Raw genomic sequence first — 144,179 nt, 5'->3', positions numbered from 1 at the left:
GTAGTGAACTCGCCAACATTGAGGGCATTTAAAAATTTATTGGATAAGCATATGGATGATAAGGGCATAGTGTAGGTTAGATGGCCTTTAGTTTTTTTTTTCCATGTCGGTGCAACATCGAGGGCCGAAGGGCCTGTACTGCGCTGTATCGTTCTATGTTCTATGTATTCAGCAAGCAATTAGACACAGACTTAGACATGGACATAGACATAGGAAGGCAAATGGTAAGTTGGTCTTCATTGCAAGAGGATTTGAGTTCAGAAGTAGAGATGTCTTACTGCAGTTGTTCAGGGTCTTGGTGAGACCACACCTGGAGTATTGCGGGCAGTTTTGGTCTCCCTACCTAAGAAAGTACACACTTGCCATTGAGGGAGTGCAGCAGTGGTTCACTAGGCTGATACCGGGTTGGCGGGACTGTCCTATGAGGAGAGATTGGTTTGACTGGGCCTGTACTCACTAGAGTTTAGAAGGATGAGAGGAGATCTGATTGAAATGTATAAAATTCTAACAGGGCTGGACAGACGAGATGCAGGGTAGATATTTTTCCCGTTTGGGGAATCTAGAACCAGGGGATGAAATCTCAGGATACAGGGGAGACCATTTAGAACTCAAAGGGTAGTGTACCTGTGGAATTCTCTGCTACAGAAGGCTATGAAGGTCAAATAACTGAAAGTATTAAAGAAAGAGATAGATAATTTTTGATATTTTAATGGCGTAGAGAGGTATGGGGAAAAAACAGGAACATGGCATTGAGATTGAGGATCCACCATGATCATATTGAATGTAAGAGCAAGCTCGAAGGGCCAAATGGCCTACTCCAGCTTCTATGCTTCCATATTTCCACGTCAACTGTGAGGTTGGCGCATTGGAGCTCCTAACCTATGGCAAACTATATCAACTATGGGGTAGCTGGCCATGTTTATGTAATCAGATTTTCAGTGCAGATATATGGACAATGCTCAGGTGTGATTTATTTTCCATTTCTCCCTCCAGGCTACTTATAGCTCCTGTACTGTGATTCTGTCTAATATTAGATCAAAAAATTGAAAATGCAGTAATTATAAAGCTTGGGGTTGGGGGGGAGGGAGGTGTCGTGAAACTGCGTGTGATAGTGGTGTTGCCATGCCAGTTGCCTACCTGGTATTTTACCCCCCATTGGTATTTTACCAGTGGTGGGGAAGGCGTGAGGTGACCCGCCAGTTTCTGGGCCAATTGAAGCCCTTAGCTGGCCAATTCGTGGCCACTCAAGGGCTTCCTTGCGCCATCATTAATATTTTGCCAGTGGTGGAGTTGGGGGTTTGTGCCCATACCATCTGATGAGACTGCCAGGTGAATCCTGGGCTTGGGGTGGGATCCTGTCTGGTCAGGCACCCTTTTCCCAATGGAAGCCCACCCTTGCATTCTTGCCTAAGATTGCCAGCTTGTCCTCAGAAAATATCCACCCACATCTACCTTCTAATGTCATTCCAGTGATGATTATTGATGGGAATTGCCTGCAGCCTTAGCAGTGACAACCTCTCTCATTGAAGGAATGAAGTGAATGCATTAACAGAACAAAAAGGCCTGAAAATAGCTAATCAGTGAAAAGACATACAAAAACAATTTGAATGAATGTCGCACCATGAAACTTTTTAGGAGAGTCATCAAGCAACATTTATCACCAACCCACATGACATATTAAGAGCTGAAAGATTGGTCAACGACGTAAGTTTAAATGAGCATCTCAAAGGAAGAATACAAAGAACAGATGGACGTGTTTAGATGGGGAATTTCAGGGGGTTGCGCTTTGTCAGCTAAAACACAGTCACCAATGGTGCAGCAGTCAAAGTCATGTGGCGGGATTCTCCCGAATCGGCGCGATGGCCCGACGACTGCAATAAAAACAGCGCGAACCACTCCGGCATCGGGCCGACCGGAAGTTGCGGAATTCTCCGCCGCCGGAGGGGTTGGCGCCACGCCAGCTGGCGCGAACGGACTGCGCAAGTTAGCGCATGCATAGAGCCGCCACCGTGGTTCAGCACATGCACAGATCGGCCGGCGTATTCTGGCGCATGCGCAAGGGGGTGTCTTCTTCGCGCTGGCCATGGCGGAGTCTTACAGGGGCCAGCGCGGAAGGAAGAAGATCCCCCACGGTACAGGCCCGCCCGCAGATTGGTGGGCCCTGATTGCAGGCCAGGCCCCCATGCCCCCCCCCCCCCCCCCCCCCGAGGACCGCACCAGCCAACTTACCTGCCAGGTCCCGCCATGTGGGACCATGTCCAATCCACGCCGGTGGGATTGGCCAGAAACTGATGGCTGATCACCCATCGGGGCCCAGAGAATTGCCGGGGGGGGGTCCGTTGCCAACGGCACCCGACTGGCGTGGTGTGATCCCCGCCCCTGCCCGAAAACTGGCGGCGGAGAATACGGCAGCCGGCGTCGGAGCGGCGGGGCGGGATTCATGCTGCCCCCCCCCCCCCCCCCGGGATTCTCCGACCTGGCGGGGGGGTCGGAGAATCCCGCCCATGTGTTTTCAAGCTTCCAGATCTAGAGGAGTGAAAATATCTGGTGATGGTTGGGTTTGCGGAGGGGGGGGGGGGGTTGTAGAGCAACAGGAGAGGCCATGGAGGAATTTAGAAACAAGGGTGAGAATCTTAACATTGAATTTCTTAACTGGGAGCCAAGGGGCATCAGCATACACAGTTGGTGGGTGAATGGGAATGGGAGTTAGTACCCAGGCAGTAAAGTATTGGATGACATCAAGTTTTCAGAGGGGAGAATATGGAAGGATGGCTTGGAATGCATTGGAATAGTCAAGTCAAGAGGAAGCAAAGGCATGGATGAGGGTTCCAGCAACAGATGAATGGAGGCAGGGGTGGATTCTGACATTGTTAAGAAGATGATAGCATGTATAAATGATCAGAACCTCATCTCAGGGCCAAATATGACAACAAAGTTACAAGCAACCTGGTTCAGCCTCACCGTCGGCACGAGGAGGGGTGGAGATGGTCGTGAAGGAGCGGAATTTGCCAGGGAAGGGATGGTAGAATTGAAAATATTGCTTTGAGCCTCCCCAATATCTGGTTGGAGGAAATTTCTATTCATCAGTACTGGATGTTGGACAAGCAATCTGACAATTTTGGGACTGTGGAGGGGTGGAGAGAGGTGATGGTGAGTGGAGTTGGGTGTTGTCACATGCAAGTGGAAAACAAAGCTTTGGTTTCTGATGATGTCACTGATGGGCAGCCTGTAGATGAGAAATAGGAGGAAAAATAGAAGGGACAACGGATAGATCTTTGGAGGATGCTAAAAATAAGAGAGCAACAAAATAAGCTGTTGCAGGTGATTTTCTGGCTATGACTAGCTCGGTAGGAATGGAACCAAACGATCACAGTCCTCCCCAGTTGGAGGACAGTACAGAGGCACTGGAGAAGGATAATATGATCAATCATGCCAAAGGCTACACCTGAGTGAGAAGCACAAGGAGGCCGAGTTTACCTTTGCCACAGTCACATAGGAAAATGCAGTAGATGCAATTTATATGGATTTTCAAAATGCCTTCAATAAGGTGCCCCATAAGAGGCTAATGAATAAGGTCAGAGAATGTGAAGTCAGGAGGCAAGTGATTGGGCTGGTTTAGCTCAGTGGGCTAGATAGCTGGTTGTGATGAACAAGGTCAGCCGCGCGGGTTCAATTCCCGTACCAGCTGAGAATTCTGAATTCTCCCTCTGTGTACCCGAACAGGCGCTGGAATGTGGCGACTAGGAGTTTTCACAGTAACTTCATTGCAGTGCTAATGTAAGCCTACTTGTGACAATAAAGGTTATTTATTTAGTTTATAAAATGGATTTCTTGCAGGTTTCAAATCAGGATGCAGAGCGTGGGAGTAAAGGACTGTTATTCAGAATGGCAGAAGGTGAGATGTGTTGTTTAACACAGACCAGTGCTGGCATTACTGCTGTTCACAACTGACATCAATGATTTTGCTCCACGCAGCTCCGGCTGCTGATACAGGGCCCTACACTTCCGGCCACGGTCTGCACATGTGCGCGGCGACCGCCTGCAGCGGCGGCCCTGCGCAACATGGTGGACCCGCGCGACATGACGGACCCACACAGCAAGCCATCCCCAACAATATAGGCCCCCTACATCATGCGCGCCCGCTGTTCGTTGGCCCCACGATCACGAGACTGGCCGCCCTGGAGGCCCCCCCGCCCCCCCACCAGGGTGGCCGTGGACTGGGTCCACAGCCGCCACGCCGAGCTCCCGCCGGGTGGAACCATGAGTGAACCACACCAGCAGGAACTCAGCCAGCTGCCTGCTGAGAATCGGCACAGTGTACTCTTTCAATGGCCCCTGACCGGCGACGCGTTGACTGTGGTCCGTGGAGAATCGCGGGAAGGCGTCGGACCTGATCGCAGGTCTGACTCCCCATTCTCTGCCCCCACGCCGAGCGCAATTTTGGCGGAGAGGCCCGGAGAATCCTGCCCCTAATTTCTAAGGCCAGGATTTTTGCAGTGGGACAACATGCTTTCCAGTCCCTAAGCTGGAAGTCCAATCCCATATCTAGTACCTACTATTTTTGCTGGTATTGGAGGGGAACGTGGCGAAGGGCATAGTTCAAATATTCACACTTCAAATTCAAAAGTGCAGCTGCCTACATACGCAGAAGCAATTTACGACATTACTGTTTCTGAAACGTGGCCTGTGGGATTTAAGGAAAAGGTCTAAATCTATCAGAGTTCTTTGCAGAGGTGAAGTACCCTTCTGAAGAGGTCAAGTACCCCTTTGGGATTATTAAGTGTAGACATAAATGTGCGCACAAGTTGAATAAGATCTGGGGAACTGTCAAGCCATTTACCTGGACCATGTCACCGCAAAAGGCTGCACAATAACAGAAAAGGGGATTATTATTTAGATGATAAAATATTAAAACATGCTGCTGTGCAGAGGCATTTGGGTGTGCTAATGCATGAGTCACAAAAAGTTGGTTTACAGGTGCAACAGGTGATTAAGAAGGTGAATGGAGTTTTGTCCTTCATTGCTAGAGGGATGGAGTTTAAGACTAGGGAGGTTATGCTGCATCTGTATAAGGTGTTAGCGAGGCCACACCTGGAGTATTAGAACATAGAACATAGAAAAGTACAGTACAGTACAGGCCCTTCGGCCCACGATGTTGGGCCGACCATTTATCTTAATCTAAGTTCAAACTAACCTAAACCACTTCAATTTACTGCTGTCCATGTGCCTGTCCAAGAATCGCTGAAATGTCCCTAATGACTCAGACTCCACCACCTCTGCTGGCAGTGATTCTACGTACCCACCACTCTCTGTATAAGGAACCTACCTCTGACATCTCCCCTATACCTTCCTCCAATCAACGTAAAACTATATCCCCTCGTGACAGCCATTTCCGCCCTGGGGAAAAGTCTCTGGCTATCCACTCTATCCATGTCTCTCATCATCTATCAGCTCACCTCTCTTCCTTCTTCGTTCCAGTGAGAAAAGCCCTAGCTCCCTCAGTCTTTCTTCATAAGACAGGCCCTCCATTCCAGACAGCATCCTGGTAAATCTCCTCTGTACCCTCTCCAAAGCAACATCCTTCCCATAATGAGGTGACCAGAACTGAACACAATATTCCAAGTGTGGTCTAACCAGGGTTTTATTAAGCTGCAGCAAAACCTCACGGCTCTTAAACTTAATCCTCCTGTTAATGAAAGCCAACACACCAAACGTCTTATAAACAACCCTATCAACCTGGCTGGCAACTTTGGGGGATCTATGTACATGGACTCCAAGATCCCTCTGTTCCTCCACACTTCCTGCCTTTAAACCTGTATTCAGCATTCAAATTCGACCTTCCAAAATGAATCACTTCACATTTATCTAGGTTGAACTCCATCTGCCACTTCTCAGCCCAGCTCTGCATCTTGTCAATGTCCAGTTATAACCTGCAACAACCCTCAACACTATCTACAACTCCCCCAACCTTCGTGTCATTGGCAAACTTACTAACCCACCCTTCCACTTCCTCATCCAAGTCATTTATAAAAACCACAAAGAGCAGAGGTCCCAGAACAGATCCCTACGGGACACCACTGGTCACCGATCTCAAGGCGGAATACTTTCCATCCACTACCACTCGCTGTCTTCTTTCGGCCAGCCAATTCTGTACCCAGACAGCCAAATTTCCCTGTATCCCATGCCCCCTAACTTTCTGAATGAGCCTACCATGAGGAACCTTATCAAATGCCGAACTGAAATCCATATATACCACAGCCACTGCCCAAACTTCATTAATGTGTCTCGTCACATCCTCAAAGAATTCCATGAAACTTCTGAGGCTTGACCTGCCCCTCACAAAGCCATGCTGACTATCTTTAATCAAACTATGTTTTTCTAAATAATCATAAATCCTATCTCTCAGAATCTTTTACAATATTTTTTCTCACCACAGATGTAAGACTGATGGGTCTGTAATTCCCAGGGATTTTCCTATTCCCTTTCTTGAACAGGGGAACAACATTCGCCTCCCTTCAATCATCCGGTACTACTCCAGTGGAGAGTGAGGATGCAAAGATCATCGGCAACAGTGCAGCAATCTCCTCCCTCACTTCCCGTAGTAACCTTGGGTATATCCTGTCAGGCCCAAGGGACTTATCTATCCTGATGCTTTTCAAAATTTCCAGCACATCCTCCTTCTTAATCTCAACCTGTTCGAGTCCATTAACCTGTTTCACACTGTTCTCATGAGCAATAAGGTCCCTCTCTCTCTAGTAAATATTAAAGCAAAATATTCATTTAGGGCCTCCCCCATCTCCTCAGACTCTAGGCACAGGTTTCCTCCACTATCCCTGATCGGCCCTACTCTCACTCTGATCATCCTCTTATTTCTCACATAAGTGTAGAATGCCTTGGGGTTTTCCCTAATCCTTCCCGCCAGGGCTCTTTCATGCCCCCTTGTGTTCAGTTTTGGTCTCCTTACCTGAGAAAAGACGTATTGGTGCTGGAGGCTGTGCAGAGGAGATTCACTAGGTTAATCCCAGAGCTGAGGGGGTTGGATTATGAGGAGAAGTTTAGTATACTGGGACTGTACTCATTGGAATTTGGAAGGATGTTTTCAAGAGAAAGATAGATAGTTTTTTGGAGAATAAAGGAATAAAGGGTTATGATGTTGGGGCGGGAAAGTAGAGCTGAGTCCACAAATGATCAGCCATGATCTCATCGAATGGCGGAGCAGGCTCGAAGGGCAGATGGCCTACTCCTGCTCCTAGTTCTTATGTTCTTATGCTCTGATGCCACAGAACACTGAGGTGAACCCTTTTAAGTATCTCGCCTCAGCATTCAGCAGCCCCTATGGCTGCCTCTGCACTGTTTCTGAGGGTGGCGGGTCCCATTCTAGTTAGCAGTTGCCTTCCATCCCCCAGAACACAAACATGGTCATTCAGGGAAGTTTCTCCCAAATCGGGTTGGGGAGTTAGGAAAAATTTTGATTCTGTCCACCCGACTCAGGAGCAGAAATCTGGACCCAAATTTGTGGATGTCACCAAATTGGGGAATAGTGAATATTGAGGAGATGTGCAAAAAATTACAGGAGGATACCAGTAGTCTTGCAGAAGAGACAACTAATTGGTAAATGGAAGTTCAAAATAGATAAATGTAAACTAGTTCATTTTGGTTGGAAAAATAATAAGGTAAATTATTACCTGCGGGCTGCATATTTAGATGAGGGAAGAGGAATAAAGGGATCTTAGAATAAAAATATATCGGACGCTCGATTTGGTGTCGTGACGAGGACATTGATTTTCGCAAGTGGCCTCTCAAGAGATATGCGATGCTCGAAATGCGTCGCAAGGTTTAATGAATCTCATGGCACAGCGCGATCTGGATCTTGCCCTCACTGGCTATGATCCAGATCTGCATATTTAAACGAGCCACACCTGGGAGACCCTGCCAGGTGCTATTTAGTACTGGTTTCTACAAATGTGGACCAGTCTTAATGGCACCTGGGGGAGGGGGTCTAGCAGGCTATTAGAGACCCCCAGGTGATCAGGGTCAGGGCAAGGACAGGGTGCCAGGCTGACATTTACAGGGTGCCCAGGTGCCAGGTTGGTACTGTTAGGATCGGGCCCGGGGGGCCTTACCAGGTAGAGGGAGTGTTCCGAGGGGCCTCACCGTGGATGGGGGTGTGTGAAAATGTAGGGGGGTGAAAATGTAGGGGGGAGAGGGAAGATCGGGCCAGCCAGTTAAAATGGTGGTCATTCCAGCTGGGCCCGCAAGCAGGAAATGATTCAAGTGTGAACTCAGTGGAAAGAAACTCTGGGAGGCCAAAAAATGGCAAATTCTGTTGAATAGCGGGTGTTTCGAGGTGCTGCAGCCATTAAGAAACTGATGGCTAAATGTGGTGAATCACAATCCTAGTAATTCACACTGTGTTATATGTGTTGTGTCTCTGTAAGCTCAGTATACGAGCAGTTGCGCGGCTCTGCCCATAGGGGGAGATGAGGAGTTTGTACTGGGCTCCACCCTTGGCTCCGCCCATAGTTCCGCCCATGGCTCCTCCCACTAACTGGAAGTATAAAAATCTGTAGTTGTGAGCCTGCTGCCAGTTCATCTCGTCGCAGGCAGGCTCAGTTGTAAGACTATTAAAACCACTGTTCACTTCCAACCACGTGTCCTGTGAATTGATGGTCACACCAATTTAATAGTCTTAGGAAACTTGAAGAAAACGACTATGGAATCAGCCCTCAAACCTGATCGACTAGAACTCGACCCGCAGGCTGCAGAGGCGAAATAAATCTTTCAACGCTGGCTCAGATGTTTTAAGGCCTACCTGGCTGAATCAAGCACATCAGAAACTACAGAGGAGCAGAAACTCAGTTTACTGCACGCAAGGGTGAGCCACCGTATCTCTACTCAACTTAACAGTATTACCTCGTATACGGAGGCCCTGGCCATGCTCGATCGAATGTACGTGAGGCCCATCAACGAGGTCAACGCGCGTCACATTTTTATGACCCGCCGCCAGCGCCCCGCGGAGTCGTTGGATGAATTCCTGTGGGATTTAAAAGCTTTAGTTCAGGACTGCAATTATCAAGCTGTATCAGCCGAACAGCATATGGAGCTCGCTGTCCGAGATGTGTACGTGGAAGGGCTCAGGTCAAACTATGTGCACCAGTGGTTGCTTGCAAAAGGGGCCCAGAACTTGGAGGACACTGTAGAATTGGTTACTATCATGGAGGTCTCATTCCGCAGCCTCACCTCGTTCCCCGTGGACCAAGCGACCCCATCCTGGGCCCCCGACCAGCGACTGCCCCAGGCCTGCGCCGCGCGGCCACCCACCCACGACGCAGCTCCAGGGTGCCATTTTTGCGGACAGCCCCAGCACCCACGGCAGTACTGCCCAGCCCACAACGCGACCTGCAGCAGCTGCGGCCGCAAAGGACACTATGCCCGGGTCTGCCTGGCGAAGAAATCCCCCTCTCCAAACCCTACCGCAGCCCAGAGCACTTGTTTCCAAAACTCACAGGCCCGCAGGCCCAGAAATGCTGCGGCCAGTACTCCGACCCCACCCGATACGTGCAACTCATGGGGGCCGCCATCTTGGCAACCCCCATCACACGGCCGGCCACGTGCGACTCATGGGGGCCGCCATCTTGGGCGCCATCTACCTCGCCGCCCGCCACGTGCGATCCACGGGGGCGGCCATCTTGGGATCCACCCTCTTCAAACTCTGAAACCCATCTCGAAGACTAAGAACTCAGGACAGTCGTCACGGGGCCACTCCAGCACAGCTGATTTAGCCGCCGACTACCCGCAACTCAGCGCCGTCACGTTGGACCAGTCGCATCCGAAACACCTCCGCAATTCCATGATGACCGTTAAAATCAACGGGTGCAGGACACCGTGCCTCTTCGACTCTGGGAGCACCAAGAGCTTTGTACACCCAGATCTGGTAAGACGCTGTTCACTTCCTATCTTCCCTGCACGGCAAACTATCTCCCTCACTTCGGGCTCTCACTCTGTTCACCTCCAAGGGCGCACCGCCGCGACCCTAACGATCCAGGGCACCAGCTAATCAAACTTCCAGCTGTACATGCTCCACGAACTCTGTGCCCCACTCTTACTGGGACTCGACTTCCAGTGCAACCTCAAAAGCCTTACACCCAGCTTCGGCGGGCCCTTGCCCCCACTCACTATCTGCAGCCTCGCTACGCTAAAAATCGACCCCCCTCCACTCTTTGCCAATCTCACGCCGGACTGCAAACCCATAGCCACTCGCAGCAGGCAATACAGCCTGCAGGACAGGGTGTTTATCAGAACCGAGGTCCATAGGCTTCTACGTGAGAGGATCATAGAGGCCAGTCATAGTCCAGGGAGAGCTCAGGTGATGGTCGTCAAAAATTCTGAATGGTAGAGGACCATAGCCAAACCATTAATCGGTTCACGCTCCTCGATGCGTACCCCCTCCCCAGGATTGCAGACATGGTGAATCAGATCGCCCATTATAAAGTCTTCTCCACAGTGGATCTGAAGTCTGCATACCACCAGCTCCCAATTGCCCGGAGGACCGCCACTACATGGCGTTCGAGGCCGACGGCCACCTCTTCCACTTCCTCTGGGTTCCCTTTGGCGTCACGAGTGGGGTCTCAGTGTTCCAACGAGCAATGGACCGAATGGTGGATCAGTACGGGCTGCGGGCCAACTTTTCCGTACTTGGACAACGTCACCATCTGCGGCCATGATCAGCAGGACCACGACGCTAACCTCCATCGATTTCTCCAGACTGCCCAGAAACTCAACCTCACGTATAACACGGAGAAATGCGTTTTCCGCACGACCAGGCTAGCCATCCTCGGCTATGTCGTGGAAAACGGAGTACTGGGCACCGACCCGGACCGCAACTCCCCCTCCCTCATTGTTTCAGGGCCCTCAAAAGGTGCCTGGGGTTTTTCTCATATTATGCCCAGTGGGTCCCTCAGTATGCGGACAAAGCCCGCCCACTATTTAAGGCCACACTCTTTCCTCTTTCAGATGAGGCTCGTCAGGCATTCACCTGCATCAAGGAGGACATCGCCAAAGTGGCCATGCGGGCGGTGGATGAATCCGTCCCTTTCCAGGTAGAGAGCGATGCCTCAGAGGTCACTCTCACAGCCACACTAAATCAGGCAGGGAGACCAGTCGCCTTTTTCTCCCGAACCCTCCCCGCTTCGGAACTTCTCACTCCTCGGTCGAAAAGGAATCACAAGCCATCGTGGAAGCTATACGGCACTGGAGGCACTACCTCGCAGGTAGGAGGTTCACCCTCATCACCGACCAAAGATCGGTTGCCTTTATGTTTGACAACTCACAAAGGGGCAAAATTAAAAACGATAAGATCCTACGATGGAGGATCGAACTCTCCACCTACAAGTACGATATCATGTACCGACTGGGGAAGCTCAACGAGCCCCCAGATGCCCTGTCCCGCGGCATGTGCGCCAGCGCGCAAGACAAAGCTATCCACAATGACCTCTGCCACCCGGGGGTCACCTGGCTCGCCCACTACGTCAAAGCCCGAAATCTGCCTTTCTCCACCGAGGAGGTAAAAACCATCACCAGGGATTGCCCGATCTGTGCGGAGTGCAAACCGCACTTCTATAGACCAGATAGGGCCCACCTGGTAAAGGCCTCCCGGCCCTTTGAACACCTGAGCATCGATTTCAAAAGGCCACTCCCCTCGACCAATCGGAATATGTACTTCCTAAACATCATAGACGAGTTCTCCTGCTTCCCCTTTGCTACCCCATGCCCCGAAATGACCTCCCACACAGTCATTAGGGCCCTGCACAGCATCTTCACCCTGTTCGGGTTCCCCAGCTATGTACACTGCGACAGGGGTTCATCCTTTATGAGCGACGAGCTGCGTCAGTACCTGCTCGACAAGGGCAGTGCCTCAAGCAGGACTACCAGCTATAACCCCAGGGGGAACGGGCAGGTGGAGAGGGAGAACATGACGGTCTGGAAGACCATCCTACTGACCCTCTGGTCCAGCAAGCTCCCGACCTCCCATTGGCAGGAGGTCCTCCCCGACGCGCTCCATGCTATTAGCACCCTCTTATGTACTGCCACCAATCAGACCCCTCACAAGCGGCTATTTGTTTTTTCCAGGGGCACTACCACGGGGGTTTCGCTCCCAGCATGGTTGAAGACACCGGGCCAGGTTCTCCTCCGGAAGCACGTCCGGACCCACAAAACTGACCCACTCGTGGACAGAGTGCTCCTACTCCACTCGAACCCCCAACACGCGTTTATCGAATACCCTGACGGCTGTCAGGACACTGTTTCCCTCCGGGACCTGGTGCCTGCAGGATCCAACTCCAACACCACTACCGCCGAGGCGCCCCTCACACTACACCCCACCCAACACCCTGCGCCTGGCACCCCCACGCCTGCAGGTCCACTGCCCGTGCTCCGCGCCCCCGCGCCTATGGGTTTCCGGCGCTCACCGTCACCAGTCGAATCAGTCGGGTACATAGCTCGGAGCGAATCACCACCGGAGTCCGCCATGGTACCCTCGCCGACCGCCACCACACATCCACCAGAAGAGGCTGCAACCCCAGTGCTTCGTAGATCTCAGAGAACGACTCGACCGCCGGACCGACTCAATTTGTAGACCCATCACCCCCGCCGGACTTGATTTTTTTTTACAGGGGGTGAATGTGGTGAATCACAATCCTAGTAATTCACACTGTGTTATATTGTGTGTGTTGTGTCTCTGTAAGCTCGGTGTACGAGCAGTTGCGTGGCTCTGCCCATAGGGGGAGATCAGGAGTTTGTACTGGGCTCCACCCATTGGCTCCGCCCATGGTTCCGCCCATGGCTCCTCCCACTAACTGGAAGTATAAAGATCTGTAGTTGTGAGCCTGCTGCCAGTTCATCTCGTCGCAGGCAGGCTCAGTTGTCAGACTATTAAAACCACTGTTCACTTCCAACCACGTGTCCTGTGAATTGATGGTCACATCACTAAACATGTCCAAAACCAGGCATGGATTTTTATTATGTTGAATCGCGCCCAAAACCACTAAACAGTGCACCACAGGTGACCAAGGTCATAAACCCAGCATTAAGTTTGACTGAGGAAAGGTTAGGAAAGGAAGAAAAGGAGGCTGGGTGGTGATATTGGTTGAGGAGAGAATTGCAGTGCTGGAGAAAGAGGATGTCCCAGAAGATTTAAGGACAGAGCAAAGGAATAAAAAGGGTGCAATCACTGTGCTCAGTGCCAGCCACAGTACACCAACTATTGAGAAGGATGCAGAGGAACAAATCTGCAGGGAAATTACAGAGAGAGGCAAACATTGCGAAGAAGTTATAATAGAAGACTTTAATTTCCCGAATATCGACTGAGATAGAGCTGGTGTAAAAGGGCAGAGAGTGACAAGAATTCATAGATTATGTTCGGGAGAAATTTTGACTGCAGGATGTGTCCAGTCCAACAAGGAAAGAGGCACTGCTGGATCTGGTTCTTGGAAATGAGGTGGGCCAAGTAGATCAGTGGGGAAACATTTAGGAGATAGTGATCATTGTACCATAGGCTTTAGGATGATGGTAGAAAAGGCGATGGACAATCCAGAGTAAGAATAATTAACTGGGGACAGCCGACTTCAATGGGGCAAGAACAAAGCTGAGCCAGATTGATTAGAACCAAAGGTTGGTGGGACAAACGGCAGCTGAACAATAGGCTATATCCAAATGAGAAATTGTTTGCGCACAGTCAAGGTATAAACTCTCAACAGGGAAAGGTTGGGCAAACAAATCCAGAGCTTCTTGGATGAAAAAGGGATAGAAATTAAGATAACGGAGAAAAAGTGTGCTTAAGACAGGTGCCAGGTAGAAAAAGCAACTGCGAACCAGGCTGCATGCAGAAGATCAGAAGGGTGGTGAAAAAGCAAATAAGAGAAGCAAGGAGGGATTATGTGAGAATGTGCCAGTGTCAGAAGGGAGAGATTTGGAAGAACTGGAGACCGCCATTGTCTCCTTGGTGGCAGGTCCTGGATTGGCCTTCAGCACTTCCTCCTCCTGGCCAGTGCTCGTAGGAGCCTCGCAGCGTTGGCCTCAGTGCCATGCATTGTCGACATCATGTCTTGCACCCGTTGCCTTTGGGACTCCTCCAATCTGCAATCCATTTTCTGGAATTTGCTGACATCCCCTCATTAATCTCAAGGCTGTTACTATCAGCTCTGGGTCAACTTTGGCCAGAGGCTCACCATCTGACTGGGACTGGGACTCGGACAATCCCATGACTTCCAGGGCCCGTTCCTCTTGGGGGTGAGGACTCGGATCCCTGATACTCTGCCCTTATCTTGTCCCTTTCTGCCTTATTGTGGACTATCTTCTCCTGCGGGGACAAAGAGAGGGCATTGTGAGCCGCACGCTTGAGGGGATCAGGTCGGGGGGGGGAGGGGTCAATAGCAAGTGGCATGTGCACTTTGACATGAAGGGGTTGTGCTGGTGGGTGCCAGTGGGTTCTGAGGAACAAGCAGAGAGATCGGATGTGGGGAGGGTGCAAGGTGTCAACCAGTGATTATGGGGGGTGGGGAGGGGGTGGAGTTTGAGGGGTGGCAGGCGGAACTAACGACAGGAGAGATGTGTTAACTTACCCTTGCAGCTCGGTGGAGGTTGTTGCTCGCATTGACAGTTACTGCCACTGCCTTCCAGTATTGCTGACCTTGTTGCTGGTTCTTTGACTCCCTCGGGGGAACAGGACGGCCCGCCTTGTATCCACAGCGTTGTGAAGCCTGGCTAGATCAGCATCCCCAAAGTGAGGAGCAGGTCTGCGTGCAGTTATGCGTATGTGTTGACTGGGTGGTGAGGGAGCATTTAAAAGCTGCTCCCCTTTGTTAGCGGCGAGTCGCTTAGGCGCGAGTCTGGCAAATCAGATGGTGAGGGAGCCAGTAATGGTGAGAAGCTCGTGGTGGATCACTTTTGGCACTAAGTGGCGTTAAGTACGGGTCACGATCTCGCAAATGCAGCTGTCCAGAAACATCCTGCCAATCGTGCCCAAGGAGATTTTTTTTTGTCTTTAGAACTGTTTCCCCAGAAAGCGGTGGAGGCAACGTCGTTAGATATTTTTAAGGTTGAGTTCGACAAATTCTTTATTGACAAGGGAGTCAAAGGGTATAGGGCACAGACAGGATCAAGGTTACAATCAGATCAGCCATGATCTTATTGCGTGGCAGATTAGGCTTAAGGTGCTGAATGGTCGATTCGTGCTCCTAATTTGTTCATATATTTGTTTGAGAGGGTGCTGGGAATAATAATAATAATCTTTATTAGTGTCACAAGCAGGCTTACGTTAACACTGCAATGGATTTACTGTGAAAATCCAGTACTGGCCACTCTACGGCGTCTGTTCTGAGGGAGAATTTAGAATGCCCAATTGGATTGGATTGGATTGGATTTGTTTATTGTCACGTGTACCGAGGTACAGTGAAAAGTATTTTTCTGCAAGCAGCTCAACAGATCATTCAGTACATGGGAAGAAAAGGGAATTAAACAGAATTCAAGAAAATACATGAGAATACATAATAGGGCAACACAATATATACAATGTACTACATAAGCATTGGCATCGGATGAAGCAGACATGGGTGTAGTGTTAATGAGGTCAGTCCATAAGAGGGTCATTTAGGAGTCTGGTGACAGTGGGGAAGAAGCTGTTTTTGAGTCTGTTCGTCCGTGTTCTCAGACTTCTGAATCTCCTGCCTGATGGAAGAAGTTGGAAAAGTGAGTAAGCCGGGTGGGAGGGATCCTTGATTATGCTGCCTGCTTTCCCCCGGCAGTGGGAGGTGTAGATGGAATCAATGGATGGGAGGCAGGTTCATGTGATGGACTGGGCGGTATTCACGACTCTCTGAAGTTCCTTGCGGTCCTGGGCCGAGCAGTTGCCATACCAGGCTGTGATGCAGCCCGATAGGATGCTCTCTATAGTGCATCTGTAAAAGTTGGTAAGGGTTAATGTGGACATGCCAAATTTCCTTAGTTTCCTGAGGAAGTAAAGGCGCTGTTGTGCTTTCTTGGTGATAGCGTCGACATGAGTGGACCAGGATAGATTTTTGGTGATGTGCACCCCTAGGAATTTGAAACTGCTCACCATCTCTACCTCGGCTCCGTTGATGCTGACAGGGGTGTGTACAGTACTTTGCTTCCTGAAGTCGATGACCAGCTCTTTAGTTTTGCTGGCATTAAGGGAGAGATTGTTGTCGCTGCACCACTCCACTAGGTTCTCTATCTCCCTCCTGTATTCGGACTCGTCGTTATTCGAGATCCGGCCCACTATGGTTGTGTCGTCAGCAAACTTGTAGATGGAGTTGGAACCAAGTTTTGCCATGCAGTCGTGTGTGTACAGGGAGTGGAGTAGGGAGCTAAGTACGCAGCCTTGCGGGGCACTGGTATTGAGGACTATTGTGGAGGAGGTGTTGGTGTTCATTCTTACTGACTGTGGTCTGTTGGTCAGAAAGTCAAGGATCCAGTTGCAGAGTGGAGAGCCAAGTCCTAGGTTTTGGAGCTTTGATATGAGCTTGGCTGGGATTATGGTGTTGAAGGCGGAGCTGTAGTCAATAAACCTAATAATTCACCTAACAAGCATGTCATTCGGGACTTGTGGGAGGAAACCGGAGCGCCCGGAGGAAATCCATGTAGACCCGAGGAGAACGTGCAATCTTCGCACAGACAGTGACCCAAGCAGGAATCGAACCCGGGTCCCTGATGCCGTGAAACAACGTTGCTAACCATTGTGCTACCATGAATATGCATAGGCAACTTTAATGGAGTCGTTAAGGGAGGATATTATAGAACCCTGAATCCCATGAACTGTCATGTTCTTTTTGCAATTGCAAGTATCATAGACAATCAGAAAGAATTTTCAACAAACAGCACACATTCCTTAAGATTAGACTTTTCCTTTACAGCGTACATGCAATGTCACCTCACAGTCACATCAGAATGGCAACAATAGTTCTGCAGCACTCACAAAGCCTCCTTTAACTCATTGGATAAATAAGATGCTTCAGGGTCTTGCTTTTGCTGCCATGGGCGTGCTTCAAATGTAAATTAGTCTGAATGGATTCTCAGTAAATTCCAGCCAATTAGAGTCCACACTTAAGTGCAGTCAGCGTTACTGACACATATCTGATTGTGCAAGGGATTAAGTTAAGAAAACAGAAAGAGCAGAGTTTTAAACTGGAGCAGGAAAATACTGGGCTCTTCACATAATATTATCTGTGTCTTACAAGTTAATACAAACATGGTGCATTCCTATTTAACTTTGAGAGGCCTGAGTGTAATGCTATATTACAGAAACAAAGGAGGAATGTATTTGTTGGGGGTGTCAATTTTCTATGCTTGCCTTTCTAAACTCTGGAAATTTGGCAGTCTGCCTGATGTGGTGGTGCATACAAATATTGACAGAACACTGTGGCATTTGTTATACCTCATTTAGACAGCCAATGATTAAAGGTCTCAGGGAAGAACTTGAACACTGTTTTTCAGCACTGGCATGACAGTTTACACAAAAATTATATAAATCGGTTCCCTCTTATTGAATTAAGCTTCTGATTCTGACGCTGCAATGGATTTAGGTAAGCGTGTGCTATTTTGTGTTTTTTTTTAACATAGTTCTGTAATGTTTAGTTGCAATCCCTCAATACTCTTGTCATGAATTGGAAGCTGTTATAGTAAGTGAAACTAATTAATAGTTATCAGCCCAATTAAAATTTTAGTGCACAAAATGAATTAAAATGTGATGTCCAAAATTGTTAAATACAACTTCATCTTCACATATTATAATGAACAATTACTGCTCTGTGTGGTTTAACAACTAAACTTTAGCCATTAAAACTTTAGCCATTTGCTTTGTGGCATGAAGCAAATAATTGACCCAGTCTGACCAGATCTTTCATATTTTTATTCCACCTTCTGCATTGATTTTTTGATTATGGATAATGTTGGAACCTGTGAATCTGCCAAATTTGAACAGGCTTTTAATATATTTTTTAAAAACTAAAAAGTTACATAAGATACCTCTTCTCTTCATTGTACTTGTGCCCAAACTGTGTCTAAGTGGTGCAGGATGCTGCAGGGTAGATGATAGCCCCGGCTACTGTATGTCAGGATTACAATAATACTGGCTGATTGCGTTCTTGGCATCGACTGCTTGAGTTTCTAAAGTTATTTTGAATTAATAATTACAGATGTGGAATCTTATAGCCGCACGTTTTAATTACCAAACTGTGAAATAAGGAGGTGTCTATTTTTATTTTGTACAGTTTTGCAATCACCATTTCACGGTATACTTCAAAAGTAGATGAGGGAACAGGTTAGACAAGGAAACCAGGCAAAGGCTGATTGATGCGGAAATTAGTCAAGATAAAGGGACATTGTTCTCTGTGCAAATTGAATTGTACACTGTTGGAGTATTGACATATACTCCGGGAATTCTGTTCAGTGTGAGCAAGTGTGCAATGGCAATCTGTGCAAACGTTCCTATTAATTGTACCCTTTGATTATGTAATTACCAAGCTGACGTTGGAAGGCTATGTGAATAAGAACCGAGGAAGTATGGAGTTTAGTTCTGACAAAAGGTTTTAATTCCATGGTTAAAGTAGAATTCATATTTCCCACATATGAGATGCCGGTTGTTATTTAATGGGAGAGTATCTATGTGCCGTATCGGGCGTGAATTCCCGTGTGCTTCCTGATGGCCACGCCGGCGAGACTGTGACCCGTATTTAATGGCACTTAGTGCCAGAAATGATCTCCCACAAGCTTCATGGCGGAAATGGCTGTCCTGCCAGCTGATATGTCTGGACTCCGCCCAACAGCTCTGTGCTAACAAGGGGGAACTTCTCATGAACACTGCCTCCGTGTACACTCCAGTCAGCATACAGCCATGCCACCACATAGACCTTCTCCACACCGGGGATGCTGGCCTGGCCAGGCTGCTGGACACTGTGGAGGCGAGATGGGATACCCTGTTCCCCCAAGGTGGTCGAAGGATCAACCACAGGGCCACCAACACTGCCTGGGAGGAAGTGGCAACGGCCATTAGTGCGGGCAGCATGACCAGGAGGACCCATCCAGTGCAGGAAGAACAATGACCTCCATCAGGCCGCATGGGTAAATTGACAGCGGCTGGCCTCTCACACAACCCCCAGCTTATTACCACACTCAGCTTAATCCCAGTCTGATGCTGAGGCTCTAGAAAAGGTTATCCCGAATCTGATGCAGATGCTCGGACACGGCTGTGAGATTCAGGAAAGGATGTCAGCAACACTCCGACGGGTGCACAGCTGATTGGATGAATTGCAAAGGCTATGGGTGAATGAGATGGCAGCAGCAATGCATGGCACCAAGGCCAACACTGCTAGGGTGGCGACCGCAGTGGAAAGTCTGCAGCATGACATCAACGCCTTGAGTGATGGCGTCCAATGTGTGGCTCAGTCAGTGACAACCATGGCTGAGGGCCTCGGCATTATGTCCCAGTTGCTAAGGGACATCTCTCAGACACAGGTGGACATTTCTGAGGCATTCCTGAGCATGTCCCAGGCGCAGGTGGGCATTGCCGGGGCATGCCACAGCATATCCCAATCACTGAGGGATGGGTGCCAGAAACAGGTGGACATTGGCAGGCACTCCAGAGCATGGCCCAGTCACTGAGGAGCATCGCTGTCTGTGTCAACACCATGGCACAGACAATGGGGAAGTGCCAAGGTCAGCAAGGCCAGATGACGTGAGCCTAGGGCCCATGGTCACTATGTGGGGGGAGGGTGCGCTGAAGGCTGACCTGGGTCCTGCCACCAAGGAGACAGCGGTGGTCTCAACCTCACCTGAATCCACCCTCCCACCCTCCACACTGACACCAGCGTGTCTCCAGATCCGCGGGCAGAACAGAGTGCCAGTGACACCGGTAAATCGGCTGGGGCCCCTCGGCCTCAAGCCTTCCAGAGGACGCCCACCAGGGGCATCAAAGGCCACATGGCACAAGAAGCAGCAGGCTACCCCCACCTCCGATGTGCATCCTGGGGACACACCGAGACAAGCGACAGAGCACAGAAGCGTAAGAAGATTAAGGATCACTGAGTGGGCACTGGGGGTGCAGCACTATCAGTAACTGGGGAGAATGGGGGTTTTGAATGTTCACATTTAAACTAGATACACCTAATACATACAAAGCCTCTTTCAAGTTTTTCCAAACAGCGGGCCAGCTTGCACCCCTCTTGTCCTCTGCTCGTCCTACCTCCCCAGCCCCTGGGCACAGTTGTCCTGGATCAGAAGTCTCCAATACAGACCACGTGCAGGAGGTGGATGTGAGCGCACTGTCAGCAGAAGGCCAGGAGCCAGACTATGACATAAACAGAGGAGCTCCAGAGCTTACCTCACAGCGGGTTATCATCACTCCCCTGCCTTGTATATTGACCCCTGACAATGCTGGCACAGGCCCATCACCACGTAGTGATGTTAGACAGGCACTGGGAGGGTGGAACAGGGTAGTCACGGAGGAGGTGGGTTTGTATGGGAGAGTCAGGGAATGTGGGAGAAAGGAGGGTAATGGGTAGGATTTTGGGGGCAGTTGGGCTGACGGACAAAGCCTTGTCCTTTGATAATTGGGCAATGGTGAGGGCTTCCCTGACACTCCAGGCATGCAGGACCGTCACCACCATCTGACCTCCATCTTCCAGCTGCACCCACGGGTCTTCCCTGGGCTCGTCCTCCAGCACCATCTGGTCCAGCCCCTCCTGATCCTCTTCAGATAAGGCCACATGTCCCTCCTCCTCGTTCTCTAGCGTGTTGCCCCTCTTCTTTTCCAGGTTGTGGAGAGCACAGCAGACCACCACAAAGTGGGAGACCCTCTGGGGGGGTGTACAGCAGTGCACCACCAGAGCAGTCGAGGTATGGGAACTGCAGTTTAAGCAGTCCGATGATCCACTCAATTACGGCATGGACCTCGTTATATCGGGTCTCTGCATTGGCCTCCAGCCTTTGCACTGGCATCACAAGCCAAGACCTCAGCGGGTATTCCTTACCCCCCAACAGCAAACCCATCATCCTGGGGTGGTCCTTGAAGATGCCGGTGATATCCGAGTGTCCCAGATGTAGCTGCCATGTACTCTTCCATGGAAACTTGCACACACATGATCCTGAGCTGGAGGTCGCACACAAGTTGAATATTTAGGGAGTGGAACCTCTTGCTGTTAATGAACGGCACTCCCTGATGCCCCGGTGTCTCAAGGCAACATGTGTGGCATTAATTACACCCTGAACCTAGGGCATCCTGGCAATGGCGGAGAAGCCTGCTCCCTGGGCATCTTGATGGGCTGGGTCCATCTCAGAGTATATATAGTCAGCTGTCCGGACATACAGGGCACCTGTGACTTCACTTGTGAAATGCCGCACAATCCTCGATCAAGCCCTGGCCGTTGGCATAAACGTTGATGGCTGAGATCACCTCATGGCCACCAGGGGCTGGTGCCCCCCCTCCTCCTCAGGACGCCAAGTTCACAAGGACATGGCAAAGGTGCCGCACTGCCTCCTTTTTGAGACGGAGCCTCCTGCAGCACATGCTGTCCGTCATCTCCTCGAATGATCAATGACGCCAGTACACTCTGGTCTGTTGCCGGTGTCATCCTTTGGCTCTCCCCCCGGCCTGATGGGTGGCCAAATCTTCAGGGTGAGTGGCGGCTCCCTGCCAAGGAATTAGAGAAGGTGAGAGACCGACAATTAGTCAGGGCAACCACCCCAGGACCTTCGGATCCCCCATCCTTACAATTCCCACCTTCTCTGAGTGCCAGCCACTGAGCCAGTTGTGCTGGGGGCCCCGCCCTGTACAGTCACCCACCCTCAGCCACATCAGAAGCCCCTAGACCCAAGATAGCAGACCGCTGCCAGGAACATTTGGGGGACGAGCTCCAGTACCCTCCCCTGATCAACACACTCCCCTCTGGTTTTGGGAATTTCCCCAGTACCAAGGCCCATTTCTTGGTTGTTTGATTGTTGGTTGCTGCCTCTGTGGTGCTGACATCTCAGGGTTCAGGCAAAGTGGCCAGGCCTCTCAGTTGCATTGGAATGCTATGCAATAAAGCTCATTTGAGTTTTGGCCCGTGTACCCATGAGAATGCACTTGAGAACTGTGCAGTGCTCACATAGTTAACAATGGCAATTCCTTATTAGCAATAGCCTTCAGTTGTGCAGAAGCTGCTCACGTCAAAGGAAGTTAAAGTGACAGTCGCCATATAACCACAATCAGGGTTCTGTCTTGGAACTGTTTGGCGGGTAGTCAGACACAGTTGTAGTTGCCCCTGTTATGGGTATACATAATTTGGGGGATGGCCTGTGGGACCCGCGGGGGCTGAGCCTCTCAACCCCCTGACCAGGCCCCCCCCCCCCCCACCCCCACCCCCCGGCCCCCAGGGCTCCCCTATCTCACCCCCAAGCACTGAGACAGCAGCTCTACTACCCTGGGTTATATGCCCCAAAAAACAGTTGGCCATTCACCTCCTCCGTTACCCTCTGCAGCCATCGCACGAGGTTCTCGTTTTAAACAGGACTGCTGAACAGCGCCTACATGACCTCCCGTTGGGGAGCTGGTTTAGTTTCCAGGATAGGGTCATTAGATAGGGTCATTAGATAGGGTCTCATCGTTAATGAGATAAGGTTTGCCCTTAATTGGTGACATTTGATGTCTCGCCATGTCTGGGTGGAATCCAAAACCCACCAACGAGACTGGGCCAGTTAGATCGCAAACGGGAGTGGACCGGTTAGATCGCAAACGGGAGTGGGCCCGTTAGATTCCACATATCCGTTAAAAAGGCAGGCATAACTGGGGCCCTGGGTACCCACAGCCACATCATGTATTTGCAGGAAGTGAGACCAGTTAAAGGAGAAATTGGTCAGTAAGAGAACAAGTTCAGTGAGGCAGAGGACAGGAGTGGTGGATGGGGATTGTTTGGGTCTCTATTCAAGGAAGGAGCAGAGAAAATTGAGACCCTCCTGGTAGGGGATGGATTTGTAGTCGTAAAGGGATTAAATGGCTGTCGTGAAGAGGAGGCATTTAGGACCAGGAAACTGGAAGTTGTTGATATGACGTAAGGCATCAGAGGAATTGTGAATATCAGTGGGAAGAGATTGGACAAGGGGAGAGAAAATGGATTAAGATAGGAATTGCAAATGCTCTCTGACTTTTGTGTATGTATTACCCTGCAAATACATTAAGCCAAATACCATTAGCTAGGTCTAATATGAAGATACGAGTTAGGAGCAGGAGTAGGCCACTTGGCCCCTAAAACCTGCCTCACTGTTCAATAAGATCATAGTTGATCTGTTAGAAACTTCAACCCCATGGGCGGGATTCTCCGACCCCACGCAGGGTCGGAGAATCGGCCGGCAGCGGCGTTATTCCCGCTCCCGCAGGGTTTTTAAATCTCCCACCGGCGCTGTGCAAATCCCGCCGGCAGCCTCTGAAAACAGCTGGCGCCGGCGGGATTTCATTATATTTTTAGATTCCACAATACTCCGGCCCGGATGGGCCGAAGTCCCGCCGACGTGGCCACAGGTCACGTCGGCGAAAATCACAGTTGCTTTAAAACGGCGTCAACCATTGATGATGGTTGACGCCGTTCAGTGTCGGGGGGTGGGTTGCGGTATCGGGGGGGGGGGGGGGGGGGGGTTTGCGGCATCGGGGGGGAGGTGGGTTGCGGCATCGGGGGGGGGGGTGTGTTGCGGCATCGGGGGGGTGGGTTGCGGCATCGGGGGGGGTGGGTTGCGGCCATCGGGGGGGTGGGGTGCGACAATCGGGGGGGTGGGTTGCGGCAATCGGGGGGGTGGGGTTGCGGCCATCGGGGGGGGGTGGGTTGCGGGATCGGGGGGGCATCGGGGGGGTGGGTTGCGGCATCGGGGGGGGTGGGTTGCGGCCATCGGGGGGGTGGGTTGCGGCCATCGGGTGGGTTGCGGCATCGGGGGGGCATCGGGGGGGTGGGTTGCGGCCATCGGGTGGGTTGCGGCATCGGGGGGGGCATCGGGGGGGTGGGTTGCGGCCATCGGGTGGGTTGCGGCATCGGGGGGGCATCGGGGGGGTGGGTTGCGGCATCGGAGGGGGGGGTTTGGGGGCAACGGCGTGCAGAGAGGGGGGGCTACGGATGCCCTGGGCCAACGCACCGTCGCCCCCCCCTCTGTACGCCGCTGCCCCCTACCCCAACCCCCCCCTCCCCACCCCTACCTCCCTCCAACGCCCCTACCCCCCTCCCCACCACCCCTACCCCCCCTCCCCACCACCCCTACAACCCTCCCCACCACCCCTACCCCCCTCCTCACCACCCCTACCCCCCTCCAACACCGCCCCCCATCTCTCGCAACGCCGCAACCCCCCCCCTTAACGCCGGGCCCCCCCCCCAACGCCGGGTCCCCCCCCCCTCAACGCCGGGTCCCCCCCCTCAACGCCGGGTCCCCCCCCCCAACACCGGGTCCCCCCCCCCCTCAACGCCGGTACCCACACCCCGTCCCCCTCCCTCTGAAGGCCGGTACCCACACCCCCCCCTCTCTCCTCCTCCCCCCCTTCCTTCCTCCTCCCCCCCTCCTTCCTCCTCCCCCCTTCCTTCCTCCTCCCCCCTTCCTTCCTCCGTCCCCCCCTTCCTTCCTCCCCCCCCTTCCTTCCTCCGTCCCCCCCCTTCCTTCCTCCCCCCTTCCTTCCTCCGTCCCCCCCTTCCTTCCTCCCCCCCTTCCTTCCTCCGTCCCCCCCCCTTCCTTCCTCCCCCCCTTCCTTCCTCCGTCCCCCCCCTTCCTTCCTCCCCCCCATACTTCCTCCGTCCCCCCCCCCTTCCTTCCTCCCCCCTTCCTTCCTCCGTTAGTGGGGGGGGTGCGGCGTTAGTAGGGGGTGGGGGGTGGGGGGGTGTGGCTTTGGAGGGGGTAGGGGTGGTGAAGGGGGTAGGGGTGGTGAGGGGGGGTTGGGGTAGGGGCAGCGGCGTGCAGAGGAGGGGGGCGACGGATGCCCGGGGCCAACGCACCGTCGCCCCCCCTCTGCACGCAGCTGCCCCTACCCCAACCCCCTCCCCTCACCACCCCTACCCCCTTCACCACCCCTACCCCCCTCCAACGCCGCACCCCCCCACCCCCACCCCCCACTAACCCCGCACCCCCCCCAAATGCCGGGTCTCTCCCCCCCCCCAAATGCCGGGTCTCTCTCCCCCCCCCCCCAATGCCGGGTCTCCCCCCCCCCCCCCCCATGTCGGGTCTCTCCCCCCCCCCCCCACTGCCGGGTCTGTCTCTCCCCCCCCCAATGCCGGGTCTGTCTCTCCCCCCCCCCCCCCCCATGCCGGGTCTGTCTCTCCCCCCCCCCCCCAATGCCAGGTCTGTCTCTCCCCCCCCCCCCCCCAATGCCGGGTCTGTCTCTCCCCCCCCCCCCCAATGCCGGGTCTGTCTCTCCCCCCCCCCCCCCCCCAAATGCCGGGTCTGTCTCTCCCCCCCCCCAATGCCGGGTCTGTCTCTCCCCCCCCCCCCCCCCCCCAATGCCGGGTCTGTCTCCCCCCCCCACCCAATGCCGGGTCTGTCTCTCTCCTCCTCCTCCTCCAAAAAACGCCGGGTCTCACCACTTCCGCAGCTGGTGAAACTGACGCGTATCGCGTCAGTCAGCTGCTAGCCCCTCCGGGAACGGAGAATAGCGGCCTTAAAGAAGGCCCCGACGCCGGAGTGATTAACACCGATTTTTCTCGCCGGAAACCCGCGTTACGACGGGCAACGGAGAATCCCGCCCCATATTCCTAATTTCTCCCCCTTGGTTATCAAGAATCCTGTATCAGTTTGTAATGACATCTTACATTCTGCCTTTTTCCAATATTCAAAGTTAATTGTTAAGTTTACACAACCTTGGGGTGGCACGATGGCGTAATGATTAGCACAGCTGCCTCACTGTGCCGAAGATCCAGCTTTGATCACGGCCCCGGGTCACTGTCCGTGTGGAGTTTGCACATTCTCCCGTGTCTGTGTAGGTCTCCCTCCCACAACCCAAAGGTGTGCAGAGGAGATGAATAGGCCACGCTAAATTGCCCCTTCCCTGAAAAAAAATAGTTGGTTCTCTGAATGTATACAAAAAAAAAAATTTACACAGCCAAACCCATATATTTCTCAACCACAGGCATGTAAGAAGACTCAAACTGATTAGCTAGCTTACTTTTAATTCAAACACAACGGATTCGATTCAACTAACTAGGAACAAAGTCCCATAGCGAGCATGTTTAGCAGCGTGTTTCCCAGTGTTCATTGTATAATAGGCCTTAGCGGGGAATGCGCGGCCAATGCCTCACATAGCCCCCTTTTGTGCACTGGAAAAGCTCTGCTTGCCAGAACTCCCCAGTGTAGTGAGAGATGGGGATACCATTTAAAAATGGCATCCCGATCTCCGATGCCCCTGAAGCAGCCCCCGGCCCCTCCATCCCGAACACACTATGGGAGGGCCCCTGCCCCCACTCCTCTGAACACCTATGCAGGGCACCCCTGGCCTGATTGTGCATGCACAGAAAATGCCAGCTTGGCAGTGCCAACCTGGCAGTGCCACCTAGGCAGTACCTGGCTGGCATCCAGATGGCATTTCCAGGGTACCAGGCTGACACTGCCAATGTTCCCAGGTGGCTAGATGTCTCGTTTAATATGCATATTTGCCAAAACATGCAATTTATATCGCAATGTCTCGCAAGATGGGGTTGGATCTCGCGAGGCATTGCGAACCCGTAGATCCCGGGAGCACGGTTTCCCGGCTTTTATCGGTCATACTGCGCTGCTTTTCAGGCGCAGCATGCCCATTGGATCGCGCCAAGACAAAAGTGTTGAAGGAAGAAAAATACGTGGATACAGCACTTATGCTTTTTAAATGTAACATTTGGTGTATTATTTGGCTGGTATGAGTTTTGCTATTAGAGTTGAAGGTTGGAGAAGACTCAATGGACCAAATGGGCTACTTCTGCTACTATGTCCGATGCTCTTATCAGTCAATTAATTCAGAGGCTTTGACATAATGGCCGGAATTCTCCGGCCGTTGGGATTATCTGTTCCCGCTGGCAGCGCAGCCCCGTCTGTGGGTTTCCCAGGAAATCCCATTGGCAAGCGATGGGAGCGGGGAATGCCGTGCTGCTGAGAATCGCACAGCTGGTGGAATGGAGAAATGTTTAAATATTAATAGTAAAACAGAAACTTGGTAGAATAATCACTGACAGCTTGAACCTTTTTACACAATCTACATTTTCAGCATGTCATGCGACAAAACCATTTTATTCAGTGGTCTGAAGCAGAGATTAATTATGCTGACTCAATATCAAAAACAAGAGCAAAGTTTTTATGTTGTCCTTTTCACCCGCACTGCAGTTTGGGCTGCGGTGTTGTTGAATATTGATGAATTGTAAAATAATCCCAATTTGCTGACAGAGCAGCTGTTAGTGCAGCAGATTGGTGCAATAACATGTTGAGCCACAGAGTAGTAAGATGTGAGCTTGTCTTTATAATTCCCCAACCAGTCATTTTCTTCTTTCAGCTGGCCTGTTGGAGGGCTGCAAAGCAGAAGTGAACCATTGTGTCCCATGGAGAGGCAACAGAAATTAATTTTACCACTGCCTTACACTTCTAGGTCATTAGTCACAGTGGCATTGGTACAGGTCTGAATTCTCAGCTGGGGAATGTTGCTCAGTGCAGACTGGGGATTTAAACAATATACATTTGAAAAGAAAACGTACACATACCTGTCTTAATTCGTAGAAGCCAATTCACAAATCTATTTGGAAAAAGCTTTTGCCACTTGACCTGGGACTCTGTCATTTTATTTTTTTTCCAATCAGATGTTTATTGACGTTGATGGTACAGTATCTTCACGATACCACTTGCAAGTGGCATTGATATACTGAGGCATCAGACCTGCACAGGATTTTAAAAATTCCATTGATGATATTTTCCACTTTGGTAATAGTGATGTGCCTGCCTTTAATAGTGTAGTACAATACAAAGAATATTTGATTAATATTAATAGCGTGCGTACAATGCTCCAGTGCCAATAACTTGGGGGCAGCACGGTAGCATAGTGGTTAGCATAAATGCTTCACAGCTCCAGGGTCCCAGGTTCGATTCCCGGCTGGGTCACTGTCTGTGCGGAGTCTGCACGTCCTCCCCGTGTGTGCGTGGGTTTCCTCCGGGTGCTCCAGTTTCCTCCCACAGTCCAAAGATGTGTGGGTTAGGTGGATTGGCCATGCTAAATTGCCCGTAGTGTCCTAAAAAAAGTAAGGTTAGGGGGGGGGGGGGTTGTTGGGTTACGGGTATAGGGTGGATACGTGGGTTTGAGTAGGGTGATCATTGCTCGGCACAACATTGAGGGCCGAAGGGCCTGTTCTGTGCTGTACTGTTCTATGTTCTAACTTGAGGGTGATTCAATAAGGAATAGCTCAAAATGTGGTATGAAAATAGGCGGAATTTTACAAGGTGGGGAGCTGATTTTTGGTGTTCACTGTCATTACTTCTCTGAAACTGGCAACAACTTCAGGATATTAGGGATGCACATATGGGTTAATGTAGAAATCCTGAAGTTGCAGTCTGTCATACTGGGCTCTGGCACAGGTTGCACCATGGCTCTTTCCAGAGCCAGTAGACCCTGAAATCAGCAAGAATTTCAACTTTCCCACTTCACTGTTTGTGACATTATGTGTAATGTCTGGCTCATTAAGAGTTAATATGATACTTTATTCTACACCAGATGGAGCTAGGGAGCAGACCTATTAAAGAGAATGCCTCTCAGACTTAGAACATAGAAAAATACAGCACAGAACAGGCCCTTCGGCCACGATGTCATGCCGAACCTTTGTCCTGGATTAATCATAGATTATCATAGAATTTACAGTGCAGAAGGAGGCCATTCGGCCCATAGAGTCTGCACCGGCTCTTGGAAAGAGCACCCTATCCAAGGTCAACACCTCCACCCTATCCCCATAACCCAGTAACCCCACCCAACACTAAGGGCAATTTTGGACACTAAGGGCAATTTACCATGGCCAATCCACCTAAGCTGCACATCTTTGGACTGTGGGAGGAAACCGGAGCACCCGGAGGAAACCCACGCACACACGGGGAGGATGTGCAGACTCCGCACAGACAGTGACCCAAGCCGGAATCGAACCTGGGACCCTGGAGCTGTGAAGCAATTGTGCTATCCACAATGCTACCGTGCTGCCCTTAAGAACAAATTAATCGACACTCCATTATTCTACCGTAATCCATGTACCTATCCAATAGCTGCTTGAACGTCCCTAATGTTTCCGACTCAACTACTTCCACAGGCAGTGCATTCCATGCCCCCACTACCCTCTGGGTAAAGAACCTACATCTGACATCCCCCCTATATCTTCCACCATTCACCTTAAATTTATGTCCCCTTGTCATGGTTTGTTCCACCCGGAGAAAAAGTCTCTGACTGTCTACTCTATCTATTACCCTGATCATCTTATAAACCTCTATAAGGTTCTGGGAGAATGTGTGAGAAGGAGTAAGGAGAAGCTTAGAGTAGGTGTGAGTTAAGATATATCAGTACTATAGAGTTCTGTGGAATAGACATAGTATAGTCTTATTTACTAGTTAATACCTTGTAACCTGTTCAAATCATAATTTGTAAATAAACTGGCTTTGAGAATGATGATGACAAAAATAAGTTTAATGTGGTAATTGGAAAATGTAATCAGCATTGTGAGCCTCAAATCAATGAAAAGCTCCATAAAAAACTGCTCAGAGAAAAGAAACTAACGTTACAAGAATCTAAAAACAGAAGTTCTGAAATGTTAGTGCAGGAATGTGGCACAAAAGTGCACAATGTGGTTGATGCCATTGATACTGTGGCACAACTAGAAAAACAGCGCACTACAGAGGGTGGCTGTTTTGCTCATGCGCATTTGTAAAAAGAGCACGGACCGGAAGTCGACCCTTCAGCGTATACGCACGACCAACATGACATCACGAACGTTATGATGTGTATGTGTTGTGGCCACGCCCACTTAAGTAAAAAATGCCCGGCAGTCGGAACAAAATGTGTGAAGTGCAGCAAGTTAAACCACTTTGCCTCGCAATGTAGAACACTGAGGAAATCTCAACGAAGAGCTGCAGAAGAAGTTTACAACATGAAATAGGTACATTTAAACAAATATAAAAATACAGAGGATAAACCCGACATTGTAGAAAATGACTTAGATTTGGAAGCTATATTCGGGTTAGATGATTCTTATGTTGGTAACATGATTGAAAAAATAAATAGAATTCCACCAAAGATAGATGGAACCAATAAATTGATGGAATTGCATACAAGTGCGACCACGGATAGCAGTAATCTGACAGATGGTGATGCTGATACCATTGAAGACAGATGGACAATTCCAGGGATGCTGAATGCCACATTGATCATCTGCAAGCTCGACATGGGAATGAGTGCCAATCTCCTCAGCCTCTCCGATTTGAACCGCCTGAGAGTTCAACCGACAGTTTTTGATCGATCGAAACTTTTGATCGTCTACAGTGAGAATGCGATTGAAACACTAGGTATGTGACCTAGAAGCATGGATGCACAATCAAAGTCACATCATGCAATTCGCCATTTGGACACATAGCAAGGGTCTATATTGGGAGCGAAAGAGTGCAAAGCCTTGAACTTTGTTGAGCGACTGTAAGTTCCAGACAGCATGAAGACAGAGGATCATTGTAACTGGCATCGAGACATGATGCCACAGTCACCCGATGAGGACAGTGGTGAAACAAATGAGCCAGAAGAGGAAGACTATGAAGGTCTATCCAGTTTATTTGCAATTAGTGACGCGATGATCACAAGTAGCATATAAACTGTGCAGGAAAACAAGTGAACAGCCAACAAGAAACTGAAGATATCTTGGAGAAGTTGACTCCAGCTGAGAAGCACAAAGAGCTCAGAGATACGACAGATAATCCAAAGGGAACTTATATTAAAAAGATCAAAGGTCCATCAGATAATCTAAAGGGAATTGATAGTAAAAAATTCAAAAGTTAATCAGATAAGAGAAAAGTAACTGATCTTGAGAACACAAAGAGTAACTACAGAACAATAGAATTTACCCAAAGGTGCGACTTTGAAGCCAAAGAACAACTGGTCCTCCCCGTGTGTGCGTGGGTCTCACGGTAGCATAGTGGTTAGCATCAATGCTTCACAGCTCCAGGGTCCCAGGTTCGATTCCCGGCTGGGTCACTGTCTGTGTGGAGTCTGCACGTCCTCCCCGTGTGTGCGTGGGTTTCCTCCGGGTGCTCCGGTTTCCTCCCACAGTCCAAAGATGTGCGGGTTAGGTGGATTGGCCATGCTAAATTGCCCGTAGTGCAAGGTTAATGGGGGGATTGTTGGGTTACGGGTATACGGGTTACGTGGGTTTAAAGTAGGGTGATCATTGTTCGGCACAACATTGAGGGCCGAAGGGCCTGTTCTGTGCTGTACTGTTCTATGTTCTATGGTCAACGCATTGCAATTCAATGGAAATAAGTGTTGGGACTTGCAGTCACACTTGACAAACCATGCAGTATGGAAAGCAATCCAGACAGCAACCGAGCAAGGTACTGCAAGGCATTATGTGAAAAAAATCCACCACTCATGATAGTACAGACAGATGTGTGTGATCATACCAAGTTCATGTATGATGAAGTTAATGCCAGGAAGAAACAGTGAAAAACAAAACATCATTCCAACAGTTGAGAAGAATTAGTCCTTGCTAAAAACCCAGAAAGCAAATCAGTTTTTTGGGCAAAGGAGACAGGAAATCGATATCATAAGCACTGAAAAAAGACCATGTCAGGCAACAAAGGTGGTTAAACCAATCGAAAATCTGATTGATTGAACTGATGACTTGTTTGGTATGTACCACACTGCCACAGTGAATATTGAGTACAGATTCAAGTAATAACATAGAACATAGAACAGTACAGCACAGAACAGGCCCTTCGGCCCTCGATGTTGTGCCGAGCAATGATCACCCTACCTAAACCCACGTAACCCGTATACCCGTAACCCAACAATCCCCCCATTAACCTTACACTACGGGCAATTTAGCATGGCCAATCCACCTAACCCGCACATCTTTGGACTGTGGGAGGAAACCGGAGCACCCGGAGGAAACCCACGCACACACGGGGAGGACGTGCAGACTCCACACAGACAGTGACCCAGCCGAGAATCGAACCTGGGACCCTGGAGCTGTGAAGCATTGATGCTAACCACCATGCTACCGTGAATTGTAATATGTTAATAACTATATTGTTAACCTTTTCACAATATACATATTCCCATACATGTATGTATGCATGTTTGAAAAATGTTTTCAAACATTTTCAAAGAAAGGGGATGTGACATGTGTGATGTCTGGCACATGAAGAGTTAATGTGATACTTTATTGTACACCAGATAGAGCTGGGGGGCAGACTGGCTTAGCACACTGGGCTAAATCGCTGGCTTTTAAAGCAGACCAAGGCAGGCCAGCAGCACGGTTCAATTCCTGTACCAGCCTCCCTGAACAGGCGCCGGAATGTGGCGACTAGGGGCTTTTCACAGTAACTTCATTGAAGCCTACTGGTGACAATAAGCGATTTTCATTTCATTTCATTTTTCACCAAGAAAAGGGAATGCCTCTCAGACATCTGGGAGAAGGTGAGCGAAGGAATAAGGAGAAGCTTAGAGCAGGTGTGAGTTAAGATAGATCAGTATTATAGAGTTCTGTAGCATAGATATAGTATAGTCTTATTTATCAGTTAATACCTTGTTCAAATCATAATTTGTGTAGTGTAAATAAACTAGCTTTGTTTAATAATATAGCTTGATAGTTCTTTGGCTACACTACAATTTTAATCCATCCCGAGAAACTCAACAACAAACATCACACTGTTCAAAACCCCTTAAAAGTTACACCTTGTTCAATCTGGTGTACCTAGGTTTTTTTTTTAACAGTGAAGTGATTAACATCATTTGATGAACAGAACTAATTTTGAACAAGTATTTTGTAATCATAAAGTACTGTTAAATGATTCAATTAGTAGATTTTTGAACTACATAAAAAATTTTATTTATAAAAAGCTTTTCCAGAATATTTCAGCTTCTATCTCTTGATAGCCTGTCAATGCCACCTGGGTGTCACACTGGCACTGCCAAGGTACCCAGGCGGGACTGCCAAGATGCTAAACTGGCATTTTCTGCATGGCGGTGATTGAGCTGAGGGTGCCTTGTGCAGGTGTTGGGATGTGTGGGGGTGCCCGGGGACCCCCTTACAGTGAGTTGGGGCTTAGGGGTTTGGGGATCGTGTTTGGGGCTCCAGAGGTCGGGACACCATTTAAAAAGAATACGTGGAACACAATTGATTCTAATGAGAAATGGTGCCAGTTTCGCCGGTTCCATGATTGAAACTCAGGAGGCTGACAAGCTGTAGCCGCATATACACACTTCACTCCCCACACACCATCGTAGCTAACAAGGTGTCAGCAAGGAGAGCAGCACCACGCTTCACCAAGGGTGAGTTGGAGATCCTCCTGGACGCGGTGGAGGACAGGCGGGTGCCCCTGCACCCCAGCCTAGGATGGAGGCTGCTAGCCACCACCGTTCATCGTGCCTGGGCACAGATGGCAGAGGCAGTCAGCACCATGGGCAACGTAGTCCGGACCGGCCAACAGTGAAGAAAAAAAACTGCACAACCTCCTCAGGGTGGCCAGGGTGATCACATTGCAACATCTCGCAAGATCACATTAGATCTTGTGAGGTATTGCGAGCCGGGAAGATCCCAGGAGAAGGGTCTCCCGGCTTCTATTGGTCCTCTTGTGCTGTGGCACGCTGGTTTGCGGGAGCAGCAAGGCCGTTCGATCGTGCACAAAGGTCAGCATTCTTTAGTGCTTTGGTTGCATGGACATCTAAATACCTTTGCTCCTCCACAGCTCCTAGTCATTTGGCATGAAGAAAACATTCTGATTTGTTTGTCTGGGACAAGTGCATGACCTCATGCTTAGGTCAACCACATGATTTCACATTGCGTTCGCAACTGGGTAAACTTGTATGTTTTTAAACTTGAGTAAGAACCCAAGCTCTGCTTCTACATGAACTGGTAAAACTAATTTGTCTATGTTTAAGGCAGTTTCTACAATACTTCAGTTTAATTGAATGACCACACAACATTTGGTTTGTATAAATAAATGTTTGAAATCCAACATTCCTGCTGAATTACAGCAATCAGTGTAATTATGTGTACTTTCAACCCTTTGTGTACATATTTACTTTTATGTGTTCCCCTATGGTAAAGATGTTATTGTAAACAAAATGTTGTACAGAGAAAGCTTTAATGTTGAAAAAGAACTCTTCCAATATACTTGCCAATCAATAGATTAGTCGATCCCGTTAGCTTTAACAGAGACTCAAACTTGTCGTATTTATATTCAAATACAGTGACTAATTACAAATAGTGGCTAACCACGTGCTTCATCAAATTATTTTAGAAATAATACAAAAGAACTGCACTCTGACAATGTTGCCTCCCGACCTATCCTGATGGAAATGATTTAATGAAGTATAATTTCAAGAGGCCAATTTGCTTTCCAGCACCACAACATTCTTCATGTGTGAGCTGGGACAATGAGTGTCCACATTTTATCAAAGGATTCATCAGACATCTGACTCACACTATCCTTACTTGATGTCTACAAATGTAAATTGTACTTGGGTCACTGGACATCCATAAAGACATTAGGAGGAAGAATCCTGGACAATCATTGATTGATATTTTTATTGTCACATGTACCGAAGTACAGTGAAAAGTATTTTTCAGCGGCCAAGGGAACATGCACAGAATGTACGTACATAGTGGACAAAAGAATAATCGACAGAGTACATTGAAAAATGGCACATCAACAAATAGTGATCGGTTACAGTGCGGAACAAGGGTCAAACAAGCAATGCATGAGCAAGAGCACCCGAGGGTGTTATGAATAGTGTTCTTACAGGGAACAGATCAGCCTGAGGGAGAGTCGTTGAGGAGTCTAGTAGCTGTGGGGAAGAAGCCATTCCTATATCTGGATGTGCGGGTCTTCAGACTCCTGTATCTTCTGCCTGATGGAAGGGTCTGGAAGAGGGCAAAGCCTGGGCGTGAGGGTTTTCTGACAATGCTGTCTGCCTTCCTGAGGCAGCGGGAGGTGTAGACAGAATCGATGGAAGGGAGGCAAGCTTGTGTGTTGCATTGGGCTGAGTTCACCAGTTTCTTTTTTTTTTTTATAAATGTTTTTATTCAGTTTTCGTATTTTATATTGAACAAATTACAAATTGTTAGGAGAGAGAAAAAAAAACAAACAAAAACAAACACGCAAAAATTAACATACATATTTACAGGTAAGCATCTTCGTAGTAGTAACTGCGCCCCCCCCCCCCTCCCCCCCTCAACATGTTTATTTAGCTTGGTTTTGGGCCTTAGCTAGCCATCGAACCCCCGTAACGAACCTGTAGCCCCCCCCCCCCCCCTCCCGCTACCTTCCCCCGACTATTCTTCCTCTTGTACATTGGCCACAAATAGGTCCCGGAACAGTTGCATGAATGGCTCCCACGTTCTGTGGAAGTCGTCGTCCAACCCTCGGATGGCAAATTTGATTTTCTCCATTTGGAGAGATTCCGAGAGGTCGGACAGCCAGTCCGCAGCTCTGGGCGGTGCTGCTGACCGCCAGCCAAACAGGATTCTACGGCGGGCGATCAGGGAGGCAAAGGCAAGGGCATCCGCCCTCCTCCCCAGGAATAGATCTGGCTGTTCTGAAACCCCGAAGACCGCCACTATCGGGCATGGCTCCACCCTCACTCCCACCACTTTGGACATTACCTCGAAGAAGGCTGTCCAGTACTCCACGAGTCTGGGGCAGGACCAGAACATGTGGGCGTGGTTGGCCGGGCCTCTTTGGCACCGTTCACATCTGTCTTCCACCTCCGGGAAGAACCTACTCATACGGGTTCTTGTTAAGTGGGCTCTATGTACCACTTTTAGTTGCGTCAGGCTGAGCCTTGCGCACGTGGAGGTGGAGTTGACCCTATGCAGTGCTTCGCTCCAGAGTCCCCACCCGATCTCCATCCCCAGGTCGTCCTCCCATTTCCTCCTTGTTGCGTCCAGTACGGTGTCGTCCCTATCTACCAGTCGGTCATACATGTCACTACAGTTCCCTTTCTCTAGGATACTTGCGTCCAGTAGGTCTTCCAGTAGTGTCTGTCGTGGCGGTTGTGGGTACGTCCTTGTCTCCTTTCGTAGGAAGTTTTTGAGCTGCAGGTACCGTAGCTCGTTCCCCCCAGCTAGCTGAAATTTCTCTGTCAGTTCGTCCAGTGTTGCGATCCTGTCGTCCGTGTATAGGTCCCTGACTGTCAGTGTCCCCCCGTCCTGCCTCCACCTTTTGAAGGTGGCGTCGGTCAGTGCTGGTTTGAACCTATGGTTGTTGCAGATGGGAGCCCTGTTCGACATTTTGGTCAGGCCAAGTTGCTGCCGCAGTTGGTTCCAGGATTGGAGGGTGGCTGTCACCACTGGGCTGCTGGAGTGTTTTTTGGGTGGGGATGGGAGTGCTGCCGTGGCGAGGGCCCGGAGGGAGGTTCCCATGCAGGAGGCCTCCTCCGCACGCACCCACTCAGCTTCTGGCTCCTGGATCCATCCCCTTACTCGCTCGGCTGTTGCTGCCCAGTGGTAGAATTGTAGATTCGGGAGGGCTAACCCTCCCCTGGTTTTTGTTTTTTGTAAGACCTTCTTTGGGATCCTAGCATTTTTACCCCCCCATACGAACGCCATGATGAGTTTGTCCAGCGCTTTGAAAAAGGCCTTGGGGATGTAGATCGGAATGGATCTAAACAGGAAGAGGAACCTGGGCAGTACGTTCATTTTGATCGTCTGAACTCTCCCCGCGAGGGAGAGCGGGAGTGTGTTCCATCTTTGCAGGTCCTTTTTAACTTCCTCCGTCAGGCTGGTGAGGTTCCATTTGTGGATCCCTTTCCAGTCATGGGCTATTTGGATCCCCAGGTAGCGGAATTTATGTCGGGCTTGTTTGAACGGCAGCCCCTTTAGTGCTGCCCCCCCCCCCCCCCCCCCCCTTGCGGGTGTAATGGGAAGATCTCACTTTTGCTCATGTTGAGTTTGTAGCCCGAGAAGGCTCCAAACTCTTTCAGGAGCGCGATGATTCCGTCCATGCTGCTTTGTGGGTCCGAGATATAGAGGAGCAGATCATCCGCATAGAGTGAGACTCTGTGCTCTCTACCTCCCCTTCGGATCCCCCTCCAATTTTTTGCTGCCCTGAGCGCGATTGCTAGCGGTTCGATTGCTAGTGCGAACAGCAGCGGGGACAGTGGGCATCCTTGTCTGGTGCCCCTGTGCAGCTGGAAGTATTGGGAGTTGGTATTGTTGGTCTGTACACTCGCCATGGGAGCGTTGTACAGGAGCTTTACCCAAGCTGTGAACCCTGTTCCAAGCCCGAACCGCTCCAGTACCTCTATGAGGTATATCCATTCGACTCTGTCGAAGGCCTTTTCTGCGTCCAGGGAGACGATCACCTCTTGTGTTCTCTCCCCGGAGGGGGTCATTATCACGTTCAGCAGGCGCCTGATGTTCGCGGTCAGCTGTCTACCTTTGACAAAGCCCGTCTGGTCCTCTGTGACCACCTCAGGTACACAGTCTTCTAGCCTTTTGGCTAGGATTTTGGCCAGTATTTTGGCGTCTGCATTCAGCAGAGATATGGGTCTGTATGACCCACATTCCGTTGGGTCTTTGTCTTTCTTAGGTATCAGCGAGATTGAGGCCTGTGCTAACGTGGGTGGCAACGTGCCCCTAGCTAGCGAGTCTGTGAACATCTCCCGCATGTGCGGGGCCAGCGCTGTCGCAAATTTTTTGTAGAAGTCCGCCGGGAATCCGTCCGGTCCCGGCGCCTTCCCCGCCTGCATGGAGCTAATGCTCTCCATGATCTCTCCCAGTGCTAGTGGTGCTTCCAGATCCCGTTTTCTGCCCTCTCCCACAACTGGTATGTTCAGTCCGTCAAGAAACCGGTTCATCCCAGCCTTCCCCGTTGGGGGCTCTGAGGTGTACAGCTCTTGGTAGAAGGCCTTGAAGGTTTTGTTAATCTTCTCTGGTTCTGTTTCCAACGTGCCTCTGGTATCTCTGATTTGCGCAATTTCTCTGCTGGCTGCCTGCTTTCTCAGCTGGTGGGCCAACAGGCGGCTGGCTTTGTCTCCGTGTTCGTATAGGGCCCCGCGTGCCTGGCGGAGTTGGTGTACTGCTTTCCTGGTGGAGAGCAGGTCAAAGTTCCTTTGTAATTCTTTTCTCTCCGCCAGGAGTTCTACAGTCGGGGCCTCGGAGTATTTATGGTCTACCTCCAGTATGGAGTCGACCAGCTTCTGCCTAGCCACCCTTTCCTCCCTATCTCTTTGCGCTTTGTAGGCTATGATTTCCCCTCTTAGTACGGCCTTAAGCGCTTCCCAGAACGTGGAGGGTGAGACCTCCCCGTTTTGGTTGATCTCAGTGTACTCCGCTATGGCCTGCGCTATCCTTTCGCTGAAGGCCTTGTCAGCTAGTAAGGCACCGTCCAACCTCCATTTGGGGCGCTGGGCCCTTCCCGTCTCTAGCCGCACATCCATGTAGTGTGGAGCGTGGTCTGATATCACAATTGCGGAGTATTCCACCTTGTCTATCTCTGGAAGCACCGTTTTCCCCACCACAAAGAAGTCAATTCTGGTGTACACGTTGTGTACTGGGGAGAAGAAAGAGAATTCTTTCTCCCCCGGGTGGGCGAATCTCCAGGGGTCTACTGCTCCCATCTGCTCCATATAGTGGCTGAGTTCCCTTGCCATGTTTGAGGTTTTCCCCGTTCTGGGGTTTGATCTGTCCGTCGTTGGGTCCTGTACACAGTTGAAGTCCCCCCCCATGATTAGTCGGTGCGTCGCTATGTCCGGGATTTCTGCCATGGTCTTTTGGATGAAGCTCGTGTCGTCCCAGTTGGGCGCGTACACGTTAACTAGAACTACCGGCGCCCCATCCAGGGCCCCGCTGACCATGACATACCGTCCCCCTGGGTCCGTAACCGTCTTTGTCGCCCTAAACATTGTCCTCTTGCCAATCAGGATCGCCACCCCCCCTGGCCCTTGCCCCATAACAGGAATGATAGGTTTGTCCCACCCAGCCCTTTCTTACCCGCAGTTGGTCCTGCTCCCTCAAGTGCGTCTCTTGGAGGAAGACTATGTCGGCCCTCATGTTTCTAAGGTGGGTGAGGACTCTAGATCTCTTCACTGGGCCGTTAAGTCCCCTTACGTTCCAGGTGACTATTCTGGTGGGGGGCTTCTGCCCCCTTGCTCCTGTGGGGTTAACCATATTTGTCCGGTGGACGCGCCCCTGCCCTCTGGGGTTTCCCTATGTTAGGGGGCCGTCCAGGATGTCCACTATCACTGCTCTCCCCATGCGGTCGGGTCCCTGCGCTCCGGGGTTCCCCCTTGTCCCGGGGACACTCGCCATGGCCGTCCACTTTGTGTCCGCCACGCGGGTAGTCCCCTGCACTCCGGGGGGCCCCTTCACCCACAGACCGTACTGGGTGGGTGCTTGCAGCAGTTCCCTGTTTCGAGCCCTTGTCTGTGGCACTTTGTGGCCCTATTCCCTTACTGGCCTCTTTTGTCCCTTCGTCCCTGCGTTTCCCCTCCCTGGTCTCTCGCCCCCCGGGTGCCCCCCCCCCCCCGCTCTATCCCTTTCGGGGATACCCCTGTGTACCCCTCCATTGCCCCTCTCTCCCCCATTCCTGTCCCCATTTGCTCTCCCACCTTTGATGGGTGATCCCCCCCCTCCCCTGCCTGGCGCCTTCCCCCCTGTTGGGGGTGCGCTGCGGCCCTGCTCTGTTGCGCGCCCCCTTCGCTAGCTTTCCTGCTAGCACGGTGGCTCCCCTCTCGGAGGTTGCTGTCCCGCTTCCCCTCTCCCCTCTCCAGTACTCCCGTTCCCTCGTGCCGGGGCCTGGCCTCCCACCTGGAGCGGGCCCTAGGGCATTGGGTTGTTTTCCGTTCTGGGTGTTTCTGCCAGGGGGGAGGGGGCTGGCTTTGCCTCGCCCCTCCCCACCCCCCCGTCGGCATGACGTGTCTCCTTGCCATGGGCCCCTCGTCCCTACTTCCCATGGCGTTTTTCCAGCCCGTGCTCCTCGACGAATCTATTCGCCTCGGCAGGGGCTGTAAAGAAATATTCCTTGTGTTGGTATGTGACCCAGAGTTTTGCTGGGTACAGCATACCAAAACGTACTTTGTTCTTATAGAGAGCTGCTTTCGCTCTGTTGAACTCCGCCCGTCTCTTAGCTATGTCCGCTCCAAAATCCTCGTAGATTCGGATGGCGTGCCCGTCCCAATTGCAGGCTCTATTCTCCTTGGCCCAGCGCAGGATTGTCTCCCTATCCCGGTACCGGTGCAGTCTGGCTATAACTGCTCTCGGTTTTTCCCCTTCCTTGGGCTTCGGGCGCAGTGACCGATGAGCTCTGTCCATTTCCGGTGGGGTGGGAAACGTTTCCCACCCCACTAAGGAGCCCAGCATCGCAGCCACGAATGTTGTGGGATTTCTACCCTCTATCCCCTCTGGCAGGCCCACTATCTTGATATTTTGCCTTCTCGAGCTGATCTCCTGGTCGTCTACCCTGCCCTTCAGGCTCCCCTGTGTTGCACTCAGTTTCACCATTCCCCTCTCCAGGGATATGACCCGGTCGCTCGCGTCAGTCGCTGCCTTCTCCAGCTCTTTAATGGTTGCCCCCTGGGCTTCCAGTATCTTCCCTTGGGCTTCCAGTATCTTCCCTTGGGCATCCACTTTCTTCTCCAATCTGGTCAGAACCTGCTGCACCCCTGACATGGCCCTGGTCACTGCTGCCTGTGCTGCGGCCTCTGCGTCTGCTTTTAACTCTGCCTTGAATGCCTGCAGCTGCTCCCTCACCACCTCGGCAAAGGCTTCCTTCCAATTCACGCCCCCCTCTAACCCCAGGGGAGAGGTTGCCCGCCCGTCCAGCTCTTCTGGATGCGGCGAAGCATCCTTCCCGCCGCTTCGCGTGTTGACTCGTTCGCCCGAGCTGGCTTTCCCTTTGCCCAGTCTACTTCCGGTGCCCCCTTTCTCTTGGCTCCTTTCTGGCACTTTTTTCTCCCCCTTCCCCTTCATCTTTTCTTCTCTCCTTGTTCTTCTTTTTCTCCCTTTTCCGCACCCTATTTTTATTTTATTTATTATTATATATCTATATATGTATATATATATATATATATATATATATATATTTTTTTTTTTTTAAATTTATTTCCCCTACCCCTTTTCTCTTTACCAGTTTTCTTTTGGGAAGAACAGAAATACAAGTCTCTTTTTTTCTTTTTTCCCCACTCAACCAGGAGAGAGAGTCCCTTTGTCTTTGCCACGTGGTGGTCACAGCAGTTGGGGGGGGGGGAGGGGCGAGTGGGCCGGTGGTCGCTGCTGGTTGGGGGGGGGGTCCCCGCTGCTGGCTGGGGGGGGGGGGGGGGTTGTGTCCCCGCTGCTGGCTGGGGGGGGGGGGGTTGTGTCCCCGCTGCTGGCTGGGGGGGGGGGGGGGTTGTGTCCCCGCTGCTGGCTGGGGGGGGGGGGGGGGGGGTTGTGTCCCCGCTGCTGGCTTGGGGGGGGGGGGGTTGTGTCCCCGCTGCTGGCTGGGGGGGGGGGGGTCCCCGCTGCTGGCTGGGGGGGGGGGGTCCCCGCTGTTGGCTGGGGGGGGGGGGTCCCCGCTGCTGGCTGGGGGGGGGGGGGAAGAGAAGAGGGGCCGCCGCCGCCGCACCGCTCCTGGCCCGCGTGGGGGGGGGGGGGAGAGAAGAGGGGCCGCCGCCGCCGCACCGCTCCTGGCCCGCGTGGGGGGGGGGGGAGAGAAGAGGGGCCGCCGCCGCCGCACCGCTCCTGGGTCGCGTGGGGGGGGGGGGAGGGAAGAGGGGCCGCCGCCGCCGCACCGCTCCTGGCCCGCGTGGGGGGGGGGGGGGGAGAGAAGAGGGGCCGCCGCCGCCGCACCGCTCCTGGCCCGCGTGGGGGGGGGGGAGAGAAGAGGGGCCGCCGCCGCCGCACCGCTCCTGGGTCGCGTGGGGGGGGGGGAGAGAAGAGGGGCCGCCGCCGCCGCCGCACCGCTCCTGGCCCGCGTGGGGGGGGGGGGGGGGGGGGAGAGGGGATGGACCTGCTGCTGTTGGGCCCCCCTGTCGCCGCTCCGGCTCCTCCGCTCCGGCTCCTCCGCTCCCGCTCCGGCTCCTCCGCTCCTCCGCTCCGGCTCCTCGGCTCCGGCTCCTCGGCTCCCGCTCCGGCTCCTCGGCTCCTCCGCTCCGGCTCCTCGGCTCCTCCGCTCCGGCTCCTCGGCTCCTCCGCCCCGGCTCCTCGGCTCCTCCGCTCCGGCTCCTCGGCTCCTCCGCTCCGGCTCCTCGGCTCCCGCTCCGGCTCCTCCGCCGGCGCTCCTCCTCCGCCGTCCGGCCTGTCGGGGGGGGGGGGGGGGGGCTGTTCCTCCTGCTGTCCACCGCTTGCGGGAGCCCCTCTCCCTGCGACCTCCTCGCTCGCCGCCCGGAAGTCAAGTCGTTCACCAGTTTCTTGTGATCTTGGGCCGAGCAGTTGCCATGCCAAGCTGTAATGCAGCCGGATAGGATGCTCTCTATGGCACATCTGTAGAAGATTGTGAGAGTCGATGCAGACATGCCGAATTCCTTTAGCTTCCGTAGGACAATGAGCATTTGTAAGGACCTATAATGCACTAAAATGTCCAAATTTGCTTCAGATGGGAGAAATCAGACTGAGCAGTATTCGAAGAAATGACAAGAAAACTAGTCAACATGAGTATTTTGATGTTTTTAAGGCAAGTCTACCAAGGGATTTCTGAGTGGAAAAAACCTTAATGACCGAAAGTGAAGAATGCCAGGAGACGTAAGGTGTATGAGAGACTAGATTCATGCCTGGGAAATAGGATCGGTGAACTGGAGGGATTTATAAACAAAGATAAAGATTTTGAATTTGGTCACCTTAACTTTAACCGGTTTGCAAAATAGGACCATATTGTCAGCCACGAATTGTACTCTTGCCTGATCTCCCTTTCCACGGGGGAGTAAAAGGAACACCTGATTCAATATCACTCATTTCATGCCCCTGTTTAAGTTAAAAGTGTTGCCTAGTGTGTTAGAGCACCCACTCGATTTGTTCACTGAGGGACAGTAAGAAGTCTTACAACACCAGGCTTCTTACTGTGCCTACCCCAGTTCAACGCCGGCATCTCTACTTCACTGAGGGATACTGAGGCCAACTGTGGCACTCTAGCTAATATAAATGACCTACGTTGAGATTGTTGGAACCCAGTAGAAACAGTGATTGAACCCAGGACTATTCATCCAGATCCTTGCATTTACTAAATGAGCTATCGGGAAGCTTTAACGGATACTTTCCCCCATCTTCCCTCTGCATGAATGGCCGGGAGGTGAGATAGTGCCAGGGCATCGGCATGACTGCCAGCCAGAGTTGTAAATTCAGCCCATAATGCTTGGAATGTAAGCCTGCTTCATGCAAATTACAATATGTTGCAAACAATAATAGCACTTGTTCATTCAGGGCATTCTTTAAATCTCCTTCATGAGATTAAATGAGTAAGAGATTTTAATAGGTATTCGCTATCTGCCGATTGGTAGTTATAGAATAGTACAGCACAGAAGGAGGTCAGTCAACCAATCAAGTCTGCATCAGCTCTTTCCTGCAATTCTTTCTCCTTGAAGTATTTATGCAATTTACTGTTGAGAGTTATTATTAAAACTATACACATTGCCCTGATGAACAGTACAGTCCAAGTCCTAACTACCCACTGTTTAAACAAAGGAGGAGCTCACTAGCTCAGTTTGCTGGACAGCTGATTTGTGATGCAGAGGAAGGCCAGCAGCGTGGTTTCAATTACCGTACCGGCTGAGGTTATTCATGAAAGCCTTGCCTTCTCAACCTTGTCCCTTGCCTGAGGTTCTGTGATCTTCAGGTTTAATCACCACCAGTTCGAAGGGGAAAACAGCCTACGATCATCTGGGACTATGGTGACTTTACTTACTTTACTTTTTTAAACAAAATCTTCATGTTGCCTCTGGTTTTTCTGCCTGCCACCTCTGAACAGAGGAACAATTTAATGCCATTTAGCACTTCATGCCTGACCATCATTAAATGAGATCATGGCAGATCTGTGATCTAATATATGCACATCTTTGTTCCATATGCCTTAATGCTTCTACAATTATCCAAATCTCCACTATTCTCATATTTAAAATGACCAATTGACCAATAACGATAATCTTTATTAGTGTCATAAGTAGGCTTACATTAACACTGCAATGAAGTTCGAGTAGACTGAGGGAAAATTCAGAATGTCCAATTCACCCAACAAGCACGTCTTTTGGGTCTTGTGGGAGGAAACCGGAGCGCCCGGAGGAAATCCACGCAGGCATAGGGAGAATGTGCATCAATTGCCACTTGGGGGTTGAGAATTCCAAATTTCTACTGCACCATGTGTGTAGAAATGTTTCCTAATTTCACTTCTCAAATGTTTGGCTCTAATTTTTAAATTATGCCCCCTTGTCCTAGATTTCCCAACTAATGGAAATATTTTCCTCTATCTAACTTATCTCCTCTCCTTAATATCTTGAAATTTTGATCAAATCACCCCGCACCAGGGAAGACAACCATAAACCACCTGGGGCAGCACGGTAGCATAATCATTAGCACTGTTGCTTCACAGCTCCAGTGTCCCAGGTTCGATTCCTGGCTTGGTTCACTGCCTGTGCGGAGTCTGTACATTCACCTCATGTGTGCGTGGGTTTCCTCCGGGTGCTCCAGTTTCCTCCCACAGTCCAAAGATGTGCAGGTTAGATGGATTGGTCATGCTAAAATTGCCCTTAGTGTCCAAAATTGCCCTTAGTGTTGGGTCGGGTTACTGGGTTATGGAGGTGTGGGATTGGGTAGGGTGCGCATTCAAAGAGCCGGTGCAGACCACGATGGGCCGAATGGCCTCCTTCTGCACTGTTAATTCTATGATGCTATGATAAATCTGCATTCTCTTTTTCAACCCTTCAGTCATTGGAATCAGTTTCTCTTTATTCCATCAAACCATTCATGATTTTAAAGATCTCTATCTGCTTCTTTCTCTCTAAGCATTCTAGTAAATCTCATACGTACCCTCTCTGTAGCTTTCCGAAAATGTACTGTCTGGAATTGGACACAATACACCAGCTGAACCCGTGTTTTATAAAGTGTAGATTAACCTTCTGGTTTTTAAATTCCTGCATAGAATCCATCGAATTCCTACAGTGCAAAAGCAGGCTATTTGGCCCTCTGAGTCATAGAACATAGAACATTATGGCCTCCTCCTGCACTGTAAATTCTATGATTCTATGATATGACTCGTCAAAGAACATAGAACATTACAGCGCAGTACAGGCCCTTTGGCCCTCGATGTTGCGCTGACCTGTGAAACCCCTCTAAAGCCCATCTACACTATTCCCTTATCGTCCATATGCCTATCCAATGACCATTTGAATGCGTTTAGTGTTGGCGAGTCCACTACTGTTGCAGGCAGGGCATTCCACGCCCTTACTACTCTGTGAGTAAAGAACCTACCTCTGACATCTGTCCTATATCTCTCTCCCCTCAATTTAAAGCTATGTCCCTTGTGCTGGACATCACCATCCGAGGAAAAAGGCTCTCAATGTCCACCCTATCTAATCCTCTGATCATCTTGTATGCCTCAATTAAGTCACCTCTTAACCTTCTTCTCTCTAATGAAAACAGCCTCAAGTCCTTCAGCCTTTCCTCATACGATCTTCCCGCCATACCAGGCAACATCCTTGTAAATCTTCTCTGTATCCTTTCCAATGCTTCCACATCCTTCCTATAATGTGGCGACCAGAACTGCACGCAATACTCCAAATGCGGCCGCACCAGAGTTTTGTACAACTGCAACATGACCTCATGGCTCCGAAACTCAATTCCTCTACCAATAAAAGCTAATACACCATACGCCTTCTTAACAACCCTCTCAACCTGGGTGGCAACTTTAAGGGATCTATGGACATGGACATCGAGATCTCTCTGCTCTTCCACACTACCAAGAATCTTACCATTAGCCCAGTCCTCTGTCTTCCTGTTATTCCTTCCAAAATGAATCACCTCACATTTTTCTGCATTAAACTCCATTTGCCACCTGTCAGCCCAGCTCTGCAGCGTATCTATGTCCCTCTGTAACTTGTAACATCCTTCTGCACTGTCCACAACTCCACCGACTTTAGTGTCATCTGCAAATGTACTCACCCATCCTTCTACGCCCTCCTCCAGATCATTTATAAAAATGACAAACAGCAGCGGCCCCAAAACATATCCTAGTGGTACACCACTAGTCACTGGACACCAGTCAGAACATTTCCCATCAACCACCACCCTTTGTCTTCTATCAGCTAGCCAACTTCTGATCCAAACTGCTAAATCACCCTGAATCCCATGCCTCTGTATTTTCTGCAATAGCCTACCGTGGGGAACCATATCAAATGCTTTACTGAAATCCATATACACTACATCAACTGCTTTACCCTCATCCACCTGTTTGGTCACTTTCTCGAAGAACTCAATGAGGTTTGTGAGGCACGACCTACCCTTCACAAAACCATGTTGACTATCTCTCATCAAATTATTCCTTTCCAGATGATTATACATCCTATCTCTTATAAACCTTTCCAAGACTTTTCCCACAACAGAAGTAAGGCTCACTGGTCTATAGTTACCGGGGTTATCTCTACTCCCCTTCTTGAACAAGGGGACAACATTTGTTATCCTCCAGTCTTCTGGCACTATTTCTGTAGACAAAGATGACTTAAAGATCAAAGCCAAAGGCTCAGCAATCTCCTCCCTAGCTTCCCAGAGAATACTAGGATAAATCCCATCTGGCCCACGGGACTTATCTATTTTCACACTTTCCAGAATCGCTGACACCTCCTCCTTATGAACCTCAAGCCCTTCTAGTCTAGTAACCTGTATCTCAGTATTCTCCTCGACAACTTTCTATTTTTCCTGTGTGAATACAGACAAAAAATACTAATTTAGCACCTCTCCTATCTCCTCGGGCTCCACGCACAACTTCCCACTACTGTCCTTGACTGGCCCTACTCTTACCTTAGTCATTCTTTTATTCCTGACATATCTATAGAAAGCTTTAGGGTTATCCTTGATCCTACCTGCTAAAGACTTCTCATGTCCTCGCTTGGCTCTTCTTAGCTCTCTCTTTAGAGCCTTCCTAGCTAACTTGTAACTCTCAAGCGCCCTAATTGAACCATCACATCTCATCTTTACATAAGCCTCCTTCTTCCTCTTGACAAGTGTTTCAACTGCTTTAGTAACCTATGGTTCCCTCGCTCGACCACTTCCTCCCTGCCTGACAGGTACATACTTATCAAGGACACGCAGTAGCTGTTCCTTGAACATGCTCCAAATTTCCATTTCCTGCAGTTTTCCTCTCCAGGCGGTGCATCCTAAGTCTTGCCTCATCGCATCATGATTGCCTTTCCCGCAGCTATAACTCTTGCCCTGCGGTGTATACCTATCCCTTTCCATCGCTAAAGTAAACGTAATCGAATTGTGGTCACTATCACCAAAGTGCTCACCTACCTCCAAATCTAACACCTGTCCTGGTTCATTACCCAGTACCAAATCCAATACGGCCTCACCTCTTGTTGGCCTATCTACATACTGCATCAGGAAACCCTCCTGCACACATTGAACAAAAACGGACCCATCTAAAGTACTCGAACTATAGTGTTTCCAGTCAATATTTGGAAAGTTAAAGTCCCCCATAACAACTACGCTGTTACTCTCGCTCCTATCCAGAATCATCTATGCAATCCTTTCCTCTACATCTCTGGAACATTTCGGAGGCCTATAGAAAAGCCCTAACAGTGTGACCTCTCCTTTCCTATTTCTTAACTCAGCCCATACTACCTCAGTATTCGAGTCCTCATCAAATGTCCTCTCAGCCACCGTAATACTGTCCTTGACTAACAATGCCACCCCTTCCCCTCTCTTACCACCTTCCCTGAGCTTACTGAAATATCTAAACCCCGGCACCTGCAACAACCATTCCTCGCCCTGCTCTATCCATGTCTCCGAAATGGCCACAACATCGAAGTCCCAGGTACTAACCCATGCCGCAAGCTCACCCACCTTATTCCGGATGCTCCTGGCATTGAAGTAGACACACTTTAGACCACCTTCCTTCCTGCCGGTACACTCCTGCAACTTTGAAACCTTACTCATGACCTCACTACTCTCAGCTTCTTGTGCAATGGAGCTACAATTCAGGTTCCCAATCCCCTGCTGAACCTGCTGAGTCTGAACTGACCCTCTGAAAGAGTATACTAACTGGGCTCACTCTTCAGCCCTATTCCCACAATCCCACCTAACCTGCACATCATTGGACTGCGGAAGGGAACCGGAGCATCCAGAGGAGAAACACACAGACACGGGGAGAATGTGCAAACTCCACACCCACAGTCTCCCAAGGCTGCAATAAAACCGGGGTCCCTGGTGCTGTGAGATAACAGTGCTAACCACTGTGCCACCGTGCCACACAATTTCTGCTAATAAAGCCCAGAATCCCATGTACTTTAATAATGGCCTTGTTAAACCTGTTCTGGCCCTTTCAAAGAATTCCACATAAGCATACCCCCAATTTTTCTCTCCTTGCACCATTTTTAAAATTGTAACATTTAGCATGATTTGCTTCTCCTCAATTTTCCTTTCAAAGTGCATGACTTCACACATCTTTATGTTGAATTTCATCTTTTGTGCAAGCACCCGTTCCACCAGCCCTACTATATCATCTTCAGGTTTACTATACTCCTCACTATTTCCTACACTTCCAAGTTTTGTGTCACTTGAAGATTTATAAAATGTACCCTATATAACCTTGGCCAATAATGTGTAAATAAAGATCACAGATCTGCTTGATCTCATTTAATGGTAGAACCCACTCGAGGGGCTAAATGGCCTTATTCTGTTCCTATGTTATGAGGTTATTGGCACAAGGACTAGAGGCAACATGAGGATTTTGTTTATGCAGTGATTAGTTAGGGCTTAGAATGCACTGTCCAATAGGATGATGGGTACAATTTCAATAATAATAATAATCTAATAATCTTTATTATTGTGACAAGTATGCTTACACTGCAATGAAGTTACTGTGAAAATCCCCTAGTCGCCACACTCTGGCGCCTGTTCGGGTACACAGAGGGAGAATTCAGAATGTCCAAATGACCTATCAAGCACGTCTTTTGGGACTTGTGGGAGGAAACCGGAGCACCGGGAGGAAACCCACGCAGACATGGGGAGAACTCGTGCAGACTTCACACAGACAGTGACCCAAGTGGGAATCAAACCTGGGACCCTAGCGCTGTGAAGCAACAATGCTAACCACTGTGTTAACGTGCCACCCCACAGAAACTCTCTACAGCAGTGGTCCTGTAACTGAACCTTGGGGAAGACAACTGTATACCTCCCCCGAAAACAGCCATTCATCACAACTCTGTTTCTATCTTTTAACTAATTTTGGAACCATTCTGTTGCTGCCTCTTTTATCCCACTGGCTTTAATTTTGCCAACAAGTCTAATATGTGAAAATCGAACAAACACCTTTTGGAAGTCAAGAAAACACAAACCTATTCATCAAGGCCTTAAATCTACATTGGTTCTCCTTTAAGTTTCTGCTTTGCCAAGTGACTGTTAACTTTCTCTGGGCCTTTTCTCAAAGCTTCTCCACCATTGATATTAAACTGTAATTGCTAAGGTCTCATATTGCTGACTAAGCTGCTACTAGGTAAGTTAAACTGCTTCATAGACTAAGCAACTGAATGCTGCTTTGTGCACACTATGGGATATACTACAGCAACAGTTATGACAAACGCATGATACATTTATTTTCAAACGTTCCAGTCACAAGGAATTTGATATGGTTACTAAGCTTTACCTGAAAGATATATTGCCCTAAATATGTTGATGCATTGCAAGATACACATTTGAGAATTATATTTCTAGTAACTGAGCACATAGGTACCTTCTCAACCATTATGGATATTGCAGAATGATATTACAGAATGCTAAAGAATGGATTAGTGCGGTCAGATAAAACACCAGCTTTCCAGGCTTCAAAAATATTTTTACTGCAGCTAGTTAAATTGAATGGGATTTATTTTCCCCAAATGTGCACACCCATCATCTGTACAACCTGTTGACCAGTATTTTGAATATATTTATTGCACATGAGAAGCTGCAATCATTTGGTAAAGGAATTTCTTCTGTCATAAAAGGTAAAATAATAACACTCAGAACATGCCTTTTTTAAATTGGTTGGATTACTGACTACATTGTTTTATTCAATACTGAAGAAACAATGCTACATTTCTGTAAATGTTTAAGTTAGAGTCAGTCAAATACAATGTGGCTCAAGATTCTTTCAAAATTGGTTTCTTTGTACTTCTATTTCCATTCCATATCTGGCCACTAGATGGCTCTAGAACTTTAACATACCCTTCATAGAGCCAACCTTTCCCTGGTAGGTGGCCTTGTCTGGCTGCTGGATGGGTACAGCCGATTGGAGCAGGTATGGGAGCTGTGGAAAAAAGTACACAAGATAAAGAAAGGTATATTATTCAACTGTGCTGTATAATTCTTCCCCACTATGATTTTTCTGATGTTTCTGCAGTCTGTTCTTTCCTGGCAGATTTACAGACACTTTCACTGAATGCTTGCTCTCTGTTGGCTGGCTCAAAGTTCCTTTAATGTATCAAAGGCATTTAAAGGAAAACAAAGTCACAGAATGAAGGGCTGTACAATGGCCTGGAGGTAGGGATGGAACGTAATAATGGATGATAATAGGCCACCATAGTACCGACAGGCAAGCGCATGAATAGTGGGCTGGTAGAGATGTAGCATGGATAGGGAGCTCTGATTTTAGACAATATTAGGGGTAAAATGTCTGCTGAAAACAAAGAGAGAAAAAAGGATTGTTTTGAATTAGGAGTCTTGCAGTGCAACTTTCAAAATCAGCTCAAGGAATGGAGCTGGTTAATGAGTAACTGGTGAGTGTTTATTTAAACCTTAAATGTAATTATCCATAATTTAATTAATAGTCTAATCATTAGAAGCATGGCAAGGCACTGCAGTCCCATGAAATGCACATCCTGTCTCATGTGGGAATTCCAGGAGGTGTTGTATGTCCTGAACAACACACAGGTGCAGCTGGCATTACTGAGGTGCATCCATGAGGCTGAAAGTATCACACTTCTGGAGGTGGTCACCCCACACCTTAAGAGTGAACAGATTAAGAGGGAAATACTGACCACCAGGCAATCAAGGCAAACCAGGCGGTTAGTGTAGGATCCTATCTCAGGTTGCATCTCAACAGTACCAGAACCAGTGAGTTTGTAAAACAGCTTGTTACTGCTGGGGAGAAAATAATTTGGGAAGGGATGAGAACTGGGATGTAGCTTTAGAAAAAAGGAACAAGGTGCACAAAGCATTGGGAGAGATAGCACGCGAGTAAGAAACAGTAGAGTATTAGTTGGGGCCAGACTAGTTGGGGACAGACTCAAAAACAGCTTCTTCCCCACTGTCACCAGACTCCTAAATGACCCTCTTATTGACTGACCTCATTAACACTACACCCTGTATGCTTCGTCCGATGCCAATGCTTATAGAACATAGAACATAGAACGATACAGCGCAGTACAGGCCCTTCGGCCCTCGATGTTGCACCGACATGGAAAAAATCTAAAGGCCATCTAACCTACACTATGCCCTTATCATCCATATGCTTTTTAATTTTTTAATGCCCTCAATGTTGGCGTGTTCACTACTGTTGCAGGTAGGGCATTCCACGGCCTCACCACTCTTTGCGTAAAAAACCCACCTCTGACCTCTGTCCTATATCTATTACCCCTCAATTTAAGGCTATGTCCCCTCATGCTAGCCACCTCCATCCGCGGGAGAAGGCTCTCGCTGTCCACCCTATCTAACCCTCTGATCATTTTGTATGCCTCTATTAAGTCACCTCTTAACCTTCTTCTCTCTAACGAAAACAACCTCAAGTCCATCAGCCTTTCCTCATAAGATTTTCCCTCCATACCAGGCAACATCCTGGTAAATCTCCTCTGCACCCGTTCCAAAGCTTCCACGTCCTTCCTATAATGAGGCGACCAGAACTGTACGCAATACTCCAAATGCGGCCGTACTAGAGTTTTGTACAACTGCAACATGACCTCATGGCTCCGGAACTCAATCCCTCTACCAATAAAGGCCAACACACCATAGGCCTTCTTCACAACCCTATCAACCTGGGTGGCAACTTTCAGGGATCTATGTACATGGACACCGAGATCCCTCTGCTCATCCACACTACCAAGAATTTTACCATTAGCTAAATATTCCGCATTTCTGTTATTCTTTCCAAAGTGAATCACCTCACACTTCTCCACATTAAACTCCATTTGCCACCTCTCAGCCCAGCTCTGCAGCTTATCTATGTCCCTCTGTAACCTGCAACATCCTTCCGCACTGTCTACAACTCCACCGACTTTAGTGTCGTCTGCAAATTTACTCACCCATCCTTCTGCGCCCTCCTCTAGGTCATTTATAAAAATGACAAACAGCAACGGCCCCAGAACAGATCCTTGTGGTACGCCACTCGTAACTGAACTCCATTCTGAACATTTCCCATCAACTACCACTCTCTGTCTTCTTTCAACTAGCCAATTTCTGATCCACATCTCTAAATCACCCTAAATCCCCAGCCTCCTTATTTTCTGCAATATCCGACCGTGGGGAACCTTATCAAACGCTTTACTGAAATCCATATACACCACATCAACTGCTCTACCCCCGTCTACCTGTTCAGTCACCTTCTCAAAGAACTCGATAAGGTTTGTGAGGCATGACCTACCCTTCACAAAACCATGCTGACTGTCCCTAATCATATTATTCCTATCTAGATGATTATAAATCGTATCTTTTATAATCCTCTCCAAGACTTTACCCACCACAGACGTTAGGCTCACCGGCCTATAGTTACCGGGGTTATCTCTACTCCCCTTCTTGAACAAAGGGACCACATTTGCTATCCTCCAGTCCTCTGGCACTATTCCTGTAGCCAATGATGACCTAAAAATCAAAGCCAAAGGTTCAGCAATCTCTTCCCTGGCTTCCCAGAGAATCCGAGGATAAATCCCATCCGGCCCCGGGGACTTATCTATTTTCACCTTGTCCAGAATTGCCAACACTTCTTCCCTACGCACCTCAATGCCATCTATTCTGATAGCCTGGGTCTCAGCATTCTCCTCCACAATATTATCTTTTTCTTGAGTGAATACTGACGAAAAGTATTCATTTAGTATCTCGCTTATCTCCTCAGCCTCCACACACAACTTCTCACCACTGTCCTTGACTGGCCCTACTCTTACCCTAGTCATTCTTTTATTCCTGACATACCTATAGAAAGCTTTTGGGTTTTCCTTGATCCTACCTGCCAAAGACTTCTCATGTCCTCTCCTTGCTCGTCTCAGCTCTCTCTTTAGATCCTTCCTCGCTTCCTTGTAAATATCAAGCGCCCCAACTGAAACTTCACGCCTCATCTTCACATAGGCCTCCTTCTTCCTCTTAACAAGAGATTCCACTTCTTTGGTAAACCATGATTCCCTTGCTCGACCCCTTCCTCCCTGCCTGACTGGTACGTACTTATCAAGAACATGCAATAGCTGTTCCTTGAACAAGCTCCACATATCCAGTGTGCCCAACCCTTGCAGCCTACTTCTCCAACCAACACATCCTAAGTCATGTCTAATGGCATCATAATTGCCCTTCCCCCAGCTATAACTCTTGCCCTGCGGAGTATACTTATCCCTTTCCATCACTAACGTAAAGGTCACCGAATTGTGGTCACTGTTTCCAAAGTGCTCACCTACCTCCAGATCTAACACCTGGCCTGGTTCATTACCCAAAACCAAATCCAATGTGGCCTCGCCTCTTGTTGGCCTGTCAACATATTGTGTCAGGAAACCCTCCTGCACACATTGTACAAAGAATGACCCATCTAATGTACTCGAACTATATCTTTTCCAGTCAATATTTGGAAAGTTAAAGTCTCCCATAACAACTACCCTGTTACTTTCGCTCTTTTCCAGAATCATCTTCGCCATCCTTTCCTCTACATCCCTAGAACTATTAGGTGGCCTATAGAAAACTCCCAACAGGGTGACCTCTCCTTTCCTGTTTCTAACCTCAGCCCATACTACCTCAGAAGAAGAGTCCCCATCTAGCATCCTTTCCGCCACCGTAATACTGTCCTTGACTAGCAGCGCCACACCTCCCCCTCTTTTGCCCCCTTCTCTGAGCTTACTAAAACACCTAAACCCCGGAACCTGCAACAACCATTCCTGTCCCTGCTCTATCCATGTCTCTGAAATGGCCACAACATCGAAGTCCCAGGTACCAACCCATGCTGCCAGTTCCCCTACCTTATTTCGTATACTCCTGGCATTGAAGTAGACACACTTCAAACGACCTACCTGAACACTGGCACCCTCCTGCGAAGTCAAATCTGTGCTCCTGACCTCTATACTCTCAATCTCCCGTACCCCAAAACTACAATCCAGGTTCCCATGCCCCTGCTGAATTAGTTTAAACCCCCCCAAAGAGCACTAACAAATCTCCCCCCAGGATATTGGTGCCCCTCAGGTTCAGATGTAGACCATCCTGTCTATAGAGGTCCCACCTTCCCCAGAAAGAGCCCCAGTTATCCAGAAATCTGAATCCCTCCCGCCTGCACCATCCCTGTAGCCACGTGTTTAATTGCTCTCTCTCCCTATTCCTCATCTCACTATCACGTGGCACGGGCAACAACCCAGAGATAACAACTCTGTTTGTTCTCGCTCTGAGCTTCCATCCTAGCTCCCTAAAGGCCTGCCTGACATCCTTGTCCCCTTTCCTACCTATGTCGTTAGTGCCAATGTGGACTACGACTTGGGGCTGCTCCCCCTCCCCCTTAAGGACCCGGAAAACACGATCCGAGACATCACGTACCCTTGCACCTGGGAGGCAACATACCAAACGTGAGTCTCTCTCGCTCCCACAAAATCTCCTATCTGTGCCCCTGACTATTGAGTCCCCAATTACTAATGTTCTACTCCTTTCCCCCCTTCCCTTCTGAGCAACAGGGACAGACTCCGTGCCAGAGGCCCGTACCCCATGGCTTACCCCTGGTAAGTCGTCCCCCCCACAATTATCCAAAACGGTATACTTGTTACTCAGGGGAACGACCGCAGGGGGTCCCTGCACTGACTGCTTCTTCCCAGTCCCTCTTACAGTTACCCATCTATCTCCAGTCTTTGGTGTAACTACTTCCCTGAAGCTCCTATCTATGACCCCCTCTGCCTCCCGAATGATCCGAAGTTCATCCAGCTCAAGTTCCAGGTCCCTAACACGGTTTTTGAGGAGCTGGAGTTGGGTGCACTTCCCACAGATGAAATCAGCAGGGACACTGACGACGTCCCTCACCTCAAACATTCTGCAGGAGGAGCATTGTACTGCCTTCCCTGACATCACCTCTAGATTTTAAAAAAAACAAGAAAAAGAAAAAGAAAGGAAGAGCTTACCTGATATTACCTCAAACTCTGCTCCCGCTGAAAGGTAAGCAAATTTAAAGGCACTCACTCACCTTCACGACAGGCCCCTGCTCCCGCTTCCCAACCACCGTGGGGTGGGGGGGTTGGTTAGAGGAGGAGGTAGGGTGGGAAACACTCACGAAGTGTTTCGGGTTTAACTGTCACTTGCCAACAGCCACTCCACAAACCACCTTCAACTTAGGCTGACCGCACTGCACGTATGCAAATTTCCCCAGAACAGCTGATCAGTAGCTCTGCTCTGCTGGTTGATTGCCTTCACTCAAACTCCTCGGGTCTCCTTCGCAGATTCACCTTCAACTTAGGCTGACCGCACTGCACGTATGCAAATTTCCCCAGAACAGCTGATCAGTAGCTCTGCTCTGCTGGTTGATTGCCTTCACTCAAACTCCTCGGGTCTCCTTCGCAGATTCACCTTCAACTTAGGCTGACCGCACTGCACGTATGCAAATTTCCCCAGAACAGCTGATCAGTAGCTCTGCTCTGCTGGTTGATTGCCTTCACTCAAACTCCTCGGGTCTCCTTCGCAGATTCACCTTCAACTTAGGCTGACCGCACTGCACGTATGCAAATTTCCCCAGAACAGCTGATCAGTAGCTCTGCTCTGCTGGTTGATTGCCTTCACTCAAACTCCTCGGGTCTCCTTCGCAGATTCACCTTCAACTTAGGCTGACCGCACTGCACGTATGCAAATTTCCCCAGAACAGCTGATCAGTAGCTCTGCTCTGCTGGTTGATTGCCTTCACTCAAACTCCTCGGGTCTCCTTCGCAGATTCATCTTCAACTTAGGCTGACCGCACTGCACGTATGCAAATTTCCCCAGAACAGCTGATCAGTAGCTCTGCTCTGCTGGTTGATTGCCTTCACTCAAACTCCTCGGGTCTCCTTCGCAGATTCACCTTCAACTTAGGCTGACCACACTGCACGTATGCAAATTTCCCCAGAACAGCTGATCAGTAGCTCTGCTCTGCTGGTTGATTGCCTTCACTCAAACTCCTCGGGTCTCCTTCGCAGATTCACCTTCAACTTAGGCTGACCGCACTGCACGTATGCAAATTTCCCCAGAACAGCTGATCAGTAGCTCTGCTTATGTAGTTACATTGTATATCTTGTGTTGCCCTATTATGTATACTCATGTATTTTCTTGAATTTTGTTTAATTCCCTTTTCTTCCATGTACTGAATGATCTGTTGAGCTGCTTGCAGAAAAATACTTTTCACTGTACCCCGGTACACGTGACAATAAACAAATCCAATCCAATCCAATCCAACTAGGAAAGTAATAAAGTAAAAGAAAGAGAAGAGGAAAGATTTCTGAAGTGTGTTCAGGAGAATGATCTCGATTAGCACATTTCAGTGTAATGAGGAAAGAAGTATTGTTGATACTGGTTCTGAGAACAAGTTGGGTAAAGTGGATTGAGTGTCAGTATCTGATAATTAGGGAACAACGATCATGATATCAACGCACATCCTTATTGAGCGGCAATTTTGACATGCTCCGAGGGATCCTAGTAAAATCAGTTTATGTATTAAAAAGAACAAGAATGACCCAGAATGAGGGGGGGGGGGGGGGGGGGGGGGGTCAAAAAGGATCTGGCCCAGGTAAATTGGAATCAAATATTGGCTAACAAACCTTACATTCAATAATAGGCTGCCTTTATAGAGGAGATGGTCCAGGAACAGTTGAGATATATTCCTCCCAGTGGAAAAAATAGGGCAATCAAACCAGACCTCGCTGGTTGGCAAAAGAAAGAGAAAGTAAGATGAAGCAGAAAAAGTTGGTGTATGACTGATGTCGGGTTGTTAATACATGTGAGAACTGAACTAAGTATACAAAGATTAGAGAAGAAATGAACAAACAACAGGCTTTAATACGCTAGATGTGAGCCCGGCAGTGGTCATACAGAGAAAGGCCGACAGCCAGCCAGTACAAGCTCTTATACCCCGCCTTGTAGGTGGAGCTACCAACCTCTCAGCCAATCGGCGGGGGTCACATGACCAACCACAACCAATTGGCAGAGAGGCACATGACTTGCCTGGGCCAATGGGCAGCGAGGCTGCTGTACCAATGGCAGCTTGGTTCTTTGGTAATATGATCTCTCTAGCCATACTACCACAGGATCATTGACTCTCTTTATGTTATCCACGATCAACGCACTTCCTTACTGAGTGGCAATGTTGGCATGCTCTTAGGAATCCTAGTAAAACCAGATGACGTCCACTATTTGAACTCACTGGTCGGGATTCTCCAGCCCTGTTTTCAGTGGCGGAAAAACTTCTGGGGGCAGGGAATCCAATAGACATTCCCAAACTGCCTTTACACAGGCAGGATTTCCAGTTCCCAGTGCCCCCTGCCAATGACATAATGGAGCTCCTGCCATGAAAGGTCGGGAACCCCTTACCATATGTTTACATATCGTGAGCAGGCTTCACCACTCTATGGGGTTCGCACAATTGCTTCACAGCTCCAGAATCCCAGGTACGATTCCCGGCTTGGGTCACTGTCTCTGCGGAGTTTGCACTTTCTCCCTGTGTCTGCGTAGGTTTCCTCCGGATGCTCCGGTTTCCTCCCACTGTTCAAAATTTGCCGGTTAGGTGGATTGGCCATGCTAAATTGCCCTTGGTGTCCAAAAAGGTTGGGTTGGATGGGGTTACTGGGTTACAGGGATATGGTGGGGGTATGGGCTTAGGTAGGGTGCTCTTTCCAAGGGCAACTGCAGACCCGATTGGCCAAATGGCCTCCTTCTGTACTGTAAATTCTATGATATCTATGTATCGTCTTATGTTGGAAGTTTCAAGGGGCATTGCTGGGGATGCAGGGGAATCTGTTGGAGAAGTCTGTGCATGGGGGTTTCCTGTGTCCATGTGGGGGGGGACTGTGAGAGGGTGGGGGAGTTCCTGTGCCCATGTGGGGGGGGGGGGGGCAGTGCGTGTTTGGGGGCCCCCGATGTCTGTGGTGGGGGGTGGGTCTTCGTGTCTGGGGGGAGGGGGGATTTTTTAAATCTTTTTTTTTAGATCGGAGAACTCTTTAAAAAGGCACCCCAATCTCTTGACAGGCAACGTTGACGCAGGCTGGGCTCATTCAGAGATTCATCTGGAAATATTAGGAAATTATCTCTTCATCGCCTCTTGAAACACTGACAGGAATTTTGTCCTTTTTTTGTTCATCCTTTAAATTCGTCATTGAAATTTGGGATTTTTAATCCCTTTTTGGTTTTCTTTGCAGCAGTGAATGATGCGGCTGTAAAAGAGCTCCCTGGAATTAAAAACCACTCCTCTTCTGAATGTCTTTCCATGTGTGCTCCGAGGGAGCAACAAGTTCCTTAAGATGTCCTGAATACTTCTCTTTCAGTTCAAATGCTCTTCAGATACTCTCTTGAGTCAGTCTTTCTTTGGAAAGCCCTCAATGCCCTTGCAGTTCAGTCATTCTGAAGCCGATACTCTGCTTTCCACCAATGCTGCTAAATTGCTGTCCTATTCTGATGATGATGATATCCCCCCAAGACAAAGAGGAAACCCTGGATGTCTCCAAGCTCTTCTTGAAGGGCCGAGAATATTGTAGGAGATTGAATCCCTGACAACTGTGACTTGGGGAGGGGGAAGAATAGGAATTGGCGTTATGCAGAATCTGTTGTTGCAAAAGGGAAGATACAGATATGCAAAGCAAATAGGTAAAGATATAGTGTGCAAATCAGCGGCCTGGTTACGCCCGCCCTGGTGTAGGGACGAGGCTGCGGAATCTCACGAGAGGCCTCTCACAAGATTTGCGACACTGGAAATGTCTCGCGAGGTCCAACTGAATCGCGTGAGAAGTCGCGATCCGGATCTCGCCCTCACTGGGTGTGACCCAGATAGGCATATTTTTTTAAAATACTTTATTGAGGCATTTACGTTATAAATTTGAACATAATTTTAACACAATGGACAACCATACACCCCACAACCAGCTTACATGGCTTACATAAACAACACTCCAACATAAATTCCCCACCAACCTGCCAGCCCCAACCTTGTCCACCTCCCCCTGCCTCCTCTTTTTAACCCCTCCCTCTGCTGACAGCTTCCTTCCGACCAAAAATGTTGACGGCTCACACCTCTGGGTAAACCCTTCCATCGAGTCCCTCAGGGCGAACTTAATTTCTCAAGCCTGAGAAACCCAGCCATGTCACTCACCCCCAACTTCGGGGGTTCCGAGTCCTTCAAGATAGGCATATTTAAATGAGCCGTACTGTTCACTTAAATATACATGCGCCGGATTCCCGTAGCACCCGGGACTCAATGGCTGCACCTGCAAGACCTCTCCAGGGCACCATTTAGTACTGGCCCACACAAATGTAGACCAGATGTAACGGCGCCTGGGGGTTCTCCAAGGCTATTGGAGACCCCTGAGTGGTCGGGCAGGGTGGTACCCTAGCTTCTGCTCTGAAGCTTGGGCACCTTGCCACCTCCAGCCTGGCACCCTAGCAGTGCCACGCAGGCACCCTGGCAGTGCCACCCTGGCCCAGGTGCCAGTTTGGCAATTCCGAGGATTGGCCTTGAGCAACCTTATCAGGTAGTTGGGGGGGGGGGGGGGGGGGGGGGGGGGCATGAGTCAGGCTTCTTGGGGGGGTGGGGCTCCCCAAGGTTCGGAGGAAGAGGGGGGAGGTTGAAAATGGGAAGGCCTCAAAGGGGGGAGGGGAATAATCAGGGCAGCCTTCCAAAATGATGCCCCAATCTTGAGCCGTCCCTGATGGTGAGCGGTCGCTCGCCAGCAGGAAATCTCTCTAACTGCCACCTTGGCAGAGAGAATCTCCCCGGGACCAAAAATGGCAAAGTGCCGTTGAATAGCGAGTTCTTTCTCGGTGCTGCAGCCGCTGAGAAACACCCCACCAAACCCGCCCGAAACCGGACAGAGACATTGTTTGGGTGAATCACGCCAATAGTTTCATATAGTTGTAGAAAATTGGATAGTATACTTGGGGGATGTGTATTATAAAAGGTTGCCAGGTAGGATGTGCGAATGTATGACATAGAAAATGATGTACCATTGACACAGTCAGTCATATGTTAGACTCAAGAGTGAGGTTGAAAGACCATGCTTAGGAACAACAGGCCTATTCTGCAACCTGTTTAGATATAATGTTAATAAACAAGTGTTAAGCAGTTACCGCGTATGAATACAATCAGTTTGGCACAAATGACCATGCCTCGAGTCCACAGGCACAAGGACCATCTCAGAACATTAGCATTAAAGGGAAATCCAAAAATCTGCAAAAGGCATATAAATAGCGAAAGGATAGTCAGGGGAAGGGTGAGTGAGCCTATTGAGGATTAAGAGCGAGTTATACAGATGGAAGCAGAGAGGATAGCTGAGGTACTAAATGAATGCTCTGCATGTCTTTTCCATTGTTTCTGAACTCATAGTAAAAGAGAAAGTACTTGAAGTACTAGATAGACTAAAAATGATAAAGTGGAGGTTTAAGAAGGCTAGCTTTAATTCCAGTTTAATAGTCACCAGGACTGGATGCGATCCGAGGATGCTGAGAGAAGTAAAAGTGGAAATTGTGGAGGTTCAGACGATAATCTTTAAATCCTCCTTAGATGCATGGATACAAACTTGAGAGTTAAAAATGTTGCACTCTTGTTCAAAAATGTGTGTAAAGATAAACTCAGTAACTACAGGTTAATCAGTATCACCTTGGTGGTGGGAAAGCTTGAACCAAACAATAACCTGGGACATAGTTAACAGTCACTTGGGAAAGTGCAGATTAATTAAGGAAAACCAGCAGGGATTTGTTAAAGGCGGACCATGATTAATTAACTTGATTGAGTTCTTTGATGTGGTAGCAGAGAGTGTTGATGCGTGTAATGTGTTGATGTGTAGAGAGATTTTGAGCACCCTTATCAAATCCCCTCTCAAAAGATATTTAATAAAGTGCCACAAAACAAGCTTGTCAGTAAAGTTAAAGAATCAGTGGGAGCATGGAAGATATGGGGCGTGATTATCTGCTGCTCAGGCCGGGTGGGAGAATCGCGGGAGGGCCGCTCTGGCACCCCCCTCGATTCTCCCACCCCTCCCAAAATTTTCCATGGTGACCCGCGATTCTCCGGCCTGGATGGGCTGAGCGGCCTGCCGTTCCCGACTTGTTCACGCCGGCGGCAACCACACCTGGTCGCTGCCGGTGTGAACATAGCGCAAAAGGTGAATTTGGGGCCTGTGGGGGGCGGAGAGGGGATCGACCACCACGGCCGTGTTCGGGAGGGGACTGGCCCGCGATCGGTGCCCACCGATCGTCGGGCCAGTGTTTCCAAGAGACGCACTCTTTCCCCTCCACCGCCCCGCAAGATCAAGCCGCCACGTCTTGCGGGGCAGCGGAGGAGAAGACGGCAACCGCGCATGCGCGGGTTGGCGTCGGCCAACCTGCGCATGCGCGGCTGACGTCATTAGGCGCCGCTGGCCACATCATTCTCGGCGCGCCGCCTTGACGCCAGCGTCAAGGGCCGGCGGCCCAGTTGCATGAAACGCCACTCCTAGCCCCCCGGGGGGGAATAGGGGGCGAGGAGCGGCCTCCGACGCCGTCGTGAAACACTCCGGCTTTCACGACGGCGTCGGCCGTTGAGGAGAATTCCGCCCATGAAATCGGCTGAATTACAGGAAACAAAAGGTGGTGATGAATAGTTGTTTTTCGGATTGGAGTAAGGTACTTCGTTAAATAATGATGTTCTCCAGGTGTCAGCCACTATTTTATTGATGGACTTTAAGAGCTTATATTTGGTTTTGCAGAGGTTTGAATATGACAGAGAACTTGGAAGAATAGTGAGGAGGATAGTGATAGAATTCAAAAGGCTAGTGGACGGGGCAGATCCATAGCAGATCTGATTTATTGCGGAGCAATTGCAGAGAGGGGAGACAATATAAATTGAAGGATACAATTCTAAAAGGGTGAAGGATTATAGGATCAGGGGGTGTTTGTGGACAAACTGTTGAAGATGGCAGGGCAAGTCGAGAAAGCGGTTAAAAGGGCATATGTGATTTTGAACTTTCAAGGCATCAAGTATAAATGCAAGGAAGTTCTGATGAATCTTTACAAATCACTGGTCCAGCCTGAAATGGAGTACTGTGCCCAATTCTAGCCACTGCACTTTGGGAAGGATGTGATTTGGAGAGGGTGCAGAAAAGATTTGGAAGAATGGTTTCAGGGATGAGGGACTTGAGTTACATGAATTGACTGGAGAAGCTGGGGTTGTTATCTTTTAGAGAAGAGAAGAATGAGAGGGGATTTGATAAAGGTGCTCAAAATCATCTCTAAACAGAGTGGATAGAGAGAAGCTGTTTATATTCGTGCAAGAGTCAAGAACCGATGGACACTGATTTTAAAATCAGTGGCAAAAGAACCAAAGTTCAAATTAAGATTTTTTAAAATGCAGCGAATGGTTATTATCGGGACTGCACTCCCTGAAAGGGTGATCGAGATAAATTCAAGCAGGGCTTATAAAAAATAAATCGGATGTGTGTCTGAAAGGAAAAAATGCAGGGCCAAGAGAAAAGGCTGCAGAATGGGATGTGCTAAATTATTCTTGCAGAGAGCCAGCACAGACTTGAAGGGCTAAATAGCCATATTCTGTGCTGTAACCTTCTGTGATTCTAAAAGAGTAAGCAGCATCGCAAACGAAAACATAGCAGCAGAGGCAGCAATGGGAAGGTCAATAGAATGACCAGGAACACAACACATGGGCTGTGACGCTGAAAGAAGTGTATCTCCTCTTATAACATAAGCAATTCAAGAGAATGAAACCACCTGATTCTTCCCTCACACCACACTTCCCCTTGTTGACTAACGATGGTTCTCTCCGAATTTGGGGAGAAATGAAATAATTATTCAGATAAAAGAAAGCATATTTTTGCTGGAATATTAGTGTCAGAAAGATTTAAGTCTAAAATACATTAATTGACACCCTTTAGATTAACTGTAATGTTGCTCGTTCTGGGTGAGTGTGCTTAACACTCAATTTGGCTCTGTTTCGTTCGTTAGCTTTGGAGTCGCCAGGTATCGTTAAGATACCACCACAAGTTTCAAGGTCAAGTTCAAAGCAATAAAACCATACACCAATTAGTAAGTTCAAACAAATTAGTTTATTATAATACAATTATAAACTACTCATGCACACGCTAAGATGACTAAACTATTCCTACCACTAAATAGACCAATACATATCTGAATAAGGAACTGCCAGATCAGGGGACAAGGCCTCTTGCTCTGCACTGGGTCTGCAGACTTCTGGTTGGTACGGGTTAAAAGGAGTCAGGAGTGTCTATCTCTGGTAGCGATCGTTGTGAGACACTTACTTGCTGGCGCCTGCTGTCCGAACCTCTCCTCTCTCTCGGTCAAGGTCTTTACATGATAGAATTTACAGTGCAGAAGGAGGCCATTTGGCCCATCGAGTCTGCACTGGCTCTTGGAAAGAGCACCCTACCCAAGGTCAACACCTCCATCCTATGCCCATAACCCAGTAACCCCACCTAACACTAAGGGCAATTTTGGACACTAAGGGCAATTTATCATGGCCAATCCACCTAACCTGCACATCTTTGGACTGTGGGAGGAAACCGGAGCACCCGGAGGAAACTCCGCACAGACAGTGACCCAAGCCGGAATCGAACCTGGGACCCTGGAGCTGTGAAGCAATTATGCTATCCACAATGCTACTGTGCTGCCCACTTCGGTCTTCTTCGGTAAAGGCTGGTCGAGAGGGCTGGTCAAGAGAGGAGGGCTGGTCAAGAAGAACAAACTAAGTTTGGGACCTGTCTTTTATAGGTCCTAGGGCTTTGCGCCCTTTTGGGCGGACCCTCTATCTGCTGGGGATCGATTGGGTCTCTTCCCAATCGATTTGTTTGAATCCCCCCAATACTGAGGCTGTCCCTCGGCTACTGGGCGGGCCTTCAGGTGCTTTGTCTTCGAACCCCGCTGGTGCCGGGGTGTCTGGTTTCCCATACACTGTTGCAATCACTTCCCTATTTGTGTCCATTGTCTCTGGGATCGTTTCATTACTATGCTAACTGTCCCGGAGATTGCCTCATTAGTATGCGGAATGTTTGTTTCGGTGCTGTCTGCTCTCTTACAGTCAGAATACACAGTGGCTTGTTGCAGCCTGCCTGTGCTGCAAACTTTGTCCATTTTACCCTGCAAGCTTTGCGTTACTCCATTTTGTATAGAGGGAATGGCCAACTTCGGTGGCTACACTAACCTCTATAGGTAGAAGCTGAAATGCTAAATCTCTGGAACTTATATTTCAATTATTTCTTTGCAGCACTATGTAAAGATCAGTTATCAACAGCTACTAAGGGATTAGAGCAACCTACAAGCTGCTTCTAATTGGCATCAATCTCTCAGCAACTTAAAGAAGCGATTTCTGTTATGTAACCACACATGCCTGGTTCAGATTTAGTTATCTTATACTACCATTAATCACATTTCTGACCTTACTGATGGTGCACTATAAGAACTGAAATGAAATGAAAATCGCTTATTGTTACAAGTAGGCTTCAAATGAAGTTACTGTGACAAGCCCCTAGTCGCCACATTCCGACGCTTGTTCGGGGACGCTGATACGGGAATTGAACCATGATGCTGGCCTGCCATGGTCTTCTTTCAAAGCCAGCAATTTAGCCCTGTGCTAAACAGCCCCAGTTAGATTGCTTCTTATTTTATAGCATCCAGTCAAGGTTCTTGATTTTTTTGCTTGCATCTTTGAAACATTTTTGGAATTTCATTCTCTTTCGAGGCACTCTACGCTTGCAAGTATTGGAGTTTTTTTTAAAGTGAATTAAGGAGTAACTGGTGACATGTATCAAATGTGCAATACTATCGTATTGACTGATAAACTGTCTATTCAGATTGTTTTTACACTAGAACAACTCAGCTTAACATATTTAGTGTGACAATATAGTTAATCCCAGCTACAAATCCAAATTGATCACCCTCGGAGTGCTATCTACTTATGGCTTTGTAGTGCATTACTAGAATGCAAAACATTGGATGGATTAAACTGCTATGTGGTGCCTGATGCTTTGATCATTTATTTACCCCTAACTACAGCATGAAACCTCTGGTCCCAGAGGCAAAATAGACTTCAGGATGTGAATTGCATTCAATGTCGACCTTGGGGAATCATGTTGCTATGCTGTGACCCTGAGATACATTCTGTATCATAATGTGCAAATGTTAACCGTGTTTTCAGGATATCATAGTAATTTTGCCAAATTGTTTTTTTAAACATTTTCCAATTAATTGGGCAACTTAGCGTGGCCAATCCACCTATCCTGCACATTGTTTGGGTTGCAGGTGTGAGACCCAGGCAGACACAAGGAAAATGTGCAAACTCCACACAGACAGTGACCCGGGGCTGGGATCGAACTGGGTCCTTGGCGCCATGAGGCAGTAGTGCTAACCACTGCTCCACCACGCCGCCTTTTGCCAAATTGTTTTATGCTATTTTTATTTAACTTTCAAAATTAAAATTCGAGGATTTTTTGGTTAATAAAGTTATTCAGGGATATGTCATTTATTTGATTTTTTTATTAATAAACATTTTATTGAGGTATTTTTTGGTATTATAACAACACAATAAACAATGTACATGAAACTATAAACATAGTGCAAAAGCCGTCTCCCTCCCTTACGGGTCCCACCTTTATTAACCCCCTACTCTAAGCTAAACTAACCTCCCCCCCCCCCCCCCCCCCCCCCCCCCCCCCCCCGCCTTTCTGCTGATGATTAATTTTCCGCGAAGAAGTTGACGAACAGTTGCCACCTCAGGGCGAACCCTAACATTGACCCTCTCAAGGCGAACTTGATTTTCTCCAAACAGAGAAAGCTATTCATGTCCGATGCCAGGTTTCCGACTTCGGGGGCTTTGAGTCCCTCCAAGCTAATAGTATCTGTCTCCGGGCTACCAGGGAAGCAAAGGCCAGAACGTCTGCCTATTTCTCCTCCTGGATTCACGGGTCTTCCGACACTCTGAAAATCCCACCTCTGGACTCAGCGCCACCCTTGTTTTTAAAACCATGGACATGACATCTGCAAACCCCTGCCAAAATTCCCTCAGCTTTGGACATGCCCAGAACATGTGGACATGGTTCGCTGGTCCTCCCGCATATTTTGCACACCTGTCTTCCATCCCAAAGAATCTGCTCATCCGGGCCATTGTCACATGAGCCTGGTGAATGACCTTAAATTGTATCAGACTGAGCCTGGCACATGTTGCGGACGCGTTGACTCTACTCAATGCATCCCCCATAGACCATCCTCTATCTCTCCTCCCAGCTCCTCCTCCCACTTGCGCTTCAGCTCCTCGGTCTGCGTCTCCTCTGACTCCATAAGTTCCCTGTAAATGTCCGAGACGCTCTCTTCTCCTACCCACCCTCTGGAAACTACCCTGTCCTGAACCCCCCTTAGCGGTAGGAGCGGGAAGGTTGATACCTGTTTACGTAGGAAGTCCCGCACCTGCAGACACCTGAATTTGTTTCCCCTCGCCAATCCAAACATCTCCTCCAGCGCCCTCGTACTCGGAAAGCTCCCCTCTATAAACATATCCCCCATCCTCTGAATCCCTGCTCTCCGCCATATCCGGAACCCCCCCCATCCATACTTCCTGGGGCAAACTGGTGATTAGGAACCAGACCGATGCTCCCTTTGCTCCCACATGTCTCCTCCATTGCCCCAAGACTCTCAGGGCCACTACCACCACTGGGCAGGTGGAGTACCGTGCCGGTGGGAACGGCAGAGGCGCAGTTACCAACGCCCCCAAACTAGTGCCCTTGCATGAAGCCGCCTCCATATGCTCCCGTGCCGACCCCTCCCCCACCACCCACTTCCTGATCATGGCTATATACGCTGCCCAGTAATAGTTACTAAAATCTGGCTGCACCAGCCCGCCCTCTCCCCAACTCTGCTCAAGCATTACCTTCCTTACCTGCGGGGTCTTGCCCGCCCAAACAAAGCCAGAGATCACTTTGTTCACCCGTTTGAAAAAGGACCGCGGAATAAATATGAGATTGAAACACGAACAGGAATGTCGGAAGGACCATCTTCTTCACCGTCTGCACCCTCCCAACTAATGACAATGAGAGCGCGTCCCATCTCCGAAACTCACCCTTCATTTGGTCAACTAGCCGGGCCAGATTTAATTTATGCAGCCATTCCCATTCCCGCGCCACTTGAATACCGAGGTACCTAAAGCTTCTCCCTACTAATCTAAACAGCAGCTCCCCCAATCGTCTCTCCTGTCCCCTTGCCTGAACTGCAAATATCTCACTTTTCCCCATATTTAGCTTATACCCCAAAAACCGGCCAAATTCCCCTAGAATCCTCATGATGTCTTCCATCCCCACTATTGGATCCGATACATACAGAAGCAGGTCATCTGCATAGAGCGAGACTGTGCTCCAACCACCCTCCCCCCCCCCCCCCCCCCCCCCCCCACCGCCCCCGGACTAGCCCCTTCCAGCCCTTGAGGCTCTCAGAGCAATTGCCAATGGCTTTATAGCTAGCGCAAACAACAGTGGGGAGAGGTGGCATCCCTGTCTCGTCCCCTAGTGCAGTCTAAAATAGTCCGACGTTGTCCTATTCGTCCGAACACTTGCCACAGGAGCCTGATACAGCAACAGGTCCTGACGGAGTGCCTGGTCGTGCATTCAGATCTTGCGTGGTCCAACTGGCGGGTATGTTCATGAATATCTTCAAACTCTCCCTACTCCATTCGAAGGTTCACACCTGCTTCAACAAGACCACATTCATACCAGTGCCAAAGAAGAATCGGCCAATGTTCCTCAACAACCACTGTTGGTGGCTTCAAAATTCCTGGTGTGCACATCAACAATCTAAACAAGCACACCTCCACCCCCCAACAGTGCAAATGAAAACTTTAACTCACTCAGATCTACCGCTGGTCCCAAATCAATACAAAAGGCATTACAAACAGCTTCCACAAAACAAAAAATGAGAAACTTTTTTTTTCAAAGAACAGAGAAACAAAAAGAAAAAAAAACCCATGAACGTTGCAGCAAAGTTCAAACGTTCTCAGTCCACCACCAGACCTTTCCTTTTCACAAAGTCCAGGTCGTCCTCAGGCCACTCAAAATAAAACTGCTGTTCCTCGTACGTGACCCAGAGACGGGCCGGATTCAACAGTCCGAACTTCACCTTTTTCTTTAAAAGGATTGACCTAATCTGGTTGAAGCCTGCTCTTCTCCTGGCCACCTCTACATTCAGGTCTTGGTAGAACCGCAGGATACTATTGTCCCACTTACAGCTCTGTGTCTACTTGGCCCACTGTAGAATGCGCTCCTTATCTAAGTACCTGTGGAATCTCACCACCATTGCCCTCGGTAGGGGGGGTGGGGGGGGAGGGGGTGGGTGGTGGTCTCCCATTCGCGACTTCCTCGCGAGTGCTCTGTGAGCCCTGTCCACCTCCAAGTGTCAGGAGAATGCCCCATCCCCCAGCAGCTTCTCAAACATATCTGCGATGTAAGTCCCAGCGTCCGCTCCTTCGGACCCCTCCGGGACCCCAACGATTCTCAAGTTCTGCCGGCGGGATCTATACTCTAGGTCCTCCACCTTCTCCAGGAGCTTCTTCTGCTGGTCCCTCAGCATCCCCACCTCCAACTCCACCGCAGTTTGATGTTCCGCCTGCTCAGCCAGCGACCTCTCCACCTTCTGGATCGCCCGATCTTGGGTGTCCAATCTAAGCTCCAGCCATTCAATCGACTCTTTTATCGGGTCCAAGCAGTCCCGTTTCTGCTCAGCAAAGCCTTCCTGAATATTTGCATCAGCTGCTCTGTTGACCGCTGGGTCAATAAACCAGAGGTCCGATCCTCTGCCATGCTGTCTCCCGCTGCAGCTTCAGCCCAAGCCTTCTCCGTCTTTCTGTTTCTGCCTTTACGAGCACTTCTAGTCCTTCTCTCCTTGCACCGATGTGGGAATTCAGTACACAATTGCCTCTGTCTTCAGTTTTACAGTTCAAGTCCAGTAGAAAATCGGGGGAAAAGGTCCAAAAGTCCAACCTGAGCGGGAGCGACCAAATGTGCGACTACTCCTTCATAGCCGCCAGCGGAGGTGATTTATTTGATATATTGCCATGTGTATTCTCCCCGTGTCTGCGTGCGTTTCCTCCAGGTGCTCCGGTTTCCCCCCACAGTCCAAAGATTGGCCATGATAAATTGCCCTCAATGTCTAAAAAGGTTGGGTGGGTTATAGGTTACGGGGATAGGGTGGAGGCTTGAGCTTAAGTGGGGTGCTCTTTTCAAGGGCCTCGATGGGCCGTCTGGCCTCCTTTTGCACTGTAAATTCTATGTGTACCGAGGTACAGTGAAAAGTATTGTTCAGCGTACAGTCCAGGCAGTTTGTTCTATACATGAAAACAATAGGACATAGGATAAATACATAATGTAAATACATAGACACAGACATCAGGTGAAGCATACAGAGTGTAGTACTACTTAGTACAGAAGATGTGTGGAGAGATCAGTTAAGTCCATAAGAGGGTCATTCAGGAGTTTGGTAACAGCGGGGAAGAAGCTGTTTTTGAACCTGTTAGTGCATGTTTTCAGACTTTTGTATTACCTGTCTGATGGAAGAGGGGTGGGAGGGGTCTTTGATTATGCTGCCCGCTTTCCCAAGGCAGCGAAGGTGTAGACAGAGTCACTGGATGGGAGGTGGGTTTGCATGACTGGGCTGTGTTCACGACTCTCTGTAGTTTCTTACAGTCTTGGGCTGAGCATACCAGGCTGTGATGCTTTCTATGGTGCATCTGTAAAAGTTCATAAGAGTCAATGGGTATATGCCGAATTTCCTAAGTTTCCTGAGGAAGATAGGCACTGTTGTGCTTTCTTGGTAGTAGCGTCGACGTGGGTGGACCAAGACAAATTGTTGATGTGCACACCAGGAATTTTGAAGCCACCAACAGTGGTTGTTGAGGAACATTGGCCGATTCTTCTTTGGCACTGGTATGAATGTGGTCTTGTTGAAGCAGGTGTGAACCTTCGAATGGAGTAGGGAGAGTTTGAAGATATTCATGAACATACCCGCCAGTTGGACCACGTAGGATCTGAATGCACGACCAGGCACTCCGTCAGGACCTGTTGCTTTCAAGAAGGCTGATCTGACTTCAGAAGCTATTGGGTCATCCTAAGTCTGGCTATCCCAGAAATGTGCAGTGCAGCAACCCGCTAGAACTCAATTGGAGCGTAGGAAGGTTGGGGGAAGACAGACCCTCTGCCTATTTATGGCACTAGCTGCCATGCGGTAAGTTTAAAGGTCCAGTTTGAATGTTAGTGAATGAACATTAGTGAATAAATGTTCGTGACTGGGTGAATGAGTGAACAGGTTGGTGGGTGGTATATGTAAGAAGGTAAATTGGTTGGGGAGATAGGTGGGTAATGTTTTAGGGTGGGTAAGTAAATGAGGTGGATGAGATCGGTGAGCATGGCAGTGAGCTGGTCGATGAGTTGGAGATGTTGGCAGGTGGGTAAGATGGTAAGTGTGTGAGGTGTCAGATGGCAGGTGGGTGAGGTGGCAGGTCGGCTGGGTGGGTGAGGTGGGATGTGCTCACATTGTGGGGTAGTCAGATCGGGTTGGGAGGCTAGTCAGCTCTGGCCGGTGAGGTAGTTGTGTTGTATTTGGATAAGATCAGATCACAGGGGGGTGATGGTGGTGGTGGGGGAGAGGGGGGTGGGTCACGGGGGTGGTCTTGTAATTAGGTGGTGGGGGGGGTGGTTATGTTGGGTTGGGGATAGTCGGAGGGGGTTGTGGTCAGGGGAGTAATGAGCAGGTGAGGCAATCCGTTCTGTCATTATACAGATATTAGGCTACATGTTAATTCTGTCTAACATTTCCAGGGTAACTACTGAGGTAGGCACTCTGGAAGTGTCTGAAGACTCTGACTCTAGCTCTGAACCAAATACATTCATGGAGAGCCCTAAGGAGTGCGGAATTGACCCATTGGGAATTGAAGCTTCCTGGGTAATTCACATGTAGGTCTGTGCATCAGGATGCAGAGGCTATAAGATTTGGGTCAACATACATAGTAAAAAGAAGACTGTTACATTTAAAAATGACCTTGCACACTTATGTATTCAAAATAATTCTCCTAAACTCTATTTTAATCTGTCTATAATCATTATTAGTTTTAAAAAAATCTTTTTAAATCTGTCAATTGCTCCTTGGTGCACAGTACTACCATTTGTTAAGTTCAGAGTTCCAACAGATTGGAATTTTACTTCATTAGAAATCCTCACTTGATTTCATTCATTGGCAGAAGAAACCCAAAACGTTCAATTAGTGTGCAACTCACTGGCTGCTATTCCACTCAGGATAACTGGTAACCCGCTGCAAATAACAGTCCATGTCTTCACTCAATTCGAAATTCCTAACCTATTGACATTATTTACTTAGAACCAAAGAATTTGAGAGATTTCCTTTTATTTCGAGCCAAATAATTCCTTGGGGTTTTGCAAGTTGTTCTTTCATAATTTTCCTTCTGTTTGGACTCTTGCCCACAAGAAACTGGATTAAAACATCCAGAAGGATTTCACTTGGGCTCTTTACAGAGATTGAGAGAGAGAGAAAGAGAGAGAGGACTCCAGCCTCATTAGTTTGGGGCTGAATCCGATTCAATTCATAGCTATGAAAGCCAAGTGTTCTTATACACTTACCCCACTTAGACCCTTATTCAATTTTAACTGGAACAGAATATCAGGAGGAAAACTACCTGTTCACATATATTTACCTTTAAATAATATATAATTGCAATGACCACAGTAATATACTAAAAGGCTGTAAAAATCAACAATGGTTTACATTTCTAGAATGTTCCCTATGCACAGTAAGACTTTTCAAAACTTTAACCACACGGTTAATGGAAGAATTTTCATTTATGCGGTGTCTTTCACATTCTCAGTCTTAGCACTTTCTACGTTGTGAAGAGGACATAAGTGAATTTGATTCTCCATTAATTCACGCCGGCTCCATTCCTGCTGCAGTATTTGGACAGTAAGAAGTCTTACAACACCAGGTTAAAGTCCAACAGGTTTGATTCAAACACGAGCTTTCGGAGCGCAGCTCCTTCCTCAGGTGAATGACGAGGTATGTTCCAGAAACATTTATATAGACAAAGTCAGAGATGCTGGACAATGCTTGGAATGCAGGCATTTGCAGGTAGTCAAATCATTGCAGATCCAGGGAGAGGGATAATCACAGGTTAAAGAGGTGTAAATTGTCTCAAGCCCGAACAGTTGGTAGGGTTTTGCAAGTCCAGGCCTGATGGTGGGGGGTCGATGTAATGCGACATGAATCCAAGATCCCTGTTGAGGCCTCACTCATGCCTGCGGAACTTAGCTATAAGTTTTTGCTCGGAAATTCTGCGTTGTCGCGTGTCCTGAAGACCGCCTTGGAGAACGCTTACCCGGAGATCAGAGGCTGAATGCCCTTGACTGCTGAAGTGTTCCCCGACTGGAAGGGAACATTCCTGCCTGGTGATTGTTGCACGATGCCCGTTCATTCGTTGCCGTAGTGTCTGCATGGTCTCGCCAATGTACCACGCTTCGGGACATCCTTTCCTGCAGCGTAAGAGGAAGACTACATCGGTTGAGTCGCACGAGTATGTGCCGCATACCTGGTGGATGGTGTTACCACGTGTAATGGTGGTATCCGAGTCGATGATCTGGCATGTCTTGCAGAGATTGCCCTGCAAGGTTGTGTGGTGTCGTGGTCGCTGTTCTGAAGGCTGGGTAATTTGCTGCAAACAATGGTTTGTTTGAGGTTGCGCGGTTGTTTGAAGGCCAGTAGTGGGGGTGTGGGGATGACCTTGGCAAGATGTTCATCTTCATTGATGATGTGTTGAAGGCTGCGAAGAAGATTTCGTAGTTTCTCCGCCCCAGGAAAGTACTGGACGACGAAGGGTACTCTGTCAGTGGTGTCCCGTGTGTGTCTTCTGAGGAGGTCGGTGCAGTTTTTTGCTGTGGCGCGTTGGAACTGTCGATCGATGAGTCGAGCGCCATATCCCGTTCGTACGAGAGCATCTTTCAGCATCTGTAGGTGTCTGTTACGCTCCTCCTCGTCTGAGCAGATCCTGTGTATACGGAGGGCTTGTCCATAGGGGATGGCTTCTTTAATGTGTTTCGGGTGAAAGCCGGAGAAGTGGAGCATCGTGCGGTTGTCTGTGGGCTTGGGGTAAAGCGAAGTGCTAAGGTGACCGTCCTTGATGGAGATGAGTGTGTCCAAGAATGCAACAGAATTTGGCGAATAGTCCATGGTGAGTCTGATGGTGGGATGGAATTTATTGATCTCATCGTGTAGTCGTTTTAGTGATTCTTTGCTGTGTGTCCAAAGGAAAAAAATGTCATCGATGTATCGGTTGCAGGTCCTGTGTGGTGAGGAAGTCTTGTTCAAACTTGTGCATGAAGATGTTGGCATATTGAGGTGCATATGTGGTCCCCATGGCTGTTCCATGCATCTGGGTGAAGAATTTGTTGTCAAAGGTGAAGACGTTGTGATCTAGAATGATCAGTATTTGGAGATTTGGCTGTGTGCCAAATTTTCCATCCTCGTTGGCAGCGGTAGCGAGGCCGACTTACAACGGAGAATCCCACCCAAGGAGGCTACAAAAGGATATAGATGGATTAAATGAGTGGGCAAGGATCAGGCAAATGGAGTATTAAGTGGGAAAATGTGAGGTTGCCTATTTTGGCAACATGAATAAAAAAGAAGCATGTTATCTATATGGTGGGAGATTGCAGACGTCTGAGATGCAGAGGGATCTGGGTGTCTTAGTGCACGAATCACAAAAGATTAGTATGCAAGTGCAGCAAGCAATTAGCAAAGCTAATATAATGCTATCTTCTTTGACCCATCTGGAGAACCTAGCACAGCACTAGCTTCCATATTTAAGGAAAGATGTAACTTCATGGGAAGCAGTTCAGAGAATTTTTGTTAGATTAATACCTGGAATGGGTTGGTTGTTTTATGAGGAAAGGCTGGAATTTGTATCTGCTGGAGTTTAAAAGAGTAAGAGGCGAATTGGATTGAAACATACGGTCCGGGATTTTTCCTCCCGCCGTACCAGTTTCCGACCCCCGCCGACAGTGGGATTCTTGATCCCGCCTGCCGGCCATTGGGATTTCCCATTGTGGGTAGCCCCACACTTGCGGTAAATTCCCAGGCATGCGTGCGCTGCCGGCGCAAGGGAGAATCCTGACAGCGGAGAATCCAGCCCACGAGAGTTTGAGGGGACCTTTCAGGGTTTATTTGGAAAACATGACTGGAATTCCCCAGCCATCGGTATTCTCTTTTCCCACTGACGGCGCAGCCCTGCCCATGTTTCGCGACAGCGTGGGATGGCTAAAACTGGAACTAAAATGGGAGTATAGAATCCCATCGCCAGAGAATGGCACACTGCCAGGGGATGGGAGAATCTAGAATGAGGGGATCACTGTTTAAAAACAAGGGGTCACCCATTTAAAACAGAGATGAGAAAAAAGAAATTCTCTCAGAGGAGTGTGAGGCTTTGGAACTCACTTCCTCAAAAGGCCGTCAAGCCTTTGATATCGTTAAGGCAAAAGTAGATATATTCTTGAAAAGCAAGCGTGGGGGTGGGAGGGGAAGGGTAGGTTATCGGGGCGGCAGGAATGTAAATTTGAGGTTAAAATTAGATCGGCAATGATTTTATTGAATGGATGAGCTGGCCCAAGGGGCATACTCTTGCTCTTAATTTATATGTTTGTGTGATCATATGTTCCAGCCAATGAAATAGGTTTGACGAATTGTTGTTGTTGTAACTGTTGATAAAAATGAGGAAGGCCATCAGCTCCAGCTGTATCCTTACTTTAAGATTTGAATTGGGTGCTAAACTCTTTCCAATGATGCACAACTGCCTAAAATCTCTTCCATCATATCAAGGCATGATGTTTATTCCAGACCTAATGCAAATACTGGATATGTTCATCTTACTTTTTGGAAGGCTGTTCTACTCACAAGAATGTCAAGCTTGCTAATTGTGATACGGAAGGATTCTGGAATCCAACCTAGTAACAGTTCTCCACTCTCATCCAGAACATGAACGAGAGGCCATTCAGCACAACCAGTCCATGACGGTGTTCACCCTTCCACATCAGTCCAAATCTCAATTTGCTGCTCTGTTATATATCTGTTCTGCCTTTTCTTTCAACTACCTATCTTACATATTGAATAGTTACATGGTCCTGGCTCCAACCATTAGTGCATTTCAGGACGCGATTTAACGGAAACATTTCTAAGTGTCATTTTGGGCGCGTTTGACGGGGTGCTTCTCAATGGCTGCATTGCCGAGATCGTGGCACATATTTAATGACATGTTAGTGCCAGAAATGAGCTTCTCGCCATTACTAGCTGTCTCGCTATCTGAATCGGCAGACACGTGCCTCAGTGTCCACACCGCTATCAAGGGGGGGGGGCTGCTATTAAATGCTCCCTCAGCACTCAGTCCAGGTCAACACACAAACATGGCAGCATGCAGACCTAGCTAGGCTTCTCAACAGTGTGGATGTGAGACGGAACATGCTGTTCACCCGATTGGGTCAGAGGACCAGCAGCAGAGTAACCAATACTGCCTGGGAGGCAGTGGCAGCGGCTGTCAGTGCGGGCAGCATGACACTGAGGACAGCTGTCAAATGTCAGAAGACCAATGACCTCCACCGAGCTGAAAGGGTAAGTTACCACCTCTCTCTGGCATCAGTTCTGCCTGACAACCCTCAGATTCTCAACCTCGCCCCCCTGCCACACCCCTCACACCCTCACAAATCACTGATTGACACCTTGCACCCCCCAACGTCCCATCTTTTTGTTTACCTCAGAACCCACTGACACCCACCAGCACAGCCCCTTCATATCTAGGTGCGGTGCCCACACACGCTACCTCCTATAGATCTCCTCGACCCATCAAGCACGCGGCTCACAATGCCTTTGCTTTGTACCCGCAGGAGAACATAGCCCATAATAAGCGGGAAATAGCCAAGACAGGGGTTGGAGTACCAGAGATTCGAGTCCTCACCCACTATGAGGAACGGGCTCTGGAAATTGCGACGTTGTCCAAGGAGGGAGTAGTCACGGACAGCGAGGGTGGGCTTCACCAAAGAGGTGAGGATCAATTATCCCTTCAGTCAGATGACCTGTCTCAGCCTGAGTAGTTCATATCAGACAAAATGATCCTTCCCTCTCACTGACCACATGTCTTTTAAAAAACAGCTTCTTCCCCGCTGTTACCAGACTCCAAAACGACCCTCTTATGGACTGACCTGATGAACACTACACCCCTCTATGCTTCACCCGATGCCGGTGTTTATGTAGTTACATTGTGTACCCTGTGTTGCCCTATTATGCATTTATTTTATTTTCTTTTCTTTTCATGTAGTTAATGATCTGTTGAGCTGCTCGCAGAAAAACACTTTTCACTGAACCTCGGTACACGTGACAATAAACCAAATCCAAATCCAAATCCAATCCAAATCCAAATCTGATGGGGTTGGGCCATCCAGACTCTTTCCCTTCTTGCGACCCAAGATACCACCTTGGAGGAGTGCTCCGAGGAGACCACCATCGGCGTTTCACAGCTACCATCCCCACCTTCCACCAATGCAGAGGCACACATCTTGGTGAACGATATTAGGGCACAGAATTCTGGGGCACAATCTGGTGAGTACCACACAATTGCAGATGCACATCAGGTGGAGGCAGGAACATCCAAGGGAGGCAGCAGGTGGAAGTCTGCTGGATCCCAGGATTCAGCTGAGTCCCAGTCAGATGCCGAGCCTCTGGACAAGATTATCCCAGAGCTGATTGAGATGGTATGACACAGCCGTGAGATTCAGGAGGGGATGTGAGAGACATTCTCGTGAGTGCATAGCCGATTGGAGGAGTCCCAAAGGCTCCGGGCACTGGAGACAATGCCAACAATGTGTGGCACCAAGGCCAACACTGCTAGGGGGGGTGAGTGCAGTGGAAAGCTGCAGCATGACGTCCGCATCTTGAGTGGTGGTGTCCAAGACTTCGTTCAGTCTGTGACAACCATGGCTGAAGGCCTCAACATCATGTTCTAGTCACTGAGGGACATGTCCCTGACTCACGTGGTCATTGCTGAGGCACTGCAGAGCATGGCCCAGTCACTGAGGACCATCATTGAGGGGGTCAACACCATGGTGCAGATAATGGGGAGCTGGCAGAGCCAGATGACTCAGAGGCCTCTGGAGCTCACTCCAGCTGCCCCTCAGTCTCATGGAGACCCACAGTGTAGGAAGATGCACTGGGAGCCAACCTGGGCCTGCCACCAAGGAAACAATGGCGGTCTCCAGTTCTTCAAAATCCCAACCCTCGTCTCCTGTCACCGACGCATCTCAAGGGCAGCGGTAAGAACAGGGTGGCATGGCAATGCCTGTGACCTTGGTAAGTTAGATAATGCCTTCCGGCTCCAGACCCTCCAGAGGACGTCCCTCAAGGGCATCAAAAGCCACAGGTTACAGAAAGCTGCAAGCTGTCTCCATCTCTGATGTGCATTCTGGGGAAACACCCAGGTGTCGCAGTCAACCACAAAATATTCAGGAGAGAGAGGATCACTGATGGAGGGTGTAGCTGTGAATAGTTCACTATTAAAACATATTACACTTGATGCATGCAAACCCTTTGTCACGATAATCTTCACAGCGGGCCTGCCTCCATCTCGGCCCCCCACCCGGGTCCAAGATCAAATGGCCCCAATGCAGATGAGGATGAGCGCGCTGTCAGCAGAAAGACATCAGTCAGAATTTGGCATAGACTGAGAGGCACCAGAGCTAATCTCCATAAGACCATAAGACCATAAGACATAGGAGTGGAAGTAAGGCCATTCGGCCCATCGAGTCCACTCCGCCATTCAATCATGGCTGATGGGCATTTCAACTCCACCTACCAGCATTCTCCCCGTAGCCCTTAATTCCTCGCGACATCAAGAATTTATCTATCTCTGCCTTGAAGCCATTTAGCGTCCCGGCCTCCACTGCACTCCGCGGCAATGAATTCCACAGGCCCACCACTCTCTGGCTGAAGAAATGTCTCCGCATTTCTGTTCTGAATTTACCCCCTCTAATTCTAAGGCTGTGCCCACGGGTCCTCGTCTCCTCGCCTAACGGAAACAGTTTCTTTGCGTCCACCCTTTCTAAGCCATGTATTATCTTGTAAGTTTCTATTAGATCTCCCCTTAACCTTCTAAACTCCAATGAATACAATCCCAGGATCCTCAGCCGTTCATCATATGTTAGACCCGCCATTCCAGGGCTCATCCGTGTGAATCTCCGCTGGACACGCTCCAGTGCCAATATGTCCTTCCTGAGATGTGGGGCCCAAAACTGGACACAGTACTCCAAATGGGGCCTAAACAGAGCCTTATAAAGGCTCAGTAGCACATCGCTGCTTTTATATTCCAACCCTCTTGAGATAAATGACAACATTGCATTCGCTTTCTTAATCTCAGAGCAAGTTATCACCATTCTCCTGCCTTGTATATTGACCTGCTGTCGGTGCTGATACAGGGGGAAGTGGGGGGATGAAGAAAATGGTGAGGAAGGTTAGGGAATGGGAGGAGGGGGGATTGGGTGGGAATGAGGGATTGGGGAGAGAGGGGTTTGGGGATAAGGAGAGGAATGGGGGAGGAGGGTTTAGTGGGAAGGAGAGGAGTGGGGGATTGGGGTGGGAAAGGGGTGAACTGACAGACAAAGCTTTGTCCCATGAGAATCAGGTGAGAATGCGGGCCTCCGTGAATCGCCGCCTGTTCTCCATCCTCCGGCTCCTTCTGCGGGGCCTCCCTGGGCTCATCCTCCATCCCCTGCTGGTCTGCCTCCTCCTCCTCAGATGAGGCCGCATGTCCCTCCTCCTCCTTCTCCAGCATGTCGCCCCACTACTATGTCAGGTTGTGGAGGGCAAAGCAGAGCACCACAAAATGGGAGAACCTCTGGGGGTTATACCTCAGTGAACCACCAGAGATTCCAGGCATCGGGACCGTAATTTGAACAGTACGATGCACCACTCAATGACAGCACGGGTGGAAACATGGGCCTCATTATATTGGGTCTCCACCTCGATCTCTGTCCACCGCACTAGCATCATCAGCCAGGATTTCAGTGGGTACCTCTTATTCCCCCAAGTGCCAACCTGCCATCCTGGGGTGGTCCTCGAAGATGCCAGGGATCTCCAAGTGTCCCAGGATGAAGCTGTCATGCACATTCTGTGGGAAGTGTGCACAAACTTGCATGATCCAGAGGTGGTGGTAGCACACGAGTTGAACATTCAGGGAGTGGAACCCCTTCCTCTTAACGAAGGGCACTTCCCTGATGTCTGGGTGTGCGCAAGTCAGCATTCGTGCCATCGATTGCCCAAGGGACCTGGGGCATCCCGACGATGGTAAAAGTAGGGAAAATCCCAAGATATTCCATAAGTATCTCAGGGAAAGAGTAGGGCCCATTCAGGCCCAAGGGGGAAATCTGTGGAATGGAGCCAGAGGATATTGGTGTGGTATTGAACAAATATTTCACATCTGTCTTCACCCAAGAGAATGAGGAGGTAGTTATGGAACTCGGGGAGAGAGATTGTGAGGCTGTTGAGCAAATTGACACAGGGAATGACAAGGTATTGGAGGTATTGGCGGGCATAAAAGCAGACAAATCTCCAGGTCCAGATCAATTGTGTCCCAGGCTGCTTTGGGAGTTAAAGGAGGCGATTGCCGTGGCTCTGACCCCAATTTTTAATTCCTCTCTGACCACTGGAGAGGTGCCAGAGGACTGGAGAACAGCTAATGTGGTCCCACTGTTTAAGAAACATTGTAGAGACAAGCCAGGGAACGTCAGACCAGTGAGTTGCCATCGCGGAGGTTGGCAGAAGCTACAGAGGTAAGGATCCACCAGGCCCCACCCAGGAATCTGTCAAACATGAGCTGTTATTGCCTTACTGACTCATCCCTCCCACTGACCACATGTCCATTCTCCCGCAGGTCCTGCCGCCAATGGCGCCGGCCCATCCGGGGTGGCCCCCTCCCCTGCCTCCCATGAGACCACCTCGGAGGAGAGCACCGAGGAAGACATGATCGAAGCGTCACAGCTGTCATCCCCACCCTCCACCAGCGCAGATACACACACCTCGGTGGGACATGTTAGTGGACAGGTTTCGGGGGCACAATCTGGTGAGCACCACGCATCTCCTGATGCACATCAGGTGGAGGCAGTAACCCCCAGGCAAGCCAGCAGTTGAAGGTAAAGACTCTTGAAGGCCAGATAAGGTGTTTACATGCCTTGATCTAAAGTTTATTTTTAAACCATCTGCTCTTTAAACTTGAAAGAAATAAGGTGGCACCCACATGGCACTGCAAGGCTTGCCATGCCATGGCACCCAAGTGGCATTAGGTGCCACGGTTTCACCCTGCCCAAAGCCTGACCATCCAAGGACTCCCAATTGCCTGGGAGACCCCCCTCCCCAGAGACACCCCTCCCCCACTCCCCGGCCCCCACCATCTGCCGTTACACCTGGTCCACATTAATGGAGACCAGTACAATCAGACGCTCATTGGGGATCTACGAGGCATGGGGGTTATATCCCATGCCTTGGGTAACTTCAGCGAGTATATATCAAAGTGAGTCTAATTGCTCACTTTAATATGCCGATTTGGGTCCTGCCCATTGTGGGTGGGTTCCAGATATCGTCGTCTCGCAAGTTCCCGTTAGATCTTGCGAGGCGCAGTGAGCCGAGCAAAACCGGCCGTGTCGTGTCCCAGGTTGTGTGCAGCCGTTAGCTTTCGCCCTTAGTCTCCCCAATGTAGAAGCCTGGGGACCTGCATTACTGCCGAGACAAATAGTGGGTACATTTTAAAGTACTTCATTGTAGGTAAGGCATTATTGCATATTGTGCAAAATATATAATGTAGCAAACATGCAATATATTAATGGAAATGACTCTGTTTCTTTCTATCCAAATTATATAAGAAAGCTAAGCAGCGGCTTGCACCCAAAATAGGAATGCGATGTACATTTCAAGGGTGTTGGGTGAGGAATAAATGTTGGTTAGGACATCAGAAGAACCTTTCTTCAAATAGTAGAATTGCGTGTTTTATATCCACATTAAGATATCAGATGGGGACTCAGTTAAAGATGATACCCCTAACATGAAACTCTCTCTCTTTCCGACAGTAATTATATTACTGAGCACTACCTATTTTTCAGAGAATGTCGTATTTTACAACAGTAACGTGTACTGGACATTGTATTGTTTTGCTGCAGAGATCCGCTGTGTTGAACTAATCGTGGCTCTCGAATAGCACAAACTTTAATTACTGCAATTAGGATTCCCTGAGTTCAATTAGTGGTGAATTGCTATTAGCAATTGAGCAAATTGGCAAAAGCTTTCAAATTTATAGAAGAAACTAGCATGAACCAACTCTCTCTTGATTCCTTTTATATTTTTCACTTTGACGTATGCCACCTTATTGAGGGCTACATTGAACTCAAGCTATCTTTTACACACAAAAAGATCTTGGATGGTATTACTCACACTTCATTCAGAGGTAAGTTTTATTAATGAGAATGCTTTGAATTCTATGATTCTTTATAACTTTCTATGAAGACAGTGAATCAGAAGCCTAAATGCTCATTATAATTCACCTTACCTGCATACTCCATTTATATCCAACTTTTATGAAACTCATGATACAAAGATGGCAAACAAGCTGTACTCGGTTAGATGCAGGTTCTTGGCCCTGGCGGTGGCAAGGATTATGCAGAACTACAGCTGTAATTCTCCAATGGAAGATTGACAGGGCCACTGGGAACTCCGGGGCAGGATTCTCCGATTGCCGATGCCAAAATCGCGTTCAGCGATTGGCCGGAGAATCCGTTTTATGTTGGAATCGGGTGCGGCGCCGATTTTCAGATGCTCCACCCCCTCAAAAACAGCATCCTAGAGGAATATGGTGCACGCCGTTGGGCCGGCCTCAGGATGTCACCCGAGGCCTGATGCTCTGCTCTCGATGGGCCGACTTCCCGATGGCATCGATCGCGTGTCCTCTCAATTTTCGGGGATTTTGCGTGTTGGCTGCGGACTGTGTCACAGCACCACCACAGTCAGGGGATGCAGGGGAGCCGTTCCGGTGGCAGGGTGGGCTTCGGCAGGGGCTGGTGGACTGGTGGGGGTTGGTCTGAGGTGGTGAGGGGAGCTACAGGGGAACACCATTTGGTAGGCCGGGTCCACTCACGACCAGCGCCATGTTGTCTCGAACAGAGTGCCAGCACAGCAGCCTCCAAATGCGGCCACATACCATAGCCAAGACTGCTGGAATTGTATCTGTTCACGTCTGAGTTAGATAGATATTTGATCTGCAAGTGAGTCAAGTACTATTGGAGTGGTGTGGCAGGCAGGAGTGGAGTTAATGGCACAATCAATACCATGCGGAACATCTGGGGCTGGAGCATCCCTCCCCGATTAACTGACCAAGTTCTATGCCCGCTTTGAACAGTGAGCCAATACATCAGTGCCACCTGTCCCAACAGCCCTGGACACACCCATAACCACTATTGTAGCCTCAGAGGTAAGAATTGCCTTCTTGAAAGTGAACTCGCGAAAAGCGACGGGCCCCAACTGAGTCCCTGGTCGAGCACTCAGAGCCTGCGCAGACCAGCTGGCGAGTGTATTTGCAGACATCTCCAACACCTCACTCCTCCGCTCCGAGGTTCCCACCTCCTTCAAGAAGACTATCATAAAGGGTGGCACGTGGCACAGTAGTTAGCACTGGGCCGACAGCACTGAGGGTTTGAATCCCGGCCCTGGGTCAATGTCTTTGTGAAGTTTGCACATTCTCCCCGAGTCTGCATGGGTTTCATCCCCACAACCCAAAGATGTGCAGGTTAGGTGGATTGGCCACGCTAAATTGCCCCTTAATTGGAAAAAAAAATAATTGGGTACTCTAAATTTATAAAAAAAAGAAGACTGCCATAATAACAGTACCAACGACTACTGACCGGTGGCCCAGACGTCTGTTATCATGAAATGCTTCGAGCGGCTAGTCATGAGATGGATCAACGCCAGCCAGCCTGATGGTCTCGATCCACTGCAGTTTGCCTATCACCGCAACCGGTCCACAGCAGATGCTATCTCCCTGGCTCTACAATCAACACTCGAATCTCGACAATTGGGACACCTACGTGAGACTGCTGTTCATAGACTGCAGCTCCGCCTTCAACACCATTATCCCGACAAAACTTAGAACCAAACTCTGCAATCTTGGACTTGACCCCTCCCTGTGCAGCTGGACCCTTGACTTCCTCACCAACACACAACAATCTGTCAGGATCGGCAACAGCACCTCCTCCATAATAGTCCTCAACACTGGGGCCCCGCAAGGATGTGTGCTCAGTCCGCTACTGGACTCTCTATACACACATGACTATGGCAAGATTTAACTCCAACTCAATCTATAAGTTTGATAGACTGTGGTGGGTCGTATCTCAAACACCGACGAATCAGACGACAGAAGGGAGATAAATCACTTGGTTGCATGGTGTACTGAAAACAACCTCTCTCTAAATGTTGGAAAGACCAAGGAACTGATCATTGTGATCATTGACTTCAGGAAGCGTAGCATGACAACCCCCCCCCCCCCCCCCAACCTTCTTCCAGACCCTTCCATCAGGCAGAAGGTACAGAAGTCTGAAGACCCGCACATCCAAACAGGAACAGCTTCTTCCCCACAGCTACTAGACTGCTTAACGACACTCCCTCGGACTGATCTGTTCCCTGTAAGAACACTATTCATCCTTGCTCATGTATTTGCTTTGGTTGGTGCCTTGTTCCAAACTGTAACCAATCACTATTTACCAATCTACCATTTGTCAATGCACTCGGTCTATTATTCTTTTTTGTCTATTATATACATACTGTGTACGTTCCCTTGGCCACAAAAAAATACTTTTCACTGTACTTCGGGACATGTGACAATAAATCAAATCAAAATCAAATGAGGTTAAATCTGAATGGGGCATGATAACTCAGGCTGAAGGGTGCATGCCTCTGATTTTGCTGCTGGCAGTCTTTTCCCTCTGTTGTTTCCTGCTGCTTTTGTTGTTTTCCCTCAGCCTATTTAACCCCTAAATTTCCTGCATCATCTTGGACCCCATTTCTGGATCTAATATCTCTCCATCATGACAGTACAACTGGTTGTAACAGGTGAATCGCACAAAAGCCCCAAATTGTGCTCCTCGGCAGGCGCCAGGCCATTCCAGGGTTACGTGACACGCTCTGTCTGACATGATCTGGATCTCGCGCTTGCTGGGAAAGCACCAGAGCTTCAGATTCTGCCAGATTCACCATCGCCCGGTACTCAGCAGCTGTGTCTTGGAGACCTCATCAGGTACTGGTTCGTGGATGGAAACGTGAACTAGCATAACGGCACCTCGGGAGGGGGGCAGGGGGGGTCGCACAGGCCATTGGAGACCCCTAGGTAGTCGGGGACAGGGCCTTGGTACACCCCCTGGAAATTGAGCACCTTGACACTGTCAGGGTGCCAGGCTGGCAGTGCCAAGGTACCTGAGTGCCAGGTTGGCACTGACAGTGGTTTTGACCAGGGGGTCCTTGTCACTTGGAGGAGGGCGGGTGAAGGGGGCTTCCAGGGGCCTGGAGAAGATTGGGGGAGTTGAGGGGGAATCTATAAAGCAGGATGGGCGAGATAGATCGGGGCTGCTGGAAATCACTCTAAGTACGGCGTCGGCAGAAAGGAACTACCTGAGGCCAAAAACCGCAGTGTTGTTGAACAGCGGGGCGTTTCCCAGCTCTGCAGCCACTGGGAAACACCCTGCTAAATGCACCCAACAGCGGACTTGGTTTTAAGTCTGCTGAATTGCGTCCCCTGATCTTAGTGAATAGAGGTGCAAACTCAAGGGGCTTACTCCTACTCCTATTTCTTTCTTATGTTGGGATGTATGTTCCTTTCAAGGACTTGAAGCCCAAACTTTCTGAACATGTATTATGTGAAGTTATGCTTTCAAGTAACCACAATAGAAATTAATTCCTCCAATTATAAATTCTGCTGCAAGGAACATACTTTCTGGAGACATTGATTAAATAAAGATTCCTCAATAAACAGCTGTTTGTGTGATGTTGCTGGGGAATTTCTCACTCGCAGTTATTAATGCAGTAAATCACAACACAGAGATAGATCCACGTGAGCACAACATTGTTGTGAGCGATTCAGGATGGCACAGCAGATTCTGCTTCTCTGAAGACTTCTCTGAAGGAACCCAAGCTTAGGGACTGGTTTAGCTCACTCAGCTAAATCGCTGGCTTTTAAAGCAGGCCAGCAGCACGGTTCGATTCCCGTACCAGCCTCCCCGGACAGGCGCCGGAATGTGGTGACTAGGGGCTTTTCACAGTAACTTCATTGAAGCCTAATCGTGACAATAAGCGATTTTCATTTCATTTCATTTCAAGTAAGTGGTCTGAGACAATTTCTTTCTCCAAGCTTCTTTCAGCTAGTTATGTTGAGTTCTATGCATTACAGTCGATGGTTAGATTGAGTATATAAAAGGATTCAGTAATTTAATATTTTCCATTTTTTTAATGAAGTAAACAAATAGATTTGCACACCTGAGCAGCAGACATAGTGAGACTATGTTGTGAGAATTTCAGCTGATGTTTGTTTAAATGTTCACCTATTGACAGAATGTAGTCAGTACTGTAAAGGAGTATGCGTTGGTAAAATAAGCTTCTTATTCTTAGGATGCTTGTAAATATTGTTTTCCATGCTTGCTGTGACTGTGTCTTGTTTATATGGTGTGTTTTGTGCCTTGTTGGAAATAAGGATGATATAGAATAGTGTTGCAATGTTCACGGAACTGCCTCAATACATCACACAGCTATATAAGTATTAAGAGGTGGATAAACCTGTTTATTTACATAATTGCAGCAGCCTCAGCTATGGTATGTGACTGCATTTGGAGGCTGCTGTGCTGGCACCTTGCTCGAGATATCAGTAAACAATTTAACTTTTGTGTCTGCTTTGCATGTAAAAATGTGCACTTTAGCATTTGTTTGAATGGAGCTTAGATGCAAGGCATTTTTGTTATCTTACATCAATTTCTTGATTGCTCTTGTGTTTTGTGATTGCAGAGTTCTCTTACTGTTTACAAACTGAGAAATTCCTCTTTGAAATTCAGTGCTGCTTTCCTGATGGCTCAGCGGTCATATGTCATCATCAGGGAGGTGTAGTAATGGTGCAGTTAGTAATGAATACTTTGCCTGACTCTTTCATAGAATGCAATGGTAAAGAGTGAAGGAGGAGAAATTAGATGGGATGGTGAATTGGCCCTAAAGACGTTAGTGAAACACAAAAGGTTCCAGACACTGAAGACATGCATTCTGCAATGCCAGAGATGTTGGAGGATTAGCCGAGGATCTGACTGCAATTATTAAAACAATTTTGAATCTGGAGTTGTGCAAGGAGCGGTTATAAAAATTAACTTTCTTTGTTCAGTGTTGGCTTGGTGTCTGCTCCTTGTAGTTCCAATCACAAAAAAAAATAAAGGCCCCGCATTTCCCCAGTAAACCTGCCAAAGCTTTTACGGGAGATTTGTGGAGCTCTTGGAGAAATCTTGTGCATAGTCTTTATTGGTTAATTATTCCATTGTTCTGGGAATTCAAGGGAGATCCATGCAAACTCCAAGAGTTTCAAAGCTAGATTGGTGCGGCATGGTGACACAGTGGTTAGCACTGTTGCCTCACCACGCCAGGGTCCCGGGTTAAATTCCAGCCTTGGGTGACTGTGTGGAGTTTGTACATTCTCCCCGTGTCTGCATGGGTTTCCTCCGGGTGCTCTGGTTTCCTCCCGCAGTCCAAAGATGTGCAGGTTAGGTGGATTGGTCATGATTATATTGCCCCTAAGCGTCCAAAGGTTGTGCTGGGGTGGGGTTACGGGGATAGGGTGGTGGTGTGGTCTTAAGTAGAGTGCTCTTTCCAACGGCCGGTGCAGACCCGATGGGCCAAATGGCCTCCTTCTGCACTCTATATATTCTATGATAAATGTGGTTTGCATTGTTAAACTGTTGTATATATAATCCTCTCTATAATTGGAGCATAGGAACAGGAGATTGGGCCTAGGTAGGGTGCTTCTTCGAAGGGTCGGTGCAGACTTGTTGGGCTGAATGGCCTCCTTCTGTACTGTAGGGATTCGATGATTCTATGCAGTTATTGGGTCTGTGAATTAATAGCAAAGCAGGCATGGTAAAGTCACCATAGTCTCAGACGGCCATAGGCTGCTTTTCCCTTTGATGGGGAAAACTCACTGGTGGTGATTTAACCTGAGAATCTTCACACCTCAGGCGAGGGGCAAGGTTGAGAAGTTGGGCCCTTAATGAATAACCTTCATGAATTAATCGTAAAGCACCAAGTGGAACAAAGACGTTTGAACAGCAGGATTGATAGCTTTACTACTTGATAAAGATTTTCTTGCCGGTTTTCTTGTTCCTGCAGTAGCCTGTATAAAACTGTAAAATGCATAATTAACAAAAAAAACATGACCATGGGCAACAAGTTTGAAAATTGGCTGCTCCGCCCATCCATTTGTTCGATACTGCTGCAAACTCACCCATTCTTATCAGGGCTGGCTTGAAATTGGCTTAATGCATTCAAACAATCATTGGATTTTGCTGGGAGGAAGATCAATGTGCTGCAGAAGAACATGCAGACATGGAAGAATTCAGGTTGGCTCAGGGAGTTAGACCTAAATTCCACCATGCCACATATTACCACACAATGCAGAGGAGGTTTAATGACCTCTGATGGACAAGCACGGTAAATAAATATGCAACTCGAAAGATGTTACCCATAAGAATGAAAACTCACCGCTTCACATGTCATTCATGTTCACATGAATGTTGCCTTCACTGCAACATTAATTGGGTAAAGGGATAATTGTATGATTGACCAGAAACTCCATACCACTGTTTGCACTTTCACTGCTTTGCAGATTGAGCTGCGCTAATAGGAGAAGTGATTAAATGGAGCCTCAGCCTGTGAGCATTATGATCCTGGAATGGATGCAGACACCTGGGTGAAAAGGTGTGTAATTGTTCATTGATTTAGCACAATGCAGGAGAGTGACAGTGGATGTGTGATGATTGTGTAAGGCAGACGAGAGCGACATACCATGACAACAGATCCCCTGGTAGGAGAAGCAGCAACAGCTTCCTTTCCAGGAAAAAAACTAAGCAAGCAACTGCAAAAGAAACACAGCAAGGTGAGGAACAGCTACTCTTAAGAAATTTGCAGTTACATGAAATGAAGTGAAAATCACTTATTGTGGGAAATGAGCTGTCAAGGAGAGGTTGGTAAATGAAAGTAGAGGGAACAGCATCTGCTTTATGTGGTGTATAGATGGGCTGTTAGTCTTTGCTGCAAGTTTCTCCAAAGGGAAATGAGTGTGTCACCACAGCTGAACCAATTTTCTTTTGGTCAGTCTTATAAGAAATTCTATACAACAGGAAGGGAACTGTTCAAAGGGGAAGTGGATAAGAATTTGAATAAAAAGATTCATAGAGAATGGGGCAAGAACAGTACTGTGGCCTTAGAAGATTTATTTTTTGGAGTCTTGCTACAAGGATGGTGGGTTAACTAATTTCCTTCCGTGCTGTAAAATGGGTGAGTTCTTGTGGGGGTTTGTCTACACATCTACTGTAATCTCGGTGGAAGAGCTGAAGAAATCCCTGAAAAAAGGCATGATAGGCGATTACCCTATTTTTCCTTGTGTTTCACAGCTCTCCTGTCAGGGTTACGGCAGGTAGGTTGGAAAACCCTGTGGAAATTCACCTCCACAACACATGGCAAATGGTTGCCCATGATGCAGGTCTTTCTGGAGCGTTTGCATAGCTCAGTTACATCCTTTGCAGTCGGACCTCGATAGGCCACGGCAGTTCCTTCATCTGCTTCGTTATAGGAAGATAATGAAGTTTCACCATTGGGAATAAATGTGAAAAAGGAAGGATAACTGAAAGCAGCAGGGTAGCATGGTGGTTAGCATAAATGCTTCACAGCTCCAGGGTCCCAGGTTCGATTCCCGGCTGGGTCACTGTCTGTGTGGAGTCTGCACGTCCTCCCCGTGTGTGCGTGGGTTTCCTCCGGGTGCTCCGGTTTCCTCCCACAGTCCAAAGATGTGCGGGTTAGGTGGATTGGCCATGCTAAATTGCCCGTAGTGTCCTAATAAAAGTAAGGTTAAGGGGGGGTTGTTGGGTTACGGGTATAGGGTGGATACGTGGGTTTGAGTAGGGTGATCATGGCTCGGCACAACATTGAGGGCCGAAGGGCCTGTTCTGTGCTGTACTGTTCTATGTTCTATGTTCTATGTACTCAGTGAGTACTTAGTAAGCTGGAGACTCCTCAGGCACCACTCCTTTGCCGTACCTGGGTAGATGGCTCTGCTTTAGTTTATCTACTGCTTAGTTATGTGTCACCTGCCTCCTTAGGCCTCTATCATTCTGGGCTCCCTCCTCCAACCTCCTACTTCTTTTTTTTTATAAATTTAGATTAGCCAATTATTTTTTCCAATTAAGGGGCAATTTAGCGTGGCCAATCCACCTACTCTGCACATTTTTGGGTTGTGGGGGCGAAACCCACGCAGACACGGGGAGAATGTGCAAACTCCACACGGACAGTGACCCAGAGCCGGGATCGAACCTGGGACCTCAGCGCCGTGAGGCGGTTGTGCTAACCACTAGGCCACCGTGTTGCCCTTCAACCTCCTACTTCTGTCACCAATTATAACAACAACTACTTTAGTTCTGTCTTCATGGGGAAGACACAAATACCTTCCCAGCAATACTAAGGAACCAAGGGTCTAGCGAGAAGGAGGAATTGAAGGAAACTAATATTATTTTTTAAAAAGTCAATAAATCCTCAGGGCCAGATAATCTACATCCCCAAGGTATGAAAGTAGGTGGCCACGGAAATAGTGAAATTCTGTATAAACTGGAACGGTCCTGGAAGATTGGGGGATTACAAATGCATCCCCGCTATTTAAAAAAGTAGGGAGGGAGAAAGCGGGATTATAGTCCGGTTCACCTATCATCAGTAATAGGGAAAATGCTAGGTTTATTATAACAGATGTGATAACAGGACACTTAGAAAATATCAACAGGATCAGGCAAAGTCAATATGGATTTATGAAACGGAAATTATGTTTGTCAAATCTACAAGAGTTTTTGAGGATATAGCTAATATAGTAGATAATGGTAAACCAGTGGATGTGGTGTATTTGAATTTTAAGAAAGTTTTTGATAAAGTCCCACCTAAGAGGCTGGTATGCAAAATTAACGTGCATGGGATTGGGGGTAATAGATTGGCATAGATTGTGAATTGGTTAGAAGACAGGAAATCAAGAGTAGGAATAAATGGCTCCTTTTCGAAGTGGCAGGTCGAGACAAGTGGGGTCCAGCAAGGATCAGTACTTGGGTCCCAACTATTCACAATATACATAACTGATTTGGATGAAGGAACCAAATGTAACGTTTCCAAATTTGCTGATGACACAAAACTTGGTGGGAATGTAAATCATGACAATGTTGTTAAGAGGCTTCAGGGTGATTTAGATATGTTGAGTGAGTGGGCAAATACATGGCAGACGCAGCATAATGGGATAATGTGAAGTTATCCACTTTGAATGGAGAAACAGAATGGCAGCGTATTATTTAAATAGAAATAGATTGGAAAACGTTGATGTAAAAAGGGACCTGGTTGTCCTCATACACCAATCACTGGAATCAAGCATGCAGCTACAGCAAGCAGTAAGGAAAGTAAATGGTAAGTTGGCTTTCATTGCAGGAGGACTTGAGTACAGGAGCAAGGATTTCTGACTGCAGATGTACAGGGTTTTGGTGAGACCACACCTGAAGCATTGTGTGCAGTTTTGGTCTCCTTATCTAAGAAAGGATATACTTGCTGTAGAAAGAGTGTAGCGAAGGTTCACTAGACTGATTCCTGGGATGGCAGGATTTTCATATGAGGAAAGACTGCATCAACTGAAATTTAAAAAAATGAGTGGAGATCTAATTGAAACATACAAAATTCTGACCGGGATTGGATAGACTGGTTACAGGGATGATGCTTCTTCTGGCTGGAGGGTCTAGAAAAAGGGGTCACAGTCTCAGTGTATCGGGTAGGCAATTTAGGACTCAGATGAAGAGAAGCCTCTTCACTCAGAGGATGGTAAACATGTGGAATTGTGGAGGCCAAGTCACTGAATATATTTAAGAGGGAAATAGCTAGATTTTGAGGCTGTAAAGGCGTCAAGGGGTGAGCGCTGGAGTATAGGGTTTAGATAGAGGATCAGCTATGATCATATTGAATGGCGGAACAGGCTTGAAGGGCTGAATGGCCTGCTCCTGCTCCTATTTTCTGTGGGTGGAGTTTTCTCAATTTTGCCTAAGTGTCAACTCAGGCGGGAAAATCAGAGTGTAGCTCTGCTGCGTTTCCGCCATAGATTTAATCACAGACAAACATTTCTAAGGAGGCGGTTCCCACGATGTCACACTGCAGAGCCCTCCCTGCCAGCAGCCTCTGCACTTAACAAGGGGATCCTAATGTCAGAATGGTAAAAATGGATAAACGGAATCCACCTTCACCATGGAACCTGCCCCCCACCCCCACACACGGACCCCGCCCCCGCCCTGGCAATGACCCTGGCAGTGCCCTGGCCTGTAAATGAAGTATCTCAGAAACAAGCAGTGGAATTCTCCGTTCCTAAGACTAAGTGTTGACGCCAGGGCAGGATTCATGGAGCAAAACTGGTGCTGCACCTAGACCAATTCAGCGACCGTTGAGAGGCTAATGCTGGCCCCACGTGGAACACAATTGATTCCAATGAGAAACGTTGCCGGATTTGCCGGATACGTGATTGACATTCAGGAGGCTGACAAGCTGCAGCCGTACATACACATTACACTCCACACACACTCATCCCAACCAATAAGGTGGCACTGGATGGGCTGGAGCATGCCTATCCCGTTGATGGGTCAGCTGGGGCTAGAGGGCACCTGGGGGTGGTGGGTAACCTGGGGTGGAACCCGTATGACACATGGCACTAAGTTCACAGAGTACAGTCAGCAGCTTGCGCAGCTGCATAGGTGCCTTGCAGGCTGCGGCAATGGTGTTCGTACCCATCCACCCTGATCCCACAAACCACCTCTAGGCCAACCCCCCTCCCCCGGCCCTGGCAGAAGCTCCTGGCCAACTGCACAACTGTCAGCACATTATGGCGAAGGTGGGCACTTTCCATACCTCCACTCTCCCCCTCAGCAGCCACAGCACCTGTTTCCCGACTTTTGAAAGCACAAGTAAACCTCGCCATTAGGAATTTGCCCCAGTGGAGGAGGAGAATCGCAAAGGCCCCAGAGAATAATGGGTCAGGCCCACTAGCGATTTGCAAACAGCGTTTACTGTACATGCGGACTGGAACTTACTGATGCTGCTGTCGAGGCACTGGAGAATTGCAATTTGACGTGAACCTGGTGCCTGCCACGATTCCGGCATCAAAACCAATTCTCTGCCCAATAGTGTTTCACGATTCCGGTGTCGGTTGACGGACAATTCCATCCAAAATGGTTTTGTGAGGGAAGATGCTGGAAAGTGAAAATGCTCAGTTTAAAGTCTGGTCCATCAGCTATTACAACAAATTAGTAGTGTAGAAGAAGTCGAGAATAAACCTAATGGTACAGATAGAAGGGTGGCAATCGGTGCAATGGTTAGCACTGGGACTGTGGCGATGAGGTCCCGGATTCGAATTGCGGCTCTGGCCTTGTGGAGTTTGCACATTCTCCCCATGTCTGTGCAGGTTTCACCCCCACAAGCCAAAGATGTGCTGGTGGATTGGCCATGCTAAACTGCCCCTTAATTGGAAAAAGAAAAATAATTGGCTACTCTAAATTTAAAAAAAAATATGGGACAGGAAGGAAAAGTCTATTGTGATCAATAAGCAGTCAGAGCAAGGGAGATTTGAAATTAAAATTTTGGGGAAATCTGTAACTGTTCTTCAAAATGTTTGATAAAGAACTTTGACGAGTTTGTATAATTTATAAAGGAATCAATTATAATGTTAGGACAATAAATATTGATACATGTGTCCGGCTGACCCTTGACCTGGAAGAAGCACCAATGGGAATGACATTAAAATATGGAGGTTGTGTAAAGTAAAGGGATTGGAAGATGTAAGCTTGGAGCAACTTTGGGACTGGATTTGTGGCCATACAGGTGGAGTCAGTCACCTAGAAAATCAATCAGATCAATCTTTGTTGTATCTGCCATTCCATCTGTAATTTATAGTTCACACCCACCGTGAGCTGCCTGCTAATTTAGGTTTAATTTATGTTGATTCTGACTCGCACTAAATAAACGTGCAAAAACTGAAATCTCATCTGGTAATTTCCTCATTTGCGGGTTGTTCAGGAAATTTGGCTCTTTTTGGTTCACAGATTTCCACAGGGATTGCAACACTGTTGTGGATTATTTAGTGAACGGTGAACCTTGGTGTACTTCACATTGCAATTGGAGAGAGATGAATAAGATCACTGCGTAAGCGGATTCACCTTTGTTCAGATAGTTCAACCGTTTCCAGAGCAAAGCGATACTTAAGGATTAAACAGACAATTTTCATTGATTATGCTATTCTTCAAATTAGAAAAGGCAACTATAATTAGGGAACGATTTCCCAAATGGATACAAGTGACAAAAATTGTAAGTATGCAGTACATAACTTTCCATCTATTGAACCTAATACATGGTGTTCCTAATCAGTATGTCTTTGAATTTATGAAATGTGCAGCTACAATGCATATTCCCGCATCTAGTGTTGCACCAAGACATACTTTCCTCTGTTTCTATAGCTAGTAATTCCAGCAACAGTTTGCTAGTAAGTCACAAGGGGCTTATAGCTTGAGGGCCGCCACTCCACATCAAGCATGGCTGACCAGACGTTTTTCCTGCTTTTACCACCAGCCATTGGCACATTGGAATGATTCGCAGGCTGACACATTCAACCTGTTTGGCCACGTTATGAGGGCACCTTCCTTGGCCATTAAGTCCTGGGGTGGGATTCAAACCTGGAGCTTCTACTTCAGTGCTACCCACTGTGCCTCAAGACCTCTCGTGTCGGCATATGCTCAGACTGTTACCTCGTCACGTCTGAAATATTGAGACAGGGGATGTTGGGAACAGTTTTCCTTTTCCCTGCTGTGAATTGGTTGGTCTGCTTTTGGAAACTGACTGATATGAATACACCTAAACCACCTATATTCCTGGTTTCAGGCCATCGGTATATTGTGAATGAATGATGAGAAAGTTTGCTGCCGGTTTGGGCAGTTGTCTATTAATGGGAGGAAACCTTTGGACAGTAATTTGACATGGCAATTAGTCTTTTCAATACAGTACAGTCCTGCCATATTCGAGGGTTATGTTTCTGTGCATCCTTTCAAATGGCAAAATCACAAACAAAGAACGTTTATTTCAATTGGACTCACTTAGATAGGCTCTGGCGAATTGCAGTGAAGTACCTGTGTACACCAGATGAGGGAGCCCCTGAGCAATACAGTGCATCAGTGAAGATTTCAAAATTGTTTGTGCTGCACCTCAATTCCCAGAATAAGAATCATGTGGGTCACGTGATGTGAGCATGGTTGTGTTTACACGAGCTTTGGCTCTGCTCATCATTTGCGCATTGTATTTTTTGTCTTTTCTTGGTTCACATAGTTTATTCTGAGAATTGTTGCCTGGTGTTTTTGCCGAGAGACAAATTAGAATGTTTAAATTCCCGCTTGTTCATGGCAGCTGGAAGGAGTTGGAGTGGGGCCCTGCCTTTGGGGGCACAGTTGATTTTGAGTGGGCTCCCGCCCTGATGGTATGGTGTGAATTGGCGGATGTCAATGAAGATGTTGTTCTGGCTGGGAATCTTGGCTCTCAGGTGCACATCATCAAGGCCCAATTCCAAGAGCTGCGGAGTGTTTTTATGGAGACAATGGTAGCGCATTCTGGATTCTGGCAATAGAGAAAAAGTGGAGCGAGGGAGGAAAAAATGCAGATGAGTAAACATTGCTTGCGTGATGGGCGATGCAATGTACAAAGGGCAAAGCACAGGTAAGTGAAGTCCCGAACAAGGAAGTTGTGAAAGGTGGGACTGAGCTGTATTGTTTGCAGAAAATGGCTGTGCGGTTAACATCACAAGTGTTAGCAGACTTGGAGTAGCAAGACCCCTGTACTTTGTTGGGGATGCCACAACAAACGTGTTGAGACAAATATTCAAGAGGGAAGGTCACTTTCATTGAGATGTCCATGGGAATGCAAGCTTGTGAGATTAGGAACCTGGCCGGGATTGATAGATTCCAGCAAAGTAAACCAATACCAAACAGGGAATTTTGGCATTAGAAGAATTTTAATGATTTCATTGGACGGAGGAAGCACTGCAACGCCATCCCACCTGATGCTGATCCACGCCTGTCTGCCTGAAGTCTACTATCACATGTGACAAATGAAGAGTTGCTGCAACCCTTTGAAAGAAAACTTGGCAAATGTCTGAGAGAAAAGGACATTTCCATTTACAGGAGACAAGTTGCTGGTTGTGATTGCGATGAGTCACAAGCGCTCCATTTTTCCTGGATCTCAGTTTGAATGCCTTGGGGAGTTTCAGAAGATTTTCCAGAGTTTTTCTTTGAATATGATCCAAGTGCCTTCTGGCTCTCCCAGGAGATAGTGTGGTTGGTGTATAGATACATAGTGTATCAAACTACACTGTTTACTAGAGTGGGCAAGTTTATGCTTGCTGATTTGCATTGGTTCCATGTTCAGCGAACCATCAGTTTTAAATCTCCGCTTTATTATCAGATCAAATCTTTCAAGAAGTGGTAATCATCATCACATTGCCACTCCACTCAAAATTCTCCTGATTCAATGCCTTTCCGCATTTCTTCCAGGACCTTCTGACCCCAGTTTTGCCAAAAATGCAAAATGTATTGTCCCTCGGAGAGCTCCTGCAGGGCAGAGAGGAGTCAGAGAATACAGGGCATGACCCCTTTATCTGGTACCAGCTGCTATGTGCTAAGTTTAAATGTCCAGTTTCAATGTTAGTGAATGGATGGATGTACAGGTGAGTGGATGAATAAGTGGTAGGGTGGGTGGGTGAGGTAAATTGTTAGGGTGGGTGTAGTGGGTAAGTGGGTAGCTGGGTAGGTGAATAGGGTGGGTGAAGTATCTAAGTGGTAGGGTGAGTGAGGTGGACAAGTGGTTGAGGTGCCTGAGATTGGTCGGGTGTATGAGGGTCAATGAGGTTGCAGGTGGGTAAGTGGGCAGGGGAAGGTGGGTTAGGTGCATAAGTAGGTAGGGTAGGTGCGGTCCATTGTGGGTGAGTTAATGGTTGGGGGTTAGTTGGGTCGGGGGGTCAGGGATAGCCACGTGGTTGGGGAGATTGTTGGGATTGTTGGGTCTCGTTGGGGGTAGTTGGATTAGGTCAGGGGTTAGTCAAGGGATCAAGGAGAGTGATCAGTGTGTAGTTAGCCTGATGTTTGACTAGGTTTGAACCCATTTGACATTTCCTGGATAATTATCCAAGTACATTGGAACTGGCCAAGTCTCTGACTCCAACTCAGAGTTGGAGACATTCGCAGAGGATCTCGGGAAGCTGGGGAATTACCCATCAGAAGTTTAAACTTCCCAAGCAATTCCCACATAGGCCAGTGCATCGGTACCACCATAGGGTCCTAAAATTCATCTCCATCATATGTCCGGTCTCCAACAATCGGGAGGCTGGAGGATTTGATGCTTCGTGTTCCTCCATGGTCTCACCCCTCCCTATTTCTGTAACCTCAGCCAGCTCGCCAACCCTCCCAGATTTCTGCACTCCAATCTGTCTTTTGGATATTCCTGATTTTAATTACTCCAACAGTGCCAAGATGCTGATTTCCATAACTTCCTTCTTCAACATCTCTGCTTCTCTCTCTTTCTTTAAGATGCTTTTAAAACCTACCTATCTGACCAAGTTTTTAGCCGCCTGTCCTTGAATTATCACTGGGATTCTAATCTTGAAGTTTCTGTATAATTGCCAGTTGTTGTTAGTTTGAAATTGTTCTTTTCTCATAAGCATGCAGTTAACTTAATATGCTGTCATGGTATATACTTTTACACCCTCGTGCAATAGTCAATCAGTTTTTACACCAAAGAAAGAATCAATATGTCTTGGAAATTGTTCAATTATCGACGTGAAGATACTTGTGTGTTTAAAATGGTCACCATTCCCGTACCAGCCTCCCCGGACAGGCGCCGGAATGTGGCGACTAGGGGCTTTTCACAGTAACTTCACTGAAGCCTACTCGTGACAATAAGCGATTTTCATTTTTCATTTTTCATTTTCTGACCTCCGTTGTATGGTATCCCATTTACTGACATAGGCTAAGCATTTAATTCCTGTTCATTGAGCAGGAAAAGGTGAATATTTTCAGCGTCTGAATGGGCCGCTTAATTATCACCAACAGTAAGTGAGACAATGAAGGCAAAATTCAATTTTGACTTCAATGGAAAGGAAAATTAGAATGGGTGTACACCCAATGGCAATGAAGACAAAAATTGACTAAGTTCTTATGCCTGAATAAGAGACCTAATATGTTTTATAGTATTGATGCATTTTTCATCAAATGTGAAAAGTAGTGTTATTTGAAGAATTCTAGAAAAAAGTTTTTTTCTTAATTATCTAATACTGCGGTATGTAATTGGTACTAAAATAAATTATAATTTCTCTTGGCTTCATTACATTTTTAATATAAATTGACCTGATCTTTAATATTTATTGCATTGCTCCCATTTCCCTATATCAATGTTCATGGAAATTACAACTGACTGAATGTGGACAACCATGATGATTAGCAATCCCCATAAGTAGACATTTATATTCACATTATTGTGGCTGAAAATTAAACTGGAATATTAACCAAACAGAATTAGCCATCATAGTTCGCAAAAGATTTATTCTATCTTTTTAAATTACTTTTCATTCACATAACCCTTAATATAAAATACTCAGAACGGAATAAGTTAGAATTTCCTCGGCGCTGAAACGCAATTATATTTTGCACAATGCCATGACAATAAGATAAAAATGTTGGCAGTGCAACATTAATAGGACTGGAATTGATTTCACCACAAGGAAATTAAAATGATCATAATCTTATAAGGACAGGAATGTTTTATCATTTGGAATACTGTTCAATTTTAATTAAAAGTGTGTGCTACTCTGTTTTCTTACCCACGGTTAACAATTTTCCACGCATTTGGAGGTGAGTTCTGATCAGCCTCATAAATGATAATTAATAATGTCTCATGCGCTGAAGCAACAAGCGCACAAAAAGTGAAAAGGTTAAAAGGTTGGGACAATGTAATTGCAACACTTTAATTTATTGTTCCCAGTTTGTTGGTTATTGTTGTGATGAAATACATCTTTACCAAGGATTGGAGGATTTAGCTTGTAGATGGGAGAGCAGATGTTGATTGGACATTACAACGCTGCGGTACTGTGCCCCAGGTGAATTATGTGGAAGTTACAAATTGTACTTGGCATACAGTATCGGCGTGGTGGCTCAATTTGGCATAAAGGAGATATACTATGCATATAAGTGGCTGTGAAATAGATACGGCAAAATGAGAGCTGTAGCAGAAGGAAATTATGTAGATAAATAACACATGGCAAACAAATTACTTGAAAATTATTCAATTTGCTTGATACTATTTATAAGTGGAGTTTTTGTTGGGGCTATGTGGTTTGAATATCCCTCTATATTTGTCCTGTTTTCCAATGAAAGTCTTACGCAAACATATTACTGTGAATATTCTCACATTCAAGGTTCCATATCCACTTATAGCCATTTCCCACATTAGAATTCATCCCATTAGATGTGCTAGCAATGTCCACATCCCCTGGACAAATTTAAACAACAATAGGGAGCACACTGATAGTATTTGCAAAGTTAATCTAAGAAACATTAGCAGTAAGACCATAAGACCATAAGAAATAGGAACAGGAATAGACCATTCAGCCCTTCAAGCCTGCTCCGCCATTCAATAGGATCATGGCCGATCCAATATTCCTCTTGTCCACTTTCCTGCTCTTGCCCCGTAATCCCTGATTCCCTTACTGTTCAAGGTCGGAGAATCCCCGAGGGGCGGTGCGAATCCAACCCCGACACCGGCTGCCGTATTCTCCGGCGTCGTTTATCGGGCGGGGGCGGGGTTCACGCCACGCCAGTCAGGGGCCGTTGGCAGCGGCCCCCCTTCGGCAATTCTACGGGCCCCGATGGGCCAAGCGGCCGTTCGTTTTTGGCCAGTCCCACCGGCATGGGTTACGTATGGTCCCACATGGCGGGACCTGGTAGGTAAGTCGGCTGGTGCGGTCCTCGGGGTGAGGGAAGGGGGGGGGATCTGACCCCTGGGGGCTCCCCAGGGTGACCTGGTCCGCGATCGGGGCCCACCAATCTGCGGACGGGCCTGTGCTGTGGGGGCACTCCTTCCTTCTGCGCCAGCCCCTGTAGGGCTCCGCCATGGCCGGCGCGGAGAAGAGAAACCCCACGCATGCGCCAAATACAACAGTGGTTCCGCGCATGCGCGAGATCACGCCGGCCCTTTGGTGCACGAGTGAGTCCGTACAGTCCCTTCGGCGCCGGCTGGAGTGGCGCCAGCCCCTCCGATGTACACCTAGCCCCCGAGACAGGTGAGAATTCCTTACCTTGGGGGCCCGTTGACACTGGAGTCATTGGCGCCGGTTTTCCCGCCGGCGTGGGGACTTCGTCCCCAGAAAGGAGAATCCCAGTCAAGGACTCTGCCCCCACAGCTCTCTGTGACAAGGAGCTCCGAAGACTCACAACCTTCTAAGAGAAAAAATGTTTCCTCACCTTAGTCTTAAATTGGCAACCCTTTATTCTAAGACTATGCCCGCTGGTCTCTACTCTCCCATGAGGGGAAACATCCTCTCAGCATCTACCCTGTTAAGCCCCTTTAGAATCCTATGTTTCAATCAGATCACCTCTCATTCCAATGAGTAGCGTCCCAGCCTTTTAACCTTTGCTTACAAGACAATCCCTCCATACCGGAGATCATCCCAGTGAACCTTCTCTGAACCACCTCCAATGAAATAATAGCTTTTCTTAAATAAGGGACCAAAACTGCTCACAGTGTTCCAGATGTGGTCTCACCAGTACCTTGTACAGTCGCAGCAAGGCTTCCCTACTCTTATACTCCAACCCCCTTATAAGAAGAGCCAACATTCCAATAGCCTTTCTGATTACCCGCTGCACCTGTGTGCTAGCTTTCTGTGTTTCATGCACAAGTAGCCCCCAAGCCCCTTTCTTCAGCTTTCTTCAGTTTGTCCCCATTTAAATAATACTTATTTTGTTCTCCCTTCCAAAACGAACAACTTCATGTTTTTCCACATTACACTCCTTTTGGCACTTACTTAACCTATCAATATCTCTTTACAAACTGTATCCCTCTCGCAACTTGTCTTTCCGACGATTTTTATGTCATCTGCATATTTGGCGACAGTACCTTCGCTTCCTTCCTCCAAGTCATCAACAACAACTTACATTGATATAACACCTTTAATGTAATCAAACATCCCCGGTACTTCACAGAAGCATTATAAAACAAATTGTGACACCAAGTCACATAAGAACAAAATCTTGGTCAAAGTGGTAGGTTTTGAAGAGTATCTAAAAGATGGAAGGTGAGGAAAGGGGGAAGAGAGGTGTAAGGGAAGAATTGTGGAATATCGAGCCAACCAAAGGCATGATGGCCACCAGTGGTGGAGTAATTAAAATCAGAGATGCACAGGAGGTCAGGATGAAACAAGCACAGATATCTTGGAAGGCTGTGGGGCTATAAGAGGTCACATCAATAGGAAGTATGAGGTCTTGGAGGCATTTGAACACAAGGAGGAGAATTTTAACATCAAAGTGTTGCTTAACCAAAAGCCAATGTAGATTTAGCGGTACTGTGGGTGTACCGTTGCCATATGGGCTGCAGCAGTTCAAGAAGGCGTCTCATCACTACCTTCTAGAGGGCAATTCGGGATGGGCAATAAAAATGATGGCCTAGCGGTGCTCAAATTCCATGAAAGAATAAAAAAGAAACATTGGGCATCATATGATATGAGCAGGGGAGCGGTTTTGTGAGTTCCGGCTCTGCTCATCTTTCAATCCATTGTTTCATTCTGATGCGCATTTCATACTTATTTTTTCCTGGGCTAGCCATATCCCCAAATGCTAAAATCCTCATTTCTTTGTGGTAGTTGTGGAGTGGGGCCCAGCTGGTAGTGGCACAGTTGCTACAGAGCGGGCTCTCGCATTGGTGGTGCTGTGTGCATCAGATGATGGCCACCATAGAAGATGTTGCCTTGACTAAGGATTTTGGCTTTGCGGTGCAGGTTGACGGAGCTCACATTGAGGAATTGGAAGGTACCTTTAGAAGTGTGGTGGAGGTACATGAGAGGGTTCCTGCACTTGAAGAGCACTGGTCAGGTGCCACCTTTGTGTCATCGACGTCCTGTTGCATGGTGTATCGTTTATCCTGACGGGTTCAGGAGATGGGGGCAGCCGGGTCCATGGTGAGAGATGGGAGAGGAATTCCCAATTGAGTTTGAGAATTGGCTGTCATGCTTTGGTGACCTTGATATGGAGACTAGGTGCATCAGGTTCAATGGAATCTTTCCTCAGGGGCAGAAATTTGACTGGAGGCATTCAAACATCAATTGTTTGGGAAAGACGGGCATGGATTTGGGAAGCAATACTTTTAAGGACTCTGGAGAGAAAAGGGAGGTTGGAGATGGGGTGGTAATTTTCAGGGATAGTGGCATCAAGAGTAGGTTTGTTGAGGACAGAAGTGATGGCGGATTTAAAGGAAAGAGTGATGACATCTAAAGAAACAGAACCTTTAACAATATTAGTTAACATGGGGCCAGGAGGTGAGTTTGGGTGGTTAGCAGTTGAGTGGTAGTAGGGTTGAGGATGCACAAAGTGGGTATCATTGATAAGTTGAGTTCAGAGATGGCAGGAGGAGAATTAGGAGAGAAACGAGAGGAGGAGCGAGTTCAGAGCTAGGGTGGAGGGGGATGTTTAGAGAATATTTGACCTTGTAGATTAGTGAGGCAGAGGCAGCTGATCAGATGGTCTTAATCATAGTGACAAGTAAGCCGATGAGTTCCCCACCCTTATTGTTGGAGGTGGGGGTAGAGAGTCAGCAAAGGGAAGTTTAAGAAGATGACTTACAGTCAAGAAGAGGAGCTGGGGTTATCTTTGCTCTCCAGATTGATCATGGAATGGTGAATAGTTATAGCACTCAATAGTGTTTTAACCAGATTTGGCAGTGGTTGTCTAAGCTCCTTTCAAGGCAGTATCTCTTGGACTTGAGGGGCTAGAGTTTTGGGCTGAGTGGAGGAGCGGCCAACGTGTGAGAGAGTAATAATTTCATTGGAGGCTAGAACAACAAAGGTGGAAGTGAGGGTGCAATTGAGCTGTAGAAATGTGGTGAATGGAGGGCCAAAGGCTAGGCAGTTGGGATTGGAAGTTGGCAGTCGGGCGGCATGGTGGCATAGTGGTCAGCACTTGCTGTCTCACAGCTCCAAGGGAGCCAGGTTTAATTTCGGCTTTGGGTCACTGTCTGTGCGGAATCTGCACATTCTCCCCGTGTGTGCGTGGGTTTCCTCCAGGTTCTCTGGTTTTCTCCCACAGTCCAAAGATGTGTAGGTTAGGTGGATTGGCCATGATAAATTACCCTTTAGTGTCCATAGGGTTAGGTGGGGTACTGGGTTACGGGGATAGGGTGGAGTCATGGGCTTAACAAGGGCCGATGCAGACTCGATGGGCTGAATGGCCTCCTTCTGCACTGTAAATTCTATGATTTTGAGAGCACAGCTGTAAGTGATCGGGGATGAATTTTTCCATGTATTTTGAAGGATGTAGGTTTTGGGAAAGGAAAGGGATGGAGTCAGTTCGGCCTATCGAGTCCACACTGACCATCTGAAAGAATACCCTACCCAGGCCCACTGCCCCACCCTGTTCTCGTAACCTCACTTAACCTACTGGTCAATTTTTTCATGGCCAATCCAAATGGGTGTATTTGCTCTGGGTATGCTCCCACGACTGTGCAGGAACATGGGCACCCACCTTGCCCCCTAGCATCTTCACCATGATTCCAGGGAGGCTATGAGCTTACAATTTTCTGAAGTGATTTGTTGGACAACCACCCATCAAATAAAATGAGGCCAAGCCTTTAAAAGTGGCTGCATTTTATGCTGATGACAGTAGAGGCAAAAAAATCTGCCTGCCTGACCGAATTTAAAATCAACATTACAATCTGCTCCATCAAATCTCTTTGTTCAAATCGTGTAGTCTTATGTAGTGACCGTGTCCGTGTGAATCTAAGGCACGTTTGTACATTAGCATGGAAATGGATAATGGCCTGATTAAAGATGCCTATAAACTCTTCTAGCAGATCTGAGCTAATGATGCATTGATTGAAGGGTCTGACTCCATGTCACATGGTTGATTTTCCCTGGCATATTGCTGTAGACCTTCAATTTGTTTAATGTAGAGAAAAGGAAATTGCTTGGAGAAGCCAGTGACAGATCATGGTGGCAGTGTTGTGAGAACTGTTTTCCCTGATGGAATGTTGTCTGTGGCTGAGGTTAGTTTTAGTTGACCTGAGAAAGTCTCCTTGTGCTTTGTCACATCTCTGGTATGAATATAGCACAGTAGCCAAATACAACTCACTTTATAGAAGTTGTCCATTAATGGTTTCAAACTGGAAGGTCTGTTGTAATTGACAAATAGGCACTAAATAATTGATGTAATTGAAGTGTGTGATAGAGGTGGATTATATTGATGCGAATTTGTGGCTGTCTACACTGATATTAGGTAACCATAATCAATTGTAGTTTTCAAACAACTTACACTGAATGAGAAGATTGTTTTAAAATGTACTGTACTCCACTCTTATCAGACTGCTGAAGCTCTTAGAAATTGTTTTTTTCTTCATGGAGGAGAAACAAATTGGTGATCACATATTGAGGTCAAGTTGGTGCAATTTTTGGTCAAGGGTTTCTATGATGAGGTTTGCACTTTATTCAACCCAATATAAGTTCTTAGTTTATTCCCATTATCATGTGATATTTTGGAACGCTTGCTAATTTTCTCAGGCATCAAACATGCATTTGTTCACCCTTTCATCATTGTCAATATTAATTCATGCCAATAAGACTCTAATAAATTGCTTGTTTAGATAAACCACTTTGATTAATTATTGCTTTACAATTTTATGGCCATTAGAATAGTAACATGGTTCAAATAAAACACGAGTTTGCCCAGGTCTGGCAGTTTTAATGTCATGCAAGTTCCATAGCTGCTTCACAGAAAGAAGAATGTGGAATTATTAGAAGAGAGAGAGGAAGTGAGTGAAGCATTATCAAAGTGCATTGTTTTTAGGAGGCTGAAGAGGGAGAAAGAGACGATGAGGTCTAATCTCAACATCATGCACCTGTTTACAGGAATGAAATGACCACAATGATAACCGATTTGCACCCAATCTCCATGGATGTTTGGGCCGCTGCTAACCAGGTCAATGTCCTTTTTAGGCACCTCCAGCACAGCATACAAGACCAGGGATGTACTTCTGAGGCTGTATAATATAGAATTCACAGTGCAGAAGGAGGCCATTCGGCCCATCGAGTCTGCACCGGCTCTTGGAAAGAGCACCCTACCCAAGATCAACACCTCCACCCTATCCCCATAACCCAGTAACCCCACCCAACACTAAGGGCAATTTTGGACACTAAGGGCAATTTATCATGGCCAATCCACCTAACCCGCACATCTTTGGACTGTGGGAGGAAACCGGAGCACCCGGAAGAAACCCACGCACACACGGGGAGGATGTGCAGACTCCGAACAGACAGTGACCCAAGCCAGAATCGAACCTGGGACCTGGGTCCCTTCCCACCACCCTTCTTTCCTCTCTCTCCTACCACCCCCTTTCCTTTCCCTTCTGTTGGTACAGAGGCGAGGGTATCTGGTCTCTCCAGTGCAAAGTTTAGTGCGTGTACCATTTGTTTTTTGTCGAAATGTGTTGTGAACTGTTTTAATAATCAGAGTTTCCACCCTCCCTCCCCGTACATTGGTACTGAGGGGAGAGTACCCTGTTTCTCCATCACAAAATTAGTGTTTGTACAGTTTGTCCTTCTATATATTTTTTACTGTTTTAATAAAACAATATAGCCAATTGCCCTACCCTGCACATCTTTGGGTTGCGGGGGTGAGACCCACACAGGCAAGGGGAAAATGTGCAAACTCCACATAGACAGTGACCCAGGCCAGGATCAAACCCGATCCTCGGTGCCATGAGGCAGCAGTGCTAACTATGCTGCCCGCAGCTCGCCTTAATAGGGGTGATGACACTGGGAGATGAAGTTTGGACTGTTCTTGGGCCATGCACTCTAGAGTACCATTATTGTGCTGTTGGGATTGCTAGTATCTTTGTTACTCTCCTTTTCTTACCCAAGCAAGTCCAGGGGTTTAGGAAAAGGATTCTGGAGTGCAAGCAAGTCCAGGGGTTTAGGAAAAGGATTCTGGAGTGCAAGACAATGATGTCTGAAGACTTTGCCACTAAATGTGAACAATGGAATTTGTGAGCTAGGACATGGGGCTGGATGATGTTGTAGCAGTAGGGTAGCATCAGGCCAAGGAGAGATTTGCAAATAAGAATAAGACATTTAAAATCCGTGCATTTGAGGAAAAGGGTTCCAGTGGACCTTGGTGAGTGGGACTTAACGTTGGGTAGGGTTTGGGTGGCAGAGTTTTGAATAACTTGGAGTTTTGCAGAGCAGAGGCCAGCTTTAGAGTATCGGAGAAGTCAGATTTGCAAGTGGCAAAGACTTGGATGAGGCAAGTATGGGCAATTGTGGAGAATGTTAGATTGTTTTGACAATGGATAGAATAACAATAGCCACTTATATTGATATAACATTTTCAGTGTTGCACAGCATTCCAAGTCACTCATGGGATCTGGTGCGCAGCCATGTAAGGAGTTTTTAGGAGAGAAGAAGTAAATTTTAAGGAACATCTTAAAGAAGAGGGGAGAAGTAGAGAAATGGAGAGGTTTAGGGAGAGAATTCCAAAGCTTTGGCACTATAGGTAGCTGAAGGTATGGCTGCCATCAGGCTGCGCTAAAAATCTGGGATGCTCAAGTGGCCAGAATTGGAGAAACGCAGAACTCTTGGAGTTTTATAAAGCTAGTGGAAAATACAGTGAAGGGTGGAACCACACTTTGGAGCAATTTTAAAACAAAGGTGGGAATTTTGAAATTGAAGTATTGATAATATCGGGTTTGTAGTTCAGCTAGGGTTAAATTGGTTAAAAAGTGTAGAGTTCAGCCAGATGTAGTGATGGAACCAGAGGCTAGGGTACAGAGTTTCCGGCAGTAGCTGAACAGGTTGACTTGATGCTTGCTGATGTCGAGCCACAAAGAAGAAGAGAACAATAGATTGTGTTGATAGCCAAAGTCACAAAGGACTTTAAGGTGGTAGCTCTAAATAATTGAAATTGATTTTTGATTGGATTAATTTACTGCAATGGTAAATTGATAGGTGTTACATTAGAATTGACACCATTGTCACCTGGAACGGACAGTGTACATCACAAAGCTGCTTTAAATATCCCCTGGGATGAAGAAGGGCAGGGTGATCACCCAATGTCATAGCCAGCAGTCATTCCTCAACCCACACCACCTGAAACCCATTTACTGCTCCTGCTTTCATCTGCTGTTTGCGGGATTGGCTGCCATATGTTTTCCGACATCACAGAAGTGATTGTACTTCAAAAAAGTAACTCACTGATATATTAGCACGTTCTGAGTACTTGCTATATAAACACAAGCTCCTTCTTAAAGTGCATTCACACCAGCAAGTCAGGAATCGGCTTTCTTTGTTTTTGTACTTTGTACTTTCCGCATTTAGATTGTTCAGTCAGTAGAATTCTGTTGTAATCTGGATAATATATATTGGGTGCAACATGTTTTCTATGTAATGAAAGGTTCAGAAACCATTGATGTAAATCTTCTCCACAGTGATTCAAAATTACTGAGGCTGTATGTTCGGTATGTAGCTGACCGAGAAGCATTTGTCATCAGGTTCAAAACTGCTTTTATACACCATATGATTTTATCTGACTTAATGTGTGTTAAAAAAATTGGCATCTTAAGTAATTGTGTAATTAAAGTTTGCTGATTTTGCAGCAATTGGGGCATTGACTTAACAATGCAGACTGCTGTCATAACAGATGTTAGTGGTCCCTTAAAAGAAACTCCTTCTCGGCATCTAATTATGGAGTGCACAAAAGATTAACAGATGTTTTGCCTTCACCCTTGATTAAATTCAGCGAATCATTTAGTTTCTTTCTTTTCAGACACGTAAGTGTGACCTATACTTGCATTTGAAATAGACACATATAACATTCACTTAAGATCAATTCCGAAAGGATCACTCTCTGTTTAAAACCTTCAATGTAAGACTAGTTTTATTTTCTCAGTTTAATATATTATTTCCTAATAGGTAGTACTGCTGACTAGTTGTACAAGCTAAGGTTCAAAACCATAAATACAAATTATGAATGTGTAAATTTATTTGTGTGGTGCCTAGTGGTGGAGCTGCGTAGTATAAGGGTCTGATGCAAAGGGTGTGTGTGGGACTGAGTACAATACCATCCTCACAGTGATGTAACAGCCTCCCCGAACAGGCGCCGGAATGTGGCAACTAGGGGCTTTTCACAGTAACTTCATTTGAAGCCTACTCGTGACAATAAGCGATTTTCATTTCATTTCATTTCATGTAAGAGACCACATGATTGCACCTAATGGCCAGTGTAGTGTTGGACAGAGACATATGTAGAAGCAAGCTTAGAGATAGCTCCCAGCTTGGACCTTTTACTGTACATAAGTTTTTTAAAATTTGTTCATGGGACATGGGTGTCGCAGACTGTGCCAGTGGGGCAGCATGGTAGCACAGTGGGTAGCACTGTTGCTCCACAGCTCCAGGGTCCCAGGTTCGATTCCCGGCTTGGATCACTGTCTGTTCAGAGTCTGCGCGCTCTTCCCGTGTCTGCATGGGTTTCCTCCGGGTGCTCCGGGTTGATGTGCTGTTAGGTAATTTGGACATTCTGAATTCTCCCTCTGTGTACCCGAACAGGCGCTGGAATATGGCGACCAGGGGCTTTTCACAGTAAATTTGTGGCAGTGGTATCATAGAAATTACAGTGCAGAAGGAGGCCATTCATCCCATCGAGTCTGCACCGGCCCTTACAAAGACCTCCCTACTGAAGCCCACGTATCGACCCTATCCCCGTAACCCAGTAACCCCCCCACTTAACATTTTTTGGTCACTAAGGGAAATTTAGCATGGTCAATCCACCTAACCCGCACATCTTTGCACTGTGGGAGGAAACTGCAGCATCCAGAGGAAACTCATGCAGACGTGGGAAGAACGTACAAACTCTGCACAGACAGTGACCCTGCCAGGAAACAAACCTGGGACCCTGGAACTGTGAAGCAACTGTGCTAACCACTATGCTACTGTGCTGCCCGTGTTAATGTCAGCCTACTTGTGATGGTAAAAAGATTATTGTTATTGCTCATCCCCAATTGCCCTTGAGGGGGTCACATGTAGGCAAGACCAGGTAAGGATAGCAGATTTCCTTCCCTGAAGAACATTAGTGAACCAGATGGGTTTTTATGACAATCGACAAGTGGTCATCATTAGACTTTATTTCCAGATATTTTATTGAGTTTAAATTACCTGCCGTGGTGGGATTCGAACTCACAACCCCAGATCATTATCCTGGGTCTCTAGATTACTAGTCCAGCAACAATACAACTGTGCCACGACGTATATAATTTCAAGCAGTTAATAAAGACTTACTGTTGAACTATCTAAGGCTACAAATACCTTAAGATCTACCAAACTACACCCAAAACGTTATAACAAGCTTCTGATTTTTGTTTTTGCTCTGTTACGGCATCAATGGGTAGATTCCTTATATTGCCAGTTTAAGTTCAATGCAAATGGATTCTACTGAGCACTGATGCTAATCTTAGAATGTCAATGCAGAGACAGAACATGACTTGGCTTCAGAGTGAAGTGATATGATGCAGGCTCAGTTTTTTTTTCTTTGATTGTATTTCATGTAAATTGAATGCAGTATAAACTAGGTTTATCATGTGTTAAGGGGCCCATTGAATCCTTGGTCACTTGCAAATCTTCCATGCCGCAAATCAAATTTTTAATTGTTCATTTTGCACAGTTTCAAAAATGCACAGAGCCATTTCCTAAACAGATACGTTTAGTTGCTTCATCAACAACATGCCCTCTGTCACAAGGTCAGGAGTAAGTACATTTCTTCAATCTCTCTGAAGGTGGACCATGCGAACACTTAAACTTGATATGAATCAATAATCTACTTTATTTCAAATGAGGTCCTCATACCGAGCAAGAGTTATGATCAATATTGGGCCATTTAACTTCCTGGCTCCTCGGGAACAGATTTGGGGGACACTCCAATGATATGCTGGGGTCCACTTGGAAGTAACCACAAGAAGGGTTTCCCTGGCAATTGTCCAGAAGGGCTAACTTCCCCCAGACAATTTTTCTGACCTAGGAAGCATCTGACAAAGCAATTTAAGTCACTAACTTTGGATGGCTCTGCCAGTTTTACCCTTATAGTAACTCTGAAAGAGAAGAAAAAATACATTTCCAATTTCAGAGTAACTATTTTAAAACCCCAGACCGGGCCCAGCACCTGTTGCACATGTGGGTTGTTGTTGTGTTGTCACATAGTCACATTAAGAGTTTAGTCATGTGATAGTCCACGATGCCATCGGCTAATAAGTTCCCACTGCATATTTTGAAAAAATCAAGAGGTTTGAGCTCGAACTTGTCATGTTTAGTCTTCAAATGTCTTTGTAGTTTTGAGGGTTTTAAACTTTAGTTTGCCAGTACTTCCCTGCATATAACACATGGGCTTTGCATCCTGATTTGCATTGGCAAAATTATCAATGCTGGTCCTCAAGAAATCATCTTTATACTGCTTTGTTCCGATTTCAGTTTCTTCTTGATTGTTTGTCACCAGAGGCCCCTGGAGCGCTAGATAGAGCTCAGGCCAGCACTGCTTTGTCTTGCTGTAGACTCTCTTGAGAAGCTGTCCTTGCCTGCTGGAAGCTACAATATGGAGGAATCGCTCCTCCATGATTTTGTGCCCCGAGCACGTAACGTCAGTGTACAAAACCCGTGACCTTCTCTCTGCCACCACTTCTGGCAGGAAAAGTACATTGATTTTAAAAACAAAATCGGGTCCTGAGGCAGTGCACGGACGTCAGGAGAAACCAATCTGCCTCGCGGGGCTACGGGCCTGCGCACTGCAGCTGAGAGGACATGCAAGCACAGGATGGTCGACATTCTTGAAAGCCAGTTGCGGCTGTTGGGCACTTCTTCCTGCAATTGGGAACGCCACGACCGATCGCTCCAAAGAGAACAGTTATCCACATAGCATTCTATGGGCATCTTTTCCCAGACGGCCCTTGTATAGGATTTCCTCAGGATATCAGATGAGTACACACACATATATTTTGCTTCTATTAACACCAGTGTTTCAGCAGCTAAGGTGCTTTTAACCACCCTTCATATTTTCTCCACTTTCCAGGCCAATGCACAACATTTATTATTCTTTCCCTCCAAGAATATGATAAATTCTGCTGTCCTGGAATATTTATCTGTAAGATTGGCATGTTAAGCAGCACTAAAAATGACGAACTTCATATTCTCTGGATCACCTAAAGGTCGAAAACTTAAGCATACATTTCTTTGAATTTAATTTCTTAGTAGTTTATTTGCCCTCAGAACCTCCTCATCTGTTGCATGTTTCGTCATAGTGCATAGTTCCAATACATCATTACTGGCATCAGGTTAGTCTGAATGAACAACCAGTTCAACTGTCCAATGAAGCTGATCAATTGGTTTGTTTCGTCCTTGGTTGCAAGATCCTCTTTTTGTGAGGACCTTGTCTGATTTATTGGGATGTGATTGATATGTTGTAAGCAATTGATTCAAGGTCACACCTGACTTATTCTGCCTAAGTTTGGCCCTTTATATTTAAAGGCACCCAGAGCCAAAGGCCAATGTTAAACTTCTTTGTTATTTTATCTCCCACCTATTGCTCAAATTGTAGAACCTCCCCATAGAAAATCATCAACATGCATCATAAAGATCCCTGCTAGATTCTCCATGTGATAGCAACAGAGGAGTCTGCTTTTAGCTGGAAACAACCTGTTTTCAGTAGGAAGGACCTAATGGAGAAAGACCATAACCATGGTACATCAGTCAACCCATTGACAACTTCTGTTAAGAGCATAGCTCATTGTTAAATGCGAGGGTATTCCAAAACCCAGAAGGGAACTTTGGAATGTCAGCTCTCGGCTTTGTTTTTGCAATTTAGTATGATGTGAAGACCAGTGACGGATCTCCTTTATGATGATTTTAAACAAAATAAATGTTTATTAAATAGTAAAACACACAAGGAAATCAAATAAAAACACAGTTGACTACATTCATGTCTATCCACAATATCGTTAAATTCACCCAGTTCCCATCCCCTTTATTTTCCTCATCTCAGAGCTAAACCTCCCATACAACATCCCACAAGTCTTAAAACAATAAGCAAAATCCAGCAATTGTTACCACACCAGGCACCCTTATCTTCTGGGGTTGCTTCCAATTTAAAATAAAGACAACTGGCTTCCTCCAGGCAGAGTATTTTGTGAGTGGAAACAACTTCTTTTGTGTGGACTGTGTCTCAAAACAATGCCCTTGCATAGGGTAAATTTGCCTCTGATATTCTGTTTTTTTTCTTTTGATCTTCCCTTATCTGAACTTACTCTTGATTATCTTTTTTACATGAGCTCAACTTTTAGAATGGAAGTGTGAAATTCACCCCCACCTTTCATTGTTACCAACTTGCCTTAGGTAACCATTTGTTCCCAGTGTTGCTAAGTTAATCAGCAAGTTAAAGCCATACTTCGATCAACTGAGCAAAACTGTCTTTTTTTAAAATTCCATTTTAAAAATAGTTTGTTTTCCACCAGAATATATTCTCAATTATTGGATTTCTTCTTTTTTCCGTGTTACCATGATGTCCTAACATTCCCCTTCCATATAATCATTTCTTTAGGTGATTTCAAAAACATTTCCCATTAAAATTTCATATCCACCCTGCAATAATGCAGTTTTTATATCCATCAATTTACATCCCCACCTCCCATCTGCAACAACCATAGGTTCAAACCAGCACTGACCGACGCCACCTTCAAAAGGTGGAGGCAGGACGGGGGGACACTGACAGTCAGGGACCTATACACGGACGACAGGATCGCAACACTGGACGAACTGACAGAGAAATTTCAGCTAGCTGGGGGGAACGAGCTACGGTACCTGCAGCTCAAAAACTTCCTACGAAAGGAGACAAGGACGTACCCACAACCGCCACGACAGACACTACTGGAAGACCTACTGGACGCAAGTATCCTAGAGAAAGGGAACTGTAGTGACATGTATGACCGACTGGTAGATAGGGACGACACCGTACTGGACGCAACAAGGAGGAAATGGGAGGACGACCTGGGGATGGAGATTGGGTGGGGACTCTGGAGCGAAGCACTGCATAGGGTCAACTCCACCTCCACGTGCGCAAGGCTCAGCCTGACGCAACTAAAAGTGGTACATAGAGCCCACTTAACAAGAACCCGTATGAGTAGGTTCTTCCCGGAGGTGGAAGACAGATGTGAACGGTGCCAAAGAGGCCCGGCCAACCACGCCCACATGTTCTGGTCCTGCCCCAGACTCGTGGAGTACTGGACAGCCTTCTTCGAGGTAATGTCCAAAGTGGTGGGAGTGAGGGTGGAGCCATGCCCGATAGTGGCGGTCTTCGGGGTTTCAGAACAGCCAGATCTATTCCTGGGGAGGAGGGCGGATGCCCTTGCCTTTGCCTCCCTGATCGCCCGCCGTAGAATCCTGTTTGGCTGGCGGTCAGCAGCACCGCCCAGAGCTGCGGACTGGCTGTCCGACCTCTCGGAATCTCTCCAAATGGAGAAAATCAAATTTGCCATCCGAGGGTCGGACGACGGCTTCCACAGAACGTGGGAGCCATTCATGCAACTGTTCCGGGACCTATTTGTGGCCAATGTACAAGAGGAAGAATAGTCGGGGGAAGGTAGCGGGAGGGGGGGGGGGGCTACAGGTTCGTTACGGGGGTTCGATGGCTAGCTAAGGCCCAAAACCAAGCTAAATAAACATGTTGAGGGGGGGGGGGGGGGGCGCAGTTACTACTACGAAGATGCTTACCTGTAAATATGTATGTTAATTTTTGCGTGTTTGTTTTTGTTTGTTTTTTTTTTCTCTCTCCTAACAATTTGTAATTTGTTCAATATAAAATACGAAAACTGAATAAAAACATTTATAAAAAAAAATTTACATCCCCAGGAATATGTTACTAGAAAAGCTCAGAAAATCTTAAAGCTCCTGCAATGGGTGAGTTAATTCTGACATCTTGATTGCTAAGTCTCTCTTCAAAACCCTGAGTCACTGGCCTAGCTTTAACCTTATACGTACCATCTGGAAGCACATTTTTAGTACACATCCTCCAGTGTAATCAGGTTGGCTGTCCAGTGTCTGGTATTTCCAACCCTTTTAGTTTGGCGTTCTTTATCAATTTATCCTCTAATTTGTTCGTAGCCACTAAAACCTATCAATCATAAGGGCTTTTACTTCTCATGGAATTCCTAGTCTGTTATATAGTCTTTGTTTCGGTCAAACTATGACTTACACTTACTCTCCTATCTCTTTCCGGACTACTGCTGCATGACCTCTCCCTCCTGCGATCGGAGTTCTTTTCACAAGTCCCTGATCTTTTCCTCAGACCGTGATCATTTCCAGGCACATTTTCAGAACTCAAACCTGCTTTATCTGGCCATCTCATTTTTACGATAGATGGGTCTTGTCTTCTGTCCCTCATCTTGGGGCAGCACGGTAGCACAGTGGGTAGCACTGTTGCTTCACAGCACTAGGGTTCCAGGTTTGATCCCCGGCTTGGATCACTGTCTGTACAGAGTCTGCATGTTCTCCCTGTGTCTGCATGGATTTCCTCCGGTGCTCCGGTTTCCTTCCACAAATCCTGAAAGACGTGCTGTTAGGTGAATTGGAAATTCTGAATACACCCTCTTTGTACCTGAACAGGCGCCGAATGTGGCAGTGTTAATGTAAGCCAACTTGTGACAATAAAGATTATTATTATTGTTGTAACTTTCAGCCAATCTTTGTATTTGCCGCTATCTTTTGGCTGTTCCTGCAATGGTGGCATCTCTCTATTTGCGGGTCCCCTCTTCTGGCACATATATCACTCTAGTGTCAACTTTGGGTTGAGTGACAGTGAAGAAGACAAATGGTATGTTGTCCTTCATGGCGAGAGGATGTGGGTATAGGAATAGAGATGTTTTACTGCATTGGAATAGGGCATTGGTGAGGCCCCATCTGGAGTATTGTGTGCAGTTATGGTGACCTTATTTGAGGAAGGATGTTCTTGCAATGGAGGGAGTGCAGCAAACGTTTACCAGGCTGATTGCTGGGATGGCAGGACTATCTTATGAGGAGAGACTAAATCGGTTAGGATTATATTCATTGGAATTTAGAAGAGTGAGAGGGGATCTCATAGAAACTTACATAATTCTAACCGGATTAGACAGGGTAGATTCAGAAAGAATGTTCCCGATAATGGGGGAGTCCAGAACTAGGGGTCATAGTTTGAGCCTGAGGGGTAAACCTTTTAGGACTGAGGTGAGGGGAAATCTCCTCACACAGAGAGTGGTGCAACTGTGGAATTCACTATCACAGAAAACAGTTGAGGCCAAAACATTGTGTAATTTTCAAGAAGGAATTAGATATGGTTCTTGGGGATCAAGGGATCAAGTGATATGGGGGGAAAGATGGGATCAGGGTATTGAACTTGATGATCGGCCATGATTATAATGAATGGCAGAGCAGGTTCGAAGGAATGAATGGCCTCCCCCTGCTTCAATTTTCTATGTTTCTATAAGAAACCTTATCCTGTGCTTCAGTGTCACTTTGTCCATATCTGCCATAATCTACTCCTCATAATACTTCAACATTTGTGAATGTGAAGTGTGTGGTGCCTCTTCACTTTCAATTACGTCTTCAGATTCTGTAAATGTATAATCAGTGTCAATTAGCCTCAAGGAATGTATCCAAACAGTTTGACTGCCATATTTTCCCATCATTTTCTATCACCTTACCCATGCCTTTCCACTCTTTCTGCCCTTTGCTTTTGTAATATACCATATGCCCTGGATTAAAATGTTTTTTTGATGGTTTTATGCAGTGCCGTAAGGCTCGCTGAATTTTCTCTGAAACCTCAGCTTGACCATGTCTTTCTCCCTGCTTGCAGGGCATTCAGTGCTCAGAAAATATTGAACTAACCGTAGTCCCTTCCACAGCCAAGGGATGGTCCCACAGCACTGGAGGTATTTTTGGGTTTCTCCCATGATCCAGTAGATAGGGTCTGTGACCCCCAACCATTTGAAGTGAATTGTTTGCATGGACCGCCTATGCCAGAGCAAATGTCAGTTTATAGCTCGGTTAGTCAGCTAAGGTTTTGTGAAGCATCTCATAAATTACTGCGTGATTTATTTTCCAAACTCCATTACCAAAGGGACTTTCCACTGCTGTGCTCACTACATTGTTCATATTTTCACACATACTTTAAAATTCGTCATTGGCAAATTTCCCCCATTATCATTTTCGAATTAGCCAGTTCTTCCAATTCCAGTCCATTTTTCCAGTCTCATCCACAATTACCTTTATATCTTTGCTATATATCACTGTTGACAGACTGAACTGAGTTGCTATGATCAATGAAATGTAAAGGAAAAATGTTTTGTCCTTATCGCATATCTTCAAGTCCATTGCTGCAACTTCATTAAATAGGAGGTTCACCATGAGCTGTGATATATTTCTCACTGATCTCTCTAAGGTTTAGTTTATTTATTATCCATTACCCCATCATCCTACAGTAGAATTCTCAATCTATGGCAAGATGGATGGGAAAACTGCTAATGTAGGATGAAACTATTTCCTTTTTTCCCCCTTTGATCCCCTACCCCCGATATCATCAACATTTCTTTAACATCATGATCAGAAATGTTAGGCCTTGTTAAAGGGATGCAATATTGTTCTGATTGTGTAAATTGTAAATCTACCGGCTTTCCAAATATAATTGTCTTATCGTGTTCCATATCTAATTTAATTTGAAACATTTTAATAGATGGCTTACTCAACAGTAAGAGGGTGGGATTCTCTGATCGCCAGTGATTGGCTGGAGAATCCATTTTTACACCGGAATCGGGGGCGGCGTTGTTCTCCCAATGCTCCGCCCCTCAGACATGGCATACTCGAGGAGTATGCTGCACACTGTGGACAGCCTCAAGCCGTCACTAGAGGCCCTCCCCCGATGCTCCGCCCCCAATGGGCCGACTTCCCGACGGTGCGGGACACATGTCTTCTGACTTGTCCAACGCTGCCACAGTCATGGGGGGAGCCATTCCGCTGGTGGGGGGGGTGGGGGGGAGGGCTTCTGCCGGGGCTGGGTGGATGGTGGGGGGTGGTCTGTGGGTGGCGAGGGGGTTACAGGGGGGCAGTTTTTGGCAGGCCAGGTCCACGCACGGCCGGTGCAGGCTGCCGCCATGCGCATGCGCGGCCACGAACCAGGCCATTTTGCATCCGCATTGGCAGGTAACGTGGCAAGGCTGCTAGCCCATCACCGGTCCCAGGGTGAGGGTTCGGCGCCAATCGTGACGTCGTAAAACGCCAGCGAATTCTCCGTTTGAGCTGGGTTGAAATGGAGATTCCAGCCCAGGTTATTTCACTGGATACTGTCTATATCTGTACTGTTCAAGTGGTTTACCCCAACTATATTACACTCATTTTAGTGACCTCAACATGTTGTCTTCCATGAACCTGATGCAAGTAGCACTTGCAGTCTATTGAGAGAATCCAGGTGATATTAAAACCAATCCATGTTACATACTGTGGATGCGCACCCACTGTCTAACACAGCACAATTGAATGAGTCCACAACTGGAACATTCATTACCAGACTAAATCTTCCGGTGACCGTACAGTTCCTTCTGACTGATCAATATCATCATCTTCCCATTCCGAGCCTTCCATGTCTTGGTGTTATTCTAAAAACACTCTGTTATCCCATTTTAGACAGTTCATCACAATGATATTTTAAGTCAAGTCTGAAATATCTGTTGGCCATTCATCAGTTATTCCTGGCGTTCATTGCTCTTGTTACCCAATTCCTATCATCCGTTAGAGCTTCTAAAAATGTCTCTATCTCGTTTGTTTGTGGTCCTTCTTTGATATTGAAACCTGTTCCCTATGTGTGTACAGTCTCTAAATGCTGCGAGGATCGATGGCTTCATCTTTTTTGTTTCCCATGTAGATTCCATTTGTGCCATAAAAGCTGTAGAATATGAATGCCTCCACAGGAAATTTTTAAAAACTCCACTCATCTGTTCCTAAAACGTACCTCAAAATGAGAACCTAATTCCAGTCAAGATCAGGGGCCTATCCATATTTGACACTGAAGCACAATCCAACAATTTGAAAGCAAGCTTTGAATTAGGAATCTCCAATTAGAATTTCTAAATTTTGTATATAATCTGTTAATTTCCATGACATACTTTTCTTTGGAATAGCCATACATTTTTCTAAATGTACAAAATTCTGACCATGCCTCATATGCATTTAACAGGTCACCCTTCTTATTGTCCATAAACTTTAAGAGATTGTCCAAACCTTCCTCAATGTCCAATTGAAGAGCCTTTAGCTCCAAAAATACGTTGGGCTGGATTCTCCATTTCAGCGGCTAAGTGCCGGTTGGAACAGAGAATTCTCGGACGTTTTACAACGTCAAAATCGGCGGAAAACGCTCACTGATTCCGGGACAAGTGAGGGTCTCGCAGCAGTGCTGAGTAAAACTCCAGGCTCCCGTGTCAAGAATGGCTGGGTCCATGGTCGCACATGCGCATGACAATGCACTGCAGCGGTCGCACCATACAACATAGCACCGGCAGCGGGCAGACCTGACCGGCCAAATTGGTCCCACAGGCTGCCCCCTGGCCACTCACCCCCCCTCCCTCCAGTCCTCGTGGAAGCACCGGCCTGCGTTACGGTTTCCGGCCGAGTGTGGTGGCACTGGACACAGACCATGGCCGCCACGCCGGGTTCCCAACTGCTTAGACCACATGTCAACTGCATGGTCGAGAACTCAGCCCACCGGGGGCGGAGCATCGGGAGAGGGCCTTCCAATGACACGACAACGCCGTTTAAAGGCGTGCGACGCCATTTTGTGGGGGGGCGGAGACTCAAAAACCCGTGTCAAACCCGCATCGTCCCCGATTTGGGCGTTGGAAGGGATTGTCCGTTGCCCGATCGCTGATTACGATATCGGCATCGGCCAACGCAGAATCCCACCACAGTACCTGATCCTGCTTCTGGTGGGAAGTGAAAGTGCCAATGATAGAAGTTGCTTTTTATTTGGCAAGAAAGTATTCCGTGTCCACATATCCACTTCATTCTTCCATTGGTCATAAGGTTCAATTTCACAGACCAATGCTGTAAAAACGCACTTAGTCTCAGCCATTCTTCTCCAAAGTTACTCCAATTACAACCATCTGTCTGAAAATAAATATAAGCACCAAACTTCCATGAAGTTAACATCATGAACCATTCTCTGCTACCAATGTTAATAGGGGATTTCCAGTAGTGGCATCTCGGAGGACGTCGCACATTAAGACCATAAGATGGGCAGCATGGTGGCGCAATGGTTAGCATTGCTGCCTCACGGCGCAAAGGTCCCAGGTTCGATCCCGGCTCTGGGATACTGTCTGTGTGGAGTTTTCACATTCTCCCCGTGTTGTGTGGGTTTCGCCCCTCACCCCAAAGATGTGCAGGTTAGGTGGCTTGGCCCTGCTAAATTGCCCCTTAATTGGAAAAAGTGAATTGGGTGCTCTAAATTTATTTTAAAAAAGGACCATAAGACATAGGAGCAGAATTAGGCCACTCGGCCCATCGAGTCTGCTCCGCCATTCAATCATGGCTAATATTTTCTCATCCCCATTCTCCTGCCTTCTCCCCATAACCCCTGATCCCCTTATTGATCAAAAACCTATCTATCTCTGTCTTAAGGACACTCAGTGATTTGGCCTCCACAGCCTTCTGCGTCAAAGAGTTCCACAGATTCACACCCTCTGGCTGAAGAAATTCCTCCTCATTTCTGTTTTAAAGGATCGTCCCTTTAGTCTGAGATTGTGTCCTCAGTTTCTAGTTTTTCCGACAAGTGGAAACATGCTCTCCATGTCCACTCTATCCAGGCCTCACAATATCCTCTAAGTTTCAATAAGATCCCCCTCATCCTTCTAAACTCCAACGAGTACACACCCAGAGTCCTCAGCCATTCCTCATACGACAAGCTTTTCATTTCAGGGATCATTCTTGTCAACCTCCTCTGGACCCTTTCCAAGGCCAGCACATCCTTCCTTAGATACGGGACCCAAAACTGCTCACAATACTCCAAATGGATTTGAATAGACCCTCAGAAGTACATCCCTGGTCTTGTATTCTAACCTTCTCGACATGAATGCTAACATTGCATTTGCCTTCCTAACTGCTGACTGAGCCTGCACGTTAACCTTAAGAGAATCGTGAACAAGGACTCCCAAGTCCCTGCGTGCTTCTGATTTCCTCAGCCTGATTTCCTCCCCATTTAGAAAATAGTCCATGCCTCCATTTCTGCTTCCAAAGTACATAACCTCACACTTTTCCCATTTGTATTCCATCTGCCACTTCCTTGCCCACTCTCCTAGCTTGTCCAAGTCCTTCTGAATGGCTCCTGCACGAGGCTTGATTTTTTTAGAATTTAATGCCAGGCAGCTTGGGCAATTTTTGGTTAAATAAGTGCGGGATGACATAAGAAACAAAGATGTAAAAAACCCAAAGGAAAACCGCCGTGAAAAAGGGGGCGAATGAAGGTTCGCCGAGGAGTGGAAGGGTCGGCTCAGCAACTGGAAGGATGATGGAGGCTGGGTTGCTGGGTGAGGCCGCACTGTTCCCGGCATAAAAGATGACCGAGGTGAAGGTTGTGGAACTTGAAAAACAGTTTGCAAAGCACATGGAGGTGATGAGGAAGGAGATGATGGAGGCATTGAAGGTGCTGGTGGAGAAGGCGATTGCACCGGTGAAGGTGGTGGTGTCGAGTGCGTCGGCCGAGGTGCGGGAGCAGGGTGAGGAACCGAAGGGAGTGGAAGAGGCCTTCTCGCAACACAGTGATCAACTCACCACGATAGGTGGCTGCAGAGGGTGGTGGAGGGCAACAAGGGTCTGCGAGCCAAAATGAAGGATCTGGAAAACAGATCTTGGTGGCAAAATCTGTGGATCGTGGGCATGCTCGAAGGGGTGGAGGGCCCGAGGTCGATGGAGCATTTTGCTAAGATGTTGGCAAAGCTGTTGGGGGAGGGGGAAGATCCCTCTCGGTACGAACTAGATCTGGCTCATAGGGCGTGCAGCCATAAACCAAAGGAGAATGAGCCGCCAAGAGCAGTGATTATTTGCTTATGTAGGTACCACTTGAAAGAGAAGGTCCTGTGTTGGGCAAAGCAGAAGCGGGAGGTACAGTGGGCTGGAGTTGGTATACTTACATATTAGGGCTTCACTGTGTGTGTAGTCACCACTGTTGAATATATCACATATGAGATGTAATACGGTAAGGCTCCTGTACTATAGGTACGGGGGTAGATCCCTGCCTGCTGGCTCTGCCCAGTAGGCGGAGTATAAATGTGTGTGCTCACCGCGCTGCAGCCATATCGGTAACAGCTGCAGGAGGCTACACATCTCTGCTTAATAAAGCCTTGATAACACTCTACTCTTGTCTCGTCGTAATTGATAGTGCATCACTGTGGAGTTGGCGAGGAGGCGGGCGTCCTTCGGCCGAGTGAGGACGGCACTGTGTAACAGCAGGGTGCGGTTCGGCGTAGTGTGCCCAGCTAAGTTGAGGGTGACCTAGAACTCCAAAGACTTTTATTTTGAGATGGTGGAAGTGGCGGAGGCGTTTGTGAAGGAAGAATGACTGGGGAAAAAGTGAGAAATGGGACTGAGGTTTGGTCTTGGTAGGGTGGTGGAGGAGTGTATGTTGTAGCCACCTGGGGTGGCCACTGCCCAACACAAAATGGAAGATTACAAGGAATGCAGGGAAAATGGACATGTTGCAAAAGTAAGCAGCTTGCAAAGCGCTTGTGTATTCTGACTGCTACAGAAACCAGTTCTGACGGTTGCAGAAACCAGACAGCACTGTGAAAAGAACAAGTTAGCATATTAATGTGGTGATACCGGGCGATTCCCAGTTACAATGGAAACAAGTTAATGCTAATCGATACATTAATAGAAGGCCAGACTTCCCGGCGCCAAAAGAAGTCCAAAAAAATAAGTCCCAAGAACCGCCCAGTGATCGAGGCACTGCTTTGTTATTGGGGAATTCAAATCAATCGATTGGGAAGAGACCCAATTGATTGCGAGTGTACAGAGGGTCCGCCCAGGTGGGCGCGAGACCCTGAGAGAGGTATAAGACAGAGACCGCGACCCCAGCTCTCTCTCTCTGCAAGCCTCTCCTTGACCAGCCAGCCCTCCCAGCAGAACACTATTGCAGCAGAAGAACCTTGAGAAGGAGAGGCCTGGACAGCAGCCGCCATCACGTAAGTGTCATACAACGCACGCTACGAGAGTAGCACTCCTGACCCCCTTTAGTCCATAACTACTGGAAGCCTGGGGACCTAGGGCAAAGCTAGAGGCCATTGTTCCCTGATCCGGCAGTCCCCTCATCCAGATAAGTATTGGCCTGTTACTAGTAGGATTAGCCTAGTCTTATAGTTTTATATGCATGATAAGTAGATTACTGTATTATAATAAACGTGTCTTGTTTGAACTTACTAACTGGCGTATGGATTTATTGGTTTGAACTTGAACTTGAAACTTGTGGCGGTATCTTAACGATACCTGGCGACTCTACAGCTAAGGAATGAAACAGAGCCAAATTGAGTGCTAAGCACACTCACCCAGAACGAGCAACAATGTAGCTCTATTTTGCACGGCATGTTATATGTGCTAAATGAGTCGACATTGCCTATTTGGACAAGGTAAGAGTTGGGATTTTCTTTTGCAATGGTGGTTCTTTGGGGTTTGTGTGTCTACACTGGGGCCCTGTGTTGAAGGGGATTTCTTTGTTTTTCTGGGATCAGGCACGGGGGAGGGGATTGGAGAAGAGTGAGACCTGGGCAGGGGCCTCCACATTGGCAGCTCAAGCTGGCCAGTGAACGGGAGTGTGGTGGGGAGAGGGGCTGTGGCCATCAGAGCCTGGTAGAACAGGCTTTGATGGCCCTAGGAAGTGTGAAAAGTTGGGGGAGGGGACCGATACTGGGTGAGGTGTTTTCAAGAGGAAGCGGATGGGAGGATTCTGGGAGGGGGGGTGGCAAGTTCAATGGTAACGGGGCGGGCCAAGCCCAGTGGGCAGGACCTGTTATGAGGATGGTAGATAGAAGGCGGGGGGGGGGGGGGGGGGGAGGGGGCGGATGAGAGACTCCCAGTTAGGATAGTTATGTGGAATGTAAGGAGTTTGTTGGAGGGAGGTTTCTCAGGGTCATCTCGGAGAAGTGCTCGTGAACTTGGAATCAAGGCCCCGAGAAGCCTTTTTTGGGGGTCGGACCGGCTCGGGCGGCGGGCGGGTGCGATGGCAGATGTTAGCCTTTGCCTCGCTGATTGCCCAGAGGTGGGTCCTGTTGGGTGGAGGTTAGCTTCTCCACCCTGTGACACGGCTTGGCGGGGTTGGAGGGGGGGAACGGACGACCTACTTGAATTTCTTTGACTCTCGGGAAGGTCAAGTCTCAGCTGAAGGTGATGAAAGAAGGATCTCATAAGATATGTTTATTATGCACTTCCGAGAATTGGTTGCCATTGAACATTAGAGAGGGGGGAAGGGGGGTTTGGCGGTATTGTTGTCTTTGGTTACACTGTTTACGGATTGGTAATTTATGGGTTTTTTAACCTGAAATATATGGGTGGATGTTTTGGTCTATATATTAAGCGGGGGGCGGTTTGTGTGTGGGAGATTGTTACTGTATTTGTTTTTGTTTGTTTTTTCTTTGTTTTTTTTATTGATGAAAATGTTGAAAATGAGAATATATAGATTTTTAAAAATAATTAAATGAAAACCAAAGTTAATAGGATCAAACCTGGTTGGAAAATAGAAACCAAGACACAGAGCTTTTCTTTATTGAGAGTGTTCCTTGACTGGTTCAGTCTCACAGCATTCCTTCTGCCACGCTACGCCCAGAGTCCCAGCTGTCCCATGTTTATATGTGCTCAATTATTATCCATCACCTGTTTCACTTAACCGTACCAATGTAATTAACAAACCTTAACCACGCAATTTGACAAAGATGTTAACATACGGTGCTGAGTGTTCAGAATGTAGAAGCACCAATCAGTTCACCTAGATGAAATTGAACATGGTTGATCAGTGTGACAGGCAAGCTTCATTGGTAAGATTATACCCCAGTGGGTTAACACAGCTACTAATACCAGGTACCGTAAAAACACAAAAATTCTGTGCAGCACCTGTGGAGAGAGAAACAGAATTAACATTTCAGGTCGAGATCTTTCATAAGAATAGATGCCTGTCAGATGGGCAATGGTAAAATTAAGTCTGGAGATGAAAATTATTTGGTTGAGAGTGTCAGCAGCAAATAGGTTAAGGCAGGCACTAAGCAGGCGGTCAGCTATATTTGTGACGGAGAAGATATGGGTCTGCATTTTACAAGACGACATGTTCTCTGTCACCCCAGCTAAAAAGTCACCCATAATCCTGATGGCTGCCCCACAGCAATTCAACGCTCAGAGCAGAAGAGAGTCCTACCTTAGAGAGCGACTGGGGCTACAGAGCAGCTGGCAGTCCATTTGGTCTGTAACTCTCTAAGGTGAGACTTCCTTTTGAGGCAAGGTGCAAGTCTAGCCTTAAGGCAATTGAGGCAGCTACTGGAATCATAGCTGGCCTTTGAGACGAGCACAGTGGCCACTGCTGGGGCCACAGGCAGTTCCAACATGCCGAGGACTCCAGGCAAGTCCAAGGGTGGGATTGTTACTGAGAGTGGGAAAGGGGGAGGAAGAATTTTAAAAATGAAAGGAATGTCTCAGGAGTAGAGGTGGACTGAAACGGGCCTACATTGTCTGGTGATTAGAAGAATGAGTGCCAACCTCATTGAAACTTATAAAATTCTTCATGGGCGAGATCTAGCAGCCTGTTTGCCATGGGCGCAAATCCCATTATGGTTGCTAAATGTCTTAAAAGGGCCCAAAAGGAATTTGTGCCCGATCTCGGTTTGAGATCTTCTCCACTCCCTGCCAGTGGCGTGATGAGGTTGACGCCCAGTGAGGGCATGAACCTGATTGCCATGAATTTTAATAAATTTTAATATAATTAAAGGGCTTGACGCATTAGCGTCCATCCACGACATATCCCCACTCGCATCATGATGTCGGGCTGGCGTGAAACAGTACTGCTTTCCAAAAGTGAAAACTAGCCATGATGACCACGCTGGTGAGGCAGAGGTGCCTGGAGACACCAGAGAATGAGGGACAAAGCTGGCCACCCTGGCAGTGACCCCTAGCAGTTTCAGGGGGCAGTGCCAAGTGGGCAGTGCCAAATGAACACATGAAGGGGGTTATATCAAGGGGGCTCTGGGGGGAGGGGGGGGTATTTACTTTTGTATTGTGGGGAGGAGAGGCAAGATTTCTGATGACAGCATAGGGGGGAGCCCCGATGACTGCCTGAGGGTGGAGTGCCCCAATGCTGATGTTGTGGTGGGTGGAGAGGGGTTGTTTCCGATCTCTGTGTGGATAGGACGGGCCTTATATGAAACTTTGGGATTGGGCGCGGCATTGCCAACGTGTTTAGGCTTACCTTCACCCAACCTGGCTGTGTGATCTTCACCAACACTTGGAAATTGCAGAGTGCTGTTTAATCAGGTGAGAAAAAGTGTTTGCGAAGCTGATGAATTTCACACAGCTTTTCTCCTGCTCCAGCACTCTATGTAATTTTGGGAAAATTCCACCCCATGGATTATGGCAGAATAGCTGCAGAGAGATCGTTTCCCTGGCTGGGCTCGGGATCACAATCTCAGAATACGGAGACAGCAATGAAGGGAGGGATTCCCCGTCCTGAAACATTTGGAATGCGTCCCCCAATGGGACGGAGAATCGAGCGGTGGGAGAAATTCGGGATCGGCACTGGGAGCCAATCCGAAGGCGATGGTCCGGCCCCCCCGCTGGCGCCATTGAGATCGACCATGTGCACTGGTGGAGATTTAATAAATGCAAATGGGTCTTAATGATCCATTTGCATCTATTCAGCCGGCCCGGTGTCCTATGCTCCAGCCACCCATGCACCTCCGATCCTCGTGCCCGGGAATCATGTGGGTGCAGACCACTTATTGTCTCAGCAATCGTGAACCTGATTTTCGTGGACCTTGCAGTTGCCCAAGGGGGACCTTGGCCCACTGCGAGTTCCATCATGCCAGGGCCACGGTGGGAGAGACCATCTGAGCCCACCCAAGCCCATCCGAGGGCACCCTGCCAACAATGCAATGCCTGCCCAAACCTCCTCTAATGGAACCCCATACCAGCTCCCCTGAAATAGGGGGACCCCCCAGGGAACCCTTTAATAGGGGATCCCCAGCAGGGACCCCCCCCCCCCCCCGCCAAAAGGAACCCCTTCCACACACCTTGCCACCCAGAACAGGGACCTCTCTCTGGAAGCTAGAGAACAGTCCAGACAGGCGCAGTACAAGGCATTAAAGCAGTAATACTCACCTTACAGCTCCACATGCCCATTCCTCCTATTCCTCAAGGGAGAGTAGCTGGGCCTGCGTTTGGTTCCCATGGATCAAATATGCACAAGCCATTCAGAGTTTTCGAGTAGTGGGTCTGCGATTAACAGATTGTAAAAAGCTTCTAAAACTTTGGTCCATTCATATGCCTTCATACTTTAATGATCTGAGTGGTGAAAGCCCTGTGATTGTAAACATCAACCACATCAAAGAGATGTAAACGTATTCCAATCACTCAAGCGTGTGATTACAATGCACTTACCACTCTTTGATGTGGTTGATGTTTGCAAACATTGGGGCTACAGCACTTAGAGTCACTCATCCATAAAGGGAGATGAATGAATCAAGGCTGCAGCTTTTTTGTGGAAGCTGCCAATGACTACTCTAATCTAGAAAGGAATGAATGGCTTGCACCTAATGGGTCTGAGGGATTGAAATACGGGTCACAGATGTTTTCCTTCCAGGAATGGACAGGTGGAGTATCCAGGTAAGTGTTACAACTGTAATTTATTTCATTCCCCTGCCTGGACTGCTCCCTAGCTTCCAGACAGGAGTCTCATTTGGGGAGGGTGTGGTCTGTTCATGGTTCCCTTCAGCCAGGGGATTCTTGCGGGGATCCCTTTAGTTAGGGGTCTCTGTGGGTGTTCCTTGTTAGGGGGTCCTGGGTGGGGTTTCTCCCTATTAAGGGGGTCCTGGGAGGTGAAGGGGTGGATCTTCCTAGTAAAGGAGTTCCTGGGGGATCTGCCTTTTAAGGGATCCCAGGGGGGTCTGGTAGAGGAGCGGTGGGTCGGTAGTGCATTTTGGCAGGGGATGGGTGGCCCTCAGATGGACTTTGGGGGCAAATCCACTCAGGAGTTACCCCCTCTGCCCACCCTGAGGTCCACCACGTCGGGACCACGCTGGTAAATAACAGAAGTGATCCATGCCCATGTGATTCCCGGCTCTGAGGACCAGAGAATCATGGCCAGCCAGACAGTAGAGTGCCAGGCCCACTAAATGTACATCCTCCTGCCAGTGCGAGGTCGTGAACCTCGATTCTGCCACCAGCGGCATTGCATTCAGATCGGCGCCTGGCATAAATCGCAATACCCTGATGCCCAATTGCCCGTCCCATCAGGAAACCCACTGCGGGTGTCCTGGGATGGAGAATCCAGCCCTACGTTCTCCCACCAGAAGTGAATCACTTCTGGTTTCCACTGTAACTAGGAATGGCGCCCAGAAGTGATTCCCTTTTCCTTGCCATGCAACGTATGCTTGACATGGAGCTCAAAGGATTTCGGTCCAAATCCTGCAATCAAGGCCGCCATTTTGAGCAAGTGGCCTGATACCGAGGTGCAATGGCTGGCCCCCGCAACACAAATCCTTGCCCCCCCAATGATAAGTAGGTGCATCCATCTTCCTGCTGCCATGTCAATAGCAGGGTCACGCCCCCCACCACAACTTGCACGCATGAGGGTGAGCCTGAAGGGGGGGTCCAGCGGTGAGACGTCTTAAAACTGAATAGCTAGGATGCCACTAGAGTAGTTTTGCATAAATTAGTTTATTGAGGATTGAGATTAATTATAGAAAGTGTATTGAGTAATCATTATTAACCATTAAACATGTATTTTTAGGACATAGCAGTAATAAGTAATCAAACAATGCATGATGAGATTTAGGGTAGCTAACTTGACCATGTTTTTGAGACACACGAGCTGTGTGACCAGCAAATTACTAGTAAACACACATTTTTATCAGTGGCCGCCGATATCTTCTGGAAGCGAAAAGGACATCACTTTTGATATCCTGGCTTTCTGAAACAATCAATGGAGTAAAGAGGATGGCAGTTATGCCATCCTGGCCCTCACGAACAATGGGTGAGCAGAATGCTGAGATGGGGGAAAAAAACAACTTAAGATGCTAAGATTGACGTCAAGCTTTTTTGTAAACGCAGCGAACAGGATGAGGTTCAATAATGGGCTGATCGCAATTTATTGGATAAAGTTTAAACATGACAGCTTCAGGGATTAGATCGAGTCCAACTGGGGTGGGCTATTGATTTTTGGAAATTGTATTATTGATTTGTTTTTATCAATGTTTGGTGGATAGATTTTGGCATTATCCTGATCTTATCTCCGTGTACACGTAACCAAGCTTGGATAAATAAATAAACCATTTAATCCAGATTGCTGATGTGTCTTTTTCTCTCTGTACTGAGTTGAGCTTCAGGGAAGTATCCCACGTGGAAGCTGACTCAATACACTGGCCTTGAAACCGCTCCTACAAAGCCAAAGAGCCAATCCCCCTCACCAAACCCCTCACCAAACCCCCACCACAGAGCCCATCAGATGACCCCACCAGAAAGTACATAACTGCTTTTGATGTGATCAGCAGCTGTCAATCTTAATTAGATATTTATGAACATTGTGGTTAAGTTTACAGCAGGGTTCTTGAGATGCATGCAAGTGTGAAGGGAAATTAAAACAAACAATTCAGATACCTGGCCAGCTGAAAGCTTTTACCCTGCCGCCAACGGGAGACAGGAGCATCGCTGGCTCCAACCCTGTTCTTTGCCCAACGCAAGATGATCCGTCACATTCGGGAACTCCGGTTGCGGAGAATCCCAGCCATGACAACCTTTAGAAACATCAATGTTTTCCAGGCCTTTCATGGGCTTTCAGCCTATGATGAACATGATGAGTTCCTCATAGCAAGGAATATGCTTTGCAAATTTGGACTAATGCTCTGGACATTTTATGCTAGTCTACTTATATGGATCCAAATTAGCAGCATTATTGCAGGGTACAAAGTGATTGGGACTTACATTGTGCTTTACTTGTAATGACATTCTAATGATATTCTATCTTGAAAATGCACTGAATAAAGTTATCCAGTAATTCAATTAACACACAGTTAACTCAGTATAAATTCATATTCAAATATGGATTTTTACAGATATTCAGTCATTTACAGGGGGTTGTTTTTATTTTATAGCACTCTAATTTTAATCTAACCAACTTGGCGGAGCAATGTCAATGGAGCATAAATTCAGGTGAGATGTAAAACCCCCAAGTATCTGACATAAACCGCCAAACGCTGAGCTTCATGATCTTAAAAATAAAAATTGCTTTTGCTGCACAAGCAGTTTTAGAATGAATTGAATCTGAAAAGAATACAACACAAGGGACATAAATTTAACCAGGATTACTTTGGACGTTAACAGAAAACAGTGTGACTTTATTTTCCCACTTTGAGCTCAACTATAAGGCTCTTGGGTAAAAGTAAGACAGACGCTATAAGACATGTGTATTTAAGGAATTTGGGATTCACCTGCATTTGGCTTGTCAAAACCACAAATATAGGACCTGAGAGAAAACTCAGTGTACTGATTTAGTGAACTTCGAGATTTGAGCATGTCTGTGCAAAACCCTATTGTATCATGTCCTGGCCTGCACTAAAAATAAAGTTTCCAAGCCCATAGGTGGGTGGAATCTAAAGAAACTGGTTTTGAAACCACTATTGCTTGCATTCATCTGAATCAAGTTGAGCGAAAAGGGCGCAGGTATGTTTATGTAAGCTATTTATACCAAAGTTAATTTTGTCTTTGCCAGTTTTGTCTGTGTTGCTCCTCGCCTCTCCTGAAGGCTCTTTGTTGGGTATAGTTCCATAGGCCACTGCAATATCTCATTCAAATGGCCATTCTTACTATGTGAGCCTTACTATGTGAGACAGTGAGGCTTGGCAAAGCATATTTGTGCCAGCTCCTGATTTTACAGTTGTGGTGCACCTCTCAAAAAACAATTGGCTTGAAAATTCCGATGGCAAAAATTGTGTCAGTTCACTTATTTAATTTGGTGAAGTACTAAGGTAAAGTCTTAATCCACAATTTAAGTTTGCAGCTGTGACTCAGCCATTGTTTCAACCTCCACTCCAAATTCTGCTCCTTAGCTCCTGGCTCCATCTCTCTCCCTGCCAATTGTCGAAGACACCCAAACTGTAGTAACATTGGCATCACATTGACATTGAGGTAAGCCTCTGGCCACATGTTCACACCATTGCTAAGACTTCCTATTTACAATTCTGCAAATTTGCCCGACTTCGCCCATGCCTCTGCTCATATGAGGAGGAGGTGGTGGAGTGGTATTGTCACTGGACAAGTTAACCAGAGACCCGGAGTAATGTTCTGGGAACCCAGGTTCAAATCTCACCACTGCAGATGGTGAAATTTAAATTCAATAAAATCTGGAATTAAAAGTCTAATGATGGCTGTGAAACCACTGTTGATTGTTGTAAAATCCCATCTGGTTAACTGATGAAAGAAATCTGTCACTTTGCCCATCCCAACACACTCCTGGCTGGTCTCTCGCATTCAACCCTCCATTAACATCCAAAATACTACTGGCTGTCTCTTAACTTGCTTGTTTTCAAACCCCTCCAAGGGGTTTGCTGAGGGAGGGGAAGCAAGGCAGGCTCAGTTTGAAGAATCCAATGGCAGCCTATTTTTAATTGGGCAAAATACATTATGGCATTATGAGGAATTTCATGGCTGACAATATAACATTCATGTAGCTGAAGAAAAACGTATAGATATAAACCTGGAGAAATGTAGAGAACCAGTGAATCAAAGTAAGAATATATAGCAGTTTTGTGCAATGTAACGTAGCCTGTAACATTTCCTTCACCAAAAGCAGCTACAACGGCAAATCTCACACTTAGCCAACTTTATTGATGGTTTATTTGATCAAGGTGTCCAGCTTCGCAAGATGTGCCAAAATGTCAGGTTTATTCCCGTTCATTGTGCCGTTATCTTTATCTGAGGGGGAGGGGTGGGGAGGGGACGGGGAGGTGGGATTTGATTATACCAATAAGGAAGTGGCACCAGGTGATTCATGAAGCATGAGGATGTTGAGTAGTTAGGAGTCGATAAGGATGTGCCACCTTCATATATAGGAGGAGGTTACTATGGCTCAGGGTAGATGCTGAGAGGGTGTTTCCCCCTCGTGGGGGATTCTACAATGGGGGGGGGGGGGCATAGTTTCAGAATAATGAGTTATCCAGTTAAGATGGAATTAAGGAGGAATTTCTTCTCCAGAGAGTAGTTAAGCTTTCGAATTCTCTACCTAAGAAAGCTATTCGTGCAGGAGAATCTTCCAGGACATTGTCTCCTCAAATGTTGCTTCAATCTACTTTCTCCACCACACACTGCAACGCCACGTCTTCCTGCTTCTTCAGTATAATTTCATACAAGCAAATGCCTATTCGAATTCCCATATTTAGTACTCCAGTCTTCTTATACTGGAGGCTGGGGGCAATATTGCTGCTGACATCTGAGACCCTCAAAGCTGTTAGTGACAAATTCAGTTCCTGAGGAGTAATATCTCTTTGTACCAGTCAAATATCCTTGATCTGCACATCCAAAACCCAAACAGTTTGGATTTTTGTTTATTTTCACGTGCACCGAGGGACAGTGAAAAGTATTTTTCTGCGAGCAGCTCAACAGATCATTAAGTACATGAAAAGTAAAGGAAGTAAAAGAAAATATATAATAGGGCAACACAAGGTGCACAATATAACAACATTACACTGGCGTTAGGTGAAGCATACAGGGATGTAGTGTTAATGAGGTCAGTTCATAAGAAGGTTGTTTAGGAGTCTGGTAACAGCAGGGAAGAAGCTGTTTTTGAGTCTGTTTGTGTGTGTTATCAGACTTTTGTATCTCCTGCCTGATGGAAGAAGTTGGAAGAGTGAGTATGCCAGGTAGGAGGGGTCTTTGATTATACTGCCCGCTTTCCCCAGGCAGTGGAAGATGTAGATGGAGTCAGTGGATATGAGGCAGGTTTGTGTGATGGACTGGGCTGTGTTCACGACTCTCTGAAATTTCTTTCTGGGCTGGGCTGAGCAGTTGCCATACCAGGCTGTGATACAGCCAGATAGGATGCTTTCTATAGTGCATCTGTAAAAGTTGGTAAGAGTTAATGTGGACATGCCGAATTTCCTTAGTTTCCTGAGGAAGTATAAGTGCTGTTGTGCTTTCTGGGTGGTAGCGTTGACGTGGGTGGACCAGGACAGATTTTTGGAGATGTGTATCCCCAGGAATTTGAAACTGCTAACCATCTCCACCTCGGCCCCGTTGATGCTGACAGGGGTGTGTACAGTATTTTCATAGTACTTTGCTTCCTGAAGTCAGTGACCAGCTCTTTACTGGCATTGAGGGATAGATTATTGTTGCTGCACCACTACAGTAGGTTCTCTATCTCCCTCCAGTATTCTGACTTGTTGTTATTCGAGATACGGCCAACTATGGTCGTATCGTCCGCAAACATACAGATGGAGTTGGAACCAAATTTTGCGATGCAGTCGTGTGTGTACAGGGAGTATAGTAGGGGGCTAAGTATGCAGCCTTGCGGGGCCCTGATATTGAGGACTATTGTGGAGGAGGTGTTGTTTAGTCTTACTGATTGTGGTCTGCGGGTCAGAAAGTCAAGGATCCAGTTGCAGAGTTAGGAGTCAAGTCCTAGGTTTTGGAGCTTTGATATGAGCTTGACTGGGATTATGGTGTTGAAAGTGGAGCTGTAGTCAAAAAATAGGAGTCTGATGTAGGAGTCCTTGTTGTCAAGATGCTCGAGGGATGAGTGTAGAACCAGGGAGGTGGCATCTGCTGTGGATCAGTTACGGCGGTAAGCGAATTGCAGTGGATCAAGGCGTTCTGGGAGTATTGAGGTGATGCACTTCATGACCAACCCTTCGAAGCACTTCATTCCAACTGAAGTCAGGGCCACCGGACGGTAGTCATTGAGTTTTTTGAACCGCTATGCAATTAATTTAGCTGTTTATAAAGCAGCGTACTTGTATATTACAGGTGAAATAGCGTTAACAGGCAAGGCGTATGAGGGTTAGCAAATGGAGAAACAACCTAATATTTGTAGACTGTAGCTGGCCTAGGCTTGGGTTATTCCTCATACCAAAATGCAATTGGTCCCTAGAAATTCAAATAAGGAATAAGGCAGAGGGAGTCCACAGCTAGCAAAAGTAAAAGACATTTATGTAAACAACAGTATATACACGGCCCTTATTAAACCTCACCCGGTAGTCTCTCTCTCTTCGGCCGGTTCCACGCTAGCCGACCTTTTATCCAAGTGCAGGTAAGCTACCCCACCCTAGTGTGGGAGCTCGTATTCCTCAAGGAACATGGGGAAAAAGTTCTCTCTCTCCCCCCTCTGTTTCCCAATCTCCCCCCTCTCTTTCTCTCTCTCCCCCTCTCTTTCTCTTCTCATTCCCCCCCCCCCCCCCCCCCCCAATCTCTCTCTCCCTCCTTCTTCTCTCTGTCTCAGCGACCCTGCACACTGGATTGCATTCTGCCCTGCTGTGAGCTCCTTGTTCACCAGGGTGGCATGGTGGCATAGTGGTTAGCTCTGTTGTTTCACAGCTCCAGGGACCCGGATTCAATTCCGGCCTGGGGTGACTGGCTGTGTGGAGTTTGCACATTCATGCTGTGTATAGGTGGGTTTCCTCCGTGTGCTTCAGTTTCCTTCCACAGTCCAAAGATGTGCAGGTTAGATGGATTGGACGTGGTAAATTTCCCTTAGTGTCCAAAAGGATAGGTGTGGTTACTGGGTTATGGGAATAGGATAGTGGTGTGGGATGAAAGAGGGTGCTCTTTCCAAGGTCCACTGCAGACTCAGAAGCATTTGTCAAGGCTAGGAGGCTGGGAACACATGAAGCAAGTGTGGAATACAGGATTATTGATGAGGGGAGGGCAGTGGATGTTGTTTTCATGGACTTCAGTGATGCCTTTGACAAGGTGCCTCATGGCAGACTGGTACAAAATGTGAAGTCACATGGGATCAGTGGTGAGGTGGTAAGATGGATACAGAACTGGCTCGGTCACAGAAGGCAAAGGGTAGCAGTAGAAGGGTATTTTTCTGAATGGAAGGTTGTGACTACTGGTGTTCCACTGGGATCTGTGCTGGGGCCTCTGTTGCTTGTAGTGTGCATAAACGATTTTGAGGAAAATGTAACAAATCTGATTAGTAAGTTCGCGGATGACACCAAGGTTGGTGGAGTGGCAGATAGTGTTGAGGATTGTCAGAAGATACAGCAGGACATAGATAGGTTGGACACTTGGCAGAGAAATGACAAATGGAGTTTAATCCAGACCAATGTGAGGTAATGCATTTTGGTCGGTGTAACATAAAGGGGAAATATACCATAAATGGTAAAACTCTTAGGACTATAGAAAGTCAGAGAGATGTGGGCGTGCAGGTCCACAGATCTTTGAAGGTGGGAACACATGTGGACAAGGTAGTCAAGAAAGCAAATGGAATGCTTGCCTTCATTGGACGGGGCATCGAGTATAAAAACTGGCAAGTCATGCTGCCGTTGTATAGAACCTTGGCAAGGCTGCATTGGAATATTGCGCATAATTCTGGATGCCATACTACGAGAAGGTTGTGGAGGCTTTGGAGAGGGTTCAGAGGAGGTTTACCAGGATGTTACCTGGTCTGGAGGGTGTTAGCTATGTGGGGAGGCTGAATAGACTCAGATGGGTTTCATTAGAAAGACGGAGGTTGAGGGCTGACCTGATAGAGGTCTATTATGAACGCTAGCACACCATAGGCCTTCTTCACAGCTCTATCCACTTGAGTGGCAACTTTCAAAGATCTATGAACATAGACTCCAAGATCTCTCTGCTCCTCCACATTACCAAGAACCCTACCGTTAACCCTGCATTCCGCATTCATATTTGTCCTTCCAAAATGGACAACCTCACACTTTTCAGGGTTAAACTCCATCTGCCTCTTCTGAGCCCAGCTCTGCATCCTATCTATGTCTCTTTTCAGCCGACAACAGCCCTCCTCACTATCCACAACTCCACCAATCTTCGTATCGTCTGCAAATTTACTGACCCACCCTTCAACTCCCTCATCCAAGTCATTATTGAAAATCACAAACAGCAGAGAACCCAGAACTGATCCCTGTGGTACGCCACTGGTAACTGAGCTCCAGGCTGAATATTTGTCATCCACACACTCAAGAGAGTGGTTAGAGTGTGGAATGGACTGCCTGCTGTGATAGTGGAGTCGGACACTTTAGGAACTTTCAAGCGGTTATTGGATAGGCACATGGAACGCACCCATCGAGGGCCGAAGGGCCTGTTCTGTGCTGTACTGTTCTATGTTCTATGTAATCCACCACCACTCTGACTTCTATCGGTTAGCCAGTTCGTTATCCAACTGGCCAAATTTCCCACTATCCCATGCCTCCTTACTTTCTGCATAAGCCTACCATGGGGAACCTTATCAAATGCCTTACTAAAATCCATGTACACCACATCCACTGCTTTACCTTCATCCATGTGCTTGGTCACCTCCTCAAACAATTCAATAAGACTTGTGAGGCAAGACCTACCCCTCACAAATCCGTGCTGACTATCCCTAATCAAGCAATGTCTTTCCAGATGCTCAAATATCCTATCCCTCAGTACCCTTTTCATTACTTTGCCTAACCACCGAAGTAAGACTAACTGGCCTGTAATTCCCAGGGTTATCCCTATTCCCTTTTTTGAACAGGGGCACGACATTTACCACTCTCCAATCCCCTGGTACCACCCCTGTTGACAGTGAGGACGAAAAGATCATTGCCAACGGCTCTACAATTTCATCTCTTGCTTCCCATAGAATCCTTGGATAAGATAGGCCAACGAGAGGCAAGGCCACATTGGATTTGGTACTGGGTAATGAACCAGGACAGGTGTTAGATTTGGAGGTAGGTGAGCACTTTGGTGATAGTGACCACTATTCGGTTACGTTTACTTTAGCGATGGAAAGGGATAGGTATATACCGTAGGGCAAGAGTTATAGCTGGGGGAAAGGCAATTATGATGCGATGAGGCAAGACTTGGGATGCATAGGATGGGGAGGGAAACTGCAGGGGATGGGCACAATTGAAATGTGGAGCTTGTTCAAGGAACAGCTACTGCGTGTCCTTGATAAGTATGTACCTGTCAGGCAGGGAGGAAATGGTTGAGCGAGGGAACTAACTGGTTTACTAAAGTAGTTGAATCACTTGTCAAGAGGAAGAAGGAGGCTTATGTAAAGATGAGACGTGAAGGTTCAGTTAGGGCGCTTGAGTTACAAGTTAGCCAGGAAGGACCTAAAGAGAGACATAAGAAGAGCCAGGAGGGGACATGAGAAGTCTTTGGCAGGTATGATCAAGGAAAACCCTAAAGCTTTCTATAGGTATGTCATGAATAAAAGAATGACTAGGGTAAGAGTAGGGCCAGTCAAGGACAGTAGTGGGAAGTTGTGCGTGGAGTCCGAGGATATAGGAGGCGCTAAATGAATATTTTTTGTCAGTATTCACACAGGAAAAAGGTAATATTGTTGTGAATACTGAGATACAGGCTACTAGACTAGATGGGATTGAGGATCATAAGGAGGAGGTAATTCATTTTGGAAGGAGTAACAGGAATACAGAATACTGGGCTAATGGTAAGATTTTTGGTCTGTGGATGAGCAGAGAGATCTCGGTGCCAATGTACATAGATCCCTGAAAGTTGCCACCCAGGTTGATAGAGTTGTTAATAAGGTGTACAGTGTGTTAGCTTTTATAGGGAGAGAGATTGAGTTTCAGAGCCATGAAATCATGTTGTAGCTGTACAAAACTCTGGTGCGGCCGCATTTGGAGTATTGCATGCAGTTCTGGTCGCCACATTATAGGAAGGATGTGGAAGCTTGGAAAGGGTGCAGAGGAGATTTACCAGGATGTTGCCTGGTATGGAGGGAAGATCTTATGAGGAAAGGCTGAGGGACTTGAGGTTGTTTTCATTAGAGAGAAGAAGGTTAAGAGGTGACTTAATAGAGGCACATAAGATGATCAGAGGATTAGATAGGGTGGACAGTGAGAGCCTTTTTCCTCGGATGGTGATGGCTAGCGAGGGGACATCGCTTTAAATTGAGGGGAGATAGATATAGGACAGACGTCAGAGGTAGGTCTTTACTCAGAGAGTAGTAAGGGCGTGGAATGCCCTGCCTGCAACAGTAGTGGACTCGCCAACATTGAGGGCATTTAAATGGTCATTGGATAAACATATGGATGACAATAGAATAGTGTAGAGGGACTTTAGAAAGGTTTCACAGGATGGTGCAACATCGTGGGCCGAAGGGCCTATACTGCACTGTAACGTTCTATAAGGAGTCAGGAGGGCTAAAATGGGTCACAAAAAGCAATCGAACCGTTGCTGCTGCCTGCTTGGTCTGCTTTATAAGCCAGCGATTTAGCCTTGTGAGCTAAACCAGCCCCATTGGCCAGCAGGATTAAGGAAAATCCCAAGGCTTTTTATACATATAGTAAGAACAAGAGGGTAGCCAGGGAGAGGGTTGGCCCACTCAAGGACAGAGGGGAGAATCTATGCATGAAGTCAGAGGAAATGGGTGAGGTATTAAATGAGTATTTTGCATCAGTATTCACCAAAGAGAAGGACTTGGTGGATGATGAGCCTGGTGAAGGGTGCATAGATAGTTTGGGTCATGTTGAGATCAAAAAGGCAGAGGTATTGGGAGTCTTGAAAAACATTAATGTAGGCAAGTCCCCAAGGCCTGATGGGATATACCCCAGAATACTGAGAGAGGCAAGGGAGGAAATTGCTGGGCCTTGAGAGAAATCTTTGTATCCTCGCTGGCTACAGGGGAGGTCCCAGAGGACTGGAGAATAGCTAATGTTCCTTTGTTGAAGAAGGGTAGCAAGGATAATCCAGGGAGCTACAGGCCAGTGAGCCTTACGTCAGTTGTAGGGAAATTATTGGAGAGGATTCTTTGAGACAGGATTTACTCCCACTTGGGAATGAGTGGACACATTAGCGAGAGGCAGCATGGTTTTGTGAAGGGGAGGATGTGTCTCACTAACTTGATCGGGTTTTTCGAGGAAGTGACAAAAAAGATTGATGAGTGTAGGGCAGTGGATGTTGCCTACATGGACTTCAGTCAGGCCTTTGACAAGGTCCCTCATGGCAGTCTGGTACAGAAGGTGAAGTCACATGCGATCCGAGGTGAGCTGGCAAGATGGATACAAAACTGGCTCGGTCACAGAAGACAGAGGGTGTAGCGCTAACAATTATACTCGAAGACGAGAGACATGTACAATCAAGGCTTTATTTCTGTGCGATGCTACTCCTCCATCTGCAACTGTAGATTAAGGTCTGAGTGACTCACTCGCATATTTATACACAAGCTCCCTGTGGGCAGGAGCTAGCCGGCAGGGGCTTACCGGAGGAACCTGTATTACAGGTACAGGCATACATCCCCCTACTGCAAGTACACATCACTACTGTAGTTATATCACCACATTCATCCCCTGTAAAATTTAGTCCAGCGGGGGTGACGTGTAACTATAATACAAAGGATGAGCTATTTACAAGAGGGTCTAAACAAAGAAAGCCAAGAGTCCATCCGGTTAGCAGGTCACAGGTTGAGCTGAACCGGCGGTCGAATGTTCCGCTGTGATCGGCGTAGCTGTGGTGGCGACGTCGGTGCAGGTGCTGGCGGTGTTGGTGCTGGCTGCTGGCGGGATGACTCCGAGAGCAAGCCGAAATCTTCCGAGAGCGAGCCAAAATCTTCCGTGTCCTCGAGTGTGGGCAGGGGGACGAGGGATGGACCTGGTGGGGACGAATAGGGGGGCGCTGGGGAAAAAGAGGGTGGCACGGGGGGAAAAGGGGGCATGGGCATGGGATCGGCACCTGAGGGAGCCAGGTCCCGGAGCGAGACTGTGTCCTGGCGGCCGTCGGGGAACTCCACGTAGGCATACTGAGGGTTGGCGTGGAGAAGGCGTACTTTGTCCACCAGCGGTTCCGCCTTGTGGTGCCGGACATGCCTACGGAGAAGGACTGGGCCCGGAGTCGTGAGCCACGTCGGGAGCGACACCCCGGATGTAGACTTCCGAGGGAAGACAAAAACACGTTCATGGGGTGTACTGTCAGTTGCGGTGCACAGTAGCGACCGAATGGAATGGAGCGCGTCAGGGAGGACCTGCTGCCAGCGAGCGGCTGGGAGGTTCCTGGACCGTAGGGCCAGCTGGACGGCCCTCCATACCGTCCCGTTCTCCCTCTCTGCCTGCCCGTTTCCCCGGGGGTTGTAGCTGGTCGTCCTGCTGGAGGCGATACCCCTGCTGAGCAGGAATTGACGCAGCTCATCGCTCATGAATGAGGATCCCCTGTCACTGTGGATGTAGTCGGGGAAACCCAACAGGGCGAAAATAGAATCCAGGGCCTTGATGACGGTGGCAGACGTCATATCCGGGCATGGGATGACGAAGGGGAACCTAGAAAATTCATCGACCACACTGAGGATGTAGGTGTTGCGGTCGGTGGAGGGGAGGGGCCCTTTGAAGTCAACGCTGAGGTGTTCAAAGGGGCGGGACGCTTTCACCAGGCGCACGCGATCTGGCCGGTAGAAGTGCGGCTTGCACTCGGTACAGATCTGGCAGTCTCTGCTGACTGTCCGTACTTCCTCGACGGAGTAGGGCAGATTGCGGGCTTTGATTAGATGGTACAAGCGAGTGACCCTCGGATGGCAAAGGCTCTCGTGCAAGGCACGGAGCTGGTTCACTTGTGTGCTGGCACATGTACCTCAGGAGAGGGCGTCTGGGGGCTCGTTGAGCTTGCCGGGGCGATACAAGATCTCGTAGTTGAAGGTGGAGAGCTTGATTCTCCACCACATCCCCCTATTGCAAGTACACATCACTACAGTGGTTATATCACCACAGAGGGTAGCAGTGGAACAGTGCAATTCTGATAGGAGGGCTGTGACTCGTGGCGTTCTTCAGGAATTAGTGCTGGGACCTTTGCTGTTTGTAATATATATAAATGATTTGGAGGAAAATGTAACTGGTTTGATTAGTAAGTTTGCGGATTAAATAAAGGTTGGTGGAATTGCGGATAGCGATGAGGACCATCAGAGGATACAGCAGGATATAGAACGGTTGGAGATTTGGATGGAGAGAGGGCAGATGGAGTTTAATCCGGGCAAATGTGAAGTAATGCACTTTGGAAGGGCTAAGACAGATGGGAAATATACAGTAAATGGCAGAACCCACAAGAATATTGATAGGCAGAGGGATCTGGGTGTGCAGATACACAGGTCACTGAAAGTGGCATCGCAGGTGGAATAGGCAGTCAAGAAGGCATATGGCATGCTTGCCTTCATCAGCTGGGAAATTGAGTTTAAAAATCGGCAAGTCATGTCGCAGCTTTATAGAACCTTAGTTAGGCCACACTTAGAATATAGTGTTCAATTCTGGTCGCTGCACTACCAGAAGGATGTGGAGGCTTTGGAGAGGGTACAGAAAAGATTTAACATGATGTTGCCTGGTATGGAGAGCATTAGCTATGAGGAGAGGTTGGAGAAACCTGGTTTATTCTCACTGGATCGACGGAGGTTGATGGACGACCTGATAGAAGTCTACAAGATTATGAGGGGCGTGGACAGAGTGGATACTCAGAAGCTTTTTTCCCTGGGTGGAGGAATCATTTACTAGGGGGCATAGGTTTAAGGTGTGAGGGGCAAGATTTAAAGGAGATGTACGAGGCAGGTTGTTTTACACAGAGGGTGGTGGGAGCCTGGAACTCCTGCCGGGGGAGGTAGTGGAAGCAGATACGATAGTGATTTTTAAGGGACGTCTTGACAAATATGAATAGGATGGGAATAGAGGGATATTTGTCCCTGGAAGGGTAGGAGATTTTAGTTCAGATGGGCAACATGGTTGGTGAAAGCTTGGAGGGCCTATTCCTGTGCTTAATTTTCCTTGTTCTTTGATGGGCCGAATGGCCTCCTTCTGCACTATGATTCTATGAAAACAATCATCCCCACATATGTCCCATGCTGGTCATTACACTCAACCTGTAATTTCTTCAGGCTGCAAGCTCCAAAGTAAAACAGTATCAGCTGCAACTGGAAACATACATGCTTCTTTTATTTTCAGATTACATTTGATGCAATGGGAGTCTATGGGATCAGGTAATTCCAATGTCATGAGTCCTAGTATTAATTTATGCTAATGAGCTCTCAGCAGTTTTAGCAATTAAACAAACGAAGGCTGCAGACCAGTTTGGGACTATAGCATCGTCATTATGGACACACACTTGGCAGAAGCAAATACTGCGTTGGTAACCCAAAGTGCAAATAGTTTGGAGGAATGAGTCAGTGAAAAGATATTTAATATATGCTAGCATATTTATGTTTGTCAGGATTTTAATTTGAATTATAATGCATCGAGAACTTAAACCATTAGCTGAAGTCCTTAGCAGAAATGTAAAATTGAATGAAAAGCAAGTTAGATCATGAGGACCAAGTAGGCCCACCTGTCGCATTAAAGGTAAGCAAAAATGGTGTGTCGCCAAGTTTGGCCGGCGTGGGTCCTGACGGTCGGCCGACTGGTAAAAGTGGGTCGCGGGAAAAAAAGTTTGAGAAACGCTAATTATAGATTGTTCAATCAGCATTGTTCATAGGCATATCACAACAAAAGATGATGATAAACATATAGTGTCGAGTGCTACAGGCACAGTTAAAAGATATAAATCTGAACTTGTGCAAATTATAATAATGAGCCTTGCCCATTGAATGATTTATTTATTCCACTCCTTTTTTTGTTCATATCGACAAAGCATTTTTCTATGTCTGGTATGTTACTATGATAAGTTCAACACATCTGTCACAGCAAATGGTTTCAGTGAATGAATGAAGTGATCAAAACTCTTTTGTGAAACCCTTAGCTTGTTTTGTACAGAAGAATGTATCTTGGATCCAGATAGATTGTCACATGCTGATATGAACTCCAACTTCTACTACCCAGTGTTATGTATCATCAGCTATTTCTGCTCTGTTGGCCAATTCTAAAGGCATTTAATTAAAATGTTGATAAAGGGAGTTTTCTACTTAACATTTTTTTAAATACTAAGAAGGTAACATTTCCCCTAAGAGTTGAGTTAAAATTGATGTAGGAGGAATTTCACCTGTTAAATATTGTTTTAGGGTAGGATTGCTTGAACCCAATAGTAGCTTCACCTTTGTGTCTTATTTTGTGATCATAAAGTTGTCAGTTCCTCGCCCAACGAATCATTACAAGTATGTCAATAATGTTTTCGGAAGTATTGCAGTACAGAATACCAAATTCCAAAAGTGGTAATTTACTGACGTGCCATAAATACTTTAAAAAGGTCAGCTGGTAAATTACTCTTTGCACTTTGGCATTCACCAGCTGTAAATAAGCTGCTCACCTTGTTACTGGAAATGGTGTGTTTGTTGGGAAGTTTTCGTCGAAGCAGGAGTGGCCGTGACAAGCAGGTTTAAAAAAATTCTACAGATGTCTGGTTGGTTCCGCACTGAGTTCATTTATCAATTCTTTCTGGTACAAAATAGGCAAGTAGAGGCCACGGCAAAGATAATGCAGAACCAGATTAACATTGAGATTATGTTCAGTATAGTTACATTTCCTCTCCTCTATCCGGCTTCAAAAAGGACACTGGCAGTCCACTCATCCATAAATAAATCAGTCCTGTAGGGAAATGCATTCAGTGGATGGGACATTTAAAAAATCTTCAGATGAAGCAAGTTTCACAAAAGAATAATAGGCATCATTCAACAGTTCTAATTTGACTTTCCTGACGATTCTGCTCACAGAATGGAATATGTAAAAGACTGAATGAGTGAATCCATTGGCAGAAGTGTGAACAAAGGAAGTAAGAAGCTGTCAAAACGTCTGTCTCATTTTAGCAGTCTTGTGGTGAGTAATTTAAATTGTACTTTAAACATAATTGTACTCAAACTGCTGTAGCTGAAAATACAATGCGTGATAAAATAATAAAGTGAACGGATCTAATTCTTTGAGTTACTCTGACCTTAAACCAATTTAGTAATTTATATTTAGACTTTCTGGAGAATCTAGGGGCAGCAGGAATTAAGTTTTAATATACTTCTTTCCTGCTTTGTCTTCTGTGATCAATTGGGTAAGTTTCTGTTTCAAGTCATTATCACTATAGACAGACAGTTTTGTCATGCTGACTAAAATATGCTCATATTAGATTGAAAAGTAGCACCAAAAGTGGAGAGATGTTGTAATTTTTTGGCCATCTCTTTTAAACCATTTGATCCCCTACAAAGACTTTATTATAGTGATTGAATTCATTTGAATGTGGTTTTTGTGTGTGAATGTAGCAGGAAGTCTACTAATTCTATAGCATCTATAGATTCTTTGTGACATTGATGATATGATCCATCTGTCTTATTCCTGGGTAAAATT

At 47.5% G+C, this 144,179-nt stretch overlaps 1 protein-coding gene across 2 annotated transcripts in view; it reads left to right on the top strand.

Moving 5' to 3' along the window:
- The first annotated feature begins 143,110 nt into the window (after positions 1 to 143,110).
- The window catches only part of nckap5l (NCK-associated protein 5-like), an 837,372-nt gene continuing 836,303 nt past the window's right edge, over positions 143,111 to 144,179 (top strand). The window contains exon 1 of one of the 2 annotated variants that reach the window (XM_038789868.1): positions 143,111 to 143,663. In XM_038789868.1, coding sequence (XP_038645796.1) covers positions 143,583 to 143,663 — 81 coding nt within the window. In that variant the 5' untranslated portion in view covers positions 143,111 to 143,582. The remainder of the gene's footprint in view (positions 143,664 to 144,179) is intronic. The other variant, XM_038789861.1, reaches the window with a different exon arrangement.

Source organism: Scyliorhinus canicula, chromosome 2, assembly GCF_902713615.1.
Source record: "Scyliorhinus canicula chromosome 2, sScyCan1.1, whole genome shotgun sequence".
NCBI lineage: Eukaryota > Metazoa > Chordata > Chondrichthyes > Carcharhiniformes > Scyliorhinidae > Scyliorhinus > Scyliorhinus canicula.
The sequence above is the reverse complement of the archived record's forward strand: the minus strand, read 5'-3'. Positions and strand labels throughout refer to the sequence as shown.